The 119132-nt window shown below is 42.8% G+C and overlaps 2 protein-coding genes, 2 long non-coding RNA genes and 1 pseudogene across 4 annotated transcripts; 3 read left to right on the forward strand and 2 right to left on the reverse strand.

Moving 5' to 3' along the window:
• Window positions 1-12143: 12143 nt before the first annotated feature.
• Window positions 12144-94024, reverse strand: LOC147197771 (RNA-binding protein Musashi homolog 2-like). Its single transcript, XM_086126143.1, has 10 exons — window positions 93867-94024; window positions 93083-93123; window positions 92868-92949; window positions 92677-92761; window positions 85783-85824; window positions 65580-65672; window positions 37813-37861; window positions 14208-14290; window positions 12707-12821; window positions 12144-12358 (listed from the first exon to the last, which is right to left on the reverse strand). Exons 1-10 carry the CDS (start codon window positions 93926-93928, stop codon window positions 12252-12254), a joined length of 759 nt encoding a protein of 252 aa, XP_085982269.1. The 5' UTR covers window positions 93929-94024; the 3' UTR covers window positions 12144-12251.
• On the forward strand, window positions 45876-46896 carry LOC147197772 (uncharacterized). Its single transcript, XR_015102501.1, has 3 exons — window positions 45876-46176; window positions 46628-46684; window positions 46757-46896. It is a non-coding gene; the product is annotated as an uncharacterized LOC147197772 (long non-coding RNA).
• On the forward strand, window positions 88322-88831 carry LOC147197773 (uncharacterized). The gene is made up of 3 exons (XR_015102512.1): window positions 88322-88509; window positions 88582-88677; window positions 88753-88831. It is a non-coding gene; the product is annotated as an uncharacterized LOC147197773 (long non-coding RNA).
• Window positions 94025-96627: 2603 nt separating the features above from the next.
• LOC147197774 (uncharacterized) lies at window positions 96628-98936 on the forward strand (annotated as a pseudogene).
• Window positions 98937-108689: 9753 nt separating this feature from the next.
• On the reverse strand, window positions 108690-112668 carry LOC147197775 (gap junction delta-2 protein). The gene is made up of 2 exons (XM_086125442.1): window positions 112500-112668; window positions 108690-110195 (listed from the first exon to the last, which is right to left on the reverse strand). The coding sequence occupies exon 2, from the start codon at window positions 110185-110187 to the stop codon at window positions 109093-109095; it is 1095 nt and encodes a 364-aa protein (XP_085981568.1). The 5' UTR covers window positions 110188-110195; window positions 112500-112668; the 3' UTR covers window positions 108690-109092.
• Window positions 112669-119132: the final 6464 nt, after the last annotated feature.

Below are 119132 nucleotides of genomic sequence, written 5' to 3' on the forward strand. Positions count from 1 at the left end.
ACCACCGAAAGTGGAGCCCGAGAAGCTCTGCTGCTGAGTACTGTAGCAGTCCTTCCATAGGTCGATGGAGGAGCGACAGGATGGTCCAAATTAGTATGGCCCAGACAAAGACCCTCTTGACCCTCGTCATGGGGTACAGAGGGGTGGAGATGACACGGGGCCTCGTCTGAGATCCGAAAAGGTAGGACGCTGTGACAGCGCGATTGAGAACAATCATATGGTAGTTGACGGTTTACGATCAAAAATGGATTGGCGACAGTAAAACCGTAAAAAACCTTAAAAAGGGTTTTGCGGGTGAGCAGCGGCAGCCAGACGCACCAGCGTTCACTCAACCCGGAAGCAATCAGTGATCTTGCTAAGTGAATATATGTGGGGCTAAGGATGAACATTTGAAACTATTGCTTTGCTCAACAATTGAGAAAATTAATAATGTTTAGTAAATTATCCTATTAAATAAAATAAAATTGACAGCTGTTGTCCGCTCCGCCTAATGAAAATGATCAACAAACACCGGCGCTGACATACTCAGTCATGGTGACAGAAATCCCTTCCACTTTCTTCAACATATAAAAGTTGGACAGTGAGCCCACAACATACTCAGTCAATGAAGCAGATCTTGGCAGTGTGTCAACGGCTCTGTCGTTACTTTGCTGCCGTCTTCTCACTCACACAGTCATACATACCATTGGTAACAAACGAAGGGCATGAGAAAACTTCAGTCCACGAGAGAGTCTCCGCAGCTAGCAAGCTGCGAAAGCTTGCTTGAAACAATGCATCTAGTGAGTCTCTAACTAGCCTCATCTGGCAAAGAGGATTTTTGTTAATAGCACCAATGGGTGCAGAAATCGTCCCCAGTATACCTTTGGCTATGGTACGGCATGGGATTCTTGTTATTAAGTAAACCATTTGGACTAAAAAGAAAAACATAGCTGGAATTTGAATAGGCAGCCACCAGCATACTCTCTGGCCCAATAGAAAATAATAGTTTTCAAATAAGTGAATATCAGGGTTTGCAACATGCTTTTGGCACCGTATGGTGTGGGTAATGCACCATATAAATTGCACTGTATTCCATTGACCAGTTTGATCAAACTGGACTTGTCATTTGTTGGAATATGATGTCATTATTTTATTTTTGAAAAGTACATGTAGTAACAATTCAATTCCGCTCGGAAGTCAGTGGTTTTAGCAAATAAGGATTTAGGGTAAGGGTCTGAGCTCTACTTAATTGTAAACATTTTCATATACATTCAACCATCCATCCATTTAGTAATCTGTTTTTCCTCACAAGAGTCACAGGCGTACTGGAAACCTATCACAAATGTCTTCGGGCAGTAGGTGATGTGTGTACACCTTGAACTGATTGTTAGCCAATCGCAGGGCACACATAAACAAACAACCATTCACACTCACAATCCATTTAGAGCAGTGGTTCTTAACCTGGGTTCGATCGAACCCGAGGGGTTCGGTGAGTCGGTCGCAAGGGTTCGACGGAGCCTCTGCCACAGAGGAGAAGACACACGCGACTCAACATGTTAGTTATGACACAACCGCTTGGCCATCACTGGCTGCAGATGATCACATGACATTGCTTGTCCAGTCAATGCTGTGGGAAATTTAGTTCACTTAGTCGTCAACGTGTGACTGTCGTGATAGTACGTCGTACAATAATAAAAGAAAAAGTACACTTATCTCTTGAAATTTTATTTACTTTTTTCTGTTTTTAATAAATGTGTTTTTTTAATATCTTGAATTAAAAAAAATATATAGTTATTTTTCACTTATGAAGCAATCGGTGAATGTGCATATTAACTGGTTGGGTTCAGTACCACTAAAAAGGTCAAGAACCACTGATTTGGAATGTACTATTAACCATCCATGCATGTTTTTTACAAATGCAGGAGGGAACCAGAGTACCCAGAGAAAACCCATGCGGGCACAGGGATGACATGCAAACACAGGAAGGCCAGGGCCGGAATCAAACCCTGCACATCTGCACTATGAGGCGGACGTGCTAACCAGTCGACCGCCATGCGGCCACATGACTACAAATGAAATAGCAAAACTAAGAGACAACGCCGATACAACTGTCAAAAGAAAGTAGCAGAAGAAAAACCACCAAGACTGTCTCAAAAAATGTCACTGGGCTCACGTCATCTACCGCAGGTCAAGGGGAAGCTCTGTGCTACTTACACTGAAGCAGTTAGCAAGACGTGCTAACCAGTCAACCACTGTGCCTCCCGCCACATAATCTTAGTTGAATGATTTTTATTTCCGCTCTCCGTTTGATTTGTATTGGTGGAAGATCGTATCAGAGATGGAATACGTTTTGAAATAAATTATCTTAGTCTCATTTTTTTTAGATCACAAAAAAAAAAAATATATATATATATATATATATATATACTGTATATATACGGAATCTAAACACAGATCTGTGTACATTATATGGACGGTACATGGTGAATTTGGCACAGAACAGCTGGAATTACCCTTCATCGGTTAGTGCAGTGGCTCCAATCAGGATAGGCCTGTTGCATGCGAGCAAATATTGGACAACTTTCATTGTGAAAGATTTTTTTCTCCTCTTGGCTTCTGATTTAGATTTCATTTTAGTGACAGAGGCATAACCCACTCAGTTTGTCCATCTTCCTTTAATTCCCTGAGGATATCAGACAGAGGAGTAGAAAAAGCAATGCTGGCTCCTTTCAACAATCCTGAACAAAGCTTCTTTGAATAAGGTCACTCTTCTGCACTGTTGTACGTGATGGTTGAAAGACCACCTTGGTACAATAAGTGGTGACCTTTCTGAGTGCAGCGATTAATGATCGAATCGTTGGAGACTTCCATATTGACGTGTGACGGCTAGACTCCGACAAGGGAGTTTCTACATCTCATCGACTCTGTTCATCTTCTTACTTTTTAACTTTCTAAGAGTAGAGGCCGTGTTTTCTGACCATATGCCTATAATTCTTGACTTCATTTCTCAACTGAGTGCTCCTTCTTGCTGATGTTGAATGAACTATCTACTGCCGCTCCTGTGGCCATGAGCACTGCTTGGAAGGAACCAGCGAGAACTTATGCTATGTCAACACTGCAAGGCATAATGACCAATGGGGATTTAAAAAAAAAAATCCAATCTCTATGTGCTCATTCACATTAAAAAAACACAACAAACGTGACTTTTAATGTGAAAACCTTGACCATGATGGAATGCGTCCATGAGGTGAATCGCATGCTCACAAAACACAAAGTCACGTGGCACAATGTTTACGGAATGTAGGGGCCTTTATCATTTCTCTCTTTTGGAGCTCGACAGGTATTCAATCCTCTGCTTACATAATGCACACCAGAAATCCCAAGGAGAAGAGGAGATTGGGAGAGGAGCGAGGAGCGAGGAAGGCAGAGGGACAAAAACATTTTGGCAACAATGAGATGATTATGTCTCGTTCATTGCATTTTCAAAAGACTGCAACTAAAGACGACCACATGCATTGACTTGTGTCAAAAATCAATCATCTCCATGTCTTAGATATTACTGTCGCCACATACGTTCACTTGATGCTTCAAGTGGGATTAAATTAAGGTGAAATATAAACAACACTGATTCTCCACCCATCCCAATTGGTGTGACTTGTAAATATGTACAGTACAACGTGTTGATACGTTGCATATGTATCACATAAAATGCAAAAACAGTTAATAATAGCTAGCAAAAATAATATCTGATTTTGTACATCCTACATTACTATATATATATATATATATATATATATATATATATCGCGTTATAATCCCTCGCGATAACACGGTTCACCTTCCGTGGCTGCGCTGTTTGACAATTTTTTTTAGTGCAGTTTTTAATTCTTTTTTTTTAAACAGTGACTTGTGTTCTGCATCCTTATTGGCTAAGGGACTGACCAACGTGAACAGTCTCCGCACCTCGTCTCTGTACAGCTTGCCAAATTTACCTTCGCAAATTTTTGGTCTTTGGTTTTATTGTATCAGTGGCAGATGCTGGTCTGTCAAGGAGGGGGAGCTCAATTTCAGCCTACATCATAAAATGTGTCCGTTTATTTATACGTGAATTCTACTCTCCATTCCTTTTCAAAAAATGAAAAGGATGCCTTCACCATAAGATCGGTGAGTGGCTCATTTCGCTGTCAATCAAAAAGAGATTCAGCCTCAGACAGATCATCCAATCATCATAAAGAAAAGCTGAGCTTCCTGGCCAGTCTATAAACGTCCACTGTCCATAGACTCCCAAAGACGCTGAGCGTCCAATGGGCGGGACAAAACCAGCATTTATCCAATGACTCATCTCGTTTCAATGCATTGGGACAACCTACACTGAACTCTAATGGCCAGCATCTGTGCGGTCGACGCGCGTTTTGCATTAACGTTTGCAAAACAAAATTTTAAGTCTTCGGCTTTTAAGGAATTTATTTTAAAAGGGACTGTCCGCTCTTCTGAGATCTGTAGAATTATCGTTTCGATTCAATCATGCTTGCTTGCTTTGTTTTCTGCTTTGCTTTGCACCCGTGGCTAACTTAACTTCCTGTTCACAATCGGCAGTGCAAACGCTCGCTGGCGTTAGCGTTTAAACAACGTGGGCAAAAGTTATAAAGTTAATACTTGCAAGTGCAGTGGTGTCCATGCTTATATTTTTAGACACGGTAAACGCAGAAGGCCCGGCACATCAAAACAAAAGATTGCATTGTACTGTACTATCTTTAAATTCCCAAACACACACGAGCAATTTTCAATGCCTACCGCCGAGGCTAATGGTTTATTTCACACAGTTATTTTTGAAAGCACTGAGGCCTGGCAAAGATCCAATTGTTGCCACTATCCACTCTTTCCCCCCAAAATAGATAGCTGACTGTTGGCAGATTCTGGGAGAAAATACAGGCTTGTTTACTCCGCTAGTGAAAGTGCATCAGCCTGGCAACCTCTCTGCTCTGTGCGCAACATCACAGGCAGTACAACTCCAGTACATCAGGCATCAGGGGGAATCTGTCAAAAGAAGAAATGGTGTGCTGCGCTCTCAAATTCCAAGCAAAATGACGAGCAATGTATAGCAGCCGTGGGAAACAAGATATAAATTACATCATGGAGACAACAGTCTCTGATCCAGACTCAGTTCCCATTTAGTGAGGTGTGTGAATATGAACAGTTTTCTGGCTCTATACACACTGTGAGATTGACACAGGCAGCGAGACACTGAAAAGTTTCAGCGGCAGAGAAAACTGGATGGTTGAGATGCGTTGTTCTTGAAACTCTGAAGCACAGTTCAAGTAAAAGTGACATCGTTATGAAATACATGTATGTGTTGAAGGAAAAGCAATTTTAAAGAAACATAACATTCTTAACTATCATTTAAAAAAAAAACTTAACTGACATGAGATGTGATGTTGGATATGATGCATACAAGGCATGACCCAAAAGAAAACAGTCAGTCATTACACAATGTGCGGGAGGAACGAAAGGGATAGCATTCGTGGGTTGAGGCTGAAGAGAGAACATTTCTTCTGGCAGAACGTGACCTTTGGTGATTGCCGCGAAGCATGTGAACCCACAGGCTCATTCTGCATCACTGACAAACATATCCACGTGACAGAGAACAGCTCAAAAATGAAGATGTGATTACTTGGTGTAAAAATGGTAAATGATGAGATCAGCCAGAAAAAAATGGTGTAAAAGTCAATTTCTTGTGCAAATATTGAATACCAGAAAAATGGGTACGCTGACAAAAAGTTAATAACACCACTAAATACTTGATTTACCGTCAAGGGGTTCGGAGTGTGTGTGAGGAGGGAGAGTGGGGGAAATGGTCAATCTAAATGAACAGGCAATTTTCTGGTAGGCTAGGCGGCTATCGACTGCCCGGGGAAGGCACATTAATTTCTTATGGCCCCCAGATCTATTTTAAAATCAGCAAATTAAGTGCATTCGCCACATTTAAATCTATTATCATCTTAGTGTCTGAATGTACAACGAACACATTAATTGGGACTGGTAGGTCGTATCAGAAGTGGGCACTTTCCAAAATTTTGAGAGGTGTCATTCGTCATCCGTCAGTGGCCAAAGTACCTCTGTCCATCATTTCTTCAAGCTGAACCAAGCTATAATGGTCAGTCTGTCAGCCCGTCATGTTATTTTAAACGTGCTTCCGTTCCGCTTCTGTCTGTATTTATTTTTTTTCCTGACAAAAACCAAGGCTGCCATGCGATTGGCTGGCAACCGGTTCAGAGTGTCTCTGCCTACTGCCATAGACAGCTAGGATAGGCTCCAGCACCCCCCGCGACCCTAGTGAAGATAAAGCAGTTCGGAAAATGAATGAATGAAATAACAAGGCTGAACATGAGAGGTCGTCATCCCCAAAATTTTCAAACCCTCATCGTGGGTAGTGCTGCAAAGATTAGTTGACTAGTCATGACAATGTCGACATTTAATTGTTGACTCAACTCAACTCAGCTCAACGGTATTTATAGAGCACTTTAAAACAACCACCTCTGTAGATAAAGTTTTGTACGTAGAGCAAAAATAAGTCATAGAACAGTAGCAGTATCGGTCATCTGGGTCATCTGTTTTTCTTTTCAATTTAAAATGTCTTACCCTACCCAGAATTGTGTGTCACGTTGTAGCCAAAGGTACAAGCTGGTCAATGTGCCAAAAGGGGCAAAGTAAACCCTTGTTGTGAAAGTCAACCCTTGTTGTTGTCACATTTTGCATGATGGTGGAGGACCCCAAAAAGCCGGCAGTAGGGAGGAGCAGGTTGTACTTGGTGAGTTGTATTGATGAAAACACAGAGAGAACTAAATCCTAAACAAACAAAGTCCTGAAAACAAAAAAGAAACCAAAGTAGCACACCAAAACCATGAATGAAGCAAAAAACTATCAGTAACAGAAACATGACTAAAAAAATGACAGGAACAAACATGACAGCAACAAACAAACAATGACACGACACTGAGTGGTCGTGCCGGGAGTCCTTAACTAATTACATAACGACCAACAGGTGTGCAGCTGCAGGGGGGGGGGCCCTACAGTGCCACCTGTTGGTCACAAACAGAATCATGACAGTTGTGGTTGTTCCTCCATTCTTTTTTTTTTGTTTATCAACTTCTTCTGTTTTGTCTTCTTAATGGAAAATGAAGAAGAATATGAAGAAGCAACAATAATTTATTTTAATTTTGCATTTTAAAAGTTAAAACGGTATTTATGTTCTCATACTTCTTGAAATAAAAAGTGCTTGTGATCTTGTAAGCACATTCAATTGTAATTTTTATTTGCTATCAAATATATAAATATTGATGTTGGCGGGAGTGGGAAACTGTTTTAATCTACTAAAAGAGGAAAAATAAAGATGTACTGTGTTTTCATCATAATTCATCAAAACTAAACTGGGTTGGTCTGAGCCATGAAACTCCAAGGCCGAAAATGAATTTCACAGTTTTATTTTGTTTTGTTTGTTTTGTTTTTTAATGGGGCCCAAATCCCTTCTAAGACCCTGTTCAGCTATAATTTTTGTTAGGATCTAGTTCTACATGTTCATTTGGTATATTGACTCCACTAGTAAGGACAACACATTTTAATTAGAGCTGTCAAACGATCAAAATATTTAATCGAATTAAAAACGCAAATGTCATAATTAACTCTAATTAACTAAAAAATAATCGTGATTACTCACACATTTTTTATTGTTTCTGAATTTCCTTTTATATATTTTTTTCCTATTTCTTCCCGTTTTAATGCTCTCATTAACCTGGAATCATGGATCCGTTATCTATGTGCAAAATGCAAATATTTACTGAAACAACAATTTCGATTTTCAATTTTACATGAACATTTTTCACTTGGAGCAGTTATTCACACATAATCTCTCACACAATATTATTGTCTATCAACAATATTTTGCCACACAGCTTCTTTAACAGTTCCTTTTAGGGAATCAAAACAGAGCAATGTAAAATTATAAAGTGCACATCTAAGGGAAACTAGTACTCAGCCTATCGTGGATTTAAACCATGGTTGCATATTTAGTTTTTCTCAAGTTTGCTTTGAACGCAGCAGTCAGGCTACGTTGATTCTGTTGGTGTTTCTTGCGCGGAAGTCTCTCAATGGTTTTGTGTAGACATCATTTCGGATGACGACACTTGTTTCGAGGCACAACACAACACTGGAGACGTTTTATTTTCAGTGTTCGCTACGACAGCACCACTGAACACTCGACGTGCCTCAGCGCACCGTCACTGTCAGACGAACAGAGAGACGCTCCACCCGTTTTATTTATATGGCCACGGAACACGGTAGCCTTCCACACAAAATAGTTCCAAACAAGTATCAATCGTGTCAGTGGCATACATCGAACTCAACAGAATGCCTGCCAAACAAGTAACAATCGTGTCAGTGGCATACATCGAACTCAACAGAATGCCGGCTCTTTATTCACCAGAGGCTCATCAACCTAGTCTCTTATTTCTCTCCCGAAACAGTGTCTTCTCTCGCTTGATGTACCTTAGCCTTCTTTGCTACGTACAATTTCTGTACATAGCTTGTAATGGAGGCTCTCGCTGGCAATTCGTAGTGGAGTCGTTAGACGCAATGCGAATGTTTTCAGCTTGAGTCGAGCTGTGGACAATGTTGACAGGCTTGCATGCAGTAGCCATACATTTAGCTATAGCTTCAGCAAATTTGTTCTTCGTCGTGTTATCCATGTTCTTCGCTTTGAAATTATCCAGACCTGTCTGTCTTAGACGAGGGGGTGGAGTACTCACATCAGCTGTGTGCTTGGCCATTAAGTGGTATTTCAGACTCGACGAACTATGATGATAGCTCAGTTTACGACTGCAAAACATACAGGTAACTTTGGTCTTGTCAGTGGAACAATCTGGCAACTTTTTAAAAGTAAACTTTCCATTCATAAACTCTTTAAGTATCCGTTTTCGGTATCTCGCGCTGCCGTGGCTGGCAAAACAGACATGGGCGTGGACTTCTGCAGCGCGCTTGTTGTTTTGTTTCCGGTTTATTTACAGAGCAAGGTAAAATCCGCTGTGAAAAATTTAATCACGTTAAAATTCATTTAAATTAATGCCGATAAAAACGCGCTAAACTGACAGCTCTAATTTTAATACAATCAAGTAGCATATCATGGAATAAGCTACCACCATGCCTATGCATTGAAATACATGAATGTGACATGGAGAGGCACACTTAGCATTCACATAAAACATGGCCGGCAAACCACTGGAACCAACTACATTTGACTTCACTTGCAATAAGTCTCTCTGCAAAGACAAAGTTGAACTTGCTTTTCACTTCTGGATTTTGAATCACATGCAAGTCCGCAAGCTGTTATAAGCAGAGCATGAGCAAAATAAAGGCTGTCCCCCTTTAATTTGTGCCCACCAAGGTCAATTTGTTGCTATCAGGAAATCACAGGGGGAAGTAAACGAGGGGGAGGAGGATGGACAGGAAGGGAAAATCATTTCAAAGGAGGGCCCGTGGGACTGAAGAGAAAGCCAACAAAGCAATCAGCTGCCCTTCACAAATGGCCTGAGGTCACTAAGGAGTGAAAAAAAACAGTATACAGCGGTGAGGTGTTGCCAATGTGCTTGGGACATGCAATTAAAGCTCATCATATGGAACAGTGCTAGGGAAATCTGGTTCCTCGTGAGCCATATCCTTCCTGAATTAGATCTCTCTCTCTCCTTCAAAACACCTGATTCAAATGATCAGCCCGAAACGATCAGGAGCAATTGAATCCCGTGTGTTCGAGTCAGGAGGGATCTCAAACAGGCAGGATATGGCTTTAGAGCAGGGGTCGGGAACCTATGGCTCGCGAGCCATACATGGCTCTTTTGACAGCTGCATATGGCTCACAGAAAAATCTTTAATTTTGAAAAAAAAAATCATGAGACTCCTTTGCGCATGCGCGAACTGATTTTAGCGGGAAAGTGGCAAACGTACATGTCGTTGTGTCTAATTATCCATCTATCAATTGCCTTGGCAACGCAGATGAGGTAGAGACACTGTTCAAGTGGGGTTGCCTAATTTGCTGTCGAAAATAGTGGCCGATGTGCGCATGCGCGTGAGATCAGGAAATAAACTTCCCTCGTTTTAATCGCGCTGTCAGCTAATTTTAGAGACCCTTTTGAGAAGATGGCTAAAAGAAAAAAAGACGAAGTGTATCATTCTTTTCAGCAGGAATGGACAGAGGAATTTGCCTTTATGGAGAGAGCAGGTTACGCAGTGTGCCTAATATGCGGCGATAAAATTGCATCAATGAAAAGGTCCAATATAAAGCGGCACTTCGACACCCGCCACACGACATTTGCATCGAAATATACTGCGGGGGACAGCAGGAAGAAAGCATGTCAAGAGCTTCGATCAAGAGTGCAAGCTAGTCAGCAGCAACTCCGTGTTTGGACCCAACAAGGTGACTGGAATTCGGCTAGCTTTGCTGCCGCGTTCGCGATTGTGAGAAAGCCCTTCACGGATGGGGAGTACGCCAAAGCATTCATGCTTGATGTTGCCAATGAACTTTTTGATGACTTTTCGGATAAGGATAAGATAATTAAACGGATAAAAGACATGCCTCTGTCGGCAAGAACTGTTCACGACCGCACCGTCATGATGTCAAATCAAATCGAGGATAGGCAAGTGAAGGACATAAAAGCAGCACCTGTTTTTTCTCTCGCCTTGGATGAGTCAACGGACGTAAGCAATTTATCCCAGTTCAGCGTGATTGCAAGGTATTTCATCGGTGACACACTACATGAGGAAAGTATTGCAGTTTTGACGATGAAAGGGACAACAAAAGGGGAGGATTTATTCAAGTCCTTCACTGAGTTCGCTCAAGAAAAAAATCTACCGATGGATAAACTTGTTTCGGTGTGCACTGACGGTGCTCCGTGCATGGTGGGGAAACACAGAGGATTCGTGGCACTTCTTCGTGAGCATGAAAAGAGACACATCCTAGGTTTTCACTGCATCCTACATCAGGAGGCGCTTTGTGCTCAGATGTGTGGCGAGCAGCTTGGAGAGGTGATGTCGCTGGTCATTCGGGTGGTCAATTTTATTGTTGCCCGAGCTTTAAATGATCGCCAGTTTAAAACACTGCTGGATGAAGTTGGGAATAATTATCCTGATCTGCTTCTGCACAACAACGTGCGTTGGTTGTCAAGGGGGAAGGTGCTCAGCCGTTTTGCGGCTTGTCTGAGCAAAATCCAGACTTTTCTTGGAATGAAAAATGTCGAGCATCCCGAGTTAGCTGACACTGAGTGGCTCCTGAAGTTCTACTATGTCGTCGTTTTAAGTTCATCACCCATCCGCACGAGTGTGCAGTGAACAGCGCTGACCTGAGTTACATTCCCGGTGTCTCAGTCAGAGATTTTGAGCTACAAGCTGCTGACCTGAAGGCCTCAGACATGTGGGTGAATAAGTTCAAGTCACTGAATGAAGATTTGGAAAGACTTGAACGACAGCAAGCAGAGTTGGCAAGCCAACACAAGTGGGCAGAAATGAAAAAACTTCAACCCGCAGACCAGCTGATTGTCAAAACTTGGAACGCGCTTCCCGTCACATACCACACACTGCAGTGTGTGAGTATTGCTGTACTGACAATGTTTGGCTCTACCTATGCACGTGAGCAGTCTTTCTCACATCTAAAGAACATTAAGACCAACCTACAATCACGTTTAACGGATGGAAGTCTCAATGCCTGCAAGAAGCTTAACCTCACCAAGTATCAACCAGACTACAAAGCCATCAGCAAAACCATGCAGCACCAGAAGTCACATTAATGGTAAGAAATATTCATCATTGATTAGCATCAGCATAACAATGTTGTTAAAAATCATTCAGAGTCTTATTGGACTTTAAAAGTGTTGAAATTACATAAAATGTACACATTATTTGTATTTTTAGTTTTAAACATATTGTATGGCTCTCACAGAATTACATTTAAAAATATGTAGTGTTTATGGCTCTCTCAGCCAAAAAGGTTCCCGACCCCTGCTCTAGAGGAACCGGAGTTCCCTACCCCTGATATGGAACAAACAGTATCGGTGATCAACCATGGCAAAAAATGCTGGAATTCAGAGGTTCTGGTGGTCAGTCCTAAAATGGATAAAAGCTGCATGCACGCGCGTGTGTGTGTGTGTGTGTGTGTGTGCGTGTGTGTATTGTGAGGTCGGCACTGGTGTTAGCTCACATGACGGTGATTTCTACATCTATTTCTTCATCATCTATTTTTCGGGTACGTAAAAAGAGAACTTACCTGGGAATTGGTAACTATAACTTGGTGCAAAACTGCTGTATCCTCTTCCATATGTGGCTATGATATTGGGATAACCTAAACAAGAAAAAAACATCCTGATTCAAAATTTCATTTTAAAATACTAGTGTCTCAATATAAAATGCTCGATACGCCATTCAAACATTTAAATCAAGTGTAGTCTGGTGTTGCGACTAAGGCTAGATTCACATGACATGCTTCGAGTAGACAATTCCAAAGGTTTTGCTTCCAAGCGGCACAATTCAAATGTCAGGGCAGTGTAAAAGACAAAAGTCCCAGAGTTAAACATGTTTCCTTTGCTAGCGACGAGTGATATTGTTCATGCTGGGGTTTGAAGAAGTAAATACCGGTACATGCCCAAAAAACATGTATGTATGCCACACTGAAACTAAACACTTTACTTACTCAACATGCCCATACCAATCATGAAGGCATCCATTGTAGATGGTAGACCTCTGGCTCGACCCCGTGTTCCTGGTGGGTACATGACTTCTTTTGGTTGGGCTTTTTTGCATTCTACCTGTGAAGCATAGACCATGAAGGATGATGGCATTGTAAAGATAAAAATGGGAAATAAAAGCTTTGGAAAGTAAAATTGTCCCCAAATATGTATTATTTAGGAAGTTCTGAGAGCCTCTGTCAGTTTTTTTCTTATATGAAACACAGCATGAATAAATGTGAAATGCTCAACTTTGAACATTCATGAACAAAATTGGCCCATATAAATACAGTAAGGCCAAAGAAGTGCTTATTTACAATGTTTGAAACACCCAATGAAAAGAAAAAAACAGCAAACATTCTAAAAAATTCAGACAGAATGTTGTGTTTATGAATGATTGTACAGTATCGCTTTTAGGTTTGCTATTGCTCCAATGTAACCTGGACTGGAACCAACGATTTGCTCTTCTAACTGCTAAAGAACAGTGACCAAAGAAGAAGAAGGCTTTTGCGTAGACCCATTTGACTTGAGAGTTAAAATTCTCATTTTGTCATCATCACAGCATTAGGGCTTCATACGGATAAAGACGGCAAGCTAACCATCACAAATTTAAAGGATTAGGGCAAGGAACTCTGGTTCCTCGAGATATACAGTATATCTCCTGCCTATTCTATAGCTCTCTCTACTTCAACACACCTGATTAAAACGAGTAGCTCATCAGCAAGCTCTGTGGAATCCTGAAATGATTATGATGGATTATGATCGAATGAAACAGGTGTGTTGGAGTAGGGAGAGATCTAAAACAGGCGGGGTATGGCTCACGAGGAACCGGCGTTCCCTACCCCTCGAGTAGGGAATATAGAAGTCATGCTTTCAGGAGGGAAAGCTGTGCCAGCAAAGAGGTGACATTTTAATCGCAAGAAGATAAAGAGGGGTTTGAAAAACTAAACTGACCAACTCTTGCCCACAAAAGGAATTTCAAACTACAGTGGCCTGCGAGGATATTCGTCTCCCTTGAACCTCTTAACATGTTGCTACGTTTTAGGCTTCAAACATAAAGACATAAAATTATTTTAGGGGTGAAGGATCAATATGAAGTGAGACACAATTGTGAAGTGGAACGAAATTCATACCATGCTTTAAACGTCTTTTTAGAAATAAAATACTGAAAGCTGGTCGTGCAAAATTATCCGGCACCCCTGTGTTAATACTTTGTAAAAACACTTTTGCAAAACCATCGGATATCCGATGGTTTATGTGACAAAACTCCCCATTGTTTTGCACTAATTTGCATCAGTGTTTACACATTCACAATCGTTTTTTGGTTGATCAGAAATGCCTTCTGTGAATGGCAAACACTTGCAATATACCACAGAAGCATAGCGATTCTGTGTGTGACTCAGCTTGTACTGTGAGATCAATTTGCTGCCATGGTATAGATGAATCACACCAAGTACATCAACTCACCATTTTATTATTTATTTCGTGAAAATGGATGTCACAGACTTTTTCCGCCAGATCTTCATTTTCAAATGTGACAAATCCAAAACCTGTGTAGAGAGACAGTGGGGTAGCAAGACGAACAAGACAAACATGAGCAAAGTGTCAAAACTGTCCAATAAAACTGTCGACTCATAACGCGGTGCTAGATGGAATCTCCTGTCCCGCAATAAGTTCTTTTTTTTTCTTTCCTCAAGGGGAAATTTATCTTTCACTCTGTGGTATACACTGGATGACCAAAAATGATTAGAAGCCACATCAGTGCCTGTCATTTCTACAACTGATGATATAATTGCTGTATTTATTCAACAAATTAATTTGATTAGAATACAATGTAATCCTCAAAAATAGAGGCCTTCAGTCCATGCGGTTTAGAGTTTATTGCCTTTCCAAAATTTGCTCTAAATGCCCACCTTGGCGTGCCAGACACTCCTGGATGAGACATACCAAATTGGCACTAACATAGACACACGCCTATCTTGGAATAACAACGAGCTTGGCGGCAATTTCTGTCTCCAAGTCTTGGATTCTTCTGGTGGTGTTCTCAAAGTACGAGGTGGAAATCAATTTATTAAAAGAAAACAAGGACTGGATTTTTTTTTCCCGTAAACTTTCAAAACCGGTCGGTTCAACAATTTCGGTTGGATGCGATTCCTTTCCTGTCGGTCCTAACATGATACACCTGCGTCCCCCCCCCCCTCCCCCATGAGTGGTAACCCAAGACGGCAGCCAATCATCTAATCATATTGCACAGGGGCGGGACCTGCCTCAGAGGGTGTTTTTTTTTACTTCGGAGGATGCTCTGGTTGATTCATTATGACGCCAATGCCAACATTGTAAGCCATTGCTCCTGAATCTTTAAGATATCCTTTATTTGTCCCACACTGGGGAAATTTACAGTCTACAGCAGCAAGATTGTGGGTAGAAAGAAGAAAAAAACAAACACCGTTCAAATAAGTGCAATATAAATACAAAATGGATAAGCCGCAGTGCTATTTACAATTGTTTTTCTCATCATTTAATTATTATTATTATTATTATTATTTTTTTTTTATTCAGCAGCCTGACAGCAGTCGGTAGGAACGAGCGGCGGTATCTCTCCTTCTTGCAGCGCGGGTGTAACAGTCTCTGGCTGAAGGAGCTACCGAGTGCTGTCAGGGCGGGCTGGAGGGGGTGGGAGGGACTGTCCATCATAGCTTTTAGCTTAGTTAGCATCCTCCTGTTGCCCACCTCCTCCAGAGTGTCGAGGGAGCAGCTCTTGACAGAACTGGCCTTCCTGACCAGTCGCTCCAGTCTCTTTCTATCCCTGGCCGAGATGCTGCCTGACCAGCAGACAATGCCATAATGGATGGCCGAGGCCACCACCGAGTTATAGAAAGTCTTAAGGAGTGACCCCTGAACCCCAAAAGACCTCAGTTTCCTGAGTAGGAATATATCCAACGCAAGATCTCTGGTGGATAAAACAGACATGTTGGAATGACAATATGCTGGAAATCGCTATCTTCATGATGGAGGCCTTTTGTTTCTCACTGAAGTTTGGTTTACAACTTGGACATTCAATGCTAGCATGCAGCCAGCCAATCTCTGACGTTAAAAAACCGGGGAAACATGACTGATTAACTGTTAGAATTCTTACAGCGGTGACCAGATTTGGATATACCGTACATCCTCTCAAACTAAAAATGAAAACGTACAATTAAAAGCACAACTTGCTTGTTTTATTTGAAATCCAGTAAGATGGTGATGACAATTGTGTGTGTTCATGTCCCGTGAATGAAGAGATGAAGAAGTTACGTACCTCATCATGAGCTGAGCTCATTCAGAAACAATTATCATCAGGCAGGGACTAATAATACACATTATGACACATCTTTATCAATGTGCATCGTATAAGATTTATTTAGTAGTCTGAGCTGTTGTTGAGGAGAGCATCATAGTTTTCCAACCTGTGGAGCCAAGGCATATTTTGCGGAAGGAAAACCTCAAACCATTCAACACCCCCCAACCCCCGCGATTTGGCATCCTGGAATAAAAAAGTACTTACTCAAAATGAAATCTAGGCTTGTACAGCTGAACACAAAGCTGAATTATTTGCAGGGAAGCATGAATTATTCTGTTGTATGAATGGCAACAGATGGACACACCTTTTGCCATCCAACTGAAGAGAAGTTATTTGTGATGCCTTCCACTGTATGCCACTGGCAGAGGTAGAAAACCAAAATAATAACCACAATTTAACCCTGGAGAACCCAAGTACCTTTTTCTTCTTTGGAAAATGATGAATTTTACATTAAATGACTGCTATATGTTCACTGAACACCAAAATATACAGTATGTTTATTCAAATATTTAATGCTTTAATCCTAATTTAGGATTAGGGCCAAATTTGACCCTTTGGGATTTAAGGGTAGCATTTGAGTAGCAGAATTCATAGGGGCCAAATTTGACCCCGTGGGTTCTCCAGGGTTAAATGGTGTGAATATAACTTTCCCTTTTAATGACAAGAAATATATATTTTTTTCTAGGAGTCAACGCATATCGTATCAAAAACCGTGAACACAGAACCACAAACCGTTCCAAACCGTGAATTTTGTGAACCGTTCCACCCCAAACTGCATTGTACATCAGAATAATGAAATACCACAATATAGATGTTTTCAGTTAATCTACAAAAACATCTAAAATCCTTTGTTGAACTAAAACCATAAATTGAATAGATTTTTTTTTAACAGACTTCTAAAATCCATCCATCAATCCATCGATTATCCAAGACGAAGGCCACAGGCGTGCTTTCTTCGGGCAGTAGGCGGGGTTCAACCAGTTCAAATGCGTCTTTGAACTTGTTGCCAGCCAATCTCAGGGCACACAAAGACAAAGCACCATTCACATTCACACTCACAGTCACACTCCTAGGGATAATTTAGAGCAGGGGTAGGGAACCTCCGGACATTAATTATATGTCACTGGTGCGCATTTCAGTCAGAAATGTTCCCACACATTGATCATTTTCTGCCCTTTTTTTTTTCCAACTCATTTTTTGTTCCCATTCCTTCAACCACCTGTGCCTAATGAACTTTTCAATTTATATGCAGATGCGGAAACATGTCAGCTGCTGTCTATCAAATTATTTTATAAAACAAACAAGATGGTTTTTTCAATGACAAGAAATTATCATATATTTCCCACAATGTGTTTTAGTTGTACAGCACAGTGGTTGTATTTTGAGACGAGTTTGTCATTGTCGTAAAGGTTTCTTTAAGTATTCCTTCAAAATCTTTCGCTGCTCCAATAATTACAGTGATGTTGTCATTTTGTTTATTTTATGCATCCATTTTCCGATCCGCTTATTCTCACAAGGAGAGAACATGCAAACTCCACACAGAAAGGCCGGAGCACCTCTGCACTGTCAGGTCGACGCACTAACCACTCGACCACTGGGCCACCTGTTTATTTTGTTTTATTTATTTTTTTATTTTTTAAGAAACAGGTTCATTAGAAGTTTCCACTCATAAGTATCTATCATTGATATCGGGTTGACCTGTGATTGACTGGCGACCACTCCAGTCAACTGTGGTGTGCTCCAGCTCAATCCGGGGTGAATGACATGCACGGTACGTGATATAGATAATAATAATAATACATTTTATTTATAAGCGCCTTTCAAGACACCCAAGGACACTTTACAAAAACAAACAAAAAAAAAAAACAATACGGGTTGAGCAGCGGCAGCCTAACATGCCAGCGTTCACTCAACCCGGAAGTCAGAAAGAAACCACAAGGGAGGGAGAGAGGGAGAAAAAAAACACGCGCAAACTATCCTCATTTTGAGGATAATTTGAGTTAGGCAAAAAAACTCCTGCACAAGCATATGACAGTTACAACAGGTCACAAGACATAAACAATGAAGACGGTGATACAAGGGAGTGTATGAAGGAGGGGGTGATGGTGGGGGACTAGCTTCCGTGCATACTTTCATCAGGGGAAGGTCGAGATAGCAGATGTTGTTTTGGTAGCAGGCTGCCCAAGAATTTAAGACAGCCTTGAGTCCGTGGCTTATGTCTCTTTAGTGGCGTCGATCAGCCAAATCCGTGATTTCTGTCAATATTTGAGCACGGATTCCAGTTTCTCCAAGTTCTTGACCATCTTGCAGAGACGCTCCAAAACCGCAACAGTTTGTGGTTGAGCACAGTCAGAGTCTGAGTGTTGGACATCCGCACAATGCCATCCTTAGACCGGCAGCCTCTTCACTTCCAATAGAGCCGCTCCCGTCGATTGAATTTTGCGATAGATCAGGAAACTGCTAACGACAAGCAGCAGCATACCTGTTATCGGAAGGCCGATAATGTAGATGTCATCCACATCCTCAACGGACAGTGTTGACAGGCACACCATTCTCCGCTTCCTCCAAGGATCTAGGGTGTACCCAGCAGCAAAAGTCACCGAGGGGCAAGTAGGCTCCCCACTGCCTGCGCTTCTCATCGAGAAAATTTTGTCAATGAATTCTTCATGTATTTATTTAGCAATACATGTATGCCCCCCCCCCCAAATTATTCCAATTTTCAAACAATCACAATGGAGCCATCATCTTAAGTTATAACAAATTCAAAAGTTCCATTTTGTACTGCTTAATATTATTTTACTGGCATATTTTGAGTGTTTTGTGATGCGACAGTGAAATAAAACTGGGCATGAACACTTTGTCATCACTGTTGTACACCATTGTAATCAATGAAAACTGTATTTCTGAGATGGTTTGTTATATTGGGGGAAGTGTCAAATATCAAAAATTTGTCACTCGTCACTTTTTTGAAAATAGTCACAAGGGTGAGGAAAAGCTGCTCAATACAGTCACAAAGTTGATACATTTGCAACAGTTTGTGCCTTCCTTTGCAAAGAACCCTTAGCAAACCAGTGTCATTGTGTGTAATGAAAATGATGCACATAGAATCAGGCATACCGCTGGTGCCATCATTCTGTCACAATGACCATGTGCAATCCAAATTGACTTCATTAACACGAATCAAAACAACATTGTCTACTGCCTTGAAAGTTAAAAATTCAGCCTGCAGGAAGGATGATATTGAAAATGTCATAAATTACAACTGCATAGAATAAAATGCTAAGGTTGGTGAGCAACATTTAAATTTTGTATTCCAACACTTTGCTCCGATTCCCAAAACAAAAAGCGCTTTGTATAATAACTGTTCAAGTGCTACTCTGGTGAGCCTAATGATGGATTTGGTGAGGATTTGCCCTGATTTCCACATTCTCTTTGATGAAAAAAGGATGTGGAGGGGCCACTTAAGGTCTTTCAAAATAGGATTTCTCGGAAAGTAAATAAGAGCGGGCAGAAGAATCAATTGTGGCAGCAAGCCGTCTCACTCCATTGTAAGGCGCTGGGAAAATATGTTTAACGGAGTAAAGTATCTTGGGGTCTTGTTCACGAGTGAGGGCAGGAGGGAGCGAGAGATCGAGAGGCGGATCGGTGCAGCGTCTGCTGTGATGCGGACGTTGTATCGGTCTGTCGTGGTGAAGAAGGAGCTGAGCCAAAGGGCGAAGCTCTCAATTTACCGGTCGATCTACGTTCCAACCCTCATCTATGGTCACGAGCTATGGGTCGTGACCGAAAGAACGAGATCCCGGATACAAGCGGCCGAAATGAGTTTTCTCCGCAGGGTGTCCGGGCTCTCCCTTAGAGATAAGGGGAGAAGCTCGGTCATCCGGGAGGGGCTCAGAGTCGAGCCGCTTCTCCTCCACATCGAGAGGAGCCAGATGAGGTGGCTTGGGCATCTGATTCGGATGCCTCCTGAACGCCTCCCTGGTGAGGTGTTCCGGGCATGTCCCACCGGGAGGAGACCCAGAGGAAGACCCAGGACACGCTGGAGTGACTATGTCACCCAGCTGGCCTGGGAACGCCTCGGGATCCCCCGGGGAGAGCTGGAAGAAATAGCTAGGGAGAGGGAAGTCTGGGCTTCCCTGCTAAAGCTGTTGCCCCCGCGACCCGGCCCAGGATAAGCGGTAGAAGATGGATGGATGGATGGATGGAGTTGATGAGCTTATGTAGATAACAAGGAGGAGAGGCTGTGACCTGAAGAATACAACTTTTAAAACGTGAATTCATTTTAGCTGTGTTCTAGATTGTTGGAGAGGCTTACTCTGGCTGCCCAGATGAATTATGTAAACATCAAGTTGAAAAGCAGATCTCAAATAGTTTGACATTATTCCATTTCATTACATTAACCCAATGTTGCCGAGGCATGTCACCCAAGACGGCACATGGAGAAACTCCTTGAGGATCCTGTCCACGTCCGGGACCCTTTCACCTAAGTGACCTCAGCCCCCAGCTGTAGGAGTGCCCACTTCAGTGTGCACAGACTGTGCTGCTTCCTTGAAATGCATTTTGTGGCAATCAAGGTGGTCTTCGAAGAATTCCCTCCCCTGACAAGCAACAGCCCAAGCTTATGTCAACAGCGCCCCAGCCCTACCCTCTCGCCCCAGCCCTAACTGACACATTTATTTACGTTGACATCAAGACAGTTTGGACTTGAAATAGACATATCAATCCAAAAAGCCATGGGAGTCTTTTCTCTGGATCAACAAATTAACATTCGGAGGACAGGGGGAGAGTGAGAGGAAGACAAGATGACTGAGAGGTAAACAGAAAGAAGATAGATAAAGGTGGCTGGCAGAGAAGACAGACAGTTTGAGAGTCTTCTCTAATTAGATGATGGCAATGCTCGTAGACCACTTTAATAGCAATCTAGGTGTGTGACAGATGAGACACTGAAGACTTGTGGATGGTCTTATCTCTCTGCCTCCATGGATTTATTGCTCGCTAGCTTAGTATTCATACTCTTGAATATCAATTGTGAAGCTGCTGATTGCTAGCACACAAACTATGAGTGGGGATCTTGCCAAAGACAAACAAATATTTGATTACACTTGTCAAGGCTGATCAAATCTCTTCCAGTAATTATTTGAACGCTCAAACTGTGTCCCGTGAATATCAAACACCATATACCACACAAGGTGGAACAACTACTTGCCATTCGGGGTTAAACATGTCGACACATCTCACTTTGGCAAGCAAAAGAAGCAAAGATATTGTGAACTTGTTTTCTGGCAACAGGGTAATGCAATACATACGATTATTTTATAAGGTGAACTGGCAGGGCAGCAAACAGAATTATTGACGTACTGTATGTAGTAAATGGTGTTTTGGTGGAATTCCAGTGTACTACATTTGGCCATGGTGACATCTTGAAGCTCGGGAGAATTATAAGAGACAGACTTGTGGTTTGGTGGTTAGGTAACAATATGTGAGGTGCATCGGACCTCACACACTGTTACCTAACCAGTTCATCAATTAAGGTCAATAGTCATGTGCTATAGCCGTTGTTCCTAACACAAACCCAATGGGTTTGAAAATATGTCCCATCCACAAGAGAGCAGATAGTTCTGCAGCAGATCAGGGTCAGTGGTCTATCTATAAAACTCTGATACACAATCTTTTGGGGAACATATTACAGTGGCTTGATGGCTTTCCTGCGATTATCGTTGCACTGACAGTATGAAAACTGATTGTGGATTCCTGTTCTGTTGAATCTTGCAATCATGGCACAGCTTTAGTTCAGGCGTGGAAGAGGAACCCATCCACATGCTTTTATGTAGGTCACTCACACATAACGGTTCATCAATTTCACTGTCCTACCTAGCTGTTGGCACACTGAGGGGGATAGTGAGTAAGGAGGAGAGGTAGAGCTGTTATAAGGCTTGTTCCACTTAATGTGGCAAAAAAGTTCACATATTCAAGCTGTTGCGACTCCCCTCACATTGGGGCAAACACATCGCCCGTGCCTCCTGTTGATCGAAGCGAATTTCATATACTGTATGCATATGAAATTGCAGTGTCAGAAACGCTCAACTTTCGTTCAGTCGGAACACTGTTGCAGATAACAGTCATATGGACAGGGGTGCACATATTTTAAGGAGAGCGCAAGTGCACATTGCACACTGAAAATATTGAAAGTGAGGCACCCTGCACCTTCCTCGACTTGACACTATCTTTTTATGGCAGCAAGTCAGAACCCAATACAGTGAAACTCCTCAAGACGAAACCTACATGGGCGAAAATACCCCCTTATGTGAAAAAATCTTCATGCATTAACACAATTCCCATTCTCCTGCCCCCCATACAACGAAAAAAACCCCTGTTGCGTTATACGAAATCTTTTTCTCTGCTCTTTCCTCACCAAGGGATTCACTACAACAAAGTCTAATCCAACAGCGACCTCTACTGCCTCGTTTGGAATTGGCAACAGCAACCACCACACTGGTTTACACGGCTCCGAGTTTCCCGAACGCAACATACTCATAGCTGCTCTGCCATTGGCTTACCGAGCATCATCCTGGTCTCCGATTGGCCAAGAGGGGCCTCATTATCTATGTGTGTAGATACTGAAGCTAGATCCATGGAAGATAGAGTGGAATGCATCCGATTAGCTGCTCAGAGTAAATTGTTTGTGGCTCGACGGACAGTCAAATAAACAAACGTTTCCTGGAATGCTTTACTTCTTATCATGCTAAAAACCTTATGTTAACCGGAGCGCTAATTAGAGAGAAGGCGAGTTCCATCACGCTAATTATGGCCACCGAGGACTTCGAAGCGTCCCGTGGCTGGTTCATTGCATGACGTCAGCTGAGCAACGCTGTCTTGGGTGGCGATCGAGGGGAGGTCGAGTTAGAGACAGTGAGATGGTGGAAAGAAAAGCCACTGAGTCTAGGAAGTATTTGTTATTGTTAGATTCAGACGCAGCATGAACGTTGCATTGCTAAAATGGCTTCAAAACGGACCTTTGGATGTCAAGCAGCTAAGACAAGCGCTCTGACGCTGGAAGAGAGGGCAAAAGTGATCAAAATGAAAGAAGGAGGATGCAAAATAAAATACATTATCCAAGAAATTGATGGAAGTGAAAGTGAATGCAGATCGTAAATTTCGCAATTGCTTTCCCTTTTTTTTCTTTCTACAGTGACTATATGAAGTGTCAAATAAGTGTGTGCTCATACTTATGCACTATTGGAATAAAAATAAAGAGTACACATACGTTTGTGCGTGTGCATGTACACATTTGTTTGTGTGTGTGTGTGTGTGTTTACATCTGAGGTTAAATTTGCTACAGTGAAAAACCCCCTGTTGTGAAAAATTTCTTACTGCAAACATGATTTCATTGTAGAGGAGTTTCACTGTACAGGGTCACAGTATGCAGCGGCCCTTCGTCTTTAAGTACAGCCAATGAGATTTGGAAGAACATTACGACCAAGAAACAAACTGGTGTCTCCTTGATGTCCACTAAAATTGTGTTGTGCACCCGACACATAGACAAGGTAGACAAGATAAAACTGAGCTTTTAATTAAGGTTTAACACAATGTGTTCTGGAAGGAATGTCACCAGCCAGTTACATTAAGATTTCTTTTTCCACTGTAAATAAAACTGGAAACTCCTTCTGGCACTAATACACCCTTATTAATGGTAGAGTATTTGTTTACATCCCTATTTCAACATTCTCGAGTCTTGTAAGAGTAAAATAGTTAACATGTGTTCATTGTAAGAGCACTCAGGCGACATGCATACTTATGATGACATGCACACATGATGTTTACAGTCAATTTTGATCCCACATGGGCAGTGGTGTCCTCCACATTCACAACTATTCTTTAATTGAAACATTTTTATGAGATTATTTTCATCGAAATGTGTTTTCCATATTTAATGAGGAATGGCATAAATAATGTGAATTAGATTTTCATGACAAATGCATCTCACGTACCTCTAATATCCATTCATCCATTTTCTAATCCGCTTAACCTCACGAGGTTTGCAGGCATGCTGGAGTCTATCCCAGCCCTCTTCAGGCAGTAGGTGAGGTACACCCTGACAGGGTTGACAGCCAATCACGAGGCACGTATGGACAAAAACCCATTCACACTCACAATCACACCGAAGGACAATTTAGAGTGTTCCATTAACCGAAAATGTTGAAAGAGCCATATTGGACCAAGAAAACAAAAAACAAATATGTCTGGAGCTGCAAAAAATTAAAAGCCTGACTACGAAGGCAACACGTGTGGTATGTATCTATATTCGCTAAATTAGCCTATCAAAATGAATACGTTGGCAACAAATAAACAATGAGCCTTCATGATTAAATGTTTTTTTCCCCTTGCAATGCATCCTGGAGAGCAGTGTGCCCAACCTTTTTGACCAAAGATCTATTTTTCGATCAACCAGCCTCCCAAGATCGATCCGTTACTGTAGGGGTGGCCGACCAGTCAGAGAGTCAGAGCCAATATTTTTACTGTGTTACTGCAAAGAGCCACACACGCACACACACACACACGCACACACGCACACACACTCGAGGTAAGATCGAAAGCCCGAGCCCGAGCTCGGGCCTAAATTGTCAATCATTGCTTCGGGTCGGGTCGGGCCGGGCCGGGCCTCTCTCTCGCTGACTTTTTTGAAAAAAATATCACTGTGACGCTGAGGCGTTTCGAGGCCGTGAATAGTTTTGGCCATGAGAGACCGTGGTTCGCAAAAAAAACCAGAAGTCGCCTCATCACAACACGTACTGTACTAAACTCTTGCAACGACAATTCAAAGAACTCCTTCGTGTCTCTGCCTATTATCCACCCATCATTCTTCTTCTTTGTCACTCTGCTTCTCTCTCATAAAGTGCCGCGCTAGATTCTTAAGGATGTACTGCTGCTGTGGTTAATGGACCAATTTTCAACCCGTCAAAATGACGGACGGCCTTCAATTTTTCCTTCAACTCTTAACAAAAATCCGTCAATGATGGAAATTTGTCGGTTAATGTACCCTCTGCAGAAACAGAAATATAAAAGACGTAAATGTTTCTACAGTCTTGTTTAACTTAGATTTTGTTAAAGACAGGCTTTAATTTGTTATCATAAATCACCCCTCTTCCTCGCGAGTCCTCACAAATAAGATATGAAATTTCGGGTTTGCTTCGGGCTCGAGCCTGCATATCAAATTAATTGGTCGTGCTCGGGCCGGGTCGGGCTTTAATACCCGCGGGCGGGGTCGGGCTCGATTTTTTTTGTCCCGATCTTAGCTCTAACACACACACACACACACACACACACACACACACACACACACACACACACACACACACACACACACACACACACACACACACACACACACACACACACGACAATGCACTCGCGCACATATGCATGCACGCCACGACGAGCAACAGCCGGAGCGCCCGAACACAAAAAAAACCCCATAAGACACAAACACACAAATCTTTTTTTTTTTTACCCCCATTTTCTCCTCCAACCACTCGTGGTCGACTTGGGACCAGTCTGCTGGCTCTTGGTTGATTGCGATCGACGTATTGGGCACTTACGCAGGTTGACGACCCTCACATTAACCTGTCATGCATGTTTTTGGAATGTGGGAGGAAACTAGAGTACCTGGAGAAAACACAAGCATGCATGGGGAGAACACGTAAACTCCACACAGAAAGGCAGAAGCCGGAATTGCACCTCTGTACTGTGAGGTGGAGGTGCTAACCAGACAATCACCGTGCCGCCCCACCTCTAAATATCTCTTTTAAAAAATAATAATAATTACATACGTAAATAAAAAAATCTAAATCAAAATATAACAAAGTTTCCAAGTGCATGGCTACAAAATGTGGAAAGATGCGGAAAATGACGAGACATGGATACAAAACTACTTCGCATAGCAACCAAGAAACTACTTCCATTCAATCCTTTGATCTCTATCATCCCTTTGATCCAAAAAAGCGTCATAGTCCCACCTCTCTCTTAGAGGTACAGGAATGTCTATCTCTTGCGGGTCAACACACAACCCCCAGAATTCACCATAACAAAAGTCCATCATTGAACAGGTAAACATGAACAATGTCAAAAAAACAAACAAAAAAACCTGTCAATGCTGAGGAGGGCGGCAAGCAGCCAAAATGAGTGCAATTTGAAGTAAGAGGACCAGAGGCCAGTGGTGGGTCCGGAGAAGGGGCTGGTCCGTAGACCGCAGACAGGGGCTGCCGTCGCCGTGGCGGCAGGGCCCACTCCACTAGCACATTGCCCAAGATGGCCGCTTGTGCGCCAGTGTGTTCGGCGACGCTCCTGCCATTTCGGGTTTTTTTACTTTTCGCAATGCTTGTTACCTCCCTAACAGCGTCTCGGTTGGTTTATGATCGCCGATCGTTGTTATTGATTCAACAACACGTCGGAGATTCGGCCGCGTTTTGGCAAGACGGTGGTGAAAAGACGCTACCTCCGTTCTTGGCTAACCTGCCGGCTAATCTCTTCCTCGTTCGCTCGCCCCCTTCACAGAAGCGCCGCCGCGGCAAACGTAGCGGTCAGCTCGTGAAGCTAAAACGGGATCTGAGACACACTTCGATCGCTCCGGCGTGGTGTGCCCTCGACCCCGTCGCCTCGTGCTTGCTAACAGTCGTTGGCTCTCCCATCGCGCCACGGCATTTCTACCCTCCACGCCTTTCTCGGGGAGGAATCCAGCGAAAGCTTTTGAGGGAATTCCCCCGGGCTCGGCGATCGGAAGAGGCAATCCCTCCCGTTGCTACTCCCACAAGGATCGCGTTGTTACACGCCCGGTCGCTGACGAACAAGACCCATATTCTGAGGGAGTATTTCCTTTCCAATGACTTGGATTTCCTGTGTCTGACGGAGACTTGGGCAGGTACTGGTGAGTACAACGCTTTGCTTGAATTGTTGCCACCTGACTGTGGTTTCCTCGATACCCCGAGGACATCAGGCCGTGGTGGAGGAACGGTGAGCATCTTTAAGAACAATTTCAAATGTAAACGTGCACATTCACCACATCGGCCACCAGCTTTGAAGCAACCTTCTTTGAGGTCGGTCGTGTTTTCCCGGTGCTCTGTGCTGTCATTTACCGTCCTCCTAAATACAACAAAGACTTTTTAAGCGACTTTTCAACCTTTCTTGCGGAAATCAGGCTGAGATATGATCATATCCTCCTAATGGGGGATTTTAATATCCATGTGTGTTGTCCGGAAAAACCACTAGCAAAGGACTTCTTCCCTATCGACTCTTTTAATTTCGTGCAGTATGTGACCAGCCCGACACATGAACAAGGACATATTTTAGACCTTGTCCTTGCTTATGGTCTACCGGTGTCAAATCTGGAAGTCCTTGGAAATGGGATTTCTGATCACATGGCAGTTTTATTTGACGTAGCCTTATCGCATGCTGCTGTGAAATCTGCCGCTCCTAGTTGTAAACGCCGAATTTTTAACCCTCGCACTGCTAGTCGTTTCTCTGATGCCTTTAATAACCTTTGCGTACCCTCGTCTAACACAGAGAAACTCACCTCTTGGTTCAACTCATCATGCCGTGCCATCCTGGATTTGGTGGCTCCTTCAAAAACTGTGCTCCCAAAACCTAAACCCGAGCCATGGTTTAACGACATTACCCGCGCAGCTAGGCAGGGGTGTCGCAAAGCCGAACGCAAGTGGAAAAAAGACAAATTGCATTTGGAAAGACTGCTGGCGTAACTACCAGCTCACAGTAAAAGAGGCCAAAAGAGAATATCTGTCGGACCTTATTCAAGCTAACCGTCACAACCCACCCGCACTATTTAAAACGATAGATTCTGTACTCAAACCCCCTCTGCCTACTTGCTCGGATTCTTCACCCGAGATGTGCAACAGATTCCTTCAGTTTTTCATTGATAAGGTCTCTCCAGCTAGGACTCCGGTCTCAAATACCGCATTTGACCCCTCTGTCCATGTTCCATGTTCAGCTGTGCTAAATTCTTTTGAAACTGTGTCCTTGACGCTTTTGGAGGATGTAGTTCGCCAGACGAAGCCATCTGGCTCCCCTTGCGACTCTCTTCCCCTGCACTTCTTTCAGGAGGTTCTCCCGAGAGGTTCTCTCCTCTGCTGTTCTCGCTTTATCTGCTCCCATTGGGTTCCATCTTAAGGAAACATGGTATTCCCTTCCACTGCTATGCAGATGACTGCCAGATCTATGTCCCACTGAGCAAGAAAGACGCCTTCTCATTAAGGCCACTCCTATCCTGTCTGGAAGAAATCAAAACCTGGATGGCACAAAATTTCTTGAAATTCAATGAAAAGAAGACAGAGGTGATATTGTTTGGTCCCAGTGGCCCTTGTACATCCCATCCTGTAGACCTGGGCCCCCTGTCTCCTTATCTTAAGTCAACAGTCTCAAACTTGGGCCTTAAACTGGACAGTGATTTCAAACTTGATCGGCAAATTGGTGCCGTTGTTAAATCCAGCTTCTTTCACCTTAGACAGCTGGCCAAAATAAAACCTCTCCTCTCACATGAACACTTTGAGACAGTAATTCATGCCTTTGTCACATCCCGGCTCGATTACTGCAATGCCCTTTACTTTGGAGTCAGCCAGTCCTCCATTAAGCGCCTTCAGCTGGTCCAGAATGCCGCTGCTCGCCTCTTGACTGGTACTCGTAAGAGGGAGCACATAACTCCTACTCTGGCATCCCTTCACTGGCTCCCCATACATTTTAGAGTTATTTTCAAGATCCTCTTATTTGTTTTCAAATCTTTGAATAATCTCGCGCCACCTTACCTCTCTGAGCTCATTCGCCCCTACACACCTGCCCAGCGCCTCAGGTCTGTGGACCAGACTTTATTAGAAGTACCAAGAACTAAACTGAGGCTCAGAGGGGATCGAGCCTTTTCTGTTGCTGGTCCCTCTCTCTGGAATGACCTCCCACTGAACATTCGGCAAGCCTCCTCGCTGCTCATCTTCAAAACCCTCCTCAAAACTCACTTGTATTCTTTGGCATTCGACTCAGCATGACTTAGATTTGTTCTTGGTTTTACTGTTTGGTGCTTTCTACCGCCTTTATTACCGATTTGTCTTACTGTTTATTGTGCATGTTAAATTGCTCCATGTACAGCACTTTGTATGCAGCGATGGCTGTTTGAAAGTGCTCTATAAATACTGTTGACTTGACTTGACTTGACTTGACATTGATGTCCACATGATGTCCACTTTCGGTGGTCCATCGTGATTTTCTCTGGTTTACCTCCAATGTCCATCAGTAAGCTGTTAGACCCTTCCTCCGGCATCAGGAAGGGCCCTTTGTTGGGGGGCTGCAGCAGGCTCTGATGGATGTCATGATGGACGAAGATGTACTTGGCTGATGGAAGGTCTCCGGGCACATAGGATTGGGGGAGGCTATGGTCAGATGTTGGAATGGTGCCGTATTGTCAGCAAACCCACACAGCAGAATGAGAGGCAGCAACTTTAGGTGGTCCATTGTGATTTTCTCTGGTTTACCTCCAATGTCCATCAGTAAGCTGTTAGACCCTTCATCCGGCACCGGGAAGGGCCCTTTGTTGGGGGGCTGCAGCAGGCTCTGATGGCTGTTATGACAGACGAAGATGTACTTGGCTGATGGCAGGTCTACGGGCACGTAGGTCAGATGTTGGAATGGTGCCGTATTGTCAGCAAACCCCCGGGACACAGCACAATGAGAGGCAGCAAACAAGGGACCCACGGGATCTGGGAGGAACTCCCTTGGGAACACGCAGTGGCTACTTGTAAATTAGCTCAGCAGATGAGGTCAAGAAATCCTCCTTCGGAGCATATCTGAGATCAAGCATGACCCACGGGAGACGGTCAGCCCAGTTGCTGTCTGTGAGGCTGGAACACAGAGCGGATTTCTTAGAATGATAAAATCATTCCCACAGCCTATTGCCTTGCGGGCGGTTTGCCATAGTGCAGTGAATCTTCACCCCAAACTCTCAGCAACTGCCGCCTAGAATTCTGACGTGAACAGTGGGCCCATGTCAGAGGTGAGGTCAGCTGGCATACCGAAGGGGGCAACCCAGGCCGCAATTAATGCCCTGGCAACCTCAGCTGAGGTAGTCGATCAGAATCAGATTCAGAATCAGATTTATTGGTCAGGTATGTAAAACACATAAGCCATTTACTTTCTCAGTTACAGTAGGTCCAGAGGAACATAAACAAAACAGTGACCGACAGAGGAAGACAGAACAGGAAGCCTGGCAGTTCATTGTTCAGCGCCCCTCGTTCTTAGATGTGAAATTAAAACAATAGGGAAGAGGAGGAAACACCCCTTGACAGACTCTTACCATTGTTCTTGGATGGGAGCATGGTTTGAGCCTCAGAAAAAAACCTCAGCACATGCAGCGTACATTTAAAAGACATGTATAACAAATCGAGACTTTACATGTAGTGAACAGGGAGAATTGGAAGGGCAGAGAGGGGTAACGTGACACAACCAGTCTGACTCGCAGCTCGAACCATTTAAGCACTCTGTCAGTCAATTTACGTCAAAAGGAGGGAGCGAATAGGAATCCAATGAAGGGAGGTGTGCTATGCGTTGTTGTCATGTTTGTGTGTACATGTCAAGCGTCTGCAGCTTCATGGACAAGCTTATCGTCTCGGGCTTGAGAAGGATAGGTAGGGAGCAGATAGGAATGCTGGCGTCAGAGCATAGTTTTCATCCAGAGGAAAGTCCAGATAACAGTTGTTTTGGGATTCTCCACTTTTGCCAAGGATCAAAGGTGTACCCAGGAGCAAATGTCCCAGAGGGGCAAGAAGGCTCTCCGCTGCCTGCTCTTTTCATCAAAAAAAATTGTATCCATAGTGCTGATAGTCCATCTGACTAATTTCATTATTTGTGTCTTTGAAACAGAAGCAGAAGGCTATTTTTAGTAGAACCACTTCTGGCCACCTGGTGGTCCACCTACCATGTTGAGGAGTTGAGTGAAGGGCTCACACCAGGTCAACGTTGACGTTATCAAATGTCTCTCCGGCATGAGAAACAGGCCTCTGTTATGTTATCGTTCGTACCTTGGCGCGAAGGCATGCAATACAAGAGCTAGCCTACGTCCTGACATATATCCTGAGGCCCGACCAGATGAACTTGGCCTCCACCAGCGAAGTGGAAGCCTTCAGACACGGATGGTAAAGACTGTGAATGGTGTCAAAAACACAGCACCACCATTCAGCAGGTACCATGGGGCACAGTTGCCTGGTGAAGACATCACAGAGGAGTGTGGTGTCATTAATTGTGATGATGCAGTCTGGTGATGGATATATGATAGGCTTGAATGTCAGGGTTGGCGGCCTGGTCGGCAGCCATGGCGCCGTAATCAAGCCCCAGGTGAACGCCCCCCACGAGAGAAGAGAAGAGGTCGTCGGCAACAAATTTGTCCTGGCCAGCCACGTGCTGGATATCTCGAGTGAACTTTGGGATTGCGCCAAGCTGATGTTACTGCCAACCAGACCTACGTCTTGGCCATGCCAAATAGCAGTGGCTTGTAGTCCACAAAGGCAGTAAGCTAGTGGCCCTCCAGAAGGAATCGGAAGAGACAGGTGGTAAGGAAAAAGCTTTCTCGCAAAGGTGCGTGACTTCTTCTTGTTGTCTGGGAGCTACCTGCTGAAGACCAGTGGTTGTCAGGCACCACGCACCAAATACTCACACTGTTCCGACTACGAGATTTGATGCATCTGTCGTGATCGGGACCAAGGCAGTGGGAGACAGGTGTGCCAGCAGAGCTACATTGGCCAATGCAATCTTGGTGGGATTGAAAGATTGCTTCATCCCCGGGGACCAGTCCACTTCATACTTTGGCCCTTTTCCCCGCAGAGCTTCAGACAAGAGCCGCATGATACGAGCTGCGTGGGGAATGAATCGGTTATCTGTATCTATATCTATATGTATCGATATCGATATATAGATATAGATATATATCTATATATCGATATCGATATATATAGATGTGTAAGGTGGTCCTTCGCATCTGCATTTTCCACAAGTATGTCGTCCAAGTAGACAAACAAGAATGGCATGCCACACAGTACAAATTCCACAGGAGGCTGAAACATATGCGCTGCCTCCTTGAGGCCATAAAGTCATTAATACAGCATATTTGTTGATGTATGACACTCTTCAAATTTATTCTGAGTACCGTTCCCCTGGACCAACCACTCTAAGCACTCAGATATAATGAAAACAATATCTATGAGACAAATATGTAGGGACACATGGGAACAAAAACTTTTGTCTTCTAATCATTGATCCTAATCCTTGACCCAGCAGTCAGACATATGCACAGAGAGATGGGCATCAGCGTCCAAAGACAACTAAAGGAGTGCTCATGACTTTGCCCTTGGGGAAATTCAGAAAGCAAGATGCTGCAGTTGGCAGCTGTAATTAGATGCACTGGAAATGATATGAACCCTGGAGAGTGTATGGCAGTGCAAGAGTCAATGGCAGGGAGCTTTACTTGCTACATTCTTGTTTTCCAAGGAGAAGGCTTTAATAGCTAGAGGGGTGACAACTGCAGGAGTGAAACACACAAAAAAATAATAAATTAATTAAAAAAAATAGGGATTAGAAGTCAAAGTTATTGTGCAATACAAAACTGGCCATCAGTGCCTCATTATGAAAGCACATCAGTTGTTGCTCCACTTTTGTTGCCAAAGGGGAATATGAAATACAACCAGAAATACACAATTTATAACAAGTGCAATCAAACACACTGTAAAGTTACCATCATCAAAACATTTGCTCCGCTTATTATTCCAAACCTCTTAATCAGTTCAGAATCAGAATCATCTTTATTGGCCACATATGTAGAACACACAAGGAATTTGTCTCTGGTAGATAAAAAACTGAATAGCCCAGAGATAAATTTTTGCTTCACAAAGTATCTATCTATATTTTGCTGACAGTAATTCAAGACTGCATGTTATTTCACGTTCATGTGGTACCACATTTGACTAGAAAAATTTAAACCAACCAGATTTGCAGCAAGGTTTAAATTACCATTTGAAAAAAAAGCCTGCTCAACAGCACAGATCAACAATCTTGATTCTGCAGAGAGCAAATCTTGATTCCGCAGCTTGAAAGTTGATTTTCTGCGGGCATTAAAAGAAAAAAAAAATGCAAATACAAAGGCGGCCCAGTGGTCGTGTGGTGACCGCGTCGACCTAGCAGTGCTACGGCCTTCCTCTGTGGAATTTGCATGTTCTCCTCGGGCCTGCGTGGGTTTTCTCCAGGTACTCCGGTTTCCTCCCGCATTCCAAAAACATGCATGGCAGGCTGATTGAACACTCCAAATTGTCCCTTAGTGTGAGTGTGAGCACAGATGGTTGTTCGTCTATGTGTGCCCTGCGATTGGCTGGCAACCGGTTCGGGGGTCCCCCACCTACTGCCTGAAGACAGCTGGGATAGGCTCCAGCACCCTCGCGACCATTGTGAAGATATAGCGGTTCAGAAAATGGATGGATATACTGTGTGTGTGTGTGTGTGTGTGTGTGTGTGTGTATATTTTATATATATACAGTATAAAATTCCTCGTCTCACCCCCCTCGGGTGGTGTCCGTCCCTCATTCAGCTCAGGTCCTCTACCAGAGGCCAGGAAGCTTGAGGGTTCTGCGCAGTATCCTTGCTGTTCCCAGCACTGCACATTTCTGGACTGAGATGTCCGATGTTGTTCCCGGGATCTGTTGAAACCACTCATCTAGTTTGGGGGTCACCGCCCCGAGTGCTCCGACCACCACAGGCACGATTGTCACCTTTACCTTCCAGGCTCTCTCCAGCTCCTCTCTGAGCCCTTGGTATTTCTCGAGTTTCTCGTGTTCCTTCTTTCTGATGTTTCCATCATTTGGGACCGCTACATCCACGACAATGGCTTTCCTCTGCCCTTTATCCATGATCACGATATCTGGTTGGTTCGCCATTACTCTCTTGTCAGTCTGGATCTGGAAGTCCCACAGGATCTTCGCTCTGTCATTCTCCACCACCTTCGGAGGTGTTTCCCATTTTGACCTTGGGGTTTCCAGTCCATACTCCGCACAGATGTTTCGGTAGACTATGCCAGCCACCTGGTTATGGCGTTCCATGTCGGCTTTCCCTGCCAGCATCTTACACCCTGCAGTTATGTGTTGGATCGTCTCAGGTGGCTCTTTGCACAACCTACACCTTGGGTCTTGTCTGGTGTGGTATATCTGGGCCTCAATGGCTCTGGTGCTCAGGGCCTGCTCTTGAGCAGCCAGGATGAGTGCCTCTGTGCTGTCCTTCAGGCCAGCCCTCTCTAGCCACTGATGGGACTTCTTGAGATCGGCCACTTCAGTTATGGTCCGGTGGTACATCCCGTGGTATATATATATATATATACTGTATATAATAAAATTCCTCGTCTCACCCCCCCTCGGGTGGTGTCCGTCCCTCATTCAGCTCGGGTCCTCTACCAGAGGCCAGGAAGCTTGAGGGTTCTGCGCAGTATCCTTGCTGTTCCCAGCACTGCACATTTCTGGACTGAGATGTCCGATGTTGTTCCCGGGATCTGTTGCAACCACTCATCTAGTTTGGGGGTCACTGCCCCAAGTGCTCCGACCACCACAGGCACGACTGTCACCTTTACCTTCCAGGCTCTCTCCAGCTCCTCTCTGAGCCCTTGGTATTTCTCGAGTTTCTCGTGTATATATATATATATATATATATAAACTCCAGTGTGCCAACACCACAGTCGTGATGGGTCCAGCGACACTGATGCGTCAACGCATGTGTCGGGCTCACAGAGCAATCCACGTGTCAGTGCGTGCGTCGACTGAGCAAAAGCCCGCCACACAGTGTTTATAAGGAAGTGCGTCTAGCGACACGATGCCGCCTGCCGAAAGAAGCCAGACCTCACCCTCGCTGGAATAAAAATATATATTTGGGCAAAAAGGAAAACACACAGATTATCAGAAAAATGTGTCCGTCTGACTTCGAGCGTCGCGTCGGCTAGGCTAGCTTAGCTGTTGTCGTAGTTCAAAGCTTCTTTAATACTGTATGTGACGTGGGTTGCGTCAGCGCCGTGAGTACGTGCTCGAGCTCACGCGCAGAGAGCAGCGGACTATCGAGTGCTGAGTCACTCCAGTGACGTTGCTACAGTACGTGCATATTATGGAGCAGCTTCCTGACAAACGCAAATTGTCCGCTGTGTATAGCCATTTTGATCTACTTGTATTCAAATCTCCTTGTCTCACCAAGTGCCTCTCGGATTTTCGACATGTCTTATTCCATTGTCTTATTCCACTGTGTCATACAGCAGGGGAAATAGCATGCAAGAAACGTGACAGACCGAAATTTAAAACACTGGAGCATCTTATTTTTCCAAATAAAAATTTGTGAAGACAAAGCCCACAAGCATCGTTATTCACATGATTTTCACATTATTTAATCACATTGAATGACACAATATAAATGCATGGATGTGAATGATATTGTTTACACTTCATCATCAAATCAGTCAGTTCAGTCTTTCAAGTGGGTTGGCTGCAGCGATTTTGAAGGTCCCAGGTGGCAATGGTAAGCGACACAGTATCAACACAGTGTGTCAGTGTGTCGACACACCTCATGAGGCCTCATGGACCCATCACTACACCACAGCATTTCCGCATTCCAAGTTGCGTTTATGCCAAATACCGCTCGTCGGTCGTGGCACTGCTGGTGGTCACTGGAGGTGTAGTGGTAGCAGCAGCTGGTAAAGCACTTTCAACTGCCTCCTGGCGTGAATTCAAGGCTCAATGCTCGTTGTGCTGTTATGTTCTGTCTGTTTTGTTCTGAGTTCCAGCTGAGTGGTGGGGCGTTTCCCTTCAGCTGCGCACCTGTACTGCATCACAATCAAGCCACTACTTCAGGACTTTCCTGCCAACAACCGACTGTCCGATAGTTTGCCTTGCTCAAGCCGTTGTTCATGTGCAATTTTCCTTTTCATGTTCCTAATTTTACGCTGTTTTTGTCCCATTCTTTGTTTTTTTGCTCTCCATTTTTCTAGTCGTAGTCATTTTGGTAAATTATTCTCGGCATTTTCGTTTGTATTTTCCTTGCCTTTTGTTTCTCTCGTTTTATCCTGGTGCCTTTACCAGCATCTTTATTTGTATTTCATCGGCATCACACAACTTTTTCTGGAAATAAATATTGGTTGTGTACATTTGGCCTGAGTCTGCGTTTTTAGAGTCCACTTCTGTCCGGCACCTCCTGGACCCTGACATGTGCAAAGTTTAAAGATATTTTTTGCACACGGTGCAATATGCCTCTGAACCTCATAAATGACGCCTTTTAATGCCATTGAAGCCTTTTTTTTTCTTTTTTTAAATGACCCGTGGAAACCCTGTTTTGAAATGAGAGTAATCTTCATGAAACACTTGACATTTACCTCAACACTTCTCAAATCGAGACAACTACAAGTTGTTTCATATGAAAAAATTAATGATCTACATTTAATGGATCGATGGATGGATTAAACAAATGAGAATATATTTTTTTTCATCTGCGAGCCAGATGCAATCATCAAAAGAGCCACATAAGGCTCGCGAGCCATAGGTTCCCGACCCCTGGTTTAAGCTATGGAGATGCTTCTCTATCAAAGTTTTTTTAATGATGCAAGTCCTCATTTAACTACAAAAATACTCCTTGGGTTAATCACGTCTCTGCGTTTATTGGTTACTTGTGAGTGTTTCATAAGCAACAATACACAACATTCTTCCTTTCATAACTTTGCTGCTGTGAATTGGGAATTTCTCCATTGCGAGGCTAATAAAGGTTTTCTTATCTTTTCTTATCTTATTACCAATATCTGAGAAATTAAATGAGATTTGGAAAGTAAGGATTTTTTAAAAAATGTTGGAATGTATCACTTGTGACTCACCATCCATCACTTTAGAAAAACGACTCACAAGTCTGTCTTGTCCTTAGTCCCTCTGTGTCTTTGTTAAGTCCTCTGTTTGGGGGCAGAGGGCTGCTTGGCCAAAGCCAAGATAAGGTGTTTGGACAGGGAGGTGGTGGAGATAACAATCCTGCCACCTAAGTGTCTCAGCAGAATCAGCTATCTGAGCCCTTATCAGACCACACAGGCCTCCTTCCTTCAATCTAGCTCTTTTTCAACTCAGTGCATCTTTTTTTTTTGCTTTCTCTTTCCTTCTCCTTCCCTTATTTGACCCTTTTCTCCCTCTCCATGCCTCTGTCCTTCATCATCCAAACAAATGAATGCCAGTGTAGATCGCGATTGACGTATCAAAGGGGTAAAATAGCCCAAGGGGAATGAGGCTAATTAAATTGATAGGAAATAAAAATGTAGTCTATGTGCTGTGTTTAGTTGTTGGGCTTGATTCTCCGGCTGCAGTTTGCACATGCAGTTATGTCTGTTTGTGGGTGTATCAGACAGCAGTATGGAATCTCTGATAAGGGGACAGATGTAGTATGGATTGTCTGGCAGAGTGAAAGCTATCTGTCATCAACAACAAGGAACCCGACCTTCATAGGCAGGTTTGAAGGAAGGTATTTATTAGTGTACCTCGAGAGGTTTTTGAATTGTAAATTGTTCGAGAATGCGAGTATGTCTTTTTGGAACATCATGTGAGGACTGTCTTGTAATGGACATGATACACTGACAAAGCTCAACAATTGTGGCGAGTGCACAGTATAGTAGCATTGGCATAGCAGCAGGGTTGCTAAACATACCTCTATGTCGGTTAGTTGTTTTGTCAAACATTATCATGGCATCTTCTACCTAAAGGAAAGTGGAAACACATTAGTTTCACCAATATTAAAAAACAAACAAACAAATAAACAAAAAAAATAAACGCTTCAAGGACAACACACAGTACAAACATTTTCCTGTACTATTAAGATGCTTGTCAGTATTCTTACAGCTGTGATAGCAGTTGTTCGTTATTTTCAAGATGCGTTGTAACACATCCTGTATTGATCAGTGGCATGTTGGCAAACACACCGATTGATGAACACTGAAACATTGAGGTATTTTATTTTTTTTATTTTACGAAAGTACAGAACATAATGTGTGAGTATTTCACGAGGGAAGACATCCGCAAACTATTCCATAACCTTTCTTTTTGATAAGGCTTATTGTAAAGGACTGATGAAGTCTTTCCCGAGGTCATTTTCAAGTTACACTCCTATACCCCTTTCCCACTGTTGCAAAATCATGGGTAAACACGCTTTTTTGGGCGGTGGGAAAGGCTCACTGGCCAGTGTCGATCCGTGTCCACCAGCACGCCATCGGAGGCGGGTTGTGATCACCTCAGATCGCCTCCGCTTGCAGTTTGAAAGCCTAACACGGGACTTCCCGGTAATTCTGTCACTCCTGCCTCGAAGCTCCCCGTAACAGGGATGGAGAAACTCTCAAGCCGTGAGAACATTGATCCTGCTGGCAGTAGGCTATATGTTTGTCATTATTATAATATTTTTATTCTTGGATGTGTTAAATGTTTTCATAACGATTTTGTAGTACTGCAGATTTGGTCATGCCCGTGAAGAAAATTGTGAGTGCCACCAACACTCAGATCTGATTGGAATAATTCATGACCAGATATTTGCATGAATAACTTCAATGCTTCATGTTAACATTTTTATTTATCCATCCATCCATCCATCCATCCATTTTCCGAACCGCTTGATCCTCACTAGGGTCGCGGGGGGTGCTGGAGCCTATCCCAGCCGTCTCCGGGCAGTAGGCGGGGGACACCCTGAATCAGTTGCCAGCCAATCGCAGGGCACACAGAAACGAACAACCATCCACGCCCACACTCACACCTAGGGACAATTTAGAGCGTCCAATCAGCCTGCCATGCATGTTTTTGGAATGTGGGAGGAAACCGGAGCACCCGGAGAAAACCCACGCGGGCCCGGGGAGAACATGCAAACTCCACACAGGGAGGCCGGAGCTGGAATCGAACCCGGTACCTCTGCACTGTGAAGCTGACGTGCTAACCACTGGACTACCGGGCCGCCATTTTTATTTATTGTAATTTAATTTAACGTATTCCAAACACAAATTAGTAATGGTTTAGACTAGTGATGTCACGATATCCAAATTTTGACACCGATATCATACCTCCGCAAAATACCTCGATGCCTGTACTAAAATCACCGCACCGCAAAACTGATATCAGTAAAAAGCAATAAAATACTAGCTGACAGCTAAACAACTTCAAATTTGTTTTACTTTTATTAATTTAAAAAATACTCAAGAAGTTCAAGGTGTAGCCCAGCCTACTGCCCAAAAACAAATGGGATAGGCTCCAGCATGCCCGTGACCCTCGTGAGGATAAGTGGTTCTCTTGTACATGTACCACAAGCTTCCTATTTCATTGAAAGATACTCAACTTAACTGTATTTATAGAGCACTTTCAAACAGCCATCGCTGCATACAAAGTGCTGTACATGGAACAACTAACATATAGAACAGTAAAGCAACAAATCAGTAAAGATGGTAGAAAGCACCGAACAGCAAAACCAAGAACAAATCTGAGTTATGCTGAGTCAAATGCCAAAGAATACAAGTGAGTTTTGAGGCGGGTTTTAAAGATGGGCAGCGAGGAGGCTTGCCGAATGTTCAGTGGGAGGTCCTTCCAGAGAAATGGACCAGCAAAAGAAAAGGTTTGATCCCCTCTGAGCCTCAGCCTAGTTCTCGGTATCTCCAATAATGCCTGGTCCGCATTTACATATACATATAATTTTGTAAATATGGTCAAGTATTTCTGTAAAACACAATAAGCTTGACTGAAAATATTCTGTATTTTAATGGTGGTTGGTGATTGTGAGTGAGTGTGCAACAGAGTTGCTTGCTGCATTGCTTAAGGAAAAGCCTACATCTATCAGCCAATCAGATCACAGCGACATTACAGCCCTTCTCGACCTGCGTTCGAGAGCCAGGTTGGAAGAGGTTCAGAGGAACAGTTCCATTGTCACTGCCCACCCTTTAAAATGTGGAATAGAAAAGTGACTAGACAGGACAGAAGCAGGCTCTTTTGGGGTAGACCCCGTACAATAGAAAATAGGGTAAAGGCTAAGAATACTGTTGAATTGGTTGTCATTTTTTACCGAGAGGCGGTGGTTTTTACAGATGCTGAATTGAAGTAATGAAGGACCTGTTAAAACAAAGTAACCCATTAAGTTATTTTCAAATCAAGGAATCACTACAATAATTAAGTTACTTTTTCAGGCAAACTATGGCAAACACTATATGTATGTTTTTGATAACAACGGGAGAAAAAAAATCTGCACACAAAATAGTCCTCGTTGTATTAAGTTGCACAGCATTTGAACTAAAAAGATAAACATCACTGGACAAAGCTTTACTGTGTGCTAAATTCAGAGAAGGCAATCAAGACTGGACTGACAACAGATACAACATTAGCAAAACAAAATATTGGAACAAAAATGATGATAATGACAAAAAATGAAAAACTAAATGTTCACCTTAAATGTACTGTATGTGTTTTTTTCCGATAAAGTGAGAATTTGTGATTGCTCGACGTGCCTAGTTTTTTGGCTGGTACACAAAAATGCATTCACTACAAATGATTCTTGTAGCTAACTGTCAAAAAATATCTTCAATCAGGCCATGGATTCTTTCTGTCCATATTTTTTTTCACCATATAAGTCCTCAAGATCCATATCAGTCAATGAAATAATCAAGATCTCAACCATTGTTGACTTCTCTTTATTTGTAACATCCCACACGGAGGTGGAAAAAAGTGCCTATTTTGAAAAGGAAAGAAGTAGAAAGTACATTTATCTGTAAAGTATAAAGTTGTCAGAAATGTACAAAGTACATATAATACTCAAGTATAGTACAGATACCTGAAAAATCTACTTAGGTACTTAAGTAGTAGTACTTTGTTACACCTCACCACTGATTCCTCCTGCACAGCATGCATTGCCTTAACACTGATATGTTCTGGTCATACTCATGACAATGAGAATGCATCCATTCTATTTTTTAGGAGTATGACTGTAGGATATTTTGTGGATTTCATATTTGTCAGCTATACAATTGACAGGTCAGAGCAAAATAAAGCAGAGCGACAGAAGGAGCTCAGGTGCTCATGACAAACAACTCCTTACACAGCCAAAGACTGCTGGGTGTGTGTGATACCGGTCGGACTAAATGAATAGTCAAAAGTGCAACCCATTGAAGTCTGTATTCTGCTCATATTTAGTCATGCTGTATAACCTTCCAATGCCCACAGCGTAGCTTGGCGTCCTTGTAACAATCATCTCCTAGAATTGGAATACTCTTGTATTATTCCTCTCTTCTTAGTTAGGTTTGATGGTTAAGGTGTTATTCCTCTCTGTTAGTTGTGTTTGTTCAGAGACCAGACCACCACTTGTTCATCGCCTCCAGCCTTTATTTGGTTTACCAACATTCTCCTCGTCCGAAATTCAACGAACACGCGGGGAAGAGGAGGCCACTCTTCCCCCAACACCATCAAGAGATTTATAAGATGTATAAACTACTTTGTATTTTCTCACCTTGTAAAACGTTCCGTCTGTCACTGCTCTCATATGCATGGGAAAAGTAATTGTGGCAGATTGACCGTGGCAGGTAATACGCTAAACCAAATAAAAGGCCTGTCAATGCTGAAAAAATCTCATTAAGCTCTTGACCAACATTTACAATGGTGATGGTTGCAACACTCATTTGGGACTAAAATCTTTACACAGGAGGAGAGAACTTTTTTTTGTTGCTGTTTTAATGTTGCTAGATGTCGAATGAAGTAAAGAAAAAAGTGAATATTTAAATCACCAAGCCTGAGGATTTCAGAAATTCACAGAAACCGTTTTTCGGTTCCGTTGGATCACCCAATGCGAAACCACGGTAACTAATTTTGGTTTCCGTAAACGTTCACCATGGGAACCCATTTCTCTATTTTGACTGATATTAACAATCAAGAATTCTGATATTCAAAAGTATAATATCTAAAGCAGGGGTGTCAAACTCAGATCTTGGAGGGCCGCTGTCCTGCATGTTTTCCAAGTCTCCCTGTTGCAACACACCTGATTCAAATGAACAGGTTCAATGTCAGGCTTCCGCAGAGCTTGCTGATGATCTGATCATTTGAATCAGGTGTGTTGCAACAGGGAGACTTGGAAAACATGCAGGACAGCGGCCCTCCAGGATCTGAGTTTGACACTCCTGATCTAAAGGGTAAATGTTTGAAAACTATGCACTAACAATGAACATAATTACATCAGCAGCTGTGTACTACAGGATTATTTAATAAAATACATCATACCACAAAATCAGAGTATTTTTTTCCAATCTCACACTGCAAAGATTAATTTACTGCTAATCATCAGAATCAAGACAAGGGCACGGAAAATCCTCCTGGATCCCCCGCACCCTGCCCACCACCTTTTCCAGCTACTCCCCTCAGGCAGACGCTACAGATCCATGCGCACCAAATCCAGTAGACACTTAAACACCTTCTTCCCTCTAGCCATTAACTCCTTAAACAGTCACTGACGTAGTCACTCTTCTTGTACTACAAATACTGCTACTGGTTACTCTAAAATGGTTCAATGATTTGTTGTTTACGATGATACTAATGCAGCGTGTTATACCGGAGACAAATTCCTTGTGTGTTCTACATACTTGGCCAATAAAGATGATTCTGATTCTGATTCTGATTAATATATCAATTACTGTGAAATACTATGGCCATCAGAAACACGTATGTGTACACAATGCTTCAGTCCTCGCTGTATATCATGGGCCACAAGTAAACTTGATACTGTTAACATGATTATACGTGTGTGTACTATTTATGTAAATAAACATATCAATGGCTACTCACCCCCTTTATTAATACAAAAGCATGTAATAGGAATTGAATGATTAAAATCATGTAATGAATCTTTTAAAAAAAGACCTTATTACTATACGTTGTCATATCGTATTGACATGGCTTGACGTCCTCTTTGCAACCCCAAAATGACGCACTGTGTAATCTACTATCAATTTGACCAAAGAATCTACCATATGTCGTCATTAGGCCTTACCGACAGTTATTACTACACCTTGTGACGAATGTTTCATTCATAAAGTTACCATGTCTACAACTAGTAAATTATAGAACATCTAAGACTGTTTCATAATATTTTTAATAGCGATTAGCATTTAGATCTAATGACCAACTTCAAAACTTGCCTCAGAATTGTGCCTCCCGTCGAATCTCTCTTTTGTGTTTTGTGCGTACATCACACGTGAGCTTAGTGATTCGCCTTTCTTCGGATGATTCATATGAAAAATCCGACTGGCATTCCCATTTCTTAAACGTCATAAGTAAAACACCTTTCGGTGTTTTTTTCCGCTGCCATCTCAATCCGTCATCGGCGTGCTGAGACACCCGCGCGCTTTCTCAGCTCGCGGACTACAATAGCAACCCGCATGAGCACATAACGTTTCCTGCCCCCGACCCCCACTGAACAAAATAAAAGTAAAATTGAAGAAAAACACTTACACCACACCACAAACACACATAGAGGCACGGTGAAATCGCATTGATCACACAGGAGAGATTTGATTGTGTACAGTCAACTAGTGTGCGGTGATTTTTAGGGGAAACCATTTTTTGGTACTCTAAAAATGATCCCATGGAAACGACACGCTCCTGAGCTACCGTGAAATCCTTTTTCCCGTATTTTCACGACTATAGGTGCACACTTAAAAGTTTTCAATTTTCTCCAAAATGGACGGGGCGCCAAATAATGCGGGCTCCTAATCTATGCATCGACTTCCATGTCAGTGGATATAATGCTGGTACGTGGATTGGACAAAACAACTTCGGGCCGCCGAAAACGGCACCTATGAAGAGACACGCCTACGAAGTACAGGTCAACTTCAAGCGATAAGTTACGCGGAGGAACATGGCAGTTAAGCAGCCATGAGAGAATTTAAGATAAATGAATCCATGGTTTGGAAGTGGAGGAAGTAGGATGTCCAAAACGCTTGCAGAAAAAAATGAAAATTGAACATTTTCAAGGAGGCCCGTCTTGTTCAAGTCAAGTAAATGTTTGTCAAATATGTTCGATGTGCAACATACAGCACAGATGAAATTCACCTTCCGCTCCTACTGCCGTAAAAAGATTGCTCACAAACACATCCAGCCCAACCACATCACCATCACGGACAAGATGCAGCTCTATTTCGACATCATGAACCACACTGTCGAAAAGAAGCAGACCAGCAAGTCGGCTTTTACTGTTGTGCTTGGTTGCTAAGGTAAAGGACAGCAACGGCCACCGACGGTGATTTTTAAGAGAAAGAAGCTTGACAAAGGAAATCCAACTGCTGGACATCAGTGTAAACGAAGCGTTCAAAGTGAAGTTGTGAGAGGCGTGGTCGCGATGGATGACAGATGGCAAACACAGCTTTATAAAGACTGGAAGGCAGCGCCAGGCGAGTTACGCCACAACTTGTGAATGGATTGATGGCTTGCTGGGACTAACGTGCCTGATTTGCACTTTTGCTTTAGCTTTCATAAAAGCCAGCATTGTTTCTGAGGAGCCATAGAACAACAAGACTGACTCTGACAATAACGAGAGGGAACCTGGCGTGTTCGATCCAGAACTGCTGTTCATTTCAGATACAGATGAGGGCTTTAATGGATTGATTTGTGGATGAGGATTGATTAAAAAATAATGTGAGCAGTGTTAAATATTTCAATAAAGTACCACTGAATTTAGTTTTGCTCCTGCTGCCTTTTTTAAAACATATGCTAGGATGCATGCATGCCTCCGCGCATGGTACCGTATTGTTTAAGATAGAGCAAACCCATTTCATATTGTGGGCCACGTACTGCCTCGGTAGATGTCAAGTAGGCCGGACCATGAAAATTATACCATACTCTGCGATAAATAAGCAAAATAATGTCTTTCTTTTATTTTGGTCTAAAGAAGCACAAGAACATTTGCAAAATGTTGACATTTAATGAACATATTTTTTACAAAACATTTCATGAAGTACCTTAGATTTCCTTAGATATATGTGCAATTTACTTTTATGATTCACATATATGCATTGTAACTGATCCGACTGATTGCACAAAGGCACAAAACTTTAACAAGTAATTGGTATTAAAAAATATAGTAATGCACTTCAAGATTAAACGAGATTTATCAAGTAAGACATTTTTAAACCATTCACACATGTGCATATAAAATCTCAATTTAATCCCTGCCTACACTTTACAAACTAAGGAGAGTGCTATTAACTCATTTACACCCTTTGACGTATAAATACGTCAATTAGCGCATAGCCGTTCCCTCCCCATGACGTATTAATACGTCAATCACATGTTTTCATGGGGGAGGGTGCAAGAGAGTCCGATGCAACTTCTCACCACAGGACTAGGCTTGACGGCAATGTTAAATAGCAAAAAAATGGCCATCGGGTGGCAGTGGTGCAAAAATCAACCAGGATCACGCCGCAGAAGGAGTAGAAAAGGCGTACAGTGAAGGAGGGGCGTATGTGGATAGTGGATTGGAACATTAGCAACTAGCAACGATGGAGAAAAGGAAATAACTAACCAAAAATGATTTTTTTCCGGTATAAAAGCAAACAAAACAACAAAGGAGATGGTGTTTGTGTGGAAGAGAAAATGACGCTTCGGTCACTAATCGAAAGCGGCACCCATCAAACGAACGTCGGCCTGCACAAACATGGCGTGCTACACGCAGCCCGCATAGCTCACGCCGAGTTTCGAGTAAATCTGATGAAGATGAACTTGCTCCACGTCAGCGATCATCGCTTGGCAGAGCATTTTGTGCCTCCCGATGCCCCACGTCGCCCACAAATCGTCTCCCCGGCGACTTCCAGCGATGACGGCAAAGAGGCTACATTGCTTCGCATGGCCGACGCCGGGCACACGTCAGCGATTCGTTGGAATCGTCTCGTAAAGACGACGGCGAAAACGATGAATTGGAGAGCGATTTGGATCCCGATGTCGGACGAATATGTGCCTTCGGACGTAACGGAAAGCAGCTGAGAGTCCTCGCCAGAGCCGCTGGAACGAGGAGGTAACTGCTGACTAGCTTGCAAGTTCCCATTCAAAACTTCATCACTTCTTATGCCTCCTCAGTCACTTTTATGCACCGCTACATTCCCCGCTATACTATGAAGTTGCCAGTAACACTCATCATTTATGTACGGTTGATGCGTCTCGTAGATGTGGATGAAAATATGCGCTGACTTGCATGTCACCATAGGTTTTCAAAAAACAAACAAAAAAAAAAAAAAACAGGACTCATTTGGTCCGCTCAGCTCTGCTAAAACCACTAGTGTTAAATTCATATTCCATTTCATTTCAAATTGGATGCTGAGCAACGTGGAATGAATGGTGTAAATAGCAGTGTGCGAGCATGTATGTGTGTGTGTGTGAGAGATGTTGAAATGTAAGTGGAAAGCAACAATAAAAAAAAAATAGAAAAATAAAAGTGTGGTAATTGTACATACTTCTATACATTACAGATTGTCCAACCAGAAGCCAAAAGATGACGACTCCTCGCTTTGGTGGTGGAAAGAAAGGTAAATAAAATGATTGTACCTCACTCTGCAGCAAGATATATTTGCAAGTTTTTATGTTTCTATAATTTATAGGTCGTGCATCTGGACGTGGTGGGATGAATCGATGGTGACAAACTGGATGGAAGCCAAAAACCATCTTCTCCACAGCTGCACTTTTGTTCATAGTTCAATAGTTTTGTTGTGTGCAAATAAATTATTTTGCTACAAAAACATTATTTGTAATGTTCTTTTGTAGGAGGAACACATTATTGAGGTATTTGAGCTGCCACAAAAGCAAAAAATAGTGTAAAACTTGAAATGATGCTTGAAATGCATGCTTTTACAAAAAGCTCATTTTCTCTGGATTTCTGCAGAAAATCGGCTTTTCCCATAAAACGATAGAAACAAACTTTTTTTTCTGCTGAAAGAAGAGAGTCTCACCTTTCCTTTGACAGGTTGCATGTATATATAGCCATAGAACCGAAAATTCTGTGGGCCTTGCAAATCAGTCAAAATTCAGTAAAATGTGAGGGATTGAGGGGGTTGCTCCAGTGAAAAGGGGTGGTATTCAATGATAGCATCTGCTGTGTTGGGTCTGTCTCAGTGACTCACTGAGACTGCTGTCTTCTACTCTGATCAAAACAGTGTGTCTCTTAGCGGATACTCCATGAATTGCACCTCATTAAAAATATTCATTCTGTGTCTTTTATGATTTTTTCACTTTTAAATTATCCTGCGGGCCTGATCGAACCTCCTTGGGGGCCGGTTCCGGTCCGCGGGCCATATGTTTGACACCTCTGAGCTAGAGTAGATGCAAGTACACTTTCCGCCAACAGAGAGTGCAATTTTTTCTCTTGCATGCTCTCTGACTCAGAGTGCAAGACCAACAGAAAGGAAATCAAAACAATGGTAACGTAAGCCCAAGCATCCACAATCCAGTCACAAAGTGTGGCGTAACTCGCCCAGCACTGCCTCGCAGTCTTAGTAAAGCTGTGTTCGCCATCGCTCCCACACCACTCACAACTTCACTTCCCCTTCCAAATCTCCCCAACCCCTTTGACATGTTGGAGCCCTTCCATCTTTTTGATGCCCGGCACCTCCCATCTGAGACGCTGGCATCATTTCATCTCTTTCTCCTGCCCGCCCTGCCGTCTTTCCAGGCTTGGCAATCCTACACTGCCTTGTGCTCCCTCTTTGGACTCAGCCAGATAAGCAGGTAATAAATCATGGTACTGAAGGGTACCGGTACACACGTAGACATGCTCACACATTTCCAAACATGCACACACCGTGGCTGATCTTTATCAACGCTTCCCAAGAATTGGAGTGAGCTCACACCAGGTCTCAATCTGAAAGTGACCGAAGCCTCAGTGCAACCGGATCACCATGACAATCTTCAAGTTAACCCCACATATGACAAGAGACAAATGAAACTACAGCGTGTCCGATCATCCTTCTGTGTCCGCACCCACAGCCTACAATTTGTGCTTCTATTATTGGAAGAAGAAGAGAGAATGATTTAACCAAACCCACAATGAGTAAGGAAGGCCTTTATAAATGCAAATTGCCCCTTTGGCTGCCTTTATCTACCGAGACAATACTGAAAAATAGCTGGCTGGACCGTTAATAGTGATATCACTTCTGCTTAATTTTATTCTTTTCTGCTGCCTTTATTTACAATGCACAAATAGGAAGTGCATATAAAATTCAATTCGAGCAGCACAATAAAACTAAATGAGTGGAATTGTGGCATATTTCAGACGACATAGTCATTAAAGTGTCGCTGGTAGAATTGAGTTAAGAATGAAGAGGAAATGATGAAGATAGGGATGATGATTGTTGAACAGAACTGTCGAAAAGTGATTGTGTTGGGAAAAAATAGAGCGAGCGGTTATTCACTATTTAGAACACAAAGCCTCAGCGGACACAAAATGTTCCATCATTTTAAAACTGCAGAGAAAGGTATCAGTCCTTCATCAGCATTCCCTGCGGAGGGAACGTCATGAGGAACAAAAAACAATTAAAGTAGCTTTTCACAGTACCGCAATGTCCCAGAGCTCTCATTCACTCGAGGAAGGCCACATGGGATTTGTGACCCTGATAACACAAAACTATAACCACACAGCACTGGTACACCATGAATAAATTGAGAATTAAGAATTAAAACATGACTTATCAATGCCTGGATATATCTGAGCATTTTATATTGTTGGGGGGGGGGGGGTGAGACACTTCGGTGTCAAAAAAACTGATGTTTTTCTGTATTTTCAGAGATTGAAATGGGCATAAATAGAGAGATCCACATACATTTTGATGACAACGGATCGCCGTTGTTGGACATAATAAATGACGTAAGGTAAGCATTTTAGAATTAAGTGATTGTCTCCACTTCCTTTGCAGACATCACGCCAAGACATGAGTTGACTGGATCGAGGGATCGGTATGGTAAACCGAATCATTATTGCTTCTGGCGGGAAGTAGCCTGATCCACAATTTACTGATTTCACCCTATTTTAGGGTGTTTACACTTTGAAGTGAAATTGTGGGCCACGCCTGACAACAGTGGCATCTTTCTAAAATTTCTGAAATATGAAGTGAAATTAAGACAAATGGAAAATTGTTGCAATTGTTTTTCATTTTACTCTTTCAAGATACAATGCAGTCAAGAATGAAACAACTGCAAATACAGCAAGAGCCTTACAGCACCACAAACCCTTGCTAACATAAAATGTAGATTTACAGAGGGCTACACAGATGCAGTAACATTGTATCTCACCTTTCGTGCAGTGTGCATGTCGGTCCCTATAAAACTGTTAAAGTGTTTGTGGACAATCAGCCCTGGAAAACAAAATCCCTCAAATTAATGCTGAATGAAAGGAAAGCAGCATTTAATTCAAGAAACAAGAAGGCAAAATAACTCAAAATAGACTGACTAAAGATATTAAAACAGCCAGAAGATCTTAAAAAGACAGACTGGAGAGGCTTTTAACGACAGTATGGGCAGGGCTGCTTGGCAAGGGTTTAACACCGTGGCTGGGTTCCCCCCCTGTCACCTCATCATGGCTCCGAAGTATGTGTCCAACTGGCAGAAGATATGAAAAACTATGACTGCAAGTTTGATCATTACTCTCAGGAGAGGGAGGAGCTCTCTCCACAGCTTGTCTTAATTCTTCTGAATGCAGGGGAACTACAGTTGCTGCCTATGAACGTGGAGCGCCGAGGGAAGCAGATTAAACCCAACAAGGGTCCTGTACCCGACCAGATCTGTTGAAGGTCAACTGTAATCGGCTAGCTGGTGTTCCTGCTCACCATTCAACCATTACCCGTCTGAGAACTCCATCCCCTCCACCGGAAAGTCCGCCATCATCCGTCCAGTGGCAAAGAAGACTAATCCCAGCCCCAACAACGATTCTCGGCCTGCACCATTTGTCTTGGAGACTCTGAAAGGCTCGTCATGGCCAAGTTAGCGGCTGACGACGGGGTGCGATCTGACTCACTGCAGTTCGTAAAGCAGCTGCACGAAGGGGTGGATTATACTGTGCTCGCCCTGTTGCATCATGCCTTCACCCACCTGGAAAAGCCCAATTTGCACGTCATCTTGGGATTGTGGACTTTTCCAGTGCATTTAACACCGTTCAACCACACCTCTTGGGATGCATACTGCTCCAGATGAATGCCATTGCCCACCTTATCCTCTGGGTCCTCTCCTCCCTAACCAAGTCCTTGGTAAACGCAAAACAATGTGAACATTATTCACTTATGCTGTCAGTTTCTTAAAAGTCAACTCATTTGTACTTTTGTTCCTCCCAAGAGTGCTCATGATGTCCGGGTGTGAGGTCTGGAACTGAGCGAAGCTGCCCACAATATTCCAGAACACGGCGAATCAAAAGGCGGCTGACAACGGAACAGTTGGATAAACTCCCCAGGGGCACATAGAGGTTTGCCATACATGAATGCAGCAGACAAAGCTAGGAGATCATGCTTAAAGGCAGAGCGGAAGCTTAGCATAACCGATGGTAAGCAGTCAGCCCACTTGCTACCCATGATGCTATCCCTCAGACCAACTTTCATGTTCTGATGAAACTGCTCCAAAAGTCCATTGCCCTTTGGGTTGTACACTGTAGTGCAGTAGGGGAACACATTAAAAATGTCTTTCTGGCACCACAAACAGTGACAGGGGAGGCTCGGTATGACGTGTGATATTGGTACATCGGCAAACTACGCAGGAGCCCGTCCAAAGCCTTGATGTCCTTTCGTACACCACGTGGGAGACTCCACCAGCTTACTTGAGACTTTAACACCCGTCCATAGAATGACCAAATCAACACATTTCAATGAATATATTTATGGATGCACGGTTGTGGTATGGATTATGTCAGTTCCTTCTCGACACAACCATGTGGTTCTGTCTCTCCTTCCCTCCCACACACTCTCTCTCTCTAATGATAAGTCGGGTACAACGTTTTTTTTCAAAACTTTGTACCCTGCGGCTTTTAATGTGATGTTTTATTTATGCATTTTTACTGACGAGCATCAAGCTGTCAATAGATTGACCCATTCTTGTTACATCTGACCAATGGAATTACGAAACACGTCACAGTGGACCGATGAAAGTGTCAGAGGCCGCCCTCATACTGAATACTCATCAGCTACTTGCCGTTTACAGCTGCAGGAGAAGCTGGAAGGCTGGCTGGTTGAGAGAGAGAGAGAGCGAGAGAGTGTGTATGTGGCTGTGTGAAGAAGGAATTGACAGTCAAATCAAGCAGATTTGAATTTAATAAGAAGTAGGGAACAAGTGCAATAAACAGACATCTCTGCAGTTATTCTAAGATCATCTGCGTCATGTGACAACAAAAGTCTGAGAAGATTCTGGGACACTGTGTAACTGTAGCTGCTTTGGCAGTGTTTTCGGGAGAGCGTCTATCGGTGGGATATAAGATTGATAATATCACATTTAATAATGTGGAGACCCGCAATGTACTGTATGTACAAATTACGTTTTTATGGCTGAATCCAGCTGTTGCGGCTTTTAATCAGGTGTTGTTTGTAGTCTTCTGACTTTCAGTTTTTTGTAAACCCACCACTGGGTGTGTTAAGCGAGTAGCAATGCAAGATGACCACCGGCACATTTCCATTGAACATCAACACGTCCTACGTACATGTCTGTAATACATCTCAATTCGGCAGCCATGAGCCTTTTTCCTCAGCCATTGGTGGCTCCTTCCCACTCGGTGTTGAAGAAAAACACTTTCAAAAGCGGAGGAGAAACTAAATCCCTCAGGAGCGGCGAGCACACTATGAACGAAAATCAACTGTGAGAGAATGCTGTTCATCCGCACCAGAACCAGCATGCATAGGTAAGGCTTGTGCAAACACAGGGAACAATGCTGGATCTGCAACTGCGGTGTTGTCACATAACACAATTACTTACCAGCTATTTTTGCTTGTTTTTAATCTTTTGAGCAATGTGACCGACCTATATCTATTTTTTAAAAATATACCATTAATAATGGGTTACGGGTGTATCAAGTTAGCGTTAACAAACTGCAGACAATCCATATAATTGCTCTGTAATTGTGGCTGGCCAGCAAGCACTGTGGGTGTGCCAACCCAGAGTGCTCATTAAACCCCGGCCTCTTTGGCTGGTTCTTTATTCTAAATGTGATTTTACCCTAAGCTCCATGGCGGTGCCAGCGGTCAGCCGGCTGTGACAGAGAACCAGGGTTTTGTATTGCTTAGCCAGGCCAGATGGCTTACTTTAAAGATGTTGACTTGTGCTAACACAACAACTATTCGTGTTGTTTCTGTGAGCAAAGTATTTCGGACCAAAACTGAAGTTGCAATTTTGGGCCATTTTCAGATTATCATTTTCAGTGGCTGAACTTTCGATGCATCTCGCCTTGACAGTATCTGGAGGAGCCTCCAAAAGCATTATTACTCTGGTCACCGTTGAGGCATCCGGCGTGGCTACAATGTGGACATTTTTCAGTCACATCCAATGCGATTCCACCCAGTCTTTGACGTGTCAGTCTCTCCAAAGCTTTGATGTGTGGGAAACCACACGGGCATAATTTGGGTTATCAAAAGTTGTGCGATTTAACACTGACCACATTTGTCACTTTGTTAGTGTTGCAAGCATTGCCAGGTAATTGTTACCTTTACTGTTTGACAAAAAGCTCACAACATGGTCATCAATTTGGAGATGTTGTCATTGATTAGAAAGTTGAAGATGATTACATCAACTTGACTTTTTATACACTCAAAAAAAAAAGTTGATTGTACTCATACAGACTGCTTCTAAAACAAGACCTGAAAGTCTATTCTTTCAACTTGGGAAGCATAATTCTTGCCCTCTTCGACCCCAAGTCCCCTACTTTCCTCAAGGCACAGCCTCTTGTGGAACATCTCAAATTATTGTGATCACCACAGTGCATGATTTAATTTTTTTACTCTAGAGCAGCTTCTGGTGGGGAGAACGCTTCACTTAATTGGTGCTAATGTGGAGATAATTACCAAGGATAGTACCCTAAAAGAAAATATGAAGAAGCTTAATTTCAATGAAAATCTTTTTTTTTTTTTTTGAGCATGAGGAAAAGGGTGACGAACAAACTGACCAAACGCTGACAGCCAAGCACTTAATGAAGTATTTTTATGGGTGTGGGAATGATTTAAACTCGGATTTACTGTTGGTGACTACAGTAAAACATAGTCAAGAAAGCATGATCTTTTAGTTTTTGACCCTTTTGATGGGCAATTAAATCTTTTATTATCAGTGGATAAAGACAAAGACGTTTATGTCATTTTAGGGCAAGGACGGCAAAAACAGGGTTCCCAACACCTTGAAAATATTTTCCAGTACTTTTCAAGGACTTTTTCAATTGTTACAGTACGAGTCAAGTTATCACAACATACACGAATAAATCCCACCCCCAAGCTTTGGAGAAAATTTATTTTCTCCAATTCTACCTTATATTTTTTCCCATTTAAACAGCTTGCTTCAATGTTTATTACCGTATTTTCCGCACTATAGGGCGCACCAAAAAAGTCTTCAATTTTCTTAAAAACTCACCGAGCGCCTTAAAATCCAGTGCGTTTTTTATCTGGTCATTATGGTAATACGTTGACTCCAAGATGGCTCCTTCCTGGAGACATGCTTCCAATGTTATAACTTGCTGTTGGTTCAGTGAACTGTGTCGCTGCTTTATTAAATAAGTTTGTGTTGCAGCTCCGAAAAAAGGAGAGCTGTGGTGTTAATTTTTTAAAACAGTCTCAACAAATACAGTTTTGTCTGTCTCCGTGCCTTCTTCCGTTCGACTCGAGAGGCGTTCAAGACCGCCTCCGAAAAAACGTAAACTAACGATTACTTCCATGAAACTACGAAAATGGAAAATAATACATCAATATTGAAAAGCAAGCGAGGATATCACAAAATAAATTCGATAGCCCCCCCTACAGAATGTATACAGTGATTTCATCATTTGTGAATACAGAACAAAGGAATAAATAACTACGACTGACACTTGTGTGATTTTGACTTCAAGATGGCGCCGCGAGAGTGGCTGCCTTTCCAGCTGCTCCTATTTATTTTGTTCTTCAACTTCTTCCTCTCATAACTTTGCTGCTGTGAAGTGGGAACTTCTCCATTGTGAGACGATTAAAGGTTTTCTTATCTTATCTGATCGTACTGTTGGAGCTACAATGCGTTTTTCAGAGGCGGTCATGAACGCCTCTCAAGTTGACCGGAAGAAAAGAGGCACGAGACGGACAAAGACGCACCTGTATTTGTTAAAAAAAGGAGAGCTGTGGTCGTGTGTTTTTTTTTCAAACGCAGACTTTATTAATAGTTTTCACAGTCTCAACAAATACAGGTACTGCACGTCTTTGTCCGTCTCCGTGCCTTCTTTCATTCCACTCGAGAGGCGTTCCTGGCCGCCTCCGAAAAACGTAAATTATCACTTCAATGAAACCACGAACAAAATCAAGCGAGGAAATCACCACATAAATTCTGTGGGGGGGATATAGAATTTATTTTGTGATTTCCCCGCTTGATTTTCTGTTTTGATGCATTATTTTCAATTTTCGTAGTTTCTTTTAAGTTAAGTAATAGTTAATTTACATTTTTCAGAGGCAGTCATGGATGCCTCTCAAGTTGAACGGACGCCTCTCGAGTTGAGTGGAAGGAGCATAGCACCATCTAGGATATTTAGCCCCTTGTGAGTATGAACCCACAAGGTTTGTGTGCCTTTTTGTCTCCATAATTTTTCTTTGATTTGTTTTGGAATGGCATTTATATTTATGTTTCATGTCCGTGTTTGTGACCAGTTCTCATGGCTTCATTACAGCTGTAGTGGTTGTGAAAGTGCTCTATAAATAAAACTGTATTGCATTGTATTATATTCCCTTTAGCGTAGTTCCATCTAGTGGATGCATAATGCAACTGCAACCACTATTGTAGCTTCGATTCATTCTATGCTTGTTATAATGCAGTGCGCCATATATATGAAAACAGTTTTAAAATAGGCTTATAATCTGAAGTGCCTTATAGTGCAGAAAATATACAGTACATAATATACATTTCCTCCAAATTGCGATTGCGTTTTGAGTTGTGATTTTTTTAAGTCCTTTCTATTTATATAAATAGAAAGTATCATATAAAATATGTATACATATAATATAAAAAATTATATATCTATATATATATATATATATATATTAGAGCTGTCAAACGATCAAAATATTTAATTGAATTAAAGATACAAATGTCATAATTAACTCAAATTAACTCAAAGTTAATCGTGATTACTCACACATTTTTTTTATCGTTTCTGAATTTCCTTTTATATATTTTTGTCCTATTTTTCCCCGTTTTAATACTCTCATCAACATGGAATCATGAGTCAGTTTTCTATGTGCAAAATGCAAATATTTACTGAAACAACGATTTTCAACTTTACATGAACATTTTTCACTTGGAGCAGTTATTCACACATAATCTCTCACACAATATTACTGTCTATTAACAACAGTGAAAAAAATATTTTGCCACACAACAGGTCCTTTAACAGCTCTTTTTAGGAAATCAAAACAGAGCAATATAAAATGATAAAATGCACATCTAAGGTAAACTAGTACTCAGCCTATAGTGGATTTAAGCCATCGTTGCATATTTCGTTTTTCTCAAGTTTGCTTTGAACAAAGCAGTCAGGCTATGTTGATTATGTTGGTCTTTCTTGCGCGGAAGTCTCTCTATGGTTTTGTGTTGACATCATTTCGGATGACTACACTTGTCTCGAAACAACTGGAGACGTTTTATTTTCAGTGTGTTCGCTACGACTGCCCCGCTGAACTCTCGACGGGCCTCAGTGCACAGTCACTGTCAGACGAACACAGAGAAGCTCCACCCCCTTTATTTATATGGACACGCAACACGGTAACCTTCCACACAAAATAGTTCCAAACAAGTAACAATCGCGTCAGTGGCATACATCGTACTCAACAGGCTACCTGCTCTTTATTCACCAGAGGCTCATCAACCTCGTCTCTTATTTCTCTCCCGAAACAGTGTCTTCTCCCGCTTGGTGTAACTTAGCCTTCTGCGCGACGTACAATCTCTGTACACAGCTTGTTAATGGAGGCTCTCGCTGCTAATCCGTAGTGGAGTAGTTAAAAAGCAATGCGAATGATTTCAGCTTGAGTCGAGCTGTGGACAATGTTGACAGGCTTGCATGCAGTAGCCATACATTTAGCTATGGCTTCAGCAAATTTGTTCTTCGTCGTGTCATCCATTTTCTTCGCTTTGAAATGATCCATAGCTGTCTGTCTTAGACGAGGGGGCGGAGTACTCACATCAGCTGTGTGCTTGGCCATTAGGTGGTATTTCAGACTCGACGTGGTATGATGATAGCTTAATTTACAACTGCAAAACATACAGGTAACTTTGTCTTGTCAGTGGAACAATCTGGCAACTTTTTAAAAGTAAACTTTCCGTTCATAAACTCTTTAAGTATCCGTATTCGGTGTCTCGCGCTGCCGTGGCTGGCAAAACAGACATGGGCGTGGACTTCTGCAGCGCGCTTGTTGTTTTGTTTCTGGTTTATTTAAAGAACAACGTAAAATCCGCTGTGACGTATGCCGCGTTAATCTCGAGAAAAATTTTAATCACGTTAAAATTCATTTAAATTAATGCCGATAAAAACATGCTAAACTGACAGCTTTAACACATATATACAGTATATATATTATTATATACTTTATTTTTCAACAATTAGTCTTTACAACAAAAAGCTATATTCAATCTATTATGCATTATAAAATACTAAGGGAACGGCAAATGAAGCATACGTATATTCTGTCCTGAAAATAAGTGAGGAACAAACTAAATGCAGATTAGAACATTAATGTGAATAAATCAGTAGCTTTACCATTTCCTACACTTCACTTCATGCATAAACATTAAATCTTGCTGTTCTCCAGTCTGTAACATCACATCCGCAACGAGTAGAAAAAGTTAAATAATGCCCCTTCATGATGTAACATGGATGAGCACCAGCATGCATTGCAAATCTTCGGTGTCTCATTCAATAAATGTGGAGAAACATCTTTTCGTTGGTCTTTGGGTTTCATAGGTGAAATATACAGCCAGGTTTACCACTTAATACAGTATTTGAATGCATGATAACTTTGCAAAGATGGCTTCATTTGTCATGACTCAAGTCGCCACAGACTATTTGTCTCCATGTGTGTTCAAACATCAGACCCACAGAAAGGGAAGTCAGCACTTTTCTTGAAGATGGGTGGCACATTATAACACATTATATTCAAATTAAAATTTAAAAAAATACGTCAGATATCAGCAGACATCAGCACACATCAGACAGACACTTTCAGACACGCGCTGTGACATAAGAGGACAACCGAAACAAAGAGTCCCCCCCCCACCCCCCCACACAGGGATTTTTTTTTCAGCTTGTCAGGCAAAAAAGATCAAACATGTTAAAGACAGTTGCTTCTATGTCTTGTGAGATGGAAACCTCATGAGCTTCACCCTGTAGGCTGCATTGGGAATGAGTTCCATAATAATAATAATACATTTTTATTTGTAAGCACGTTTCACAGCACTCAAGGACACTTTACAACCAAGACCATACAATAAAACCACAGATAAAATTATAAATAAAAGAAGAGTGTGGTGTGCTGTCACACGATACTCCTTAGGTTTTTGTATTATGGCTTCCTCATTTATTTTGATGGTCCACTTCCGGGAACTTTGTTTGCTTCCTCTATTTTCAGGCTGGGCCGGTGATGCTCCCGCACCTGCAGCTGATCAGCAATCACCACCTGTGTATAAGACCTCTGCTGATCTGCAAGCGGGTGCCAGATGATTCGTGAATTACGAGTGGTATCTAGGCCTTTTTTAGCGCACATGCTTGCCCTTGTTGACAAGCTCCTTTTCTCGTCTCTCCCAACGACACCACGGTACGGCCTAATTTTCCTCCCCAGTTTGTGACACCCACTGCACCCCTGAGCGAACATATGCAGATTGGCAAGACTCATCTCACACTCGGCGAATGGCAACACCAACTTGTGCCTGTACCGTGGGCAGGCAGGGCATTTTACAACTACAGCCAAAAGATCAGGCTCGTCAGTGATGGAGAGTACTCTGGTGAGCCAAACTTCCTCTCTTCTTTTCGCTCTCCTACCCGTCTGTCTCTCCCTGCCAAATTGACTTTCAATTCAATCACTGTCGCCGTTCAAGCTCTCATTGATTCAGTTCCAGATGACAATTTTATTGACCAGGAATTTGCTACTCTGGCTAAGGTACCCCTTGAGCTCCTGGAGGTAACAAAGGTCATTCAGGCCGTGGATGGCAGATCTATTTTCAGGGTTACTCACCGCACCGCCCCGCTTTCATTGGTCGTCTCGGGTAATCACAATGCGTTGATTTTCCGGACCTCAATAAAATTACTATTAAAAACAAGTACCAATTGCCTCTCATTGACCCATCATTTGAACCACTATGCCATGCCTAGATCTTCACCAAGCTGGACCTCCGCAATGCCTATCACCTCATCCGCATCAGGGAAAGTGATGAATGGAAAACTGCTTTCAACACCCCCCTTGGTCATTTCGAATACCTTGTCATGCCCTTTGGACTCACAAATGCCCCTGCAGTTTCCAACACCGCTGAAAGAAATTATGATGTGGGGAATAGCGAGTTGCTGGCAGTTGTCCTGGCACTTGGAGAGTAGAGACACTGGTTAGAAGGCTCTGAGCTCCCCTTTCTCGTTTGGACTGACCACAAGAACCTGTCTTACCTCCAATCCGCCTGACGCCTCAACCCTCGTCAGGCCCGTTGGTCTTTGTTCCTCAGCAGGTTTATTTCACCCTTTCTTACCGCCCTGGTTCCCGAAACACCAAGCCAGATGCTCTCTCACGAATTCACTCACCCCTCTCGAGTTCCGAGGACCCGAAGCCAATTCTTCCTCCCGCCTGTGTTGTGGGTGCTGCAACTTGGGAGAATGATTCGGTTGTGAAGGAGGCCCTGAAGGCTGACCCGGGTCCTGGTACCGGTCCACCCAACAAGTTGTTTGTTCCCACCGGAGTCCGTTCCCAAGTCCTCCAGTGGGGGCACTCCTCCAAACTGACTTGCCACCCTGGCGTTCACCGGACACTCCAGTTCCTCCGTCATTGTTTTTGGTGGCCGAGCATGGCCCAGGACACCAAGGAATTTGTGGCGGCGTGCGCAGTCTGTGCCCAAGGTAAGGTCTCTCATCTCCCCCCTGCTGGTTTGTTGCAGCCACTTCCCATTCCCAGCCGCCCTTGGTCTCACATTGCTGTGGACTTGGTTATTCTGTTATTCTTGGTTATACTCCCGCACCTGCAGCTGATCAGCAATCACCACCTGTGTATAAGACCTCTGCTGATCTGCAAGCAGGTGCCAGATGATTCATGAATTACGAGTGGTATCTAGGCCTTTTTTAGCGCACATGCTTGCCCTTGTTGGATGTTTGGTGTACAGCTGCTTGCTCTTGCTCGTCTCTTCCTAGTGCCTCCCTGCCCAGCCTGCCGCTGCTCCTTCACCCCCGGCCCAAGTGATCCTACGATTATCCTACTCCCTATTCGCTCTTGGATCCACTGCTACTTCTACCTCTCCTGAACCATAACAAAGAGATAGATTTAAGTTGAACATGCAAGTCTGAATAGGTGGGTTTTGAGCTCTGTTTTGAATGTGGGAAGAGAGTCAATATTACGAGTATTGGGTGGAAGTGAGTTCCAGAGTTTGGGGGCGGAGCGGCTGAAAGCTCTGCACCCCATTGTGCTAAGACGGGCAGAGGGTACAGAGAGGTAGAGGGAAGATGAGGACCTGAGTGAGCGAGAGAGAATGGAAATCTGAAGATCTGACAGATGGGGGGGGGGGGGGGGGCAAGGTTATGGATGGCTTTGAATGTATAGAGAAGTATTTTGAAATTGATTCTGAGTTTGACAGGGAGCCAGTGGAGCTGTCGGAGGATGGGGGTGATGTGATGGAAGGAGGGGGTTCTCGTGATCATCCGGGCTGCTGAATTCTGAACAAGTTGAAGTTTATGGAGGAATTTGTGATGGACGCCGAAAAGAAGTGAATTGCAAGAGTCGATACGGGAGGTGACGAGACTGTGAACAAGGATAGCAGTGGTGTGAGGAGTGAGAGCGGGACGGAGACGGTTGATAATACGGAGACATTGATAAATGCAGACTTCATTGCAGTGCGACCCCTGTCTCTGCTGTTTGTTTGACGACCAATCCCATCGCTGGCAACAGACAGGACAGTAAATCTGGCCATGGAGCGACATCCCTTCACAGACTAATATTCAGTAAACATTCCCATCCCCGGAATTCTATGAAAAGGAATTTCCTTCACCCGGAATAAAAACCTATGCATTAACATTTTGACTACGATATTACCGTATTTTCACGACCATTCGGCGCACCGTATTGTTGGGCGCAGTCTCATTAACGGGTGCTATTTCTGTATTTGACACATAGACAAAACGCACTGTATTATTGGGCGCAGTTTTACAGTGGTAAAACATACGCCAGCTTAAACATACGGCATGCATGCATGCGCGCACGCTAAAAACACGTTAGCTTGAAGCATACAATAGCATGCCAAGACATATGGATACAAGCTAAAAACACGTTTTTAAAAAGGCAACGGAAGCAAAACTGAGTTCCGTTGTATTTTATTTAGCCATCGTACAATGTACTCACGTTTTTCGATCAATCATCACCCAGAAATCCATCAAAGTCCTCATCCTCTGTATCAGAATTGAACAATGGTGCAAGTACCAGTAATCCATCAAAAACGCCGTGTTCCCTCTCGTTGTCAGAATCACTCTCATTGCCATGTGGCTCCACAGAAATAATGCCGGCTTCGCCAAAAACTCGAACAACAGTGCAAGCAGACACGTTCGTCCAAGCAGCCACAATCCATTCGCAAATTGTGGCGTAACTTGCCCGGCGCTGCCCCTCACTCTTTGTAAAGTTGTGTTTGCCATCGATCATCCATTGTTCCCATGCTGCTCGCAACTTTACTTTGAACGCCCGGTCGCAACTTTACTTTGAACGCCCGGTTGATGCGGATGTCCAGCGGTTGGAGTTCTTTAGTCAAGCCTCCGGGAATAACGGCAAACTCAGAGTTCATTTGCTTGACTTGGTTTTTCACCGCTGCTGTGAGATGGGCACGCATGCCAAAAGCATAACCGATGGCTTGAAGTTTGAACTGAGCTTCGTAGGCGTGTCTCTTTGTAGAATTTATTTTCGGGGGTTCTTAGAAACCAAAACCGAAGTTGTTTTGCAATAACGCACATAGCCACACTCTATACAGGTGTTGGTACCTGCTAGGGGCGTCCCTTTAGCGTCCATTTACACGCCCACCCTTCACTCATTGGCGGACTTCTTCGCCGCATGCCTGTCCTCACTCACGTCTGCCTTTTCTCTCTCTCTCCATATATGTATATATACACGCCCACCCTTCACTGATTGGCCGACTTCTTTGCCGCATGCCTGTCCACAGTCACTTCCGCCTTTTCTCTATATAAACAGCGTGTCGGCTGTTAGTCAGGTTTTGGAACTCAGCGCATACACAAGACGCTCCGCATCATAAGGCGTCCTGTCCATTTTGGAGAAAATTTAAGACTTTTAATGGCACCTTATAGTCGTGAAAATACGGTACATGTTATCGGAATTTACGTAAGCGGAAATTCCACTTGCCTTAACCCGGATGGAGACGGAAGGCCGCGGCAGCTTAAATACACGCAATGCCCACCCGATGCGACAGAAAGACACGACGGAAGACATGTTTTCACTTCGCACTTCGTTTTCACTTTCACATCATCAGATTCTAAACGACGACGTGCAAGTGAGTTTTTATTGCCGTGCGTTTTACTGTAATTGTGAATGATTTTAACTTTATTCACTTACGTCCTTGTAGAACGCGGCACTAGCTTAAAAGCAGCACCCACTCGACACGACCGAAGAAACGTGTTCGCTTCGCCGTTTTCATTCATCAGATTCGAAACGAAGACGTGTAAGCGACTTTTTATTGGCGTGTGTTTTACTGTAATTGCGAAGGATTTTAACTTTATTCACTTACGTCGTGTAGATCATCGCATCGAAACGTAGAAGAACTGTAACGACTGGAGCGGAGCGAGGGAAATGCATCCGTTTGAGCGAGGCTGAACACAAAGTTAAAAACATCCAGCAGACACTTGGAGTCGGAAAGACGCAAATTTACGAAACTTTAAAAAACAAGGCATCGACTCAACTCCTGATGACAAGCCACCATCCAGCAAGGAAGCAATGCAAATGGCAACAAAAATCCTTCAGTATGCACAAGAATTACCAGACATCAGTGATCAACGGGACAGTTACTTGCAACTAGCAAGAAAACTGTATGACACGCAGGCAAACATTGTCATAAACCAAAGAATGCATCCAACAAAACAATCCAAAATACAATTTTTTTTCCCAAGGCAGAAAAAAATAAACATTAAAATACTGTATGTATTTTACTGTTGTGATTTTTTTGGGATACACCTGTATTGCAGTTTTTGTTATATAAACAGTTTTTGGACAATATATTTTTGTATTTTATTGATTGTGTTTTTACACATGCATTTTGTCAACATACTTGCAGGTTCATAAAGGACATGTACCATGCTCATTTCCCAAATGAGGAATTTCTGTAATCAGGACAGATTGGACAGCGCAAATACGAGTCCGTACTAGAGAATGTTTACTGTGTAACAAATCCACATATTTCTGACCAAACTGGTTTCCAAAGGCTACACTGCTGCATGAGGAAGCCTCCTGTGACAAGAGACAGAATTTTTGGGACGCTACAGTGTAACAAGCTGCATTTGGCATTGTTTGGGGGATGGGAGGGGGGGCCTCTAACGGTGTGTAAGGTAAATAAAAGTTGTAAAAAAAAATCCATCTGTATGACCTCTTTCTTTGCAAATACAGCTATTAATAAGAACCGGACAGTGTGTGCACAGATTTACAAAAGTTGTCGATGCAATTGAGCAATTTTATACGACTGCTGAATTCTCAGTCAAGTGTGACTCAGAGCCTATCAAATTTAGGATCAAAAGGCTAGCAGAGGGTCAGGAGATGAAATTGATTTATTCTGGTTCATACAAAGCATCTTATTGAAAGTGACAGATATGCCTGTTAGCTTTCATGTGTTCAGGTTAGAAGAGCCTCTTAAGCAACAGTAATGTGCCTGGGATCAGAGCTGACAAGCAGCCCTCCAACCTAACTTGTCATTTCGCCAGACTCTTGAAAGGGAAGTAAGCGTCTTTGTAGTTTAATGCTGACAAGCAATTAATGACAATCTTGCATCAAAATAAAAATGTTAAAAATCAGAACGTCATCCATTTTCAACCCCTTGTCCTGTTCGAGGCTGAAGGGAAGTTGGAACCTATCACCCCAACGTAGGGAAAATGTAACTGAATTGGTCAACACTGGATTGGTCAACACAGGGAACACATATACAGGCAATAACCAACATATCCATCCATCAATTTTCTGAACCACTTTATCCTCACATGGGTCGCGGGGCATGCGGGAGCCTATCCCAGCCGTCTTCGGGCAGTAGGCAGGGGACACACAGAACCGTTTGCCAGCCAATCACAGGGCACACAGAGACGAAAAACCATCCACACTCACAATCACACCTAGGGGCAATCTTGAGTGTTCAATCAGCCTGCCATGCATGTTTTTGGAATGTGGGAGAAAACCTTCGCAGGCCCGGGGAGAACATGCAAACTCCACACAGGGAGGCCGGAGCCGGGATCGAACCCACGACCTCTGCACTGTGGGGTCGACGCGACCACTGGAGCACCGGGCCGCCCATACCTAACATAGTATCTTCTAAAATTGAAGTTCATAACACCACCAGTGACATCAAACAGGCATCACAAAACAACATATCAGTGGATTTCTGAAATGCATCAGAGTTGTTTGATGTGAGTTTATGGAGCCCGCAGATGGGCAACTTAAACGATGGACAGTGACACAATTTTTCATAAGTGCTACTGAGGGTTACATAGGACCATGTAAGTCTAGATGTATAATTAAAATCCCAATTTAAATATGGACAAAGTGTGCATACTGTTCATGCAAAATAGTGCTCTTACTATATTCAATTTTACAAAACACATCCCTCACACAAGATCCTCTCTTCAACAATGAAGGGTTTGAAGCAAACAACAGAATAACCACATACTGTGATTTTTTCAGCTGCAAAGGCCTCCATTGCATAAAATTACCATTCAAGGACAGCACAAAACTGCGAAACAGCAGACCAACATTTTCAAGAGCTCATTCTGTGCATTACTTCACAAAGATAAACTCACTCAAACTGTTAATATTATTGAAGTACTTGCTATGTTGTTCTCCTATATTTTGTTGTTCTACTTCTTCCTTTGATAACTTTGCTGCTTTGAATTGGGAATTTCTCCATTGCGACACTAATAAAGGTTTTCTTATCTCTTTCTTATCTTATGTTTGTCCTGCATGTCATGACAAATCCGCCCAAAAATTAAAAGGCCAACTCACATTGCAGCATTCGTGGGGCAGATAGCAGAAATCCGCGTAAAATTGACACCCACTGAAATGCATTGAAAAAAATGATAGATAAGTTTGTCTAGCTATACTTTTTGTGAAACCCCAAAGAGTATTAAAAAAACAGTGATGAACCTCCAATGCACATTTTCGATGGATAAGTGTTTCTTTCCCACCAAAAAAAATCTGTAAATGATGCTGAGCCATGAGTATTTGGGCGTCCACTGTAGTACATTTACAATTTTCACCCAATCAAAGTGCAGTTACATACAACATATGTATCTGTGTACATTTTTTTTTTTTTTATTCGATCTTAGCGTATCATGTCTGAAGTCACTCTTTTTGCTCAAAAACTGAGGCGCTCATTGTATCTTGTTACACATGTATCAGGCCAGGCCAGGTCAGGTCCGGCCCAAGGTTCGAACGCATGTTACCATCATGTTGATGATCATAGTCAAAATTAATGAACAATCCAGAGCACAAAATATGATGGATTTTGTTTCATAGGTTCAAGATATACAAGTTTATTTTTGTTTGCTGTCTTAAAGTAGAACTTATCTCAAGAACATCAGCATCAGAATTTAAACAGCCACGCAAAACACCATGTGAATTTAGTTGGTTTGGTTTCAACTGGTTTTCTATTAGTCTCGAGAGCAGGGTTCAACATCAGCTCCATTTGTAAAGCACCTTAAGAGATTGTCTGTTGTGAATTGGAGCTTTATAAATCAATGGAATGAAACACGACGATTACTAACATTATTAACTTCTAAAACTCTGAAAGTGAACATGAAGACAATCTTAAGGGTCTTACCTTGCCAAACTGTTCAAAATAATGCTTCACCTCTTCAATGACTGTGTTGGCTGATAATCCTCCCACGAAAATCTTCTTTGTTCTTGTTACCATCTGGAGAAGAGAGATGAGGCAAAGAAAGGAGAGACTACAGGTCAATATGGCTTTTCCAAAAACAAATAATCCTTCATCTGCATCTCAAATTCTGCGTCATCATTGATTTTACTTGTGTGTGTGTGTGTGTGTGTGCACATGTGTCTGGGTGCATGATCAGAATGTAATGCTTAATGTGCAATTTACTTTGAAATCTCCTAATGCTAACATGTGTGATGCATTTCAACTACTTTTTCTATGCATCACTGTGAATTTCAGGTCCTGATGCATCACAAAATGCATTAAAAAAGCAGCACAATATCTTCCTACATATGCCTGCATCTGTGTTTGAAAATCTTGTAATGGAATTTGAGCTTCTCTCAAGCTGAGACAGAAAAACCTAAGTCCATTTGGTGGTTATTATTAGTCAAGGACATAAATCTTAACAGTGAGTAAATACTGAAAAACCCCTTCCACTTGGAAACATAAAAAAATAAGATAAAGCAATAAGCGGGCTAATCGGTGCTTTGCAGTAGCATCAAATACAATACTTAATGATTGAGCACAGCGGAAACTCAGCTCACGAATTTAGTTCATTCCGAGACTCTGCTCGTAAACCCAAAGCAATGTCTCCCATTAAATTGAATAGAATTGGAATTAGTCGATTCCAGCTCCAGAAGTTATGCTGAACTTGTCTTGATCGGTGTCCTTCAAAATAATGTAAATAATCAAACACTTAATTGGCACTGAGAGCTAATTTCCACAAAAAGACAAAGATACCAAAAATGTGTGATACAGGGTTCAAACAATGTTTACACAGTGTGAGAGAAAGCATAACACAGCATTTCATGTGGATGCTGTGACCTGTTCACGCACTGGAACATAGTTCTCAAACCAAAGTAATGGTTAAAAATCTTTTTCGCAAAACCATTTGTTCATGAACATGTTCCATGAGGAACTTATGTATATTTAAGTGAGGCATAAACCACTTACTTGCAGGGGCACTCTGGAAAAACTCATTCCAAAACACAAATCCTGAAAATATTTTTTTAAAAAGTTCTGAAAACCCCAACAAACAACAAATTATAACCAATGACAGTAAACAACAATCCGACACCGGGTGGTCGGTGTGGCAGAAACAAAACCAAATCTACTCGAAACAAAAACAGAATCATGATGGTAAGTGTGCTCTCACGCCGTGTGGATTGTCTAGAATAGAAAGCCTTCCCTCTCAATCCTCACTCACATTACTTCTCATTCCGGCAGGGTTTGCTTTATTCTTGTCAGCTGAGAGCACAATTTTCTTTGGCTTTTTTCAATCCCCAATTGTTTTTCTGTTTGTGTTGAAAATATTTGGCAGCTTTTGCTTGTGAATGCATACAATATGTTCCATGTCTCCAATGCAAGGAGTGTGGTGTTGTGCTAATGATGTCGACGAAAAACATATGAATACCCGTCCACTAACATCCTTGTGGCCCCACCCCCACATCTTGAGGCAACATTTTTGAAAATATTTGCTTTGCTTTATTATTGCAGCTATTTTGTTGTTCGGAAATCCTAATGTTGAGGGGGGGGGGGGGGGGGGGGGGGGTTCCCGCATCACTCAGACCTTCAAAATACAATGTAACAATGGTATGGTTTGATTTATGATCACTCGATTCTGTAACACCTTATCACAGGATTACTGACGATAATGTTAAGTGTGCAGGCCTATGTAATGATAATATGTAAAATATGTACATCGCTGTAAATAAAGAGAGCAGAATGAGGACGCTGAGGTAGACGGTCACATTACGTCACAGTACGGCAAGTGATAGGGGACACATTGCAACGTCCATACATTAGGGTTGGAGTAGACCAGGGTTCGACAATTCAAAGAGTCAATCTGTGCCTGTTCCATACGGATAAAAAGCACAAACCCCTTTTGACATCTAATATAAAGAGAGGCTTTATTTTTCCTCTTTATTTTCGCCACGAGCGGGCTGGCCATTTTTGTGCGATTCGTCAGTGCATCCACCATATTGGATTTGGCTATTATATAGTCACAATATCAGCAATTTACATGTAAAATGTTGTTTAGAATGGCCTAATAGTATCAAAAATAATGGTTCAGTCTTAATCTCATGAGTTCTGGCTTTGAGTGTAAATGGTTGATACATCTCCAAGCAGCAAATGAACAAGGCATTTTCACTGATTGATTCACTTTCCAACAGTTGTACAAGAACGATGGTGCCATTATTTCTTTCACAGAATTCCATTACATAAACTTGTAGATGAAGTACATGAAAATGAATTTTGAAGAAAAGGTCATTGAATGGGCCTGTCATTAAATAAAAAGAAAATCTTAATAGCAAACATTAGGTGAGCAATGCAAGTTATGCATGGAATTGTCAATTTTACACACAACTTAAAGTCACGGGTCGTTAAAAAAATAAATAAAAAGAATACAAACGGTGCAACATGAATCGAACATCCATCCATCCATTTTCAGACCCGCTTTCTCCTCACAAGATTGGCGGGGGGTGCTGGAGCCTATCCTAGCTGTCTTCGGGCAGTCGGCGGGGGACACCCTGAACCAGTTGCCAGCAAATTGCAGGGCACAGATAGACAAACAACTATTCACACTCACACCTAGGGACAATTTAGAGTGTTCAATTAACCTACGGTACAAGTTTTTGGAATGTGGGAGGAAACCGGAGTACCCGGAGAAAAGCAGGCACGGACGGGGCCGTCCTGAATCAGACATAAATTGTCACGGTTCTGTTTTCGGTCTGGCCAGCAGGTGGCATGAGCGGACTTCTGTGCACACCTGCTGCCAATCTATGATTAGTAGACTCTGTATTTAAGGACTCCTCTGCTGTGCACCTGTTTTCGGAGTATTGTTTATGCCTTGCTGTTTCCATGCTCATAGACTATGTTTGCTATAGACCTTGTCGTGTTTCGCTTTTTGAACTCTCGGTACCAATGGTTTTGTAAGTATGGGTTTTGTTTTGTGATTTGGCTTTCGCTTGCGTGTATTTGATACATTGTTTTTGTTTGTCTTCGCGGTCCTTATTTTCCTCCCTTGCCTTTTGTGCAAGCGCTTTTTGTTATTCGTTTTTGTGCCCTCTGGTCCTTGTTTTGACCAGCGTTTTATGTTACCTCTTTTGTCGTTGCGATTTTTGTATTAAAACATATTTTTGCTACGGAGACCTTGTTGACGTCTACACTTTGGGGTCCAAACTTAATTCGGCTCCGTGCTGGCTCATCAGCTTGATAATTTGAGTTCCCGGATGGAACAAACGAGCCACCGAGAAACGCCACCCTCAAGATCACCTACGGTTGCCACCGAGATACCATCTTCTCCGATCGTAGGGCGGGAGCCTAATTTCCCACACCCCCCTCGCTATGGTGGCGAACCGGGACTCTGTAAACAATTTTTGCACCAATGCTCTCTAATATTCGACCAGCAACCTTCTGCTTACGAGAAGGATAGTACCAAGGTGGCATTCATAATGAGCCTGTTGACTGGTCAGGCGGCGTCCTGGGCAGTGGAAATAAGCAATGCTCAACCCGGGCTTCGGTCTTCCTTCCCTGAGTTTGTCGCAGAGTTTCGTCGCGTGTTTCACCATCCTGTTATGGGAAGGGAGGCCGAAGGACGGCTATTAGCTATTCGGCAAGGGAAACAATCTGTTGCCGAATATTCCATTTCTTTTCGGATTCTGGCCGCCCGTAGTGGTTACGGGGACCGCGCCCTGTGTGGCTTGTTTCACCGCGGGTTGAATGTATCATTGAAGAACAAACATGACCACAGCAAAGGAACAGCAAACAAACAAACATGACAGTAGCAAGAGCAAACAATGACCCGACACTGAGTGTTCGGGCTGGGAGTCCTTTTAAAGCCCTAATTACCTATGACCAACAGGTGTGCAGCTGCCGGGGGAGCCCTACAGTGCCACCTGTTGGTCCCTAAACCGAATCATGACATAAATGTGTTAAATATAACACACCGTCAACTGTTGGCGACACAAACATGCATTGAACAATCACGGCTCACATTTTTTCTGAGTTTGGTCATGTGAGGTTCGCAAACTCAGCTGTGATTGGTCGTTACCTGAACAACTGTGATGTAATTTTCATTCGACAGCAAGTGGCAAAATGGTTGCCCATTGAGATGGATATACACGAGTGGATGTTGCTGGATGTTGCTGCTTAATTCATATTCCACAAACACAATATTAATCAGAATCATATGTTTAGGCCTTTCATCTCGAACTGCTTCAAACAACAAAGCGTATGAGGGAAAAGTGGTTAAGATTGCACAACTCTCCGTGATTTTATGTGTTTCTTATTTACTTTATGTTAACTGTTTTGTAAAGTGCTTTGTTACAGCTGCATCTGTTGTGAAAACGCTATATAAATCAGGATGTATTGTAATATATTGGCCTAGACGGCCGCAAACAACATAAAACTGGAAAGAGCTTTTTTGAGATGACTTCTCATTTACGAATTAGGTCTGGCGAATGGTCGGCCCACATGGAAAATAAGGTGAGGTAGACATTACAGTACTTTCTTCTAAATTCAAAAGAATTTCCAGGTGTCTTTGGCATGTTTTAGTGCAGACATAGAATAGAATGCTGTGTTACTTGTGAGCATCCTTAATGACACTGAAAGGATTTTTGTGGCACATGGACAAGTTGCCAAAAACAAACACTCGCCACTCCTGCGACGCCAACAACTTTACAGAGCAACCAAGTGTTGTTTATTAGAGGGAAATCGGTGAATCCCAGAAAACTCAGTGCCAAAAAATAATTTGTGCATATACAACCCCTATTTCTCCACATCTGTTTTTGAACAGCGGGGTGGACAAGCAGAATGACTCATTGCCAGACACATTTTCAGAAAGACATACTAAATTAACCATTAACTCAAGATTTATTGGATTGTTCTATGTCATATTTGATGGGTGAGCAGGCACTCCAGAGACCCAACTATTGGTATACAAACATCAAAAGGTCAATTTTCCATCAGATACAACATTAAATTCCGCCTATTGATGAAGTTTTGAGCTCGGACAACTTCCATTATAAATGATCCCTGTCACTCACCCCTCTCCCAGTCTGTCTCCCATGGTAACGCCTAACCCTGGTTTTCTAAAAATGTCACGACTGTCCATGAAATACCAGGATTCCAGCCCCGCATCCAAAATCTAACAATACACAGCACAGTGTCTGGCTGCTAAGGCTGTGGTGTGCTGATAAAAGGCATCGAACAATCGAAAGGGAGCAAGTGGGCCGTTTATTTAGAGCATCAGGTGACAGGCAATCTGTCAGCAAACAGAGAACCGAGCTGATCTCAACCACCTGTGGACCATGCTATGGTTATCTGTCCCTCAGTGATAATGTAGGTGTCTCTGGAGATCTGGTACATGTATGGCATAATCGCTGATACAAAGCACATGAATCCAAAATTTCAAAGAGTGTGATGCGGGCAAGATGGACAGTTGCAAGATGGAATACTAGTGGATAGAGGGAATACAAAAAAACAGGGAAGAAATGTTAACTGACATTTCCATTAACTGAAGAAGGAAAGCTCTGGAGAGCAGAGATCATGGGTGGACAAACTTTTTTGACCGAAGATCGACTTTTGAAGCGACCAATCGACCCGATCGTGCACGTGCTAGCATATACACACACGCACACGGGCGCCCAACCATGCACACGTGCACATTTGCACGGACGCACGTCACAATGAGCAACAGGCGGAACGGCCCCTAACATGAAGGAAACCGAAACACAACAGACACAAAAATCTTCCCCCCCAATTTCCTCCTCCCACAGCTTGCGATCAACTTGTGACCAGTCTGCGAGCTACCGATCAATCGCGATCGACGTAATGGGCACCCCTCGCATAGATGGTCTTAATTAGGGCTGCTTCAAAAAATAAATACATGAATAATATTCATCAAATCAAAATTTATTTTCCTTGCCCAATATCAATTCATAAAACGATTAATCAATCCTTTTAAAATGTCTTTTCCCCGTCTTAAGTGACTCCTTGCATCCAATGCCAGATTTTGTCACGATCACAAAGTTTTGGGCTTTCAAAAACCCAAAGATAGCAATGAGCTGAAACTTTGCGAGATTCACAGGAATGTGAGTTGACAGTGTTTTTGCCACTTTATTTACATAGCCTACCCTGTGGTTGGAATTGATTTAAATGATTATTTATTGATTTGATCAGGTGATGTTTAAATAAAACACATTTAATGTGATAAATTGGGTTAAATCCTGAATGTAAATACAGTCTAACCTCGGTTTTCGACCATAATCCGTTCCAAAAGGCTGTTTGAAAGTTGATTTGTTCGAAAACCGAAACCATGTTTCCCATTATAATCAATGTAAAAAAATTGAATCTGTTCCAAGTCTAGAAAACAACTTTTTTAAAAGCATTTTAAAAATATTTTACACCATAAACTGAATACACTTGAAATAAGAGAGCAGGTAATTTGTAAAATACTGTATAAACAATCTACAAACATTTTGTATGTTTTATTTTTACCAATGTTAACAAAAACATTGACATTGTAACATAAAAATTGAAGTAACATCTCTCTCTCTCTCTCTATGGACTATGGACACTCTCTCTGCAATCCTACGCTACGGTACGAGGTAACATCCCTCCATCCATTTTCTGAACCGCTTTATCCACACAAGTCCAGTCTCGTCCATATTAAAAATTTGCTGGGGAAGACATTCCTTGGCCTTGATGAGATTTTCAAACTCAACTTTAAACTTTTCGGCAGCTTCCTTGTCTGAACTGGCTGCTTCCCCATGACGAATCACTTCTTTTCCTCAACTTTTCGAACCATCCTCTGCTTGCTTTAAAATCAAACTCTTCAGGAGCAATGCTCGGATCCTTTTTTTTAAATCAAATCTCCATACAATTGTCTTGTTTTGCCACAAATCGTATCTTGGCTTAGACCATAGGTGTCAAACTCAGGTCCTGGAGGGCCGCTGCCCTGCATGTTTTCCAAGTGTCCCTGTTGCAACACACCTGATTCAAATGATCAGATCATCAGCAAGCTCTGCGCAAGCCTGACATTGAACCTGTTCATTTGAATCAGGTGTGTTGCAACAGGGAGACTTGGAAAACATGCAGGACAGCGGCCCTCCAGGACCTGAGTTTGACACCTATGGCTTAGACTGTCCCCTGCTTGCGGTTTCTCATTTATGAAAATAAGCAAAAGTTTCCCCACTTCCTCTAATATTTGTGGCCTTTGTTTGCGAAACAAATGAGATCCTTTAGCCACATCACTGACTTTAAGATGGTCTTTCTTTTTTAGGATGCTGTTGATTTCGGCATGCCGAACTCCCACAGACACATGCACACCTGATTCATATTTGACTATCAAATCTTTCTTAAATTCAATAGTTTTGCGCACTATTTTCCTATTTTTTCACCAGCTTTACTACTTCGACTTGCTTTCTTTTTCCTCTTTTTTTTCACCAGCTTTCCAACTTCCACTTGCTTTCTTTGGTGCCATGCAGAAATAACAGTCCAATTTAAGTAGACTCAACTAATGTCTGCTTTTTTTTAATCTTTACTGAACACGTTTGCTCACAATGGACGCTCTTTTTTAAAATCTTTATTGATCACGTCTTCTCACAATAGACGGTCTTTTTTTTTATCTTTATTGAACACGTCTGCTCACAATGGAGGTGTAACTTCTTCATCTACCCGAGGAAGCGTCACTTCTCGTGTAAGGAAGTCGAGAGGAGTCAAGTGGTGCATTCAAGTGCGCTCAGTTTGGTCGAGAACCGGAAGCCCAGGGGAGTCGAGTGACGTTTGTTTAGTTTGGTCGAAAACCGATTTGGTCAAGAACAGAGACAATCGAAAACAGAGGTTTGACTGCATTCATATTCCAAGTGCAGGTTATCCCTAATAATAACAATAATAAATGCTCTGGCGATGTGGGCGCCCAGTATGCCTCTGTAGTTGCTGCAGAGTAGCTTGTCGCCTTTCCGCTTCCAGAATGGCAGGATGATGCCACGGGTCCAGTCTGTGGGGGGCTGTTCTGCCACCTATACCTGGTTAATGATATGGGTGAGCCACTGGACCATCAAGTCACCACCCTCTTTAAGCAGCTCTGCAGTGATGGCACAAATTCCAGGGGCCTTGTGATTTATTAGTGTTTTTATTGCTGCTCTGACCTCATCGATTGTGACTGGGTCAGTTTTACAGTTGGGGATGGCGGAGTTGGCAGCAGTAACAAGACAGGGGTCGGTAGGAACTGTAAGATGATGAAGGAGGTTGCTGAAGTGCTTTTTCCAGCGTTCGAGGCAGTCTATTTCTGTGGTGATGCGATTTCCACTGGCATCCTTCATGCGTGGTCCGATACGGACTTGGCGCAGCATTCTAAAGACCTGTCTGAGGTCATTGCTCAGTGCTGCTGATTCCAGGCGTTCAGCCTCTTCTCCCCAGTACCTCTCCCTGTCCGCTGCAATTGCTGCATTCAGCCTCCGGTACTCTGTCATATTACCAAGCAGGCGAACATCACGACGGCGGTTAATGATGTCGAGGGTCAGCTGTGAGATCCATGGTTGTTTGGGAAGAGATCTTGATCTTCCCAATACATCCTGGGCGGACTGGTTGACCTTTAGTTTCAAAGTCTCCCAGTCCACGGTGTCATCATCGGCCAGGGCGGTGAAGGCATTGGTGATGGAGTGGCGATATGCAGAGGCAGTGGTGGGGTCACGGAGTCTGGAAGACATTAAGCGTGGTTGTGGCTTGGTAGATAGGTCTGCTCGTATTTTTAGTCGTAGCTGGGCAACCAACAGGCGGTGGTCTGTGTTGCCCAGCTGTGCTCCTCTGAAGACCCTGCAGTTGGTGACAGAGGATCACCAGTAGCGGGAGATGATGATGTGGTCTATCGCCTTCCGGGTTCTTCCATCAGGACTGTACCAGGTCCAGTGATGGATCTGCTTGCGGGGAACCAGGTGTCGATGATGCAGAGGTTATTTGAATGGCAGAGGAGAAGCAGACGTTTGCCGTTATCATTCGTGATTGTGTCAAAAAAGGTGGTGCCAATGGGTTGTGTGGGGGTTTGGTGAGATGGCCCTTCTCTGGAGGAGGAAGAGAAGGTTGCATTGGCGTCAGTGAGGATGATGATAATATCATGTGGTGGGGCTTGGCTAACGACCTGATGAAGTTGGTCGAAGAAGGTGTTCTTCACTGTATCATTGGTGACATCTGTGGGGGCGTAGGCAACGATCACTGTCATCTTGCCATGTTGGTGGAGGAACCGTGCAGACAGGAGATGATCATTAATTGGGATCCAGCTGATGAGTGCTTGGCGTATATGTTTGGACATGGCCCGTCCGAATTTCAGGGCTACTCCATATGAAGCAGTGTTCTCCTGCTGTAAATCGCCACTGCCTTGCCACCTTGATTCGCATAGACCCGCCATGGTGATTTTGTAGCGAGAGAGCTCCAAGGACAGCAGTGAAGAAGCTCCAGCACGAAGAAGCGTTCGGACGTTCCATGTTGCAATGCGCGTCTCGAGGCGTAGGTCAATCCGTACTCGTTGGTCGGGGGTTTTCCTAGGTCTAGTCCTGGTTTGGGCAGTCTGGTTTCTTCTGGTTGGTTTCGTAACAACAACTTTCTCCTGAGTGGGTTGTTGGCCCTCTGGAGGATAGTCGGATGATGGGGCTGCCATCTTAGAGTGTACCGGCACACCGTTATCCCTACTGATCTAATTTCTGACAGGGGTCCACAGTTCATTTCTTAAGTGTGGAGCTGGTTCTGCAAGGCTTTGCGGGCCGAATCTAGCCTGTTGTGGGGCCAGCATCTGCAATCCAATGGCCAAATTGAGAGGGTGAACCAGGGATTGGAAGCTGCTCTGTGTTGTGTGTGCCATCAGCATCCTTTGTCCTGGTTGTCTCAACAGCAATCCTCCTGCAAGAAACCCACTCACTGGATAAATCCAAACTCAAGATCTCTGGTTACAACCTGGCTGCCTGCACCAACAGCAGCATACATGGAATATAGCCACTTTTGTGAAGAACCCTGCCACCTGGAACCCGATCAACTCATCACAAAGTGACGGTGAAGTGGAATGGACGGCAACGGAAATTGAAGGCACCACCGTAGTCAATGTGTATAAACCACCAAGCACAAAACTGCAAGGCAATTCCATCCCTGCCTTTGCCTCTCCTTGCATATATAGCGGAGATTTCAATTCCCATAGCACCACATGGGGCTACCAAACCACTAATCCAGATGGTGAAACACTTGAAAGCTGGGCCTCGGCTGCTGGCTTGCAACTGCTCTACGATCCAAAACAACCGGACAGCTTCTACTCCAGATGATGGAACACAACAACTAACCCGGACTTGGCTTTTGCCAACATTAATGGACCCATTCCAGAGCGGTTGATCCTCAGTCCGTTTCCTAAGTCACAGCATAGACCATCACTCATACTCCCGGCTAATCCAATCAGGCCAACACCAAGCAAAGCTGTGAAGAGATGGAACTTTCGAAAAGCCAACTGGCCTAAATTCAGGCGCTTAGCTGATAACAATATCTGTCACCTACCAGACCCAACATCAGCAGACCTGAATACGTCTTATATGTCGTTCTGTAAAACCCTATACAAAGCCGCAAAAAGAACTATCCCACGCGGTTACCGTCACCAATTCATACCAACATGGGACGAGGAGTGTGACAGCCACTACAAAGACTTCCTGTCTGCCGCAACCAGTGAAGAAGCAACCAAGACTTCCACCGACCTAGCGCAATGCCTCGACGCGAACCGTAAGAAACGTTGGGAAGACACGGTCCAAAGCATAGACTTCACTCGCTCCAGCAGAGTAGCTTGGAAGACCTTCAATCGCCTCACAGGACGCAGCTCTCAACCCAAACGCTGCCCTGTCACTGCCAACTCGATTGCACATCAGCTATTAGCTAATGGAAAGTATAAAGAGGCTGACAAAGTCCATGACCTCCGAGTGAAACAAGAATGCACCAGATTATGGAATGCTCCAAGCGTTGATGGCTTCCTCTCAGCTCCCTTTTCCACCAAAGAGCTAACCTCTGTCATCAAACAGATCAAGACTGGCAAAGATGATGATAATATTCCATCTGAGTTCTTGAAATACTGTGGCCCAAAATGCATGAACTGGCTACGCAAATACCTCTCAGCCTGTATGAAGCACCAGTCTATACTGAAGATCTGGCGGAAAGCTACTGTGGTTTCCCTGCTGAAACCACATAAACCTCCCGATGACCCAAGGAGCTACCGCCCTATCTCACTGCTATGTGTTCCGTATAAGATCTTGGAACGACTTCTCCTGACCAGACTTGACTCAGTGGTTGACCCCCAGCTGCCTAAAGAACAAGCTGGCTTCCGATATGGACACTCTACCACCCAGCAAATAATCAAGCTGACCAGCACTATTGAAGATAACTTCGAGAAGGGAAACAAGGCTGGAGTTATCTTGGTTGACCTAACTGCGGCATACGACACTGTATGGCATCAAGGCCTGATACTGAAGCTTCTCCAGATGATTCCGGACAAGCAAATGGTTCGCTTCCTGAGCAATATTCTGGCAAACCGAAGCTATGTGCTCAAGACCAGCGACGGACAACGCAGCCGACCCCGCCGCTTGAGAAATGGAGTACCACAGGGATTATGCCTCTTGCCTATGCTCTTTAACATCTATATCAGCGATATGCCCAAAACCAAGTCTCATCAATATGGATATGCTAACAATCTAGCACTATGCTACTCCCACAAAAGCTGGCGCATGGTGGAAGAATCACTAACTGCTGATATGGCATTGATAGCGGAATACCTGACGTGGAGACTTAAATTGAGCTTGGCAAAGACTACCACCACACCTTTCCACCTAAACAACATGGAAATCCAAGCGCCAACTCACTGTCTACCTGCATGGGACTCCACTTCCACATAACCCATCCCCCACGTACCTAGGAGTGAAGCTCGACCGACAGCTCACATATAAACAGCACATAGATGCTCTTCGTGCCAAAGTAACAGCTCGAAACAATCTGCTGAGATGCCTAGCTGGCTCATCCTGGGGTGCAAGCACTCACACACTCCGTACAAGTGCTCTTGCGCTTACTTACAGCACAGCTGAATACGCAACACCAGTGTGGTGCCGAAGTACCCATTCAAAGAAAATTGATGTTGCCCTCAACGACACCATGCGGATAATCACCGGATGTCTGCGTCCCACCCCCACGGAGTTCCTACCAGTACTGGCAGGCATTGCCCCGGCCAGCTTACGTAGAGAAAAAGCTACCCACTACCTTGCTCAACATGCTGTGCTGGACAAAAACCATGCCCTAAACCAGTTGATCGCCGAGGTACAACCTGGAAAGCGCCAAAGGCTAAAATCTCGCCACCCTTTTCCTCATCATGCTGCAGAACTTCATGATTCCAACTTTAACATCCTGAAAGCATGGAGAAGTAGTTGGGATAATACTGCAAGACCCAACCAGTTCGTGGTCCAACCCAACACCGAACCCCCACCTGGCTCAACGCTACCCCGGAAAGCCTGGGTACGACTCAACCGCCTAAGAACTGGGGTAGGCCGTTTCAACGACAACATGTTCCGATGGGGTCTCGTCGAATCACCATTCTGCGACTGTGGACCAGAACTCCAAACTGCAGAACATTTTCTCTACTACTGTCCCATTCATCGACCAATAGATGGCAACTTGAACCTCACAGCACCTAATGAATCTACTGTCCAATGGCTGCAACGTCTGGACATTTAACACCGCAAAGCTGTCCTCATACGCGAGAAGAAGAAGGCTGGAGATGATAAAAAGTACCTTCGAAGGTTTTATTTTTCTTTTCTGCAGTTTATCACATCACCATACGAATCGATTCGGGCTCCTGAGAGTTTCAGATTTCGTCAGGAAGCCTAGAAAAAATCCAGTCATGAGAATATATAGAGACAATATGATAAGATAAAGGATATCTTATCTTATCTTATCTTATAATGAAGGTGGGCAGTTACGCCTCCATGCAAACAAAGAAAATGTCATGGGAGTGGTGAGGTGAGACCCAGACCACGACTACCCCCTATTGTCTTCGGCCTGAGTTTTGATGTGATGGCAGCAACATAGATACTTGAGATAACAGTTCCTCTTTTGAAGTTTAAGCATGTCCTAAAAGTGGGGACCCTAAAAGTGGTGGGGGTCAACACTAAAGGTGATTGTAATCACAGTAGGCAGGAAATACCTTCAACAGCATCCTACATTATTTCTTTCAAGTGTTTGAACAGATCCAATGAACAGAGAGGGGCTAAAAAGAAATCACAGCAAGCAATAAATTCCTTAACAATGTTCAAACTGAGGGTGGCCCAGTATCGAGTGGTTAGCACGTCGACTTCACAGTGCAGAGGTACCGGATTCAATTCCAGCTCCGGCCTTCCTGTGTGGAGTTGGCATGTTCTCCCCGTGCTTGCGTGGGTTTTCTCCGGGTCCTCCGGTTTCCTCCCACATTCCAAAAAAAATGCATGGCAGGCTGATTGAACAAATTGTCCCGAGGTGTGAGTGTGAGCGCAAATGGTTGTTCGTTTCATGTGTGCCCTGCTGAGCTTCAGGATGGCTTCAGAACCGGTTCAGGATGTCCCCCACCTACTGCCCGAAGACAGCTGGGATAGGCTCCAGCACCCCATCCATCCATCCATCCATCCATCCATCTTCTACCGCTTATCCGGGGCCGGGTCGTGGGAGCAGCAGCTTTAGCAGGGAAGCCCAGACTTCCCTCTCCCTAGCTACTTCTTCCAGCTCTCCCCGGGGGATCCCGAGGCGTTCCCAGGCCAGCTGGGTGACATAGTCTCTCCAGCGTGTCCTGGGTCGTCCTCGGGGTCTCCTCCCGGTGGGACATGGCCGGAACACCTCACCAGGGAGGCGTTCAGGAGGCATTCAAATCAGATGCCCAAGCCACCTCATCTGGCTGCTCTCGATGTGGAGGAGAAGCGGCTCGACTCTGAGCCCCTCCCGGTTGACCGAGCTTCTCACCTTATCTCTAAGGGAGAGCCCGGACACCCTGCGGAGAAAGCTCATTTCGGCTGCTTGTATCCGGGATCTCGTTCTTTCGGTCACGACCCATAGCTCGTGACCATAGATTAGGGTTGGAACGTAGATCGACCGGTAAATTGAAAGCTTCGCCCTTTGGCTCAGCTCCTTCTTTACCACGACAGACCGATACAAAGTCCGCATCACAGCAGACGCTGCACCGATCCGCCTCTCGATCTCTCGCTCCCTCCTGCCCTCACTCGTGAACAAGACCCCAAGATACTTAAACTCCTCCACTTGGGGCAAGATCTCCTCCCCGACCCGGAGGGGGCAGTCCACCCTTTTCCGACTGAGGACCATTGTTTCAGATTTGGAGGTACTGATGTTCATCCCAACCGCTTCACACTCGGCTGCGAAACGCTCCAGTGAGAGTTGGACAGCCCTACTCGAAGGAGCCAACACGACCACATCATCTGCAAAAAGCAGAACTGCAATACTGAGGCCACCAAAACGGACCCCCTCAACGCTTCGGCTGCACCTAGAAATTCTGTCCATAAAGGTTATGAACAGAATCGGCGACAAAGGGCAGCCTTGGCGGAGTCCTACCCTCACTGGAAACGATTCCGACTTACTGTCGGCAATGCGAACCAAACTCTGACATCGGTGGTATAGTGACCGAACAGCCCGTATCAGGGGGTTCAGTACCCCGTACCCACAAAGCACCCCCCACAGGACTCCCCGAGGGACACGGTCAAACGCCTTCTCCAAGTCCACAAAACACATGTAGACTGGTTGGGCGAATTCCCACATACTCTCAAGGACCCTGCGAAGGGTGGAGAGCTGGTCCACTGTTCCACGGCCGGGACGAAAACCACACTGCTCCTCCTCAATCTGAGGCTCGAGTTCCTGACGGACCCTCCTCTCCAGCACCACTGAATAGACCTTACCAGGGAGGCTGAGGAGTGTGATCCCTCTGTAGTTGGAACACACCCTCCGGTCCCACTTTTTAAAAAGAGGGACCACCACCCCGGTCTGCCAATCCAGAGGCACTCTCCCTGATGACCACGCGATGTTGCAGAGGCGTGTCAACCAGGACAGCCCCACAACATCCAGAGCCTTGAGGAACTCCGGGCGGATCTCATCCATCTCATCATGCCACAGAGGAGCTTTTTAACCACATTGGTGACTTCGACCACAGAGATAGGAGAGCCCACCTCAGAGTCCCCAGACTCTGCTTCCTCCAAGGAAGGCGTGCTGGTGGAGTTGAGGAGGTCTTCGAAGTATCCGCCCACCGGCTCACAACGCCCCGGGTCGAGGTCAACAGCGCCCCATCCCCACTGTACACAGTGTTAAGTGCACTGTTTCCCCCTCCTGGCACGTCGGATGGTGGACAAGAATTTCCTCGAAGCCGTCCGGAAGTCGGCTTCCATGGCCTCACCGAACTCTTCCCACGCCCGAGTTTTTGCCTCAGCGGCCGCTGAAGCTACCAGCAGCTGCCTCTGGGGTCCCACAGGCCATAAAGGCCCGATAGGACTCCTTCTTCAGCTTGATGGCATCCCTTACTGTTGGTGTCCACCAGCGAGTACGGGGGTTGCCGCCACGACAGGCACCAACCACCTTACGGCCACAACTCAGATTGGCCACCCAACAATCGAGGCATGGAACATGGTCCACTCGGACTCAATGTCCCCCGCCTCCCCCGGAACATGGGAAAAGCACTGTCGGAGGTGGGAGTTGAAACTCCTTCTGACAGGGGATTCCGCCAGACGCTCCCAACAAACCCTCACAATACGTTTGGGTCTGCCAGGATGGACCGGCATCTTCCCCCACCATCGGAGCCTACTCACCACCAGGTGGTGATCAGTTGACAGCTCCGCCCCTCTCTACACCCGAGTGTCCAAAACATGCGGCCGCAAATCCGATGATACAACCACAAAGTCGATCACCGAACTACGGCCTAGGGTGTCCTGGTGCCAAGTGCACGTATGGACACCCTTATGTTTGAACAAGGTGTTCGTTATGGACAGTCCGTGACGAGCACAGAAGTCCAATAACAAAACACCACTCGAGTTCTAATCGGGGGGGCTGTACCTCCCAATCACGCCCCTCCAGGTCTCACTGTCATTGCCCACGTGAGCATTGAAGTCCCCCAGTAGAACAAGGGAGTCCCCAGCAGGAGTACTCTCCAGCACACCCTCCAAGGACTCCAAAAAGGGTGGGTATGCTGAGCTGCTGTTTGGTGCATATGCACAAACAACAGTCAGGACCCCCCCCCCCCCCCCCACCCGAAGGCGGAGGGAGGCAACCCTCTCGTCTACTGGTGTGAACCCCAATGCACAAGCACTGAGCCGGGGGGCAATGAGTATGCCCACACCTCCTCTGCGCCTCTCACCGTGGGCAACTCCAGTGGAATAGAGTCCAACCCCTCCCGAGAGAACTGGTACCAGAACCCAGGCTGTGTGTGGAGGTAAGTCAGACTATATCCAGTTGGAACTTTTCTACCTCGCACACCAGCCCGGGCTCCTTCCCTGCAAGAGAGGTGACATTCCATGTCCCTAGAGTTAGCTTCTGCAGCCCAGGATCGGACCGCCAGAGTCCGCGTCTTTGGCTGCCGCCCAGCTCATACTGCACCCGACCCCTTTGGCCCCTCCCATGGGTGGTGAGCCCATGAGAAGGGGGACCCACGTTGCCTCTTCGGGCTGAGCCCGGCCGGGCCCCATGGGTGCAGGCCCAGCCACCAGGCGCTCGCCAACGAGCCCCACCCCCAGGCCTGGCTCCAGAGGGGGGCCCCGGTGACCCACGTCCGGGCAAGGGAAACTGGGTTCCATTTATTTTGTAAATCATCAGGTGTTTTGTGAGCCGTGCTTTGTCTGGTCCCTCACCTAGGACCTGTTTGCCATGGGTGACCCTGCCAGGGGCATAAAGCCCCAGGCAACTTAGCTCCTAGGATCATTGGGACACACAAACCCCTCCACCACGGTAAGGTGACGGCTCACGGAGGGTGGCTCCAGCACCCCCCCCCCCCCCCCCCCCCCGCGAACCTTGTGAGGATAAAGCCATTTGGAAAATGAATGAATCAATGAATATTCTCTCGTTGTCAATTATAAGGTTGCTACAACTAGGGCTTGCGTTTCAAACACCACAATTGACCCCTCTGTTCATATCTCTAGTTCGGTGGTGTTAAATTCCTTTGAAGAGTCAACCCTGTTGCATGATGTTAATGACATCATCCTGGCTAAAGACACTGCTCGTTGGTGTCTCATTTGAAGCCAAAAGTCTTGAATTTGGGCGATGTATTTTAGGATGTGAGTGTGTGCGAGTGTGAGTACAAGATTGGCCCACTAACAATCCAGACCTGTCTCCCTTTGAAATTGTGTGCTGCATTATGAAGTGCAAAATGTGACAACTGAGACACTGGACTGATGAGCAGCAGCAGTTAGGTAAGTTCAATTTCAAAAAATAACAGGAAATAAATACTCCTTCAAAGCTTCAACAACTACTCTCGCCAGTTCCCAAATCTTTATTGAGTGTTGCTAAAAGGAAAGGCGATATAACACAGTGGTAAAAGTGCCTCTTTATCTGCTATTTTGGAATGTCTTGGATGCATCCCAAAAAAAAAAAAATACATAATTGAGTCCGTTTGAACATTAAACATTGCTCTGTCTCCAACAAAATATAGGTTTGAAAGGATATGGCAATCAGTATATTGAGTTTTTATTCATGTTTTACACAATGTTCCAACTTCTTCGGAAATGAGTTTTGTACTGTTGTTATTTTTTCACTAAATGACCACTTCCTCGTGATGCCCAGATTCAGTGTGTAAATAAGCAGGTTAATTTTCTTCCATGACATGCCATTACCATTGTATGAATGAATGAGCAAGACTGAACAATTGAAAATAATCTGGTGTTTTGAAGGTGAAGGGAATACTGTACATAAATGGAGCTCACTTCCATTTATAGTTCGTGAAAAAAAATTTGCATTGATTTGTCATTTGTCATGTTAGATTTATAGGCCTGTGTCCTTCCTCCTCACTGTCACATAAAGCTATGCACACTGGTTCATGGAAGTACTGTCGCTGACAGTGCTGTTTTAGTGCGGCTGACCTTCCTGCTAATACAAACACAGCCAAATCATTGTCACATAAAAACGAGATGACAGAAATAGCCAGGAACAGTTGTACCTGATGTAACTGAAGTAGGGAGGTTCAAAAAGAAATCTATACAGTGGACAAAAAGTTTGTACAACTGTGCTGACAGATAATGGGTCATAAATCAGAGTGCCATTAATATTTTTTACATCATACTGGCAGTTAACTCACTAAGTAAGGGGTTAGACTTCATTTTGGGTTGAAGGGTCAAGATTGAAAGGTGCAGTAAACAAACGATACCCAATACACGGAACTGGTGATTAGGACAAATGCTTGTCTCCTTCCTGAGTGACAGATGCAACCAAACTGATCAGGCGATCCTTCATTTAGCAAGAAAGTGATCTATAATACATCACCAAAACAAAAAAGGTAAAAGGAAAAAAAAATATGATATGAAACTACAACACTTAGGCTCTCAGACTACAGGCATATCTGATTCCAATCAGATTCTTCCTCCTCAAATGTGATTTTTAGGGCTGATTATCAACACTGTTTTTAGCATTGTATCCAAATGGGTGTTAAGACCGGGCCACATTATTGACGCAGCTGACAGGTTGCTGTAGCAACGACGTCAGAACGGAGGTGATGTTGAGCACGTGCAGTGTTTAATGTCATAATTGTGACCGCTGCAACAACAGTAAACAAAAACAATATATTCCCTCAAGATTAACTTGTATAGTGTGACCCACAGCCTGAAAAGGCAATGTCTTTCCTCCTCTGTCCAGGGACTGCTGTTTTAAACTTTTTCAGTGTTCTCCATTTTTTTATCGCTCCTCACTTCAATTGGCACGCTATGGTCTCGCACCTTGGGGCTTGCTTCGCGCAGGATGACATCACAGATAGTAAAAACTGGTCTGAGTGTTGTGAGCAGACTGGCCTCACTGTTCCAATACTTGTCGAGGGGAATGTAGTTTCAAATTGTGCATGACTGTCTGTGTCTCATGTGTTGTGATGTATTATTTTGTTCTTTTATGTTAACTGTTCTGTTCTGGAGGCGCGGATACCCACAGCGGCTCCTCTCTCTCCTGTGGTTGAGAGGAAATAAATTTCATCTGTGCTGTATGTTGCACGTAGAGCATATTTAACAATAAAGTTAACTTGACTTGATTGGACTGCAAATACCAGTTTGATATTAATGCATAGTGCACTTTAGAAAATACAATAAAATATATGTGGTACTAAAAACAAAAGCCCAAGTTACTTTTCCGACTGAGGACCATTGTTTCAGATTTGGAGGTGCTGATTTTCATCCCAACCGCTTCACACTCGGCTGCGAAACGCTCCAGTGAGAGTTGGAGAGCCCTGCTTGAAGGAGCCAGCAGTACCGCATCATCTGCAAAAAGCAGAACTGCTATACTGAGGCCCCCAAAACGGACCCCCTCAACGCTTCGGCTGCACCTAGAAATTCTGTCCATAAAGGTTGTGAACAGAATCAGCGACAAAGGGCAGCCTTGGCTGAGTCCAACCCTCACTGGAAACGATTCCAATTTACTGCCGGCAATGCGAACCAAACCTTGACATCGGTGGTATAGGGACAGAACAGCCCATATCAGGGGGTTTGGTCCCCAGTACTCCTGAAGCATCCCCATTGACTGGTTGGGTGAGTTCCCAGGTACCCTCGAGCACCATCCACGGCTGGGATGAAAACCACACTACTCCTCCTGAATCTGAGGCTCGACTTCCTGATGAACCCTCCTCTCCAGCACCTCTGAATAGACTTTACCAGGGAGGCTGAGGAGTGAGATCCATCTGTAGTCGGAACACACCCTCCAGTCCCCCTTTTTCAAAAGAGGGACCACCACCCCAGTCTGCCAATCCAGAGGCACTCTTCCCGGTGACCATGCAATGTTGTCAAAATTAAAATTACTATTACATTATCCCATGCAATTGAACAGTTACAGCTTCATATGGCACCATATACAGTAATCCAAGTGGAAGTCACCTTACCTTGGGCTGAGTACGTCTAGGAAAGGCAACCTTTGGGTCAATCTGAAGGAGCGAAGACAGAGTACCACACACATTAGTACAGATATACAGTCATGTGATGTCAGGCAATTCAAACCTTCAAGCACAATGTATTTGCACAGTAACATGGAAAACTTCCCTGACAATGAAGTCCAGACCATGAAACCATCCCTAGGGGTGGTGATTTGACTCTCCAGTAATCCCTCGTTTTTCAAAGTTATAATGGGGACCAGAAGCCCACGCGAAAGGTGAAAAATCGCGAAGTAGGATTTGCCCCAACCCTAGGAATTTTCGTGAATGTGCGTACCAGCAGATTAAAATTTGTAAAGAGTATTTATACTTTACATATTTGAGACAAAGATTACAACAGTACACATATTTAGTTCAATCTTAAAAATAGATTTTTAAATTGGAGAAAAACATCGTGATGGGTAGCGCTCTGACATGTATCTTGTCTTCTTAGGTGAAATCGGTTTAAGTTTTTTGTTTTGTTTTTGTAATCAGACAATGGTGTTTTTTTTTTTAGTGAAGGAAAAATCTCTTACCTAGTTTATAGTTTTGGCTGTCACTTCAGCCTTCATCATAGCTGTCATTGCTTCCATATGACATGTCTAAAAAACAGCTGACTGGGTTGGGAAACCTTCGAAATAAAGCTACCCGACTCAGCCAAGGCGGTGCCCTTGCCACTGTTGAAGCAATTTGTCCCTTTTGATGGTGCCATCTCCGTTGAAGGATGAGCAGGCTTACATGCTCCCACACATCTGGGACGCATTGCTTCGGCGGTGGTGAGCACGCTTTAGCTCCCTTTTCTGTCTGAGGTACCTGTATGTCAAGAACACAAGTGTGGGTAGATGCCAGAGCTTGGAGTAGTTGTGTAGTTTGAGCTCAGCATAAGAGATTACATTTAGGACACATGGAACCAGAGTCAGGAGGAAGAGTGGACAGGGACAAAAGCCACATTGCTTACAGTCAGTGATGGTTGCAGGATGCAGCTGTTTACCAATAAATACCGGTACTTCATACTTCTTTCTGATGACAAGCATTTTAGAGATGCTGATTTTCTGGACATCAGGACATGGTGCCTAATGCTACGACTAAAACTACGAAAACCTAAACTACGAAGACCTAAAGATGGATTGTCAAGAGGAAAATAAGAGACACTAGTTCCAATAATACAGATGAGCTGAAGGTCACCACCAAAGCAACCTGGCCTTGCATTACCCTTAAGCAGTGCCACAGGCTGATCGCCTCAATGCCACACCATACTGATGTAGTCATTCATGCAGAAGGTGCTCCAACCAAATGTTGACTTTTCAGAATGCCAACATTTCTATTTTAATATTATTTTTAATAGATTTTCTTGCCCTAACCTTTTTGAGTGAAGATCTACTTTCCAAGCAACGGACCACCTGCCATTGACCCGTTACCGCACGTGCCTGTACATACACATGAATGCACGCACGCACACACACATGTCATGATGAGCAACAGCCACAACGGCCTCTAACATGAACGAAACAGAGAAATAAAGTAGATGCAAGAGTTTGTGAGTGTGTGCAAAGGAAATCACTGCCTACCTTAGAGACCTGACACGGAGGCATGGAATGCACTTTTACAGCGTGTTAAGTGCAGAAACCGGATTTATGTGTCCCGTTTTAAAATGCCTCTCCTTGCGCTCCAGAGTCCCATTCTTTGCCCGTGCCATCAGTGAATTGGAGATTAAACAAACTTTGAATGAGGATAACAACAAAAAATATATACAGTGATCCCTCATTTATCGCGGTTAATGGGGACCAAAACCACCCGCGATAAGGTTTATGATTTGTCAATTAAGGTTGTTTAGACAATTGGATGGAGAGACCTGCTTTTGTTCTTATAAGTCTCTCTCTCTCTCTCTCTCTCTCTCTCTCTCTCCCCCCCCCCCCTCTCTCCCCCTCCCCCCCCCCCCACACACACAGGCCAGTGATCCAGCTTGTGCAACAGACGTCTTTATTTTTGTCAATTACGACAATTAAGCATGAAAGAGACCTGCTTTTGTTCTTATAAGCCTCCTCTCTCTGTCTCTCTCTTTCTCTCAGCAACACACATACACCCACCTACCCGGCCCATGCGTGCGCGCGCACACACACGCTACCCCACGGACCTTCTGAGCTTGAGCAGAGTGGCACACACTAGCACGCATAGTAAACAACACTTAGACAGTGTCTAATAGACACTGATTTTTGCGGACTCCAAAAAAAAATAAAATAATGAAATAGCGAGGGATTACTGTATACCCCAACTATTACGCGTAACTATGTTCTTCTCTCGGAAAAAGACACCTGCACCACAGCTTTCAGTAGACAAAGACACTACAGCAGAGCGGAGTCAGGTCAAAGAGAGACAATGAGTAACAACATGTCCAACCACATATTGACTATTAAAATGATTACTTTACAGTACAGTAAATATTCCCATCCCCGGAATTCTATAGAAAGGAATATCCTTCACCCAGAATAAAAACCTATGCATTAACATTTTGACTACGATATTACGTGTTACCGGAAGTTGCGTAAGCGGAAATTCCACTACCCGTAACCCGGATGGAGGTGTAATGCCGCGGGAGCTTAAATACACGCAACGCCCACCCGATGCGACGGAAAAGACAACGCTGAAACAAGTTTTCACTTCGCGTTTTTCGATCATCAGATTCTAAACGACGACGTGCAAGTGAGTTTTTATTGCCGTGCGTTTTACTGTAATTGTGAATGATTTTAACTTTATTCACTTACGTCCTTGTAGAACGCGGCACTAGCTTAAAAGCAGCACCCACTCGACACGACCGAAGAAACGTGTTCGCTTCGCCGTTTTCATTCATCAGATTCGAAACGAAGACGTGTAAGCGACTTTTTATTGGCGTGCGTTTTACTGTAATTGCGAAGGATTTTAACTTTATTCACTTACGTCGTGTAGATCATCGCATCGAAACGTAGAAGAACTGTAACGACTGGAGCGGAGCGAGTGAAATGCATCCGTTTGAGCGAGGTTGGACACAAAGTTAAAAACATCCAGCAGACACTTGGAGTCGGAAAGACGCAAATCTACGAAACTTTAAAAAACAAGGCATCGACTCAACTCCTGATGACAAGCCACCATCCAGCAAGGAAGCAATGCAAATGGCAACAAAAATCCTTCAGTATGCACAAGAATTACCAGACATCAGTGATCAACGGGACAGTTACTTGCAACTAGCAAGAAAACTGTATGACACGCAGGCAAACATTGTCATAAACCAAAGAATGCATCCAACAAAACAATCCAAAATACAATTTTTTTTCCCAAGGCAGAAAAAAATAAACATTAAAATACTGTATGTATTTTACTGTTGTGATTTTTTTGGGATACACCTGTATTGCAGTTTTTGTTATATAAACAGTTTTTGGACAATATATTTTTGTATTTTATTGATTGTGTTTTTACACATGCATTTTGTCAACATACTTGCAGGTTCATAAAGGACATGTACCATGCTCATTTCCCAAATGAGGAATTTCTGTTATCAGGACAAATTGGACAGCGCAAACACGAGTCCGTACTCGAGAATATTTACTGTATTTCTAAAAACTATCATAGTTATTTGTAAGAAAACATTTAGAATTGTACTTGTTTTATTCTTTAGTACAGTATTGTATTGTGAAATAATTACAAAATAATTAAAAATAAGAATAAAGCTGACTCCTTCATGGATTTCACCCATCACAGGTTCTTTTTGGAACGTAACCCTCTCAATAAACGAGGCTTCACTGTATTCTGTGTGTATCAAACGTGTTTTTGTGAAGAAATCAAGTTCAAGTGTTTGAATTTATTACAGTCAGCCAGAGGATACGCCAGTCACTCAAAGTGAACCATCAGTCAATCCAACGTCAGTGACCTCACAAATGTTCTTCGAGGTGAAAAGGGACTACAAAGATCTCATCAGCTGGAAGCTAAAAGCTGGACAGTGTCTGAGATGAAACTAAATAATTTTGTCCAGCATCAATGAGGGTCAAGGAACTCACAACACTCTTATTTATATCAGTGTCAAATGGAAACACGGTGTGAATAATCAACATACTAAAAAAATGTGTATTACTCATCGACAATTATAAAGGCAAATGACTGACAGGGGCTCGAGAAAATATTATTTTCAATGTGGGCCCCAAATGCCTGGTGGCACCCCCTTGCCATAAAGAAGAAAGGTTTAATATTAATAACACCTGTCAATGTGACTTCATTGCACCACTAACGGCCTCCTACATAATAAAAGTAGACTCATTATATTTCTAACAGAGCCAATGAACAAATCACCACTATAAGTGCTGCAGAGGACTCATTCATGAAAATAGTACAAGACTGTGGCCACTGCATACATCATAAAACATGTGAATCATATAGACTTTATGGGTCCTTAAAAAAGGCGGCCCGGTGGTCCTGTGGTTAGCACGTCTATCTGACAGAGGTGCAGGGTTCGATTCCGGCTCCGGCATCCCATGTGGAATTTGTATCTTCTCCCCGTGCCTGTGTGAGTTTTCACCAGGTACTCCGCTTTCCTCCCCCACATCCCAAAAACATGCATGGCAGGTATATGGAATACTCTAAATTGTCCCTCGGTGTGAGTGTGCGCATGCATGGTTGTTCGTCTGTGTGTGCCCTGCAATTGGCTGGCAACTGGTTCAGGGTGTCCCCCGCCTACTGCCTGAAGACAGCTGGAATTGGCTCCAGCATGCCCTAGGACCCTTGTGAGGATAAAGCGGATCAGAAAGTGGATGGACCGATGGATGGTTCCTTAAAAAAAAAAAAGCCCATTCAAACAAAATTATGCTTTGTTGTTATCTAGCAGGGGCTAATACAGTATACATCTGAGGGGCTACAGCAATTTGTTCACCAATTAACCACACAGGAAAGGATGTGCAAAAATAGGATCAATGAACTTGACAAAAATAAAATAAAAAAAAGAAAAATGACCATTATACTAAACTTGGCACCCCAGCTCAAAAATTACAAAAACTCACTCTCAAACAATTGTTAAGATTTGCTAAATTAATTACCGAACAACAAATGGCATATCCATCTAATACCATCTTTATACACTAATGTATGAGCATTTGTGATTGTATTGTAGGCTAGGTACAAATATATCGTGTCATGAAATTTGTAAAGTCGACATGATTTCAGGATCAAATGGAATTAGTCAAACTGAAAAGATGTCTGGTCATCACCATCAGTGTAGACCTATACAGAGAGAGTTTTCAGAACAGCACTGAAAATGTCCCACATTTAAATGTAAATATCTATTTGACGGTACTATGTACAGCAGGGGTGCCCAACAGATTCCAAGGCGACCCCGACGTGTGTAGGGAAAAAATATATATATTGAGTGAGTATTCAGACCCTTTGAGCGACGCTTTTTTCAAAAAAGTGACTAGTGACAATCTAGCAACTTTTTCTGGTGTTATTAGAGACTTTTGGAGTCTGTGGCATGGAAGCATGCTGCTGTGGCCCGTCCCCCCAAATGAAGCCGCTGCTGGCTGATCCCGCCAGGTTTACAGTCAGGGCTGGATGTAAACGTAAACTTTTCTTTGTCTAAAATAAACGGAAAAAAAAACAGCAAATAAAAATTACAAAAGAAAAAAAACAGTAAATCACACACCCTGGTGACATAATTTAGCGACTTTTAGCACAGCCAATCGCTACTGTCCTTACCGATGAGTTGGTAACACTGCTGGAAGTTGACCACTGTCAACAGTAGCAAGCAGCTAGCCATGGGGTGTGGTTACACACCCCAAAACGTCAACATGGCTGAGGGGAAATGAGCAGAGACCTACCATTTTCACCCTGAGTGAGAGCCAGATTACTTTTTTGTTTATTCTCATTCAAAGCCTGTTTGTTTTATTTGCAATGCAACGGCGGCATTGCCAACGAAAGCGAATCTGGAGTGGCCTTTCAAAACGGTACACAGGAGCGATGAGACGGATTTCCCTGCAAAAACACTTTTACGTGCCACAAAAGATTTGAAACCACATCTTGCAGCACGGCAGTCAATCTTCACCAAACTGAAGACGCAGAGTAACTAACTACAAAAAACTAGCCTCCTCCTCCGAGTGCCAGGTCTCCCACTAAGGTAGGAAGTGATTTCCTTTTTTTCAAACAGAGATCTACCTGTTTCGTATCTGGTTTAATATTCTGTTTGGTTCATATTAAGGTCAATTATGGCTATTGCTCATCATGCAGATTAGTGTGTGTGTGTGTGTGTTGGGGGGTGGAGGGGAGCATGTAGACACTGGACTGGTCGATCTCTGGAGGTTGACTCCTTGAAAAGTAGCCCTTGGGACAAAAAAGGTTGGGCACCCCTGATGTACAGTACAGAATAGCACTGTAAGGGTGCATTTGTTATACTCTATGATTGCAATGAGAGTTAACCCTCTGCCACAAAGGTAATCTGTTATTGAGGTCAATTAAATATTGGATATATGGAACCGGTGGTGTCCGACTGTGTTGTGTTTAAGAATATTGATGACGCACAGCAGAATTTCTAGTATTTCATGGTCTCAATCACATAGCCTGATGAAAACAGCAGAAACCAATGTCCTCCCGTCAATTACATTGACACAGCAAACCCAAATGGCATGGCAATGTATTTAAATACTTAAACTTGTAAATGAAAACAAAAGTTTCTCCAGTTCTAAAAATTCTTACCTCCCCATGGACACCCAAAAAAATTAAAAAAAGAAAAAGTAACTATTTCCAAGTTTTTTTGAATGGCCCTGATACATAGATGCATGTTTAGTGCATGTTTGCAAATCAGCGATGAAAAACACCCATTGTATCGTGCAGCGTAAATGAAAGAGGTGGACTTACCATTTTAGAGTCCAGCTCATGATGCGGCTGTGCCAAGACATTATCTACGCTGGCAGAATCTGCAAAAGTGACGAAGCCAAAGCCCCTATTATGAAATAAAACCACATAATGGTTATATGTTTTTAAACAAGATTTGTGTACGTGTCTGATTGTGTGTGTGTGAGTGTGTGCGGGTGTGTGTGTGTGTTTACCTGGAGCGTTTAGTTGTTGGGTCTCTCATGACCATACATTCTCTTATTTCACCAAATGTATTGAAATAATGTTTAAGGCTGTCTGGGGAGGAAAGAGATACTATTGGTTAGCATTTTTTTAAAGCTGAATGTGCGTTATAATCTTATTGTTTTTTGCCCTTATTTTAAATAAAGGGGTCAAATGAAGGACTGCCCGGCTGTGAGCATTACCTTACCAGGTGAAGTTTGCCAGCTGAGGCCACCGATAAACATTTTCCTACCAGAGGGAAAAAAAGTCAATCCAGGTGTTCCATCATCTGTAATGACTGAGTAAATATGACGCCGCAGTTGACTAGGTGAAGTGAAAAACTGCAGTCAAAAATAGAAGCAACGCAGCCGCCGCCAGCGAGAGAGCCACGGATGAGCAGTCGAGTTCCAGCTGTTATCCAGACTTCATCCCAATTTCCCCCAAAACATTTACAGACTAAAATCTCCACCTCGTGGCAATTATTATTCGTGCTGTAAAATAATTACAACGACATACCTAATTCGGTATAGCTCAAGTTAGGTAGTTACCAATCACCTCTAAACATACAACCACAATTCAAACTGTTGCCACCTTTATGGCCATAACATCCACTCAATCCAAATCTGTTTTCTATTACAATTCGCTCAAGCGGATGACATGTTGACGTTGGTCAACTTCACGTTTGTAAAATGTCTTAACTGCTCCTCACTAGTCAGATTGCAAGAAGTAGCAGATAAAAATGAAGCCCACCTTACTGTACGCCAGGAACACTCGAGGTAAATCTGATCAAATAGCTACTGTTCACAAAAAGGTGTCCGTCCGTTGACAGGACACGGAAGGAAGGCGGCGAAAGTTTTACAGAAGCGCGGATCTGTTCAATTATCCATCCATCAATTATATGAAACCGTTATCCTCAATGCAGCAATTGTTTAAAAACATGTATATCGTATTACATTAGCGACAAAGATATAGTTCGTGTTGAATAACCTTACCCCGGGTCGTGTTGCGGATCGGTCGGGTTTGTAGACGTGTCTTGGCTGCCGTTTCCTTCCATATCTGACCTTGCTACAAATAGGGAATGTAACTGACGGACACACGTACGAGGATGACTGGCTCGACTCGAATTCGAGGAGCGCACGGTCCACGTGGGATCACATCAAGTTAGTCCCTCCTCCGCCGTCACCGGTTCCTTCCACTTCCACTCCGTGTTCGGCAGCCCGCCCACATCAATATTATTAACAGTCATTGGCAATGAAAATCATGTGCCTGTAAGAATGTAAGGGGGCTGGCGGGCTTCTCCTTTCACAAAGTCAAGTGCACTCACTGTGTGTCTGTCAGGCCAGTCAAAAAACAAAATTATACAGGTAGATTGTGTTATTATTTTGTTTGTTTAATTCATTAGTCTGCTTTGACAAGTGGACACGTGATTACGCGTCACTCGTTGAGGTTGGGGGGCTTTGCTCTCGGTTGTACAGTAGTGCGTGAATGTTGGCACCATGCTTTCGTCGGTGTTCTTGCGGAAACAAGTACAGTGCACTGTTAAAAAAACAACAATTTTGGAGAGCGATAAATATGACCCGTGAAAATCATGTAAAATGTACTTATTATTTTAGGTGAGCCAGCTTTATTTACATTCCATACGCAAGGCAACTCAAACAAGCGAAGACGTAACACCTCCAAGCATTTACAAACACAAGTGGTAATGACATTCAGAAACACAGCAGAGAAAATAAAAGTCACGACAAAATTTCAACACATTAACAGAAAACTTTAAAAACATTTGAAAGTAAAGAAATAAGAGTATTTGAAAATAACTACAAGAATAAATTAGTTAAAATGTTGAGAAGACTTAATCTGGATCTAAAAGCATTGACTTCACTTATGTTGACAGGTCATTCCATTTGTGTGCAGCAGAAAAGTTAAATGCCATGGCATTCACCACGTTTACTTTGAACTCTGGGCAACACTAATTGACATAAATCTGCAAATCTCAGAACCTTTCTGGGTTTATATTCAATCATCATTCAGTGCATTTAGGACCCGAACCATTCAGTGACTAATAGACCAGTAGCCAATATCTAAAATCTATTCTCCAGCTGAGTGGGAGCCAGTGTAAAGCCTTTAGGATTGGAGTAATATGTTCTGATCTCTGTTATTGTCAGAACTCCAGCAGCAGCAGTCTGTGAGCTGCATCTTTTTCCGAGCAGTCGTGACGGCCTGGACTGACCCGTTCGAGAAAATTAACATATTTTCCAGAAATTCCCCGTAGCCACCCTGCACCCGATTACAATAATCAAGTCTACTAAAAAGCATGTAGCATGTAGAAGTTTCTCTCTGTCCGTTTGGAGAATGCAATCCTTCAGTCTGGAAATGTTTTTTTTTTTCAGATGTTTTAGTGATTGATTTATTATGATTGCTGAATGTCAGGTCTGAGTCTTTCATCACCCCAAGATGTCGGACTTGGTTTTTGGTTTCCAAAGACAATGAACAAAATATATATAGACCACTATAACTGTCACGTTGCGAGGTGGTGGTGGACCCCAAAAAGCAGGCAGGAGGGAGGAGCAGGGTGTATTTGAAGAATTGTATTTAAAACAAAGAAAACTACATCCAAAACAAACAAAGTCCAAAGTATCAAACAAAAACCATGACTAAAGCTAAAACATAACAATGAACTAAACATAACCGAAGCCAAGAGCAAACAGCAACACACATGACAGTAGCAATAAGCAAACACACATGCCAGTAGCAAGAAGCAACAATGACCCGACACCAAGTGTTCGGGCAGGAGTCCTTCTATACGACTAATTACCAAATGGCCAACAGGTGTGCAGCTGCCGGGCGAGCCCTACAGTGCCACCTGTTGGTCCCTAAACCGAATCATGACAATAACGAGATTTGGCATTCCCAAATTAAAAATAATCATGGCATAACTCAAACAATTGTCAAGATTTGCTGAATGAACTATTGAACAACAAATGACACAACAGTCAAATAAAATCTTTATCCACTAGTTTATTAACATTTATATGGACACTATACTGATTGTACTTTCTTCTAGATACAAATATATGCTGCCAAATGAAGTTTGTAACATCTAAATCATTACAGGATCAAATGGAATTAGTCTAGGTTTACATACATTCTGACAGAAAAGATGCCCGGTCATCACCATCAAAGTAGCCCTATATGGAGACAATACTAAGTGCGAAGAAGAGATTAAACTATGTTACATCAGAAATGATAGATGGGGTAGTAGAGCTGAGAGAACTCCTATCCGATCCAAGTCACTGGTCTATTCCTACTCCTGTCTATAAATGCTCATCATCGTCATTGTTGTCCTCTTCAAGAGCCCTGCTTTTTTTGTTGGCTTATCCTGCAATATAGTTACGATTGCATGACTGTCCGTGTCTTGTTATATGTTTTGTTAGTTTATGTTAACTGTTCTGGAAAGTGCTTTGTGACAGCTGCAGCTGTTGTGAAAGCACGATACAAATAAAGATGTATTGTATTGAATTCTTCTTCTTCTTGGTTCATATGTGGATTATAGCTCTTTGGTGCATACCGCCACCTACTGTACAGGAAAGGCAAAGCATTTCCATATATTGTCAATTGAAGCAACCTTACTTGTATTTAGCCGCACCAGCAAACACACAAGACATACAGTGTGTGTATATATATATATATATATATATGAAGGAGGTCGACGACATTAAAAAACAGCAAATGAATGGAACTGACCATTGTAAAACCATGCAAACTGAAATCTACAAAGTATGTGACAGTTTGCTGGTTTTATCCGACAAGATGGACTACTTAGAGGGACAATCTAAAAGAAACAACTTGATAATCGATGGAATTGAAGAAAGGCAAGGAGAAACGTGGACTGAAACGGAGCAAAATGTGCAAAAAATATTCAAGGAGCAACTGCAGTTAAAGGAGACAATCGAGGTGGAAAGAGCCCACCGCACGGGGAGACATGAATCGGGAAGACCTCGACCAAGGCCAGTCGTGGTGAAATTTGAAAAATATAAGGACGCAACATGTTTCTCCAGAGAGCAAAATACTTAACAGGTACCAAAATCTACATTAACGAAGATTACACAGATATTTTACGTCAAAAATGTGAAAGAGGGGAAATTGCCTACTTGAGGCACGACAAACTCATCGTCCACCCCCGCACCAGTACTCCAATTCAACGGGCTCGACTTCAACATGCTGAGAGCTGATTACCACCAGATAAAAAACTTTGACTTAATTGATGTAGGAAACACACAACATAAACACGGACTTTAAAATCTTTGATTATGCTGAACACAAGACATTCGACCCAGAAAACAACTTGGACCCAGACAATAATTTCTTCAATTATAATCACAGCATCACAAACTCCGAGTATTACACGGACGAACAATTCAACACAAATGTACAACTGAAAAATACATTTTCAGTGATACACTTAAACAGTAGAAGTCTTTATAAAAATGTCACCAAAATCAAAGAATATTTGACTACATTTAATAAATTTACAATAATTGCCATATCAGAAACTTGGCTTGATGATGAAAAAACAAGTGAAATGAAAATTGACGGATATGAAATGTATGCAACTCATAGGGAAGACAAAAAAGGAAGGGGAGTCGCAATATATGTAGATAAAACACTGAAATGCAGTAGAATTGAAAGCCTGACAAACACAACAGAGAATCCAATGGAATGTCTAAGTCTTGAAATACATATTAAAAATGCATCAAATGTCATTATAAGTTGCATTTATAGGACACCAGGATCTTGTCTTGACACATTTAATAAAAAACTGACAGATATGCTGAGTTGTTCTAATGACAAGAAAACACGAATAATATGTGGAGACTTTAACATCGACTTATTAAACCCAAATGGACACAAAAAAACAACAGATTTCATCAATACATATAGCAACAGTCTTTTCCCAGTCATTCTGAGACCCAGCAGAATAACAGTCGATACGGCCACATTAATAGATAATATATTTATAAATAAGATTGATCATAAAAAGGAAAGTGGACTTCTCATAACTGAGAGAAAGTGACCATCTACCGGTCTTTGCAGTCTTTCATCATTACTTTGATAGAAAAACTGAATCAATAAACCACATATCAGAAATAAGACTCAGAACCCAACATTCCATCGCAGCTTTCAAGCTCGACCTAGACAAACAAAATCGGTCTGAGGTCTACACAAATGAAGATCCAAATACTGCGTTTGACGCATTTCAGTCAACCATAACCTCCTTATATGACAAGGATTTCCCAGTCATTAAGGTCTCCAGAAAGTACAAAGAAAGCCCTGGATAACAAAAGGCATAGAAAATGCATGTAAAAAGAAAAACAATCTATACAAATCGTTTCTAAAATCCAGAACCAAAGAAGTTGAAACAAAATATAAGACTTATAAAAACAAATTAGTAAATATTATAAGAACCAGCAAGAGAGACCATTTTCATGCATTATTAGACCAAAATAAAAGCAACACTCAAGAAATATGCAAAATCTTAAATCATGTAATTCGAAATAGCTCGAAAAAAGTAGATTATCCGGAGTACTTTATGAAAGATAAAAATACCATTCTTGAGGAAACTGCAGAAATAGCAAAGGAATTTAACGAGTATTTTGTTAATATCGGCAGTAACTTAGCAAAACAAATTCCTGATCCAATAAATTCTTTTGAAATGGATAAATACAATTTTTTTACAAATTCTTCCACAATGCTTCTTACTGCTGTGAATCATAATGAAATATTAAATATTGTAAAAACATACAGTATAAAAGTAAAAAGTCAACTGACTGTTTTAATATTGATATGACAATAGTAAAACAGATTATAGAATTTGTCGTGCGACCTTTTACATACATATGCAACCTGTCATTTAAAGCCGGTGTTTTTCCATCAAAAATGAAAACAGCTAAAGTAATTCCAATTTTTAGAAGTGGAGAAAGACAATTCTTTACAAATTATAGACCAATATCACTGCTACCACAATTCTCAAAAATATAAGAAAAATTATTTTCTCGCAGACTTGATAACTTCACATATAAACACGTGCTATGAAGTGAAAATCAATATGGCGTCACAGAAAAACGGACCACCTTAATGGCAGTAATGGAGTTTGTGGAAGCAATAGCCACTAATAAAGACAAAGAATTCACTGTTGGGATTTTTCGAGATCTAAAAAAAGCTTTTGATACAATAGATCATACTACATTATTGAATAAATTAGAGAGATATGGCATCAGAGGCATAGCATGTAAATGGATTGAAAGTTATTTAGAAAACAGATATCAGTAGGGGCAGTTCAATAACAAAAAATCAAATTTACTGAAGATTACCCATGGAGTTCCTCAGGGATCAGTGCTTGGACCAAAAATATTCATTTTATATATAAATGATATCTGTAGTGTTTCAAAACAATTCAAATGTGTCCTATTCGCCGATGATACAACCTTTTACTGCTCTGGAGAAAATATGAAACAACTCCTGAAAACTGTGGAAAATGAATTAAACAAATTAAAAAACTGGTTCGACAGAAATAAACTATCTTTAAATTTAACAAAAACTAAGTTAGTTGTTTTTGGCACGAGACCAATCAAAGACCAAGTTAAAATAAAGATAGATTTAATTGAAATTGAACGAGTTTATGAAAATAAGTTTCTTGGACTAGTAATAGATACTAAACTATCTTGGAAGCCACACATAGATAACGTTAATAGAAAAATATCCAAAACTATCGGGATACTCCACAAAACTAAGGATGTGTTGAATAAGAGTTCTTCGTACACATTATATTACTCATTATTACTCCCATATCCCTACTGTGTGGAAATATGGGGGAACGCCTGTAAAACAAACACACTCCCTGTTTTAAAACTACAAAAAAAGCAATCCGAATAATCAATAGGTCTAAATATATAGAACCCACAAATCCACTATTCATCAAATTAAACACAATGAAATTCTTTGACCTGGTTGACTTCAAAATCGCCCAATTAATGTATAAAGCACATAACAATCTCCTTTGCCAAAATATCCAGAAGCTTTTTGAAATTAGAGATAGTTTTTATAATCTAAGGGGTACTAATCAATACAAAAAATCCAGAACAAGAACAAACATCAAGCAAAGGTGTGTATCAGTAATAGGAGTCACTCTGTGGAATAAGCTTGAAACGGACCTGAAAATGACTAAATCGCTGGATTTGTTCAAAAACAAATTCAAAAGATTAGTACAAAACAACTACATAAATCAAAGTTAAGAAGATAAATTTGATATACTTATAAAATATAGTAATACAACGGTTTGTTCTTGTTTTGCATTTTTGATCAACTTATTAAATGTATTCAAGAAATGCAGTATTTATAATGTATATGAGAAAATTGATATAAAAAGGAGAAAGAATAATTATATATATATACAAACCGAAAGGTGTATAAATAGATAAGTACAGTACACATAAGGGTAAAAGTATTTGATGATATGTAGATTTTTTTCTTTTTCTTCTTTGTATTGAAAAATGATCAATTCATATTACTACACAACAAGGGGTAGGACTAGATAAGTTGTATACTTCTTCCTACTCCTTTGAGCATATAACTGTGATGATGTTTGTTTTACTTATTTTTTTTATTTTTCCTTTTAGAATTTTTGCTTGCCTTTTGTCAGTCTGTTCTCTGTTATTGTATGTTCTATATATGTTCAATAAACAATAAGCAAACAAACAATATATATAATTTTTTAAACTTATTTTATGTATTGTATTTTACATGTCAGCTGGTAATCAGGAGGGTTGGACAAGAAAAAAAGAAAACATTTGAGGGAGTACTCAAAAGCTGTTTGGTCTTTTAAATGTTTAGGAATCACTTTTTCTAAAGTTGAGGTTACATGTAGTCTCAGGGCAAGTTCAATTTAAACAGCTTAGTATTTCTGAATTTTGAGCATATTATTTAAAATGTCATGGGGGGGAGAGGGGTCCAAAAATGACCTTTAAATATGGTCAGAGTAAAAGGAATATCACCAGCATCCATTAATTTCCCTATTTTTTTCACATGCAATGATTCAACTGCAACTCTCACATCACAGCACAAATAACAGTAATACAGACAATGTGGTTTTATTGTAAGCTTACAAAGGGAAATTGAAGTGAATAAATACAATGGTCAATGTTGCAGACCAAATTAAAAGCAGGTTTGCAGCTCCCTACTCAGCAGCATATTACATAAATGTAGGAGGTACTGCCTTCTTGAACTAAATTAATGCATATAGTGAAATTTTCTGTGAGGCTGGATGTATCATTCTAATTGTTTGGAGACCTTGATTTAAAAAAAAAACAATCAAATGAAAAAACATGAACATTTTTAAATAATTACACTAAGAATTCTTCATGAAATTGGTTGGTGAACATTCAAATTTGAAGCGCCACCACACGAAATAACCTACCTCCTTCTCTGAGATCAACAACCAATTTTCACATGTTCAAAATGTCTTTACCTCTTAATTGTCAAACATGTTGCTCTTGTATTTGATTTATATTTTCTGCTGGACACATTTAATCTGAATATACACGATCTTGCATTTCAAACCTGGACAAAGCATGGCCTGAGGTCACACAGTCTCTGATTAGCCCTAACAGTGACCATGAAGTCAAAGTTAAATGTAAACAATGTGGTGCTTTTGTTCTGAAAGGTGTGCCTTTATTTATTTTATGAGCACACGTGCGGATGCATATAGAAGCTCGGTAGTAAGCAAGAGCTACGACTTGTGTCTGAAGTGATGTTTTATGGTTTTAAGATAAGAAGATAAGATAAGAAAACCTTTATTTGTCCCACACTGGGGAAATTTGCAATCTACAGCAGCAGAATTTTTTATATTTAGCAACGTTTCTGACCCCTCTAAAAAACATTTGTCAAAAATAGACTTACTTACAACAGTGTTCCTAATGCTAGCAACATTATTTGTCACGCGGCGAAGGGAAGATGGCCAAAAGGTTTTGGCCTGAAAATAGTCTACACAAATCTACACATACAGATAAATCAACATTATACATACATCACTAAATAATATAAGATAAGATAAGATAAGATAAGATAAGATATCCTTTATTTGTCCCACACTGGGGAAATTTACAGCCTCCAGCAGCAAGAATGTAGGCAGAAAGAAGAAGAAAAAACAAACAAACACCGTTCTATTAAGTGCAATATAAATACAAAATGGATAAATCGTAGTGCTATTTACAGTTGTTTTCCACATCATTTAATTATTATTAATATTATTGTTGCTATTTTTTATTCAGCAGCCTGACAGCAGTTGGTAGGAACGAGCGTCGGTATCTCTCCTTCTTGCAGCGCGGGTGTAACAGTCTCTGGCTGAAGGAGCTACCTAGTGCTGTCAGGGCGGGCTGGAGAGGGTGGGAGGGACTGTCCATCATAGCTTTTAGCTTAGTTAGCATCCTTCTGTTGCCCACCTCCTCCAGAGTGTCAAGGGAGCAGCCCAGGACAGAACTGGCCTTCCTGACCAGTCGCTCCAGTCTCTTTCTGTCCCGGGCTGAGATGCTGCCTGACCAGCAGACATATACTTCTCACTTATGTATAAATATGTGTGTGTGCTGAAGAGGGGTCTATTTCAACAAGGCAGGTTTCGTGAGAACTGAGAGTCTGTTCACCCTAAAATGAGGGAAACGCTGAGTTTTCCATTTCAAAAAGTGAGGTAACTCAAACCAGAGGAAGAAGGGTAACTCAAACCTGTTTCAGAGAGAGAGGTAACTTAAGCTCTCGGTCAGTTACCGTAGTAACAGAGTCTATGAACCTAACCTGTTCGAGACCAGATTTTTCTCAATGAACCTCAAGTTTCTTTCAGTGACCGCCCCTTTCAGGGCCATACTGTCATGATTCCGTTTTTGTGTGTCTGCAGCAGGTGGCAGAGGAGGGCTTTCCCTTCAGTATGCACACCTGCTGCACATCTCAATTAGCCATGTATTTCAGGACTGGCAAACTGTCAAGCCTTCGTCAGATTATTCTTCATCTTTTTCATGACCGTCTCCAAGTGTTGAATTCTCAAGACATTCTTTCTGATTCATGTGACGTACGTTCTCACCTCGTTTTTGCATTTTGGTCATAAGTATTTTACGTTCTGTAAATGTAGTCTCGGGTTTTTTATTTTTAAATTTTTTTAATGTATTTATTTTACGACAAGCTCTTTACATGATACTTTCCTTGACTTTTACAAGCATTTTTGGTTTGACTTGTTTTTCCTGGTTTTTTTTTGTTTGTTTTTTTTAACCAGCGTCATTTGTTGTAATTTGTTCGGTCTTGCGTATTTTTGGAAAATAAACTATTTTTTGTTCAAACCCTTCTGAGTCAACGTTTCTATAGAGTCTGATTCTGTTCCGGAACCAGCAGGTGGAGACAAACATGGCATGTCCTTTTGATCATGATCCCGTGGTTGAAAGTTCAGCATGACTGTGCAGAGAATTGAATATTCATTGGGAGATGATTATCAGACCGCGCATAAATGTTTTCACATTTCCAGTCTGTTGTCTTTCTGGGTGGTTCTGTTTCATGACCATCATCGACGTACACAACCTAATCTGCCCTTACATTTGCACCATTACCAATCGCAGTCATGCTCACAGCCGAGCAGATATTGTGTATTGCTCTTGCAAAATATTTTTTGGTGCAATATCGTAGATGCTGAGGCAATTGTATGCAAGGCCATCAGAAAAGTGTTTTTTTGCCGAGGTCTCACCTGTTTATGTTTATGTATTTCATGTTCAGATGTTGCCAAGTGCCCCTGGGGATTGCACCTTAATGAATTAATCCTTTCATGCACCAAAAATGATAACCTGTAACCTGATAAGATGATTGGCTGTCCAATGTAGTAACCGCTGCCCCTGAAAGGGTTAAAATAATAGGCAGCAGTTTCCCCGTTATATTATTGTGACTGGCAAGGACTACATTGAAAGTTATGCATTGAACTGAGCAGAAATGTTCCCCCACGCCGTCTCCCTCTCTTTCACAGCTGCAGCGGAGTTGCACTTCTCCCTGAAAATGTGTTGAAATTCGCTGTATGAGCGCATTATTTCCAGTTCTAGTGGGGTGAAAAACACAGCCGTCCTATTCCCCGTGACTCATCGAATCGGGGATCCATGGATGCTGGCTTTTCGTAGTTGTGGTGCACTCGCTTAACTCCAGGTGAAGACACTGCGAGTTGATTCGCCTGATTCAAATCTGCTGTTCTGGAACTGCAAACTCAGAGTTTCCCATCTCAGAGCAGATCATCTCAAGAGTTCAGTGTTGAACACAGAGTTTGTTGGACACTCTTTGTGCTAGGAACGGCTAATGGCGTTCAGCGGTTGGTGCAAAAAATGAATCTTACAATTAGAAATATAACAAACAAATCTAAAAATTAAATTTTGATGAGCGAATATAATTTTTTAATCCATCCATCCATCCATTTTCCGAACCGCTTGATCCTCACTAGGGTCGCGGGGGGTGCTGGAGCCTATCCCAGCCATCTCCGGGCAGTAGGCGGGGGACACCCTGAATCAGTTGCCAGCCAATCGCAGGGCACACAGAGACGAACAACCATCCACGCCCACACTCACACCTAGGGACAATTTAGAGTGTCCAATCAGCCTGACATGCATGTTTTTGGAATGTGGGAGGAAACCGGAGCACCCGGAGAAAACCCACGCAGGCCCGGGGAGAACATGCAAACTCCACACAGGGAGGCCGGAGCTGGAATCGAACCCGGTACCTCTGCACTGTGAAGCCGACGTGCTAACCACTGGACTACCGGGCCGCCCAATTTTTTAATCCATAAAATATATTCCATATCGACACACAGAGCAATTTATTGAAACAAGACAACATGTTTTTTTGAAATAATTTAAAAATAACATGGACAAAGTTGAGGGAAGCATGTTTGCTTGGCCCTCAGCAAGCGTTCCAGTTTTTCCCTGTGGTCACTTTGCAAAATCAACTGGCCTCCCCTGCCTTACACCACAGTGCCTGAAGTGCCTGAAGGTGTGTACGCTCTATATATAGTATGTATTATTTTTGCATTGGAATTCTTGAGACTACTTTTTAAAGGTCTTGGTCTCGTCTCGGAATCGAAGGCAGTTTTACTCGGCCTTGTCTTGGTCTCGGCTTTCGATTAAAACTGGTGAAGACCAAACGAGTACGACTGTGATCAGTGAGAAATGCAGAATGCAGGTGCTGTGCTTCCTTCCCGTTTTCGCTTGGACTGCCACACTCCCTGTGCAGTGATAAAGTATGAAGATGACTGGAGAAGCAGGGCTTCCAAAAAATTTGAAAAAATGTCAGAAAACTGTACAGTCATTCTGTATCTTTTCTAACCGAAATGTAACCTGAGCACTCATACAAATTGTGTGTTGCATTGTGTAGCAGGATGGTAATGCTGCCTGGCCTTAACCAATTAGCTTATCAACGTTCAATGGTTCCCTATAAAAGTAGAGAGGAGTGCTCGTGCCCTCCTCTTGCTCGCTGGTTTTAAGGTCCGCTCACTTTCGGGGTCACCTTGTCCTTCCGCTATGCCAATACAGGTAATGTAGCAGTAGCTGCCTCAGTCTTTTAGTGTCAGAGGTAAAGTCAATCTTTGATTTAATTTTAGACATTGAAGTATTGGACACTCAGCCATTCAGTGGCTCTTATAGGGGTTCCCTATTACAGGATCAACGCGCTCGCAATTTTGCCTCAACAATTACATCCGGGTAAGCAGTTGTGCTCTCTTCCTCATCTCCTTTCCGATATGATCCCCAACGCAGCCGATCGGTATGTATGGCTCATGGCCACCTGTCTGTCAACTTTTAACCACATTAAGAAGGAATATTGAGTTAGATTAATTTTTATTCTGTATATTTGTGTTTAGCGGAGACAGATCACAGCGGGCCATATGATCTGGATGCTCCAGAGAGAGTGCTGCTTTTTTTACTTTGTTTTTGATTACCGTAGGTTCAGTCTGATTATTTTTCATTAGTTTCCTGATGGGTGGTCGACAGGTTAGCACATCCACCAAAAAATGCACAGGTGCAATGTTCACTCTGGCCTTCTTCTGTGGAGTTTGCATGTTCTCCCTGTGCCTGCATGGGTTTTCTCTGGGTACTCCGGTTTCCTCCCACATTCCAAAAACATACATGGCAGGTGAATTGAACACTTTAAATTATCCCGGGGTGTGTGACTGAGTGTGAATGGTTGTTTGTCTTTGTGTATCCCGCGATTGGCTGGCAACCAGTTCAGGGTGTCCCCCGCCTACTGCCTGAAGACAGCTGGGATAGGCCCCAACACGCCTGCGACCCTCGTGAGGATATGTGGAGTAGAAAATGGATGGATGGATTTCTGTCCTTGTGTAGATTGAGCGCCTCGATCATTGCCTTCGATTGGCGATGCCTTGCCGTGCTTAATGGGGCTTTGGCGGGGGCAGCTGATGCCTCCCTCCTCCGTTGTACTGCATGACACCAAACTGGTGCAACTTTGAGCACGCCTATTTCCAGTTCTTTGTCTCTTGGCTGTTGCTTTTAAATCCTTGTTTTATTTATTTTAAAAAGAAGTGTTTTATAACTTGCTGACATTCAGAGCTAACGATGACTTAAAAAAGTGAGTTTGTGTAGCATTGTCAAAAGCAAGATAACACAATAACAATGGACACCTCAAGTATTAGTTAATGCCCAAGACGTTACTTGGCAGGTTCTTGTTCAATGGAAACATTATTCATTACACCAGTAAATGGGTTGAGCTTTAAACACAGCCAACGGGAAATATTTATAGTCTGTGGCGTCCTCTATGTTGGTGCTTCAGCTGTAGAAAGATGATCGTTTGGTTCAGCAATTAACCTGAAAGCTAACAATGTGTTAACTAGTACAAAGTCAATAACACTGTATGAATATGGTCTATCAAATGTATTGAATTAAAACTATTGCAGACATTTTATTTTAGTTAAAGTTATTTTAGTTAGAGTTAAAGAATATTTTAAGACAATTAAAAAAAATCAGTGCGGGTACTGTTAAAAGATTCACAGAAACATTTTCATTCAGTTTAAAAAAGGGTTCATATATTTGAAATACATGTATGCAATGTGTTCCTCTGGCCTATATAATTATGTGCTTGTTTGCACTAAGAACATACGTGTTTGTTGTTGAAGTTGTTTTTGTTGCAAACTTGCGATGGGTAAATGAAGCTCAAATTTGTCTCATTAACCAGTTTTTTATTTTCTGAAACTTTTCGATGGCACCGTTGGTTTACAGAAAGGGGTCTAAGAATTGGCACTGACTGTTCCGACCCACTTGATTGTGCATCCCCGCTATTACGAAACAAAGGAACTGTGGCTAGAGGAAATTCTGAGCGTCTAGTACAGGGATCGGCAACCCAAAATGTTGAAAGAGCCTTATAGGACCAACCCCCCCCCCCCCCAAAACAAATATGTCTGGAGCCGCAAAAATAAAAATAAAAGCCTTCTATAAAACTTACAATGAAGGAAACACGTGCTGTATGTATGAAGGAGACTGGACTATCTCAGAATTGTTTATGTTATTCATTCCTTTGTTGTGTGTTCACAAATGCCCCCATAGAATTTATTTGGCAATTTCCTCGCTTGATTTTTTTGTTTTGGTGGATTATTTTCGCTTTTCTTAGTGTCAGTGAAGTGATCATTAATTTCCGTTTTTCTGAGGCTGTCTTTGAACGCCTCTCGAGTCGAACGAGAAGAGAGAAGGCACGGAGTCGGACGTAGACGTGTCTGTTTTTGTCGAGACTGTTAAAAGCATAAATAAAGTGTGCGTTTTAAAAAAAACACCACAGCTCTCCTTTTTCGTAGCTGCAACATGTATCTATATCTATTTGAGCTATATTATCCGACTATCAAAATCTTTTTCCATATTCAAACATTTTTTATAAAGCTCCAGAGAGCCACTAAGTGTCGCTAAAGAGTGGCATTCGTGTTGCCGACCTTCGGTCTAGTAACTCTTGGAAAAACCCCAGCCGCAGTGGCTGCTGAGCAAAAATGTTTATGTCAAGCCTAGGTTGAGGGTGTCAATTTCATAATTCCAAGTATAAAGAAATACAAAAATGTCAATGTAGAATTGGTCAATCTGCTTCTTTTAATCACTGTAAATTTGTAATTTACTGCAGGAGGTTTAAGGGTGCCCCATTATGTTTTTAAACTGTTGACGTTCTTTTCAATAAATGGTGGACTGATTCAAATGAAACACTCGTAAGAGCTGAGAGCACCATCTGCAGGAACAAGGTCACATTGCAGCCATGACAGAAAGCCAGTTGTTCGCCGGATAGGTGATTTTATTGAAACAAATGTCGTATTTACCCTACATGTTGAGGAACTAAACATTGATAAATACATGCTTGGCCATAATGAAGGCCACTGGCTTGAAACACTATGTAATCTTGGCAGCACCTACGGATGTAAAAGTAAAGATCAAAACCTAGTTCTTATTAACAGGAGGGTGGATTTTGTTCAAACACTATTCAAGGCAAAATTAAGAGCTCTCCAGAAAATGCTTTTTCTTCTCATCTATAGCCATATAAATCACTTCTCAATCAACAAATCTAGAATACATTTATTGTTGTTTAATGCAGCAATGTAAAATGTATCAATATTATAATCATCATGTTATTGTGTATGTGGATAGATAGATAGATAGATAGATAGATAGATAGATAGATAGATAGATAGATAGATAGATAGATAGATAGATAGATAGATAGATAGATAGATCACATTGTTTGGGCTTCATTGATCACATTGGTTGGCCACATTGATTGATCGCAATGAAGAAAATTTGCAACCAATTAATTGACTGTTTTTAATGATATCTGGATTAATATTAGTTGGTAAAATACTTACAAAAGTATTTTTTTAATCATATCATCACAACTGTACATGCATTTATTTCAGCAATTGTTTGAACAATAAACATTAAATCTAAAAATACCATAGCGGACATGTTCAATCAACACTCACTTCAACATAATCAAGACCATTATTCACAATCAGCGAATCATCTCCGATTATACCCATTCCAAATGGTTGTATTAAACTGAGCCTGCATACTACTACAGTATGTTCACAATATTTTTGCTTGGAGTTGAGTAGATGAATGAATGGGCTACATATGAAAAACAAGACAATACATATTTTAAAGCATGACCACAAAGCTGTCACAGCCAAGACTTCTTAGTGCGCCCCAACCTGGCCATGTTGGCCAACTTGACCTTCACCTTGTCTGTGTTCTCTGGACTCCTCTTTGAGGTGCATTCCACAGTTGAGTCTGTCTCAAAAGAGATCGCCGGGGCACGTGTGAGCAAACCCCCTGTCTTCTCTTGAGCCATGGCCGATCTGGTCTGTAGAACCAGCTGACCTCTCAGAGAATGCCTGAGTTGAAGCAATAGGGGATTTTGCTTGGAGTACAGTTTATCCGGATCCTTCTCCTGACTGCAACAGTTGGAGCAGGCTGAGCAGAGGACACGGATAATGTAGACCCAGCCCAGGTAGTGAAGCTCTGCAATGTTGAGCACAAAGCAGCCCAGGCTGATGCTAAACATAAAGTTGAGGAAAATGGTTTTCTCAGTGGCACGGGACACAAAACAGTCTGTGCGAGTTGGGCAGGGGTAGGTCTCGCAACGGAAGAGGTGAGGAACCTCAAAGCCAAATAACAAATACTGGCCCACTAGGAATGTGATTTCCATGATGGATCGAAGTAACACGTGAAGAATGTAGATGAGTAGAACCTGCTGAGATTGTTCGGTGGGATCTTCTGCAAGTGCACCACGACCCTCCTCCAGGAAGCTTTGTTGCACTTTTTCGCTCTCATCCCAATCATCCCTAAAATGAGGACAGTAAGTCGGCACACCCACCCTCATCGCCTCCTTGCCGTCCTTCTGGTCAGCACCTTGCCTTGAAGACCTTTGCCTTAACACCTGCCCCCGTTGTCCATCCAGCTTCTCATCTTTGGCAATTTTATGCAAAACAAATACGATGTAGAATATCGACGGAGTGGAGACCAGCACAATTTGAAAAACCCAGAACCTAAGATGGGACACAGGTGCAAATGTGTCGTAACAGACATTGTTGCATCCAGGCTGCTGGGTATTGCAGGTGAATTTGGACTGCTCATCGTTGTAGACGGCGTCTCCCACCAAGGCTACCAGCAGGATGCGGAAAATGAGCAGCATAGTGAGCCAGATCTTGCCTATCACTGTAGAATGATTCTGGACCTCCGACAGAAAACGCCCAAGAATGGACCAGTCGCCCATGACTTGACCTTAGTAAAAAAAAAGAAAAAAAAAAAAAGAAACAAAAGCGTAAAACCTCTTAACACTGTCTGCTTTTGTTCCTAAAAATATATTGTCTTGACTCTACACTACACCACTGTAGAAGTACATCAGATATGTTCTTGTCTAATTTGTTTCGACTACATGATCCATAAATTACTTCCCTAGGTATTGTCCATTTTTATGTTATTGATATGTGGAGTGTGAAGTATATGGTTGTTGTTTTTTTAATTCTTTAAAAATAAAACTTCATATAGGAGTTTTCATAACCTTTTGTTTCTGTGTTCTTTGGTTTTAATTGCCCTCATCAAGTTACATTATTTAACCCGAAATGTACTGTATGTACAATCGTTATGGGCTAAAATATGTGACACCAGAAACTGAATCTGAATCGTTTATAATTGAATTTGAAAAGTTAAAGTTGAGTTAGTGCATTAAAAAACTGAATCTAAGTTACACGAATTGAATGAGCATGGTTTAATTTGAATCTTAACTTTTAAAAACAGAATCTGAATTACACTATTGAGTTTGAATTCTTTACTGGTAATTTAATACTGTAGGTTTTTTTTCACATTCAGTTTTATATACACAAACCCAATTCCAATAAATTTGGGACATTGTCTAAAATGTAAATGAAAACAGAATACAATGACTTTAAAATCCTTTTCAACCTATTTCAATTGAATACACGACAAAGACCAGATACTCAATAATCCAACTCATATACTGCATGTGACTGTTGTTTTTTGCAAATATTTCTCATTTTGAGTTTCATGTCTGCAACACATTCCATAAAAGCTGGACATGGGCATTTTTTACCACTGCGGTACACCACCATTCCTTTTATACACAATGAGCATTTGGGAACTGAGGACATTTATTGTTGAAGCTTTGTAGGTGGAATTCTTTACCATTCTTGCTTGATGTACAGCTTCAGTTGCTCACCCATCCAAGGTGTCCTTTGTCGGATTTCGCATTTCATAATGTGCCACACATCTTTAATGGGAGACAGGTCTGGACTGCTGGCATGCCACTCAAGAACTCTCACTCTTTTATTATGGACCCATGCTGTTGTAATGTGCAGAATGTGGCTTATAATTGTATTGCTAAAATGAGCAGGGACATCTCTGAAAAATACGTTGCTTGGATGGCAGCTTCATTTTCTCCAAAACCTGAGTGTACCCTTTAGCATTTAAGATGCCTTCACCATGCCATGAGCACTAGCACACCTTCATACCGTTCCAGATGCTGGCTTTTGAACTGTATGCTGATAACAATCCGAATAGTCCTTTTCCTCTTTGGCCAGAAGGGTACGACAACTATGACAACTTGAAATGTGGGCCCGTCATACCAAAGCACACTTTGCATCAATCCATCTCATATGAGCTCAGGCCCAGAGAAGCCGGCGACGTATCTGGATAGTGCTGATCTATGGCTTTTGCCATGCATGGCAGCGTTTGACCTTGCATTTGCAGATGTAGCGACAAACTGTTCAAACTGACAAAGGTTTTCTGAAGTGTTCCAAAGCAAACATGGAAACACAATGATGCCCTTTTTTTAATGCAGTGCCACCTGAGTAATCAAAGGTCACGGGCATTCAATGTTTGTTTCTGGTCTTGCCGCTTATGTTTAGAGATTTCTCCAGATTCTCCAGAATCTTTGAATATATTTTGGACTGCAGATGATGAAATAGTTTAATACCTTGCAATTGTACATTGTGAAACATAATTCTTCAACTTTCTGGACTATTTTCACACACAGCTGTTCACACAGTTCTGAACCTTTTGTTTGTTTGTTTGTTTGTTTGTTTATTGAACATAAAACATATATACCTCAGTCTATCCTTGCTTGTGAAGAACTCTTTTTGTCACCCAATTATGCTTCACATGCTTCCAATTAACCTGTTCGCCTGTGGAATGTTCCAAACGGGCATTGTTGTTGTTGTTGTGTTTTTTTTATTTTTAAATTTAAGCATTCCACAACTTTCTCAGTCTTTGGTTGCTCCGTTCCAGCTTTTTTGGAATGTGTTAGAGACATCAAATTCATAATGAGAGAATATTTGCAAAAGAACAATATTATACACCAGGTTGAACAGGAAATATCTTGTCATTGTAGTGTATTGAATAGAATATAGTTTGAAAAGGATTTTCAAATCATTGGATTCTGTTTTTATTTACATTTTACACAACATCCCAACTCCATTGGAATTGGGGGTTGTAGTTGCTATTTGCAGAACCAGTTATGCGTAACTCGGCAAATTAAATAATGAGTAGCAGAATGAAGGTTTAACTTACCTTCATGTAAGCCCGAACTTTCCCAAGTAAATCCTTGTAACTAAGCTTTGCAATGCATTTTCATGGCTTTTTAAATCTTCAAGTTTGGATGAGATGAATCCCGTTGAGCCTGGTAAGGGAGAATAGGCTGACCACACATAATGAACCAGTCCGTCTGAAACTGGCATTGTGCGGTGTGGCTGCAAAGGCAGGCAATGTACAGTGCAAAACACAATGAGGGGGTTCCTTTTCTGAAAAGCTGGGAATGGTGAAACGGTTCAACAGTGTATGGAACGAGCTGGAAAGAAACAATGCCAGGTTTTGTAAAAGCCCTGTGTTTAGCTAGTAAAATAAAGCTCATACTTTAAGTATGTAATTATATTAAAAACAACTGGGTTTGTCAGGATCTACAATATTGTCTATCAGTGTGTTTACATCCACAGCCACTTAATATACAACTGCAGCATTGGCCATTTGAATAAAGTACTTGTTGTAAATCAACAGTGATTGTAACTGTGAGTATGGTATCAGACTGAATAAGACTGATTTGGATTATTTGGCACTGTTATGTGGAGAAAAGGTATCACACAGAGATCAGATTTTTGAAATTTGACAGTTGCGCCAATTCAAACCCTTATCTCACAGGTGTCAAAGTCAAGGCCATGGGGCCACATCCGGCCCGCCACATCCTTTTAGGTGGCCCGCGAAAGCAAATCATCTATGTCAACTTCCTTAAATTTGTACTGAAATCTCAAATTTTCATACGTAATAAATAACGGCGACATTTTGCAATAATTCCGTTACCCTGTTTACACTCACTTGAGCAATAATTGAACAAATACTTGACTGATTTCAACACTAGTGAGTCATCTTTTTTTTGTGTGTGTACAAGTAAAAATGTGATATGATGATTAAACATTTATTCGGTTTCACTGTCTTAACAGCCCTCCGCGGGAAGACGTAACTCCAAAGTGCCCTGCAACAAAAATTAGTTTGACACCCCTGCCTTATCTGCTTGTCAAGGCCTTTATTGCACACAGTCACTTGATATGGAATGCGTCTTTTTTTTTCATTTTTGTATTTCTTTCGGGCGGCCCGGTGGTCCAGTGGTTCGCGCGTCAACCTCATAGTGCAGAGGTCGTAGTTCGATCCTGGCTCTAGCCTTCCTGTGGGGAGTTTGCATGTTCTCCCCGTGCCTGCGTGGGTTTTCTCTGGGTACTCTGGTTTCCTCCCACATTCCAAAAAACATGCATGGCAGGCTGAATCCATCCATTTTCCGAACCGCTTGATCCTCACTAGGGTCGCGGGGGGTGCTGGAGCCTATCCCAGCCATCTCCGGGCAGTAGGCGGGGGACACCCTGAATCAGTTGCCAGCCAATCGCAGGGCACACAGAGACGAACAACCATCCACGCCCACACTCACACCTAGGGACAATTTTAGAGCGTCCAATCAGCCTGACATGCATGTTATTGGAATGTGGGAGGAAACCGGAGCACCCAGAGAAAACCCACGCAGGCCCGGGGAGAACATGCAAACTCCACACAGGGAGGCCGGAGCTGGAACCGAACCCGGTACCTCTGCACTGTGAAGCCGACGTGCTAACCACTGGACTACCGGGCCGCCCGGCAGGCTGAATGAACAGTCTAAATTGTCCCCAGGTGTGGGTGTGAGCACGGATGGTTGTTCGTCTACGTGTGCCCTGCGATTCGCTGGCAACTGGTTCAGGGTGTCTGTCCACTGCCTACTGCCTGAAGACAGCTGGGATAGGCTCCAGCATGCCCCACGACCCTTGTGAGGGTAAAGCGGATCAGAAAATGGATGGATGGATGGATGAATTTCTTTCTCTAACCATGGTTTGGCAAATTGGGTTTGGCCTATTGGTCAAACAGAACCTAAGGGGGGAAAAAAAATCACTTCCCGGAAATCAGTCTTTTTTTCCCTCCAACATGTTCAACTTTTGTATTTCTCTTTTTTGGATTACACGACATAACACAATTTCCTAAATTTCATAACTGTACCAAAAGCATAACTACAGTGAAATATATTGTGCACCTCCATGCCTTTTAATGCTAGTATTAATTTTTATGTTGTTTTATCCATTTGTTTTTTAGCTGCTTAAAAAAAACAACAACAAACAAATAAGTGGAGCAGCTGGAGCTCTGGTGCAGCCGACACAACCTCGGGCTGAACACGCTCAAGACTGTAGAGATGATCGTGGACTTCAGGAAACATTCTTCTCCACAGTTGCCCCTCACACTATCCAACTGCCCTGTGTCAACCGTCGAGACCTTCAAGTTCCTGGGAATCACAGTCTCCCAGGACATGAAGTGGGAAGTCAACACCATCTCCATCCTGAAAAGGGCCCGGCAGAGGATGTACTTCCTGAGGCTGCTGAGGAAGCATGGCCTGCCACAGGAGGTGCTACGACAGTTCTACACGGCAGTCATCGAATCAATCCTGTGTTCTTCCATCACGGTTTGGTTTGGGGCCGCCACAAAAAAGGACAAAATCCGACTTCAACGGACAGTTAGGACGGCGGAAAAAATCGTTGGCACCGCCCTACCCACTCTTGAGGACTTGCACACTGCAAGAATCAAGACAAGGGCACGGAAAATCCTCCTGGATCCCCCGCACCCTGCCCACCACCTTTTCCAGCTACTCCCCTCAGGCAGACGCTACAGATCCATGCGCACCAAATCCAGTAGACACTTAAACAGCTTCTTCCCTCTAGCCATTAACTCCTTAAACAGTCACTGACGTAGTCACTCTTCTTGTACTACAAATACTGCTACTGGTTACTCTAAAATGGTTCAATGATTTGTTGTTTACGATGATACTAATGCAGCGTGTTATACTGGAGACAAATTCCTTGTGTGTTCTACATACTTGGCCAATAAAGATGATTCTGATTCTTCTGATTCTGATTCTGATAAAACAAAGAACACAAAAATATTTCTGTGCCATAACTGGTTAGCACATTCACCTCCCAATGGTGAGGTTGTGGGTTCAAACCCGGGCTCTGACCTTCCTGTGTGGAGTTTGCATGTGATCCCCTTTCCTTCGGTATTCCAAAAACATGCGTGATCGGTAAATCAAAAAATTGAATTGGCCAGAGGTGTCACATGAGGAGCTGAATTTGTCCCAGATGCAAACACAGAAGTCAATTAAAAAGTCTTTATATCCTCAAAAATATGAAGTAACCACACAGAGCAGTACTGGATGCAGAAGACATGGAAGAAAGCTGAATGTTCTGACAACAGATCACTGTGCGACTCAATAAATACTGAGACATCAGGCCATGCCCAATCCTAGCTTGTGAGGGACCTCCTCGTAGAAGTCCCGGAGGAGGAAAACGTCAAGGATGAGCGACCTTGAGACCCAGAAACGTCCCTTGAGGCCGTTTGGAAGGAGCAGAAAGGATAGCAGCTACACTGTATAAAAAAGGCATGTAATCTGAACAGTATAGACAACAAAAACAATATAAACAGCATAAACAACAACATAAACAATGGCGCTTGTGGCTATTGTGGGTAGAGTGAGGTAGTGCACACTTCATCATCAAATCAGTCTGTTCAGTCTGTCAAGTGGGTTGGCTGCAGGGATTTTGAAGGTCCAGCAGGTGGCAGTGGTCAGCGACACAGTATCAGCACAGTATCAACACAGTGTGTCATTGTGTCGACACGCCTCATGAGGCCTCATGGACCTATCACTACTGGATCGCATTTTGAGGGTCTGCATACAATATGTTACATTGTATGACTTTTTATGAATCCACAAAAAAGATGGTCGTAGACCGAAATAGGATAGCACCTTGCCGGTACATTCAATTGCATGCGGTGAGGTGCGGACTGCTCGTACTTTTTACCAGCTCTGCTATTTCATCCACTGGTAATTTGGAAATTTTAAATATAGTCACATAATGTTGTAAAACACAATATATGTGTACCATCTGTATATTGTTAGGCTTTGTCGAAAAAGAGCACAGGACCCACACCCAGACACAATAAACTCCAAATGGTTTATTGCCAGGAAGTGGGACAGGTCTAGGTGGCAGGAACTGAAAGGAGTCAAAATGACCAAGTCGAGGAGTACAGGAATGCTGGGGTGTAGCAACTTGGCAGGAGCGAGTATGGCAGGAAAGAACGCTGACGAACTGGCAAACGGGTGGCTGTTGAGGCTGGCTTTTATGCTGCAAGTGGCTGATGAGCAAAAGACTCGCAGGTGTGGAAGGGAGGCATGTGCACCAATTAGCGAGACGCCCAGTCCACGCTGAAAAAGGAAACAACAAAAAGGGAGGGGCAACACTGTGGACAAACAATGCCTCCTAACATATATATTTGACGAGGAACACGGAAGTGGATTTCTTGCCTGTGTACTATCTATGCAGCAGCGGGTGCATGTGCCCCTCTTGCTTCTCACACTCTGGAAGATGTTTGTCGTCTGCAGTTTTTAACTTCGATCAACGGCAAAGTTGGAAGGAGGAGTGTGGTTAGTTGAACTGAGCTTTACATGTAACACAAGCCTGGCAAGATCACGTGATTGATGTCGTCCTCATTTCGACATTAATATCTTGAATGTTCATACTTTGCCTTTCCATTGCGAATGATGGTATGCTGGTTAAATATTTAGTTTACGTGATTTGTTTTTCGTGGGCTTCGATAATCTGCACCAAAAGAGAATACAAAAAGATGAGACAGGCCGGCGAGTGCATGTTAAATTACATTTGATTAGAGATTTTGATTCTTATAAACCTCAACAACAAGATTGGAGTACTGACTCTAAAGTAGGTACTGTTCAGCGTCACTTATATAGAGCTTGTCAGTCATTTTTAGATATGTAATGTATCTAGTCTGTGTGTAATAGTCATACGGTGGTAATCATCCAAAGTCAGTTTTACGGTGCTGCAACAAAGGAGGTAAATGAACTTGTTCTCATCTACTGTGCATTGAATCAAGAGCAGCCATCTCGTGACCTCTGCGTCCCGCGTCATAGATGCATAATTTTCCCGCGGGACGCACAGTTCCAAATTATGTGCGTTTTTAGGACGCAAGGAAATTTCTCAGTCAAAACAAACAAACAAACAAAAAAAAACGACGGTACATCTTTTTTTCCAACAAAGATCGCAGTTTGACAAACGCTGCCATTGTTGTTTTGATCTCACAATACGGCATCTCGCGTGACGAGATTTCCGTTCTCGCAAGACAAGATTGGCGAGATCGGCATACGATTGTGTAACGTTAAAACAAGTGTTGTGGACGTTTATTGCGGAGATATCACAGAGGAAGCAGCTAAAATTGGATAGTTTTTTTGCGATAATAAGTTGACTTATAGAGAGGAGAATTTATTAACTCAAAGACTGAACCATGGGATGAAATAACCTATTTCTCAGCAAATCTTGTATTCCTGAATTGTTTAAATTTTTGCAGCATTTGTTTAAAAGAAATAAACCTATTATCAATGTATATCATTGTTGTTTGTGTTCTTATCATATGCAATTGAAGAAGTAGACCATTTCAGAATTCAAAATTTGGGACTCTCTAAATGCATAATGGGACTCATACTTTCCTGATCAGCGAGTCCGTGGGCTCAAACTGTAAAATTATCACTGCAAGAGTATCTGATATGGTCGGACATTTGACAACCACTACAATTACAGGTAATAAGCAAACATTCCGGCTTAAAGTTGTGTATTTGTCACGCCAAGCTGTTGACCCATGCAAAACTCAACAGATGCCCGCTGGCAGGCCATCTGGTTTCGACAGATGCCTTGTGCGGAAATCATGAAAGAGGGACGGGTCGAGGATTCAGGAGCAGGTTGTTGTCGTCGAACTACAATCTGTTGGTTAAGTACGGCTGGGAGTGCAAATGGGCTGACATTAAGGTGGCGGCCACATTACGTTCATCGCTGGAATAGAGATGAGTGGCAGCCGTGGGACCCGCACCGCAGGAACAATGATGAATAGCGGCCGCTATTCAATTATCGAAGGAAGGTTGGTTCCAATCTATGTTGGGGTTATGGAGTTTTAACCATGGTAACCCTAATACAATCGAAGCCACATTCGAGGGCATGCCAAAAACACCTCTTTTCTATATAAATTCTCGAGAGTCTTAACTAGAACGGTGAGATGTTTGACCTCTGCCAGGAGACGCCCGTCTAGGTCAAATACAATATTTACTTCTTCAAAATCTTCCATGATGGCCCGGTGGTCCAGTGGTTAGCGCGGAGAGGTGCAGGGTTCGATTTCTGCTCCGGCCTCCCTGTGTGGAGTTTGAAATTTCTCCTTGTGCCTGCGTAGATTTTCTCTGGGTACTCCAGTTTCCACCCACATTCCAAAAAACATGCATGCCAGGTTAATTGAACATTCTAAATTGTCCCTAGGTGTGAGTGTGAGCGTGGATGGTTTTTCGTCTGTGTGTGCCCTGCAAGTGGCTGACAACCGGTTCTGGGTGTCCCCCGCCGACTGCCCAAAGACAGCTCGGATAGACTCCAGCACCCCCGCAACCCTTGTGAGGATAAAGCGGATCGGAAAATGGATGGATGCATGGATAATTCTTCGGTAGGACACTCTAGTGCAGTGGTTCTTAACCTTGTTAGAGGTACCGAACACAACCAGTTCATATGCACATTCACCGAACCCTTCATTAGTGAATAA

Source organism: Hippocampus guttulatus, chromosome 12, assembly GCF_054856545.1.
Source record: "Hippocampus guttulatus isolate MCC_2025c chromosome 12, RoL_Hgut_1.0, whole genome shotgun sequence".
Classification (NCBI taxonomy): Eukaryota; Metazoa; Chordata; class Actinopteri; order Syngnathiformes; family Syngnathidae; genus Hippocampus; species Hippocampus guttulatus.

Coding starts and splice junctions, on each gene's coding strand:
- LOC147197771 (XM_086126143.1), bottom strand. CDS start 93,928: ATGGAAGGAAACGGCAGCCAAGACACGTCTACAAACCCGACCGATCCG. Junction 85,825..92,676: donor ATGAGCTGGACTCTAAAATG/GTAAGTCCACCT, acceptor TCGCTCCTTCAG/ATTGACCCAAAGGTTGCCTT. Junction 12,822..14,207: donor ACGAAATAAATAATAAAATG/GTGAGTTGATGT, acceptor TATGCTTCACAG/GTAGAATGCAAAAAAGCCCA.
- LOC147197775 (XM_086125442.1), bottom strand. CDS start 110,187: ATGGGCGACTGGTCCATTCTTGGGCGTTTTCTGTCGGAGGTCCAGAAT.